The 117,503-nt window shown below is 42.5% G+C and overlaps 1 protein-coding gene across 2 annotated transcripts; it reads left to right on the top strand.

Moving 5' to 3' along the window:
- The first annotated feature begins 30,534 nt into the window (after positions 1 to 30,534).
- PDGFRB (platelet derived growth factor receptor beta) lies at positions 30,535 to 104,237 on the top strand. Of its 2 annotated transcripts, none has more exons than XM_083594582.1 (23): positions 30,535 to 31,378; positions 64,889 to 64,971; positions 68,618 to 68,890; positions 69,489 to 69,755; positions 70,286 to 70,428; positions 71,457 to 71,631; positions 72,599 to 72,791; positions 74,081 to 74,196; positions 79,102 to 79,228; positions 80,563 to 80,768; positions 82,490 to 82,584; positions 83,592 to 83,724; positions 84,596 to 84,700; positions 85,331 to 85,441; positions 86,790 to 86,943; positions 88,085 to 88,263; positions 88,532 to 88,641; positions 92,288 to 92,410; positions 95,300 to 95,411; positions 96,799 to 96,898; positions 97,290 to 97,395; positions 97,842 to 98,089; positions 98,667 to 104,237. In XM_083594582.1, exons 2-23 carry the CDS (start codon positions 64,920 to 64,922, stop codon positions 98,788 to 98,790), a joined length of 3,252 nt encoding a protein of 1,083 aa, XP_083450708.1. In that variant the 5' UTR covers positions 30,535 to 31,378; positions 64,889 to 64,919; the 3' UTR covers positions 98,791 to 104,237. The 2 variants fall into 2 exon arrangements, with proteins under 2 accessions (XP_083450708.1, XP_083450707.1); XM_083594581.1 differs by lacking the exon at positions 30,535 to 31,378 and adding an exon at positions 64,487 to 64,661.
- The last annotated feature ends 13,266 nt before the right edge of the window (positions 104,238 to 117,503 follow it).

Raw genomic sequence — 117,503 nt, forward strand, 5'->3', positions numbered from 1 at the left:
AACTGAAACTGTTCTTAAACCGAGGTGCGCTTTCCCTAATGAGGCCTCCCGCCGCCGATGCCCTTCCACCATTCGGATTCTGTTCTTAGACCGAGGTAAAGTTCACAAACTGGGACACTACTTCCGGTTTTGTGAAGTTCATAAACCAAATTGTTTGTAAACAGGGCTGTTCTCAAACTGAGGTACCACTGTAGCCTTTTCCTCTGCCCGCCATCTTCATCTAAAGTAACTGCAAGTAGCCTCAGACTGATGAGGTGGTGAGTTAATGATTCCACAGCTGCTTTTCATTCTGAGAGATGAAACATTGGGAAGAAGGGCACCTTGGAAAAAAAGGCAACAGAGTTCAGCAGAGAAATGGATAGAAAAGAAGGGGTGTAACACTCCCTTTCTCTTCCACCCCCCCAAGCTCCGCTCATTCTGAATCCACCTGTAGCTGCATCACCTGATAATAAATCTTTAAAAGGTATTAGAGCAAAGAGCCATAGAAAAGTCAGCTGTAAGAGTGTGAGAATCCAAAGTTCCAGCCTCACTGCAGCTACGGTTAGGGGCAAACCATCATTTTCTATAGCTTCCCTTCTGCATCTGCAGTATATAGATAATACTGTGCAGATCAACCGTACAGGTTTATTTTAAAGATTGCTGAGAGATAATACATTATTTAGAGCAAGCCAAATGTCCTAAATAAAATAATTATAATTATTACTGATATTAATACTATTCTTCTCTTTCCATTTTTAAACACCTGCTGAAAACATTTCTGTTCTGTCAGGCTTATGCAGGCAATTAAAAAAATAAGATCTTCCCCTCATAGTTAGGTGATTTTAACAGTTTTATATGGTTTTTATTTATGTTTTTTCTGTACGGTTCCTGAAAACTGCTCTGATATTGTTTAATGAACAGCACTATTTAAGTATTTTTATAAATAAGACAAACTACTGTATTAACTTTTTTTATGTAGTCTCCTGACAGATGTTGTCGTTGCTGCTGCTATTAATACTGCTACCACCAGCACTGTGTAAAGGAAAGAGGAATAGCAGACTTCTGCCAGCCATACCCACCTCCATCAAAAAGAAAAGTTTGCAAGCTAGATGAACCTGATTCAAACCAAGCTTTTGTACAGAGCTAGTTTGTTCTGTGAAAGGTGTTAGATGCAGCAAAATGTTTCTTCAGTTTTTGCAGTTTGCAGTAGAAATGAGGCTCCCCAGCTTGTAGCATGTTCAGCATCAGGTAGTCTGCAGTTCTGCTTTTGGGTATTGAACTACCAAAGCAAGAAGAACTACATGGATCTCCATTAAAAAATGGAGTGGAAGGCAATAGAAAGAAAAAGAAAAAAAATCATTTGATTCCACTCTGGACACGGCCCAGTCTACATTCAGGCTAGCTGCTATCAGCCTGCAAAGCTCTTCAACCAGTGCCTTCCAGATGTTAGCCAGCCTGACAAATGATCAGGGATGATGACACCTCTATTCCAAAATAAAAAATAAAAATGAAGGGCACCAGCTAAAGAAGGCTGTGTGCAGCAGAAGATGCGCTATATGTCTTCTGTTTTGTTTATGATACTTTTAGCGCTTGCTCTAGCAAAAAGCCAAAGATTAAAGTGGCTCATTAAAGACTAGCAATTGGATTCCATGGGCCAGAGCCCATTTCATTACAGTGTTCAGGTATCTATACACAGAAGAAAAAGGAGAAGTGAGACTTAAAGACCATTCAGTGTGGAATGTGGTTGTGTCACACTACTATGCAGAGTGCAAATGATAATGAGATCTGATCAAAGGAGTGAAAGATGCAATCACAGGTGTGGCTCATTCCCACCTGGTGATGAAATAATATAGCAAGGTGGTTAGTGCACCATAGCAAGGGACTGTTATTTTATGGGAAACTAGCAGAGTATTAGGGCTTTTGCTTGATTGTAAAACAAACAAACAAAAAACAACAACCCCAAACTACTTCATTAGGGGCATGAAGTGTCATAGAGGGGCTGAGGAAACTGCAAGCTGTGGGCTCAAATGGCAATGGAAAACAAAAAATACAGATAATGAAATTAAAGATTAAGTGTACACAAAATAATCATAGTGGTATAGGAAACCATTGTCTCTATTCATGCCCAAATGCACGTAATCTAAGTTTCTTGATGAGTTCTAATTCAGCAGTTTCATGCTGGAGTCTCTGTTTAGAATTCCTTATTTCCTCCAGTGAACAAGCCACTCCCTTCACCCACGCCTAGCTTGGCAATGGGGATTTGCTACCCCACATGCATTTCAGCATGTACAGTGCTCTCCTAGCTGCATAACAAATATGGAGAGCAAATTCTATTTTTAGAGCAAATTTTATTTTTAGTTACCACAGCTGGATCACAGATACCCTTACAAGGAGTAGTCAGTTTGAATGACAGGGAAAACAAATTGGCCAATAGAGTCAACAGATACTGCCACACCCTCTAGCCACACCTATAGCTGGAACATCCAAGGCGGAAAGCTGCAAGATACCATGTGCAAATGATGACAGGAATTTGCCTGTGTGTCAAAGGGGCACAGTGCGCATTCCAATCCTTATATTCATCTCAAACTAGAAAACCCTTTGTTCAACGAAATATTTCTTTTTCCCAGAGCACAGACCAGTGGGAAAAGTCAGAGAGGATGCAATATCATCAAACACAAACATAATTTCTTCCTATCTTTGTGTAACACTGTGTTGCCTTTCTGTTTACGTGGGGAGGAGCAGAAAGACAACCTTTTGTTTTGTTTTGTTTTGTTTTGTTTTATATTATTAGTTAGGAGAATGGACTCTACAAATCATTGGCGGGTGATCTATTTTACTCTTCTCTTCTTAGAACGAAACAAAACAAATCATCCGAAAGTTGAAACATAGCCCTGCTTATATAGAATAAATCCAAATGAAACATGCATTTATTCTTTTGAAAATGAAGAAAATGGAGGGGGGGGTTACATGTAAACTCCAGATTGCAAGCTGCTATCTCTGAAGTAAACCTGCTAATTTGAGCAGGACTGATCTTGAGTAGGACTGATCCCCACCAGTTTGGGGCCAGAATATATCCCTACCATTCTTAAAGGCCAGTTGGAATTATTACGGCCACCTATTCTAATTCCATAACCAGCCTGAAGGAAGCAATTCCCTGAATGATCCTTGACCTTATGTCTATGTGCTACAGGTTACAAACGATATAGCTTCAGTGTTATTCCTTTGGGATGAGTACTGTGGTGGTGGTGGTGGTCTGTGTGTGGATTAGCTTGCTTGGGGATCTACGGAAGTCAGAACAAATAATGCAAAATTAATCACAATTGTATAAAGCATACAGAATACAGAATATAGTTTTGGGTTTCAGTTTTTGATATTGGCAGAATTTGGGGGAGAATGGCAAAAAGCATATCCAACTCTGACTAAAATTTTTTAGAAAAGAGTGCTAAATATGTAGCACGGATATATATAAAACCCAAATTTAAAAACAAAGGAACAGCAACATCAAAAATAGTGGGACTCTTACATGGGAAAACCTTAACAGACACATGCGCATTAACACACTCACACATTATCATGCACTCTGCAGGGGTACAGTTACAAGACATAGGTACGCTATCAGGACTGGAAGAAGCAAAGATCACCAGCGTCAAAGCAATGATTCTTCAACATCAACTTCTTTGGACTGGTCATGTTGTGTGGATGCCTGATTATCATCTTCCAAAGCAACTACTCTATTCCCAACTTAAGAATGGAAAGCAAAATACTAGTGATCAACAAAAGGTTTAAAGATGCTCTCAAGGCAAATCTTAAAAAAGTAGTATAAGTACTGATAACTGGGAAGCACTGGTCTGTGAATGCTCCAGTTGGAGAACAGCCTTTACCAAAGGTGTCATGGACTTTGAAGAAGCACAAACTCAGGGCGAAAAGGAGAAACGAGCTAAGAGGAAGACACTATTGGCAAACCCTCACTGTGATCAACTCCCACCCGGAAATCAATGTCCCCACTGTGGAAGGACGTGTGGATCCAGAATTGTCCTCCACAGTCACTTATGGGCTCACTGTTAAGATTGTGCTCATGAAAGACAATCTTACTCGGCTATGAGTAATCACCAAAGAAGAAGAAGAAGACATTGTTGGGATGGCCAGTCTAGGCTGGCCAGTCTAGAGTGATGAGGAGAGGAATGGGGGAAGAAAGAGTGACAGATGCATCATGCGATTCAAAGATGGACACAGGCCATAGCTCAGTGGCAGAGCATCGGCCTTGCCAGCCGAAGGTCCCAAGTTCAATCCCTGGCATCTCAGATAAGAATGTCCCCTGCCTGAAATCCTGCAAAGCCACACCCAGTCAGTGTAGACAATATTGAGCTAGACTGGCTCGGTACAAGGCATCTTCCTATGTTCCTATCAGGGGATCTGTTGTTCATGCCTCCTTCTTTCATTCTTTTATCTTGACCACAGGCTGTCAGAATTGGCCCAAGACCTGCAACAGAGGCAACTGAGTATGCAGTAATCTTGGGGTGCTGTCCTGCACTAAGGTCATACTCACAGGGGCCTCGCTGGATGATGCTGTTCCTTGTAGTTCTGATGAGATTAGGCATCTTGATTTGGTGTCTTCAGCCAGTTTTGTTGTGCGTACCAAGCTTTGTATGGCACTACAAGGAAGGGCTGTCGCTCAGTGGTACATTTTATCTTATGTATTTATTTACTAGGGACGCAGGTGGTGCTGTGGGTTAAACCACAGAGCCTAGGACTTGCCGATCAGAAGGTTGGCGGTTCGAATCCCCATGACGGGGTGAGCTCCCGTTGCTCGGTCCCTGCTCCTGCCAACCTAGCAGTTTGAAAGCACGTCAAAGTGCAAGTAGATAAATAGGTACTGCTCCGGCGGAAAGGTAAATGGTGTTTCCGTGTGCTGCTCTGGTTCACCAGAAGCGGCTTAGTCATGCTGGCCACATGACCCAGAAGCTGTACGCCGGCTCCCTCGGCCAGTAAAGCGAGATGTGCGCCGCAACCCCAGAGTCGGTCATGACTGGTCAGGGGTCCCTTTACCTATTTATTTACTATTTTGTGCCATTAACATTTATATCCTTCTTTTTCCTCCAAGGAGCTTGAGGTGGCACACACACTTCTCCCCCTCTACATTTTATCTTTACAACAACAAAACTGTGAGGTTGGTTAGGCTGAGAGAGAGTGGCTGTACATCACCTAGCAGAGCATCTGCTTTGCATGCAGAAGGGCGTGGGTTCAATCCCTGCTGCCGCCCCCCACCCCCATCATCTCCACGTAGGGCTGGGAATCCCATGTGTGGAATCCTAGAGAGCTGCTGCCAGACAGTACACAATATGAAACTAGTTGCTGTTCACTGCATGAACAGCTGGAAAACTGTCGGGAGTATATTATAAGTGTAGGTGTCCTATGTAGAAAATGTCTGATGTCTTTCTGGTTCTCATTTTGCCTGGTGAATCAGATAAGGTCTAAAATGCAGCACTCTATTTTTAGGCGCTTGCTTACAGACCCACCCTCCAAGTCTATGTGGTGAAAGTTTACTTTGGTGGGGAGGGTTGGGACAAGGGAGATGAGCTGGAATGACAATAGAGCCATAAAGATCCACTGATAACTTTTCCTTTTGGTCCCTTTTTATTACAGAAGAGAATCATGTTTGGAAAAGTTTGTTTGCAAAAAAAACAACAACCCTTCTAGCCATTGTGGTCGCACTACAGAGCATCTCCACCTCACAATCACCACTTCTACAAAGTAAGGACAGAGGTTGGCCATTTTGTAACTTTCCCTTCCGGGCTGGATAGTACAACTCCAGTACAATGTCTGGTAAGGAGTTTTCTTTCAGAAGTACAGCCACCCCCACTTTCTTGCTGTAAGGAAAAGAGAGCAATGGTTACATAGAAACAAAAGACCAGTGTGGTGTGGAGGTTAGAGTGCCAGACTAAGACTTGGGAGACCAGGGTTCATAATCCCCCTTGAGCTCACTGGGCAAGAAATGTTCTTGCTTGAAATGATAGCTTCTCCTAGATGTAATGCAATAAATGAAGGCTAAAAGCATGTATAGTTGTACCGCATAAGTCGAACAGAATCCATTCCGGAAGACCGTTCGACTTTCAAAATGTTCAGAAACCAAAGCACGGCTTCTGATTGGCTGCAGGAAACTCGTGCAGCCAATCGGAAGCCACCAAAGCCCCGCCAGACATTCGGCTTCCAAAAGAACGTTAAAAAACCAGAACCCTCACTTCCAGCCGGAATGTTCAATTCCCAAGGTGTTTGGGAGCCGAGATTTGACTGTATTACATTTGAGAGAAGCTATCATTTTAAACAAGCACATTTCTTGCCCATTGCCTTTTTCATGCTTTTTTTTGACCACTTGTGCATATAGTATAGAAACACAAGAATTCCACAGAAGAGTGTGTTCTAGCACTTAAAAGTGTAAGGTGTCGTTGTGAACTTCATGACTGAATGTTTTGTGTGTGTGTGTGTGTGTGTGTGCGTGCGCACGCGCACACACCCCTTGATCCTTGATCCTATTCAAATCATAACCAGGGCATCACTCTTTCTTATAGCATGGCCTACCTCACAGGGTTGTTGTGAGATTCGAAAGTAGGGAGTTAGGGGACAGAAGAGCCCTATGCTGCCCTGAGCTCCTAGATGGGAGGATGGATTGAAATGTAAGAAATGACTACAATATTTCCCTCCTTGTCACGTGTACATTCTCACCAATGTACAACAGCTAGGTTTTAAATTACAGACTCGTCACATGCAGAAAATTATTGTAGGCCATGTGTGAAAAGTCCTTTAGAGCCCAAAGGGCATCTGTATGAGCCTTCCTGCTTGGTTTCAAGGTTCCTGCACGAGCACAAATTAGAATACCCAACACTTGTCTATTGCCTTTACTACAGTGTTCCATGAGTCTTAAGTATCCTTCTCCAGTTTTTATTTTCATCTTATATCTGTCTCTCTGCCCCATTTTTTATTTTATTTTTAAAATTAAAGCCAAACTATATGTCACAGCTCAGCGATAAAAAAGTATCTTGGCTGCAATCATGGTAAGTATGCAGCAGAACACCGCCCTTGGCAAACGAGGCCTCTGATGTCATTATCAGAGATTATCAAAGGAAGTTTCAGGATGTTATCACTCTGCTCCCTCTCCCCTGGGATCTTTTAAAATTCCCAACAGCTCTGAATATGAGGGGCTTTCCCTTGTCTCTCAGAATTTGTCATGAAAGATGGTGGGTTGTAGCTCATGTTAGTTCTGATTAGAGGAGACCTATTGAAATTAATGAAAGTAAGTTAGTCAGGTTCATTAACTTCAATGGATCTGTTCTGAGTAGAACCAAAATTGAATGCAACCCTGTATTATTTCACTTTCCTCCTTGTTCCTATTATTCTTTACACTCCGGGGCCTTTTAATGCTACTGAGGCATTGCTCTTCTGCAGTTAGTAAAGGAGGGTCTATCGTAATTCTGTACAGCACTTAATACATCTTTGTATTGCCTGTATCTCTGTATTCCCCTTTACAATTCCACATTATCCATCCCCAAAAGGACAAAAAGAAGAAAGTGTGAACATTTGCTTGTCATTTCATTTTTTATATGCACAAAAACGAAACAAAAAATATAGAAAAAAGCAAGCATGGGCTACTGAAAATAATCATGGAAGGAAATGGGCCACGCTGCAGTTTATGCAAGGTGGTAATTCTATTTTTAAAAAAAATATTTTATTTTTTTCATCTCCATGTTTTAAAATATAATCACACATCTGAATTGAGACATCCAATTAAAACATCCAATCATTGACCCTTCCCCCCTTTCTGTGGTTACTTATGTTATATCCAGTTCATATGTCATCCTTTATATTTTATTTAAGTTATTCTCACTGCACATTTTTATATGAGTCCTGCTAGTGATTTAAGTTGTTTACAATAATTCTTTAGATCCTCAATAAATTGTCCCCATTCTATATTAAAACACCTCTCTTCTAGACTTCTTAACCTTCCAGTGAATTTCGCCATTTCCGCATACTCCATCAGTAAGGTGGTAATTCTAAGCAGCTTGTTCTTTTTAATTTTTTACTTGAAAGCTTGAACAATTAACATTTCAAAGATGAAGAAAATGGCAAACATAGGCATTGAAGGCAAAAACTGGGACAACATTTTCTGAGACTGCATCCTCCCATTCCTTCTTGTGAGAGGATGGCAGTCATTTTGGGCACCGTGATCTTACCACATAATTCCCCCCCAAAAAACGCTTTTTTCAGGCACAATGCCCAAAAAACACAGGTTTTGGAGCACCACACAAGATTGCAGCCCAAGAAATCACGGCATGAAATCACATTAGATCATAGCACCCAAAATGGCTGTCATCCTCTCACAAAAAAACCCAGGATGCCCCAGTTTTTCCAGAACACTTGCAGGTTATGTATCTTGTCACTCATGTCCCCCAAACCATCGTTGTTTGTAAATCAAAGCAACTCACCTGCTTTCCTCCAAGTTCAGATTTTGGTGTTTCAAAGTGCTGAATTGTAAATGTCCTGATCCTGGTGGCCCAATTGCCACCAGGCCTGTGCTATTCCAGACAGTTAAGGAAGTGGCTTTAATCTGCTATGGTTTTTCTATGAGTGTGGAAGACAAAATACCTTTTTAAAGAAAGAGGTTTGTGTAACACATTGGAGAACCCCCAACTCGGGATGGGAAAAGGTAAAACGAGACCTGGACATCTTTCCAAAGCGCAAGTAAAACAAAATGTAGTAGTAACAGGTCATCCCCACCAGCAGACATTAGCTGTTAACAGTCATTGGAAGTAACAGATATGCATCTGATGATGTCTGGACTCAGTGTTTATCACACTTCAGTGCTGATATTTAGAGACATCTGTAACTCATCATTAGCTTGCATGTTTGGCATTGGAACAAACATTGGGAATGGGTCTCTTGGAGCAGTGTTACTATGGGGGGAGGAGGGGATTACCATTTATACTGAAGCAAATAATTAACTTGCTTCAACTTAATGCTTCACAGAACAAAATGGACTGAAATTGTCTGTTCCAAAGCTGACCATGTTACTGTGTTGATCATGTGACTCCGTTCAGTTGGCAGTGAGCTCCCCATCCGACTCACTAATTTTGGGTTCAGTTCTGCAGCTCTGCTTCTGTGTGAATGTGTTATAGAATAAAAATAATCATATTGTGAACGGTTGATTCAAAGTGACGATACACATGGAAATGCCCATACTTCACAAGGGTCGACCCAATCTCGTCAGCACAGCCCAACAAATGCAGGCACTGGAAAGAAAAAAAAACCAATGCCCTGGGTGCTGAAGCTTGGGAAGAAGCTGCTGATTTATTTATTTATATATATACATATTGTAAGATTTATATACTGCTTAATTGTAGAAAACCTCCAAGTGGTTTAGAAAAAAAAAGATTAAAAAGCATATGGTGTACACAGGGGCACCCAGCAGAGCAGTCACTATAAATTTAGGGACATGTTTCTTATTCCTAATTGCAGGAAACTAGGAAATCACATCCCTCATCCAGGCAGGAATGTGTAAACACAGCCAGAAGTGATAACCCAGTTTTCTGCCACCTGTCTGCATTCTGTGACCACCACACATGCTCATTCCTCACTGCACTGTTTTTGGAGTCCCCACCTTTAGGATTTCTTTTATGAAAACTTCTGCAAAGCTGCTTGGTTCCCCTAAGCCGGCTGACACCTCCCCTCTTCTGTGTAGATGGTGCTCTTTTGACTATATAAGGACAGCCACCCAGAGATGACTATTAGTATCTATAATAATCTAGTGTTTAAAATACTTTGGGTGGTTGAGCATATAGGTGCACAAATGCATGCATTGGAAGTGTGTAGTGGTGTGTGAGTGAAATGTGGAGAAGCAGAGGTGAGGGTCTCATGGGCAACTTCCAGTGACAAACTCATTCCCTTCTCCTCAGAGCACTTGCCCTTTGAAACATAGTGCTTGTTGTATACATGACACCTGTAAGTATCTGGTTACAGATGTAACTATCACCAATTCTCGAATTATGGGGGCAGGAGGGTGGTGACGACGAGCAAAGATGAAAACCACAAGTCCCACCCCTGACTCCACCAAAATATGAGCCTCCTCCCTCACCTTCTAAAAACTGTAACTAATGGGCCTACACAAAAGTTTATGAGGTAAGTGGGCCCTACTCCACCACTACCTTGACTATTGCTGTTATTACTGCATGGTTTTGGGTTTACCAGATCTGACTTTAACCTCCTTTAGTTCAATTCAGAGTAATTTAGGCTGTGTACAAAATCCTGTTTACTCTGCATACAGTGTGCTTGCACCACTGACTTGGAAAACAGTATACGTGTGACGGAAGCCACAGTCATATGTCCATACCCTCCAACATCCTGGGAGTGCATATTGGGACACATACACTCTGCACCATCCTGCTGTAGCCTCCCCCCTGCCTCCGGGCACCATCCTACCGCCAGCTGCCCTTACACCCTACTGCCTCCTCCCTATCTCGCCACCAGCCACCGCTACATGCACATGCACGCACACACATGCACACACTTCAAGATGCAGTGCCGGAGAAATAGGAGAGTGTAGCACCAACAAACCCCCACGTCCTTGGGTTCCACGCTCTTTTGGTTCCTTTGTACCTCCCAGCCCCTTTCCTCTCTGACAAGCCTGTTATGGAGGTGCCCTAAGAATAGGGAATGGCTAGCCCATTCTGTATTTTTTGCAAACTCTGTTGAGTCTTCCTACTTGATAACTGTTAAAGACGGGACGCTGAATGAGATGGACAACGGGTGTTACCCAATACAGCTACAGCTGTATTTACTATTGCAATCTCTCTAGGAAATCCTAGGCAAAATCTTAAGGTAAAGGTAAAGGTAAAGGTACCCCTGCCCGTACGGGCCAGTCGTGTCCAACTCTAGGGTTGCGCGCTCATCTCGCTCAAGAGGCCGTGAGCCGGTGCCATCCGAAGACGCTTCCGGGTCACATGGCCAGCGTGACGAAGCTGCAGCTGGCGAGCCAGCACCAGTGCAGCACACGGAAACGCCGTTTACCTTCCTGCTATAAAGCGGTACCTATTTATCTACTTGCACTTAAGGGTGCTTTCGAACTGCTAGGTGGGCAGGAGCTGGGACCGAACGACGGGAGCTCACCCCGCCGCGGGGATTCGAACCGCCGACCATACGATCAGCAAGTCCTAGGCACTACGGTTTTATCCACAGCGCCACCCGTGTCCCAAGGCAAAATCTTACACTGATGCAATACCAAACAACAAACAGTTACCCCAATTTATCTTCCAATCTTGCCCCTCCCGATTCCTTGGGAGGAGGAGGAGGAGGCAACTTTGGCCAGTGTCTGAAAGCAGCGTGTCTGGCACTGAGTTGCCGTGTTGCAAAACTGCTGCAAAGGAGCTTGGACCCGAGAGCTGAAGCATTCTGCTATAAAGCACTACTGCTGTGTGGGTTGGTGGTTGATGCAGTAAGACACACCCAAAGTTCTGGAACTTGGAGAAAGCAGAACGAAAGCTGGCCTTAGTCTTCCTCCTCCTACCAGCCTTGCTTGCTGTAGTCTCTCTGCATGTTTGCACTGGGCGGGGAAGATGGCAGCTTCCTTGTTGCAGTTCCCCAAGTTGCAGTTGCTTTCTCCCTTCTGTACTTTTCCAGTGATGGGTGTTCACGGCATCTGCAAGGCCTCAGAGTCCTTCTACAAACTCCTCTGGGCAAGAACTACTGCAAACAATGTCCGCTTTGGAATACCCTCTAGAAGTCCTTGAGCCCACCCAACCTCCTCTCACCTGATTACGAATCACAGAATCAAGAGGGAGCAGCAAACCAAGCACTTTATTGTCCCAGAGTCAGATGCATCAGTCTTTGCCTTAATCTTTTACAGCCAGTCAAGGGCAGATTAAAGCAAAGGCTGGAGGCCCTTGGCTCTGTAATCCCCTGAAGCCTAGATGCAAGAACAGGGATCAATGGAGGCAGAGATCAAAGGGAGCACAGAATAAAGAAAGGAAAGGTGGAAGGAATTGTTTATTTAATTCCTGTTACTTATACCCCACTTTTTAAAGAGTTGCCAAAGTGCTTCACATTACAAAAAATGGGAGAGAAATCAAAATATGCCAACCATAAAACATTAAAAATAGTGAGTAAAAATGCATTAAAACCACCAGAAAAGAGGTGATCTAACTAGAACAGCAATAATTCAATCAAAATTATCTTCTGGGATTTTTTTAAAAAAAGTTTTCATCATTCATGGTAAAACAGGAAATGGTGATCTTGCTGGATCTCCCCAGGGAGAGAGTTCAATAGTGGTGGTGCCATCACCGAGAAGACCCTGTCCCTGGCAGGGCATCAGTGATTGGAGATGGGCTCTGTGGCATTGCCCTCTGTGCAGCAGGCCACTGCTGTCACAATCTCTTGAGTTTAATATACTTTACAAGGTTGTTGTGAAGAAAACTATATATGCTGCCTCGGGGTCACTGGAAAAAAGTGGGGCAGGGGGAGGTGAATGCAATAAATGAATGCAACCACTGACCCTTACGTATATGAACAGGCATGTGCACTGCAGTGAGAACAGCTTAGGTAGACCCCACTCCTCCATAATATTGCATCCTCCAGTTCTGTTTGCTGGTCAAAGGAGCCCAATTCTGGCCTTTACACTTTTGTCTGGGTAGCAAATCAAAGGGTGAGGTAGTGAGAAGATTGCTCAGTTAACAGAGCACACGACTCTTGATCTCAGGCTTGTGGGTTCAAGCCCCATGTTGGGTGAAAGATTGCAGGGGGTTGGACTAGATGATCCTTGTGATCCCTTCCGACTGCTGTGATCTACCAATGTCTGCTTCTCTTCAAGATGGGGTTTAGGAATTCCGGCACCCTAGGAGAGACAGCCTTCCCTGTACTCAGTTCTCGGACAAAGGCTATTCATTTATCACATTGATTACATACAGCCTGTTCTAACTCCCATGTTTGTTTCTCCTTGATACGTTAGATAAGCTGCTTGGATGCAGCAGCTGCTAACAGCAGAAGATCTGCAGGCAGAAGCTGGCAATGCTGCTATAATATAGGAAGAACTGACAGCCTGATGTCAAATTGATCTTGCCACTGGCTTTTGCCACTGTCTTTCTAGACAGTTGCTTAGTGGTGCCTAGCAAGGAGGGGATATCTACACAGTTTTCAGGGATAGTCAGGGCAGGTGAACAGATGCTATTGTCAGTTACAGTATGAAATGTCACTGCCAGTCATATTTAATTTCATTTATTTATTGCATTTACATCCCACCTTTTCCTCCAAAGAGCTCAAGGTGGCGTCCATAGTTCTCTTCCTCATTTAATCCCCACAAGGTAGGTTGGGATGAGAGTCAGTGACTGGCCCAAGATCACTCAGTCAGTTTCATGGCTGAGTGGGGATTTGAACCCTGGCTTCGCAGGTCTTGATCCAACCCTCTGATCACTGCACCCCACTGGCTCACTAGATGTGGGACCAAGATGCTGTAGGAGACATACAGTATTGTGATACTGGGCAAGATAGCCTTGTTTCTCACTTTGAGTTTTATTTATTTGACTTCCGCATCAAGTGGAAGAGCCCTTCATTTTGAGCTCTTTCTTGCCTACAAATGCCGATGGTGTTTCCTGCTTTGTGCTTCTGAGTCTAGCTGGTGTAATATGTTAGTGTTTGAAATTACTGTAGAGTCCGGAAGGTCAAGTCTTATGCATCTATGGATTTTAATTGTGACATGGTTCTGTTCCCCCCTTCATTTGTCATCTCTAGAAAACTTTTTTTTTATTATTAAAAAAAGACAGAATCCAGAAAGTAAACTGATAAAAGAGCGCCCAAGCTTTTACACACAAAGCCCTGGGCAGAATAAAGTAGGGAAGTCTTGGGATGCTAAATAATAGGCAGAAATTAGCCCAGTAAAAGCCATCACACTCTCTACTTTCAAGTCACAGGTAGCCATGTTGGCCCATAAGAAAAATATCAAAATCCACATTTGGGCAATACCTTTTTTAATCTAACCGATATGTTACAAAATAATGAACTAACTTTTGAGTTCTCCAGAAATCAGGCTAGATGATAAATAAGAGCAAAGGCCTAATTTGAATGTCTGCTGAATGTCTGCTACCTCCTCCCACATTTCTTCTTAAGACTGTGAACACAGACTGTGATGGTGAATTTAAGAATCCCTGGCCAACTTTCTTTCCATCTAGCTTGATGGAACAGTTTGGGAGAACTCCAAAGCCTCCACCCTCTTTTGTGACAGATTAGTTGGCCTAATTTATTCCCCTAAAGTAGATCTTAAAAATAATGTATTCTGTATCTTTCTCTGTGGGGCACTTCTTATTATCTTTGATATAACAGTGCCACCTTGTGGGAAATGAGAAGAAACTTAAGGCCACACAAGATGTCCAGAATGCAAGCAAGGAAGGAAAAACAAACAGAAAGGGAAGTGACTGGTGCAGGATTGTAAAAAGAGGCATAGAATCTGTTTCCATCTCTACAATGAGTTGTTTATTTGCAGAACAGTCTGTACCAGGAAAGATCTGAGGGCTATTTCACATAAGGATATTGAATGATTTACTTTTAGATGTATGGCTTGTTTTTCAATTCAAATAAATCCCCAAAGTAGTTGATAAGGATATAGAAACTATAATTGTAGAGTTAGAAGGGACCCCAAGGATTGTCTCGTAGTCCAACCTCCTGCAATGCAGGAATCTCAACTAAAGCATCCATCACAAATGGCAGGAAGAGAGCATCATAGAAGTATCGGCAATACATTTAGTAAAAGGAACAGATAAAACCATTTTAAAACTATGAACAAAAATATTTGGCAGAAGTTCCCTGTTTGGTCAAAAATGAACAAGAATTTTAAAAGTTCCACACAGGCAACTAGTTCTGCTTGGTGTGTGTGTGTGTGTGTGTGTGTGTGTGTATACACACACACACACACACACACACACACATATACAAGTAGCCCTTATAATATGTGAAAAGCATGGATAGCACTTTTGTGTGTGTTCATAATCAGAAATATTAATGCAAGTACTTACAACTAGAAATGTGCTACCCTTTGCGGACTATCATCATACAGTTTCTCAGTGACATTTTCAAGGCAATGCATGACATTTTAAAAAAATACGTTGCATAATGAGGTTTATGCTTTTCCTCGGCAGAAAAGGTAATGCATGAAGTGACTTTAAGACCCTACGTATACTGTTGTCCAAAGAAATGGTCAAGTGCATTACACTTCACAGTTCGTATGGCACACAAAAAAGCAACATTTCTTGTATGTAATGGTACATTACCCTGTGGTCACCACTGTAATGTAAGGATTCTAAAGCTGCAATCCTACTCTCACATACCTGGGGTTAAGGAAAAACAGAAGTTAACTCTACACAATAGAGATACCATCTGGGGTAAAAAAATCTCCACATAGAAGGTTTGTAGGATTGCACTGTGAGTCATTTTTTCTGATGGTGGGGGCAGACTTACTGTTTGTTGCTCCCCTGGCTTCTGGGGTGTGTGTGTGTGTGTGTGTGTGTGTGTGTGTGTGTGTGTGTGTAATGCAACACAGAAGTTTGAAAGAAATCCAGCATGGTCAGTGGGGGCATTTGAAAATGCATGTTAACACTCATCAGGGGTAGACAACCTGGTTTCCTCCAGATGTTATTGGACCCATCAGCCCCAGCCAGCATGGCCAGTGGTCAAGAATGATGGGTGCTGTAGTCTAGCAACATCTGGAGGGCTCAAACTGGTGGTGGCTGCTGTAGATTATGAGAGCAAAGATGCACCCCATGCGGGTTCACAGTTTGTGATGGAGTTTAATATGACGATGGTTCTAGGCAAAGCAAGGCACAGCTTGAAGAAAAGGCTCTGGCAAGTAGCAGGAGCTTGGTGGAGCCTTTTTATTATCCAGAAATGAGACTCTAAGTTTATATAGGAGGGAACGTCTAGTTATTTGAGTCTAGGGATTGTCTGCCTGATGATCTATATAGCTATGTATAACTCTCTCGGTCTCCAAAGGCAGCTTCTGCTTGGACAGGAGTACTGCTGCAGTTACCTCCTGTGATCAGCAGGTGGTGCAGTGAGTAGGGAATTGACAGCAACTTCCTCATACAGCGGTACCTCTGGTTACGTACTTAATTCACTGTTCTTAACCTGAAGCACCACTTTAGCTAATGGGGCCTCCTGCTGCTGCCACGCTGCCGGAGCACGGTTTCTGTTCTCATCCTGAAGCAAAGTTCTTAACCTGAAGTACTATTTCTGGGTTAGCGGAGTCTGTAACCTGAAGCGTCTGTAACCCGAGGTACCACTGTATTAGGCATGGCTAGAAATCTGTAGTGCCCCATGTACATCCAACTGCAGCCCCTCTTTTCCAGGAACAGTCCCAGATTTACAGAAGCCGTAACAGTTTCTGGTTTGATCCCGGAATGCCCCACTCCTTAGGACATCCCTATTTTCATCAGAGAAATGTGGGAGGGTATGGAGTAATGTGACCCCCAGGCCAACCTTTAGAAGACACCTGAAGACAGTCCTGCATAGGGAAGCTTTTTAATGTTTTATGTTTTATTATGGTTTCTATATATGTTGGAAGCTGCCCAGAGTGTCTGGGGCAACCCAGTCAGATGGGTGGGGTATGAATAATAAAATTGTTGTTGTTATTGAATTTGTTGTTGTTCAGTCGTTTAGTCATGTCCGACTCTTCGTGACCCCATGGACCAGAGCCAGGCACTCCTGTCTTCCACTGCCTCCCGCAGTTTAGTCAAACTCATGCTGGTAGCTTCGAGAACACTGTCCAACCATCTCGTCCTCTGCCGTCCCCTTCTCCTTGTGCCCTCCATCTTTCCCAACATCAGGGTCTTTTCCAGGGAGTCTTCTCTTCTCATGAGGTGGCCAAAGTATTGGAGCCTCAGCTTCACGATCTGTCCTTCCAGTGAGCGCTCAGGGCTGATTTCCTTAAGAATGGATAGGTTTGTTCTTCTTGCAGTCCATGGGACTCTCAAGAGTCTCCTCCAGCACCATAATTCAAAAGCATCAATTCTTCGGGGATCAGCCTTCTTTATGGTCCAGCTCTCACTTCGATACATCGCTACTGGGAAAACCATAGCTTTAACTATATGGACCTTTGTTGGCCTATTTTCATTGGAGAAATGTTGGAGGGTATGCAAGTACAGTGGGGTACTTGGATATTCAAAGATTAGAAACAAGGCTGGAGGACACACAGAGTTTGCTTAATATGCAGGGGGAAATGCAGAAATATAAGCAGAATAAAGAATGGGGAAAGGCAAAAATCAGCTGAGTAAGTGTGGTCTTGCCTTTTTAATTATTTTTTAACTGGCAATAATTCCTGCCCCACGCAAGTCCATTCCAAGGCATACATACCGCTGAACTTTATGCCTATGGCATGCTGAAGGCGACAGAGGCAGCACAATCTCTGCCTCAATCCAAATAATTTCAAGTATTTGGAATGCATTGTTTCCATTCCTGCAATCTAGTGAGATGAACTCCCTTTACTTGTCCACTAAGGGGACCAAAAAGCAAACAAAATAAAGAAACAAATAAAAAGCAGCAGTGGAATTTAACACCTATGTAAAAGGTTATTTTTAAAAGACCATGATGAAGTTTTTTTAAAAAACAAAAAGCAGCTTCAGGCTGAAATAGCAAAATGGTAGAAAAAGGAGGGATACTAATTTCTCTACCAGCCACTTAACTGCTCCAAATTAGTCTGCATGCATTGGAAACTTCACAGAGGAGGCAGAACGGCCATACAGGGAAAGAGTTAAATATTCTTTCTTCCCCCTCTCACAGCTTCCCAACTCTAGCCTTTCCACTCCAGAAATTAATTAAAAAATGAAGGCTGATTGGGGGAAGGCAGAGGGGAGGGATCGTGCAAGCCCAAGAGTTAATAAGTTTCTAGATGTAGGTGGGCCCAGGCACACACAGTATTTGCAGCCCAGGACTAAATCTGCATAACTCTACATTCAATTTCTAGGATTAGTCTCCATTTTTATTTCTCTCCTTTCTGCAGGCATGTAGCAGATCACTTTAAAAAACAACAACTCCGCAAGCCATCTTCTCTGAGACGTTGTTTGTGGAGTGAGTGGAGAATATCCAGTGTGATAAATTAGAGGGATAATAATAATAATAATAATAATAATAATAATAATAATAATAATAATAAATGTTATTTGTACCCTGCCCTCCCTGGCCAGAGCCAGGCTCAGAGCAGCTAACATCATATAAATAATACAATATGGGGGCAGGGGGCTTGGTGCCTGCTGTGACCAGCACTCCCTCCCCTCCCCTTGGACTTGCAAGAATCTGCAACAGCTTGGTTAGTAAATGGTTAATCTTCCCAGAATGTAAGTGGCTCCAGATGTGCTGCAATGACTGGGTGACCGGAAGGTGCTTCTATTAATATTCACACTGGAGTTGGGCCGTTGCCTGTGAGAATGCGGATTCTCCCACCAAGTTCAGTTAGGAAAGCACTTAAGGGAAGAAGACTCCAAGGAGCAGGGATGTCCGCAGATGGAAAATCAGCTTCACGTGGTGTTTCATATCAATGCATCATCATCATGGGAGAAATACAACTGGTTTTTCCAGAATGGGTGTATAACACACTTACATGCCCTCCTGTGCCATATTACATCTGCTTATCTTTTGAATCCTCAGCCAGAAAACTCTGTTCTGAGTGACAGGCCTCCCTTGCAATACACATGAATAACATTAGCCCCTCCCTCTTTCCTTTCCACCACATTAGGAAATAGGAAATATCAGCCACTTGAACCCTGGACAGGCAGTGAGAAAGTTTGGCTTTCACGCTAGCAGTTATTAATCAAGCTCCCGGTTATCTCACCCACCTCATTCAGATTCTTTGAGACTGGTTTTTTTGTATTTGGTATGGCAAAGGGGGAATATGTAAAAGCTTTGCCAACCTTGTTATTAGAAAAAAAATTAGGGTGTGGGGAAAATACAAAAACTTATTAGAAAACAAAACACCAAAGTGGCTATCACCAATAGAAGCTGAAACAAGAAAAAAAATTACCGTAATATGAGTGGAAACTGGGGTACCTATAACGATTTGTTAGACTTTTCAGAAGGAGAACCCAAAAGGGGGGGAGGGATGAAGAGAGTATGTTTCAGACTGGCTAAATTATTATCAAATCAATTCAAAATTCAAGGTACAGTGGTACCTCAGGTTAAGTACTTAATTTGTTCCAGAGGTCCATTCTTAACCTGAAACTGTTCTTAACCTGAAGCACCACTTTAGCTAATAGGGCCTCCTGCTGCCGTCGCACCGCTGGAGCACGATTTATGTTCTCATCCTGAAGCAAAGTTCTTAGCCCAAGGTACTATTTCTGGGTTAGCAGAGTCTGTAACCTGAAGCGTATGTAGCCTGAAGTGTATGTAACCCGAGGTACCACTGTAGATAAGAAATTGGGATTTGCAGAAAAACCATCACAATTTGCAAAAGTAATATTAAGATCCAGAATTAAAAATTTATCTAAAATGTGCAAGATACTATTAGATTGGGGAACTAAGGAAGAACTTGTGAAATCGTCTATGATCAGATTGGGCACAAGATGTAGGTCATAATATTGATCTGAACTTGTAGGAACATCTGTGGAAAATAAATTCAAAATTCACTGCTAGTTATGTGTTAAAGGAGAACTGTTTAAAAATGATCCACAGGTGGCACTTGACACCAAGGAAACTAGCTAAAATATTTAGAACTAAAAGTGACCTATGCTGGAAATGTAAAGAAACAATAGGCACTTTCAGTCACTCATGGTGGTCTTGTAGAATAATAAAAGAATTCTGGGAGGTGGTTTATAACAAACTTAAGAAAATGTTTAAAAGAATGTTTCCTAAAAATCCAGAAGCTTTCCTTCTGGGAATAATAACAACAGAAATCCCAAAAAACCAAACTACTATCTGGATGTATGTGACGACAGCTGCCTGAATTCTGGTAGCGCAAAAGTGGAGAAGAGATGCAGTACCATCAAAAGAAGAATGGCGCATTAAAATATCAGAATATATAAACTTGCCAGCATGACATCTATTAAATAAATAAAGATGCTAAGAATTTAAAACAGGACTGGATATTATATATAGAAAATAAGCGTAACAGACTGAAAAAAGAATACTCAGCAGTAGATGTGACAAAGTGGGATAATGTGTAAGGTAATGAAAATAATTTAGTAGAATAAGAAAACGCAGTCAAAAAGATAACAGTAAAGAAACCAGAGAAAGAGTGGAAGGGGAGTCAAAATTAAGGCTCATAAGAGTCAATTAAATTGGATGAATAAGTTATGTTACTATTATTACTTACAGAAATATATTTTATAATTATGTTATCCCCCCTTTCTTTTCTTTTCTACTTTCTTACTACCATCTGTTTGACTGTAACATACTATGCATTGATAATATGATAAACAGAAAAAGCAAATAAAAAAAGAGATTGGTTTTTGTGATCTTAGGTAAAAACACACACCTTGTGGAAACAAACAGAGGTGAGTGTTGATTTAGATCTACAGTTCTGCTTGGGATCCATTGATAGAGTAAATAAACTGTGTAGTTTGTTAATCAGCTTATAATAATCAACTGATAATAAAATTTGAGCAGAGCTGCAACAGGAGAGGCATGATTCACAAACAATTTGGCCCTGCAAAGCCCTTTTGGGTGATTTGTTTTATTTTTTGCAGCCCTGTCTGAAAAGGTTCAAAATTTTTTGCTAGGAGTGATTGTCTGGGGAAACAGGGATGCGTAAGATCCCCATTGCTGAGACAGCTGGGCTAATGTACTTTCAGCCCAAACCAAGCACACATATTTTACTTGGGGCAGATGTGAATAGGGATATGCAATCATTTGTGCATTTGAATGCACATGCCATTTAAAGTGGACAACATCTTGTCACAGTGGACTACATCTGTATCTGGATAGTTATCTGAATATAATCAATTTATCACACGCCCATTACTTCCAAAGTGATGTGCATCCCCATTCTGCCTGCCTGCCTGAACTAGTCACATGACTTAGGGCTGTATTGATGCAGAAGTTCTGGTTTCCACTGCTCTTGGGAAGTGAAGCCATCAGTGCTGTGTAGCAAAACAGGGAACGTTGCCATGATTGCCCACGCAATAGCAGTGCATTTTGTCTTTTCTCCCATTCAAGGTGAGGGCAATGGGAAAGCTTTGTTTGTGCTCAGAGGCGTTATTCTGTAGCCAGATCTAACTGGCTCTGCGGCATGGTGAAACAATCATTACCAGTGCTTGATCCCTGTGATCACACAGTGAAGGAATAGTGTGAGTAATGAGGGAGGAACTGATGCCAAGGAAGCAGCAGATTAAAATAATAATTCCAAATGAAAGCAACAAAAAATGTGAAAGCGTAGAATTTAGGGGATTTTTTTGTAGATAGCGCCACCCCAAAGCATCAGATTTCACATAAAAATTGAATTTTGCACACCACTAAGCAAAATACAAGAGAACTTGTAATCTGCAAATTACAGCATCTGGTGAACTTGATACTATGTCCTGGTATGACTCACATGGATGAAACCAAATAGATCCTGAATGGGCTACATAGAATACCCCACTCTAACCTCCATCCTTGTAAAAGGAAACGTATATAGCCTTTTAAAGATGTCATTGGGACTGTATAATCTTGTAAAACACAAAGAACAATGTCTTTATTTTATTTTTATTTTTTTAAAGATTTTTATTAAAGTTTTACAAAAAAAGAGAAATAGAAATTCACAGAATAAAAAACCATAAATTACAGAAAAAAGAAACACGCAAAAAAGAAAAAAAAGGAAAAAAAAATACAGAAAGAAAAACACAGCTAATTAAGAAAAATTACATTTAAACAAAGAAAAAATAAAACCATTCCATTTTTCCAATAGCCTCAATTTCATATGCTTATGTTCTTGACCTCCTCGCACCTTCCCCTTTTTGTATTCCCATTCAAATATTTAATTCAGCAAATTCTTACCCTTTGTCAAATGTTTAAACTTTGTACCATAACATATACTATATCCCTATTTTTCAACCAATTATCAATACCTTTTTTGCATAGTCTTAATAACTTTTATCACTAATTACCACTTATTACCCATCCAAGCACATTTTTAACACTCATTGATTTTATAATATTTCTGAAGATAGTCTTTGAATTTCTTCCAGTCTTCTTCCACCAACTCATCTCCCAGGTCTCGGATTCTGTCAGTCATTTCCGCCAATTCCATATAGTCTATCAGCTTCATCTGCCATTCTTCCAGGGTGGGTAGCTCTTGTGTCTTCCAATACTTTGCGATGAGAATTCTTGCTGCTGTTGTTGCGTACATAAAGAAATTTCTATCTTTCTTTGACACCAATTGGCCCACCATGCCCAAGAGAAAGGCCTCTGGCTTCTTAAGGAATGTATATCTGAAGATTTTTTTCATTTCGTTATATATCATCTCCCAGAAAGCCTTAATCTTTGGGCATGACCACCAAAGGTGAAAGAATGTTCCTTCACTTTCTTTACACTTCCAACATTTATTGTCAGGCAAATGGTAGATTTTTGCAAGCTTGACTGGTGTCATGTACCACCTGTATATCATTTTCATAATATTCTCTCTTAGGGCATTACATGCCGTAAATTTCATACCTGTGGTCCACAACCGTTCCCAGTCAGCAAACATGATGTTATGACCAACATCTTGTGCCCATTTAATCATAGCAGATTTAACTGTTTCATCCTGCGTATTCCATTTTAGCAGCAAGTTATACATTCTTGAAAGTATTTTAGTTTTGGGTTCTAACAACTCAGTTTCCAATTTTGATTTTTCCACCTGGAAACCTATTTTTTTATCCATGTTATAGGCTTCTCTTATTTGAAAATAGTGCAGCCAATCTCGCACCTTATCTTTTAAATTCTCAAAACTCTGCAATTTCAATTTATCCCCATCTTGTTCCAGTATTTCCCAATATTTCGGCCATTTGGCCTCCATATTGGACTTTTTAAGTGCCTTTGCCTCCATTGGTGACAACCACCTTGGGGTTTTGTTCTCCAATAAGTCTTTATATCTTGACCAGACATTAAACAATGCTTTCCTGACAATATGATTTTTAAATGCTTTATGAGCTTTGACCTTGTCGTACCACAGATATGCATGCCACCCAAAGACATTATTAAAACCTTCTAAATCCAAAATGTCAGTGTTTTCAAGAAGCAGCCATTCTTTCAGCCAGCAAAATGCGGCCGATTCATAATAGAGTTTCAGGTCTGGCAGGGCGAAGCCACCTCTTTCTCTTACATCGGTTAGTATTTTAAATTTTATTCTAGGCTTCTTGCCCTGCCAGACAAATCTAGAAATATCCTTCTGCCACTTCTTGAAACAGTCCATCTTGTCCACAATTTGCAGAGATTGAAACAAAAATAACATCCTTGGCAATACATTCATCTTTATAGCCGCAATTCTTCCCAGCAAGGAAAGCTTCAAGTTTGACCATATCTCTAGATCTTTCTTCACTTCTAGCCAACATTTCTCATAGTTATCTTTAAACAAGTTTAAATTCTTAGAAGTCATATTAACCCCCAAATATTTAACCTTCTTTACTATTGTTAGGCCTGTCTCCTTCTGAAACCTGTCTTTCTCGATCGGTGTTAAATTTTTCTCAAGAACTTTTGTTTTAGATTTATTCAGCTTAAAACCAGCCATCTGCCCAAATTCTTGGATCACTTCCAAAACTCTTTTCGAACTAGATTCTGGCTCCTGTAATGTTAAAACTAAGTCATCTGCAAAAGCTTTCAATTTATATTGCTTAGCTCCGACCTGAATGCCTTTTATCAAACGGTCCCTTCTAATCATGTTCAATAATACCTCCAAGACTGTGATGAATAACAATGGGGAAATTGGGCAGCCTTGTCGTGTACCTTTCTCTATCTTAAATCCCTCTGTCACCATATTATTCACAATTAATTTAGCCTTTTGTTCTGAGTAAATTGCACTTATACCATTTTCAAACCCTTGACCCACCCCCATCCCCTGAAGATTTTTCTTCATAAAACTCCAAGAGATGTTGTCAAAGGCTTTCTCCGCATCTATAAAGATTAAAACTGCTTTGGTGTTTATATTCACTTGCAACTTCTCCAAGATGTTGATTATGTTCCTTGTATTGTCCGACAAGTGTCTACCCGGGAGAAAGCCCGCTTGGTCCTTATGAATCTCTTCCAGTAGTACTTTCTTTAATCTATTTGCCAAAATGTCCGCAAATATTTTGTAATCCACATTAAGAAGGGATATGGGGCGGTAGTTCTTAAGTTGCGTCTTTTCAGACTCAGTTTTTTGTATAAGTGTAATATAAGCTTCCTGCCACGACTCCGGCGCCTTTTTCCCCTCTAGTATCTCATTGCATACCTCCATTAGTGGTCGAATTAACCAATCTTTCAAAACTCTATAGTATTTGGAGGTTAAGCCGTCTGGTCCTGGAGATTTGCCCAACTGCATGTTCCGAATGGCACCCTCCACTTCCTGTTCTGTAATTTTGTCACTCAACATTATCCTCTTTTCTTGAGAGATTTTTTGTAATCCGTTTTTCCTCAGAAAAGAACAATGTCTTTAAAGCAGATATCTTAAAGTATTACAACAAACCTATAATCACATTCTGGTTAATCAATGTAACCTGTAATCAAGACCATCCTATGGGGAAAACCTGTTACAATTCTCCTCTTCTCTAACAAGCTTCTCTTAAAATATTTGCATTCGAATGAGGACTGAGTCTGTTCATGGCTGACAGTTCATGAATGCTTTGAGGTGTGTTTTTTAAAAAGCAAAAAACATAAAAACCCCACCAATCAGGCGATATATTAATTTAAATGAATAAATGTGCTTTAAGGTATAGGGTGTACACAGCCTCACCTGATAGATGGCACAGCAATTGACCCAGATGAAGCCAGATTGACTTCCTCCCTCCCATGGAAGTCATGAACTGCGGGCTTGTGAATATGGGGGTGACCCCACGAATTTGCAAAGCAGCTGATTCTCAGTGGTCTTACTCCATGAAAATCAGTTGTCAAACTGAAAGTCTCTGCCTCTTCACAGCCGTCTTATATTCTGTACTCCCCTGGGCTTTTCCCAAGCAATAAGAGACTATGCCTGCCTGAAGCCAACCTGCCCTCTGCCCTTTTCATGCCTCTTCTGGTTCTGGTAGACAACAGTGAGGGGCGCTTGTCACAGCAGGAGGGGGAGACACACATGACTCTTCACCAGCCTGACTCATCTCTGCCTCTTGGCCTCCCTCCTCCCGCTATCCTGCTCCAGCTTCTGCCTCTGGTTCTGGACTTCTTTCTGCCACGACTCTCCCAGCTCACTAAACCCTGTTATCTCTCCAGCTTCTGACACCTCCTCTTCCCACTTTTCTCCCTCTACCCACTCATTTTTGTCCCACCACCACTCCCTGGGCTCTGAGCCTTCTTCCCTTGATAGTTCCCCACCTATGTTCCCACCATTCCTCTGCTTCGAACCAGTCCATGACATCCAGATTTGGTGGTGGTAGTGGGGACTGTTGCCACTGTTACCCTACTGCTCTCTCTCTCTTGGGGACAGTCAACACCACTGCTCAGAAGGAAAGGACAAGGCAATTAGAAACGGTTGCACCCCTTTCCCTTTGTTGCAGCTCAAATGTTGGAGGAGACAAGTGAGCAAGTGGCAACAGCAAGGAGGGAGCGTGCAGGGGGCTCTGGGAGTCAGCAGATTCCCCAAGATGTCAGGCACGCAACTCCAGTCAACACAGCAACCACTGGGGCCAGATTCAGAGGATGTCGGAGCCAGACATTTGGTGAGGGCTCAAGCCTAGCAAATGGCATTATCCCAATGGTGCTGTCTTCCTCATGCTGCAGAGAGCACCTGAGAAGCTCGCTCAGAGGCAGCTTGGGAGAATGTTCAGCATGCATGTGCTCTTTCTTCCAGGTTACCACTGAGAGTGGTGCGCCCAGTGGTCCCTCTCAAAAGTCACTGACAACAGGTTCAACATGAGCCAGCTCACACAAGGATAATGCTTTCCAGCCAATGGATGAGCCCAAGAATGTGTGAAATGAGAGGAGGACAATTCTGGCAATGCAAAAAGGGTCTTTGCCTCATCTGTAAACAGCTCCCTAGCCCCACAAAAGGAAGGGCTTTGGGTTGGGGACAACCTGGAGCCCCAGAATTTCCAACCCCTCAAAAACTATCCTTGCTATTTGGTGAGTCAGCCATTAATCTTCGGCTGCCCCTGATCTCATCGCTACAGAACATGTCAAATTTAGGACTGCCTTCCTTTTAGCGCCGCAGAAATATATAATGTAGAAACGCCTTCAGCTGTATGTCATTCGTACTTGGTGCAGCTTTCCAGTGTTTGCTCTTTTCTTAAAGAGAGAAGGTCCAGGAGGGAAGCAACAGGCACCAGTGCTCTACAGAACAGTTACTCCGTGCCTGGATATGTGATATCTCCTGACATCACACCAGTACTTCCTGTCTCTTTCTGGGCTCCATTTCAGCATTTGCTGCTATCGTTGCAGATAAAATAAACCATTTGCTCTTTCATCTGGGGACCACATTGCACCAATTTCCAGTCTGCTAAAATGGTTCAAGATGCCTTCGTCTCAGCTGTCCCAAAGGCAAACACTCCTTTCGAAGCCTGTGAAAAACCTGGTGCGCTGCCACCCCCACCCCAATGGAGTATTGTTGTTTTCTCTCTTGTTGCTGTTTGGGATGCCATCTAAGTTCCGTCATGAGCATTAATACACCAAGCCAATAGTGCATCTTATTTGGGAGTCTGTTGTTGTAATCCCACATTCCATTTAAAGTTATAAAGAATACCAGCACCTTTATAGCACACATGCATACATTAAAAACTTACTGGAGGAATGGAAAATGTACCAAATTTTAATGTCAAAAACGGACAACTGGCAGCTGTAACTGGATAAGGCTTCAAAGTGATTTTACTCAGCCTCTAGTGACCCTATCAAAGACCTTTTAAAAAACAGATTCCCATCATTTATACATTTTTATGCAATATGTACATAGGGATATTTTTGTGTATTGAGCACATGTGCTGTTTAATGGGTAAGCTTTGCTGCTGGCTAGTGCCAAACATATTATGAAACTAACCTTTTCCAGCCTGGAGAACAGAGTGGCTGTCAGAATACAAAAATGGACCATCTTCATTTTAGAAGAAAATGGTAATATACCTGTTCACATACGCTGAGTTTTTTAGAAACAGGCCCAGATTGGGGGTGGGGGTGGGTGGGGGAAAGAAGCAGGCATGTGTCCCAAGTAGCAGGTATGGGTGGCTGTGGAAAGACCTGTCCGCTTAGCTGTAAGAGGATGGGTGGGTAAGGTATAAAGGGAGGAGAGTTTAGTCAGGAGTTGGAGAAGGGTAGTTGGCAAAAGTGTGGTGGGTACATGAGGTTGACGAGTGGAGAGATCAGGGGCAGCAGCCATTAGTGTATATACATCTCAAGATGCTATTCCCTGATCATGTTCTCTTTATCTACTTTCTTCGAATTATATTATAAAAGATGAAGATCTAGGAAACTAAGATGCTTTGCAAATCCTCTGGAACTTCTTTACTGATTTTTGTTTCCGTTTCTGACATTTTGTCCCTGATATCTTTGGGGATTTTGTCATCTTGTTTGTGCTACTTAAAGCAGACTGTTCCTTAAAGAGCTCTCTAGGGATTAAAAGGACACCCCCCCCCCGAGCGAGCAAATTTATAGCACTGCTTTTGCTATAAAAAGACTCAAGTTCAGTAGAACTCTACATCTTCAAATACTGATATTTTAGTGTTCACTGTTTTTGACATCTGCTAAAAACCTTTTTGTCTAGGCAAGACATGTAATTGTATTACGTACCTGTTTTTAAAATTCATTGGTTGTCTCTAATTGCAATATACCTATGCAGTGCTTGGAATGAATTAGTTCAGTTTAAGAAATTTAACTGCATTGGTTCAAAAATTAGTTCAAAAATATACTACACCTGATAATTGCCTGGTGAACTGAACAAGTTTGTTTGGGGGTAAAACTTTGTCAAACTTGATAAAACTATTGGCCCAAAGCCTGGATTAATGAAAAAAGGCTTTACAAGTTTCCTGAGTGCAGGTAAAGAGGAGAACATCCTGATTTCCCCTGAGAGAGAGTTCCATAGCCACACTACCACCACTGAGAACGTCCTATCTTAGGTCCCCATTCTTCATCCAACAGCTGTTGAGAAGAACATGTGTAGGGCTTCTCCTCAAACTGCAAATTTCTGACCTTCTTTTAAGTACCTGGCTTGCAAGATATTTAGGGCTTTGTGAACTGGGCTTGGTAGCTCACAGGCAGCCAGTGCAAAGTTGAAAAATATATACATCAAGGAAGATATATGCTGGAGGAGTGAAGAGCTAGAGAATGCAGCCTTCAATAAGGTTAAAACAACCAAGAAGATCCATAAATGGAATTGTGTTGCAGATAGCATTTGATGGGATGGGGCATGCCGTTCTCCATAAATGATGTCAAGTGCTGTCATGAGATGACTGTGACCCTTGCCCAACCACATTACATATAGTACTTGAAGCTGCAGCGGTCCCTCAGCATTTCCCCAGAACAATATTGTGAGTCAAGTGCTCAGAGAATGCAATACCCACCAAATGGCCATGCTTCTTCAAAGGAAAACATGCAACAATTGAGCAATGACACTCCTTTTAAAAAAGGACCAACTCAAGAAGCTCTTTGACAGTTTTTATCAGCAAGCAGCTCAGCTGATTAGCATCTCAAATGCACAGTGCAGTGACTAGAATGTCAGGAAGGAAGTCCTGAGAAACTTTTGAAACAGCTGATAAATTTTCCAAAACCTTAAGATTTGCCTGCTTTCCTTATGAAAAACCAACAAGGGTGTGGCATGGCAAGAACTGTTTGCAAATTCTAGTTGCAAATCCAGAGTTCAACACAAGGTATGGATGACATTGATGCTTTCCGTCATCCATCACCATATAAAGAGTCTTCAGAAAAGCTTGCTCGCTATATTGTGACATTTTGGTTGGTCTTAATTCCCAAGTATTGGCTGACTATGAGTTTTGGAATTTCACAGGATTATTTCATACATTATGCATATCTGAGTCAGCCATTGAGCCAGCCAAACCTGGGCTGTACCGGTAAAGAATGTACTTATATGATATGTGTGTGTTTGTTTGTTGCATTCACAGGACCCTAGGTAGATACTACTGCCAGTGTACTGAAAGAAGCAAAGATCACCCGTGTCAAAGCAATGATTCTTTAACATCAACTTCGTTGGACTGGTCATGTTGTATGGATCCCTGATTATCGTCTTCCAAAGCAACTACTGTACTCTATTCAGAACTTTAAAATGGAAAGCATAATGCTGGTGGTCAACAAAAGAGGTTTAAAGACTCTTTCAAGGCAAATCTTTAAAAATGTAGTATAAACACTGACAACTGGGAAACACTAGCCTGCAAGTGCTCCAACTGGAGAACAGTCTTTACCAAAGGTGTCATGGGCTTTGAAGACGCTTGAACTCAGGACGAAAGGGAGAAATGAGCTAAGAGGAAGGCACGCTTGGCAAACCTCACCATGATCAGCTCCCACCCGGAAACCTATGTCCCCACTGTGGAAGGACACGTGGATTCAGAACTGGCCTCCACAGTCACTTAGGACTCACTGTTTAAACTGTGTTTATGGAAGACAATCTTACTCGGCTACGAGTGATCGCCAAAGAAGAAGAAAGCAAGCAAAATTCACAGTGGTGTGTGCATATTGATAAATCTTGCACATTCTTCAGGTAGGGGTAGAATGCACATCCTCAATATCCAGCAATGAATGTGCTTCGTTTCTCTTCCAGGCAAGGCTGGCCCACCCATGAGGCAACATGAGGCGACTGCCTCAGGTGGCACAGTATCTACAGGGGCAGCAGACCCCGATGTTGTAGATCTTTATTCCCCTCCCTTGTTCCTGGTGTATCTCTTCAGTCACTCCTTCTTCCCATGGTTTGGTTCACCTCAGATGCCGATTTGTCCTGCTTCCAGGCCTCCATCAGAAAAGAGAACCGCACAGTATGCTAATTTGCGGAGGGGCCTGAAGATGGATGGCTAAGCGGCCTCCTCTTGGCCCGCTATCAATCGGAAGCAGACGATGCTGAGGCACATGAGTCCCACTCGGGCCTGTGAACCATTCCACAAGCTCTATTGTTCGGCAGAAAAAGAAAAAAGAAAAGCCTTTCAAAGGAGCTTGTAAACAGCGGCTCCGCCCAGCAAACAAAGCCGCCCTGTAGCAAAACGTTATCTCGGCGATAAGGAGCTGGGCAAAGCCCACGGTGGTCGCCCCGGTCAGAAACCCCCACCCCGCACGGCCCTTCCCGGGGAAGGCTAGGTGCCAGCGAGCGCGGGGTGTGGGGTAGGGGGGGCCAGGGGAGGCCTGGCGCTCGCAGGGATTTTAAGACGTGGAGGCAATTTTAAGGCACAGGCCTCTCTCTTCTTTAATAAAAACATGAGTCAGCGGCTGGCGTGGGCAGCGGATTTTCTAAACATCCCCTCATATCCTGAGAAAGGGGAGAGCAGAGAGAGGAGGGAAAAGACGGGAGGGGCGGAGAGGGGAGAGAGAGGCCAGAATCGAAAGGAGGCGCGTTCACACGCACACACAAACAGCAGCGTGTGAGGGAAGTTTCACGGTTTAATTCGTAAAAAGTCCAGTCATGAATTAAAACGCGCACTCTTTTTATTTTGTTTGGCGCCTGGAGCTTTCCCAGAGGCTCCCCTCGCCCTCTCCCGCCCAAATTCGGCGACTGAAGCTCTGCTGGTGTCTGTCTCCTGGTACCCCACCTTGGGGCCGACGGAGGTGTTTGTTGTGTCTACCCCACTGAAGCTTCTTTGCGTCTTCCCTCTCTGTCTTTCCCAACAAGAAAGAAGAAGAAGCAAATCGATTCAGCCTTATTCCCCTGCCCTACATCTTTCTTTGCGAGAGTGGACCAAAAAGTTTGAGCCAAGTAGGAGTTCAAACACGCGCGCACACGCACACCACTCGTGGCATCTTGTTCTGAAGGAAAATAGAAAAAAGGCTGCGGAGCTGCGAGAAAGCCGCGGAGCCTTGGATGCTGGCGAATGCTCTGGGGGGTAATAAAATGCGCTAGAGGCACCAGCAAGGCAGCCGGCGCGCTGGACAGCGGGGACACCCCACCCCCACCATCGCCCAGTCCCGCCTCTCCGGGCTGCAGACGACTCTCCCTCCCCTCGGGCTCTGCAAAGGGCTGCGCAGCTCAGCCGAAGGAAGCTGGGGTCGCGTGCTCAAAGCAACGGGGGGAACTTCAGGAGAAGGATAAAAGAGAGAGGTGAAAGTCCCCGCAAGTTCCGGGCGCGATTTGGCGAAAGCCGTCCTGCCCCCTCTGCGAAGTAAGGTAAGCGCTAAGCGGTCTCTCTCCTTCTCTCCCAGCAGCTCGCCTCCTTTTCGCTTTTCCAGTCTGCGAATGGAAACTCTCCTTTAACAAATCCAGATGTGGAGAGAGCCCGCAGCCTTGTTCCTTTTCCCCATGACAAGTTTCCAAAAGGCCAAACCCAGCCAGTTTCCTTTGCAGACGCCTGGATCCTTCGCCTGCATCTCTCGCTTTCTTTCTCCGCTGCTTTCCCAAGGCGCCGGGCAGAGGGGATGCGGTGCAGGACCTCCCCACCGCCCCCTTTGCTGCTTCAGGGGGGCTGCCTCTTGCAAGAGGGCCGGAAAGGAGCTGAACCCCTCAGCCCAGCCGTCACAATGAGGACGGTTCTGGGGATTGAAATGGGGTTGTCTCCTTGCCTAGCTTCCTCCTTCCCACCCCAAACTTCTGGGATGCCCCTCTATGGACGAACTGTTCTCAGCATCCTGCAGGCTCCAGAGCAGAGCCGGGTGGGGAGGAGGAGGACTGTTGCTTCTTGCAAGGTCTGGTAAGGAGAGGCAGCAGTGCTCTGGCATCTCCCTCGCTGTGTTGCATGTTGCCCATCTATCTATCTATCTGTGCAAAGGATCTAAGTTAGTTCTAAGCTATGGGATGCACAAAGTGCTATTATTGGGTCTGTCTTTTTTTTCTTTTTTCTTTAATCAGCAGAAAGAGAATGCCTGTGATCCTGATGCCTGAAAATAACTTTCTGATGCTCAAAACTTCTTGGAGCTTAGATTCCTGGGGTGGATGATGGATTGATTGGACAGAGAAGGAGAATCTTTCCCCATGACTGCCACTCTAACATCCGCAAGGAACATCTGTCTTGCATCAGAACAGGCTGTTTGTCTGTTGAAAGATTAGATTCTAACCCATGTCTGGGGTTAGAACTGTTTATCATTGAAGAGTTGCAGAGGGGTCACAGCTCACCATTGGCAGGAACTCCCCAAACCTGTAGGTGGGAGGGTCAGCAGATGTCAGTTGGACTAGTAGTGCACAATCAAACATGGTTAAGTGGACACTTTGTTTACTAGCTGGAAAGATAACAAACAAATTTCTTACACACCCTTTCACACAAGAGCAAAAGCACCAAACACTTTAAAAGATCTAAAGCAAAGTAGAAACTAGGGACTCTCCTGTGCTTGATGTTACCTACATTGGCAGAGAGTTTGCCTGGCTGTTTCAGAAGTGGCTGAGAGCCCTCATCTTTATGCGCTTCCATTGCTGCACCAATTGTCACTATTACCTTTATGCTAAAAGCTGCCAAAGCAATTGGTCAATAACATTCCCCTCCCCAAATGACAATCAGTAGAAGGGCTCCTTTGGGAGGAAGGGTGGGAAACAAATTTAATAAATAAATGGATAGGTTTCCTTCACTATATCCTGTTTTTGGTGATTTTCATAACCACAAGTCCACCTGAAACTGATTGGCACCTCCTTCGTAACCACAAAATGTTCTATCACGCTTTGTGTCTATCTTGTTTTCTGTTCCAGCAACAGCTAAAATACTTCTAAAAGCCTCTCACTTATGCCAATATGATTTTCTATGCCTACAAAATCTAATAAGCTTATATATAGGCATATATGTTGGTGCAAAACGAATAAAGCCCATTCTTGTGCACTCTGATTGGAAGTATCTCTCCATGTCTCTAGGCATAAAAGTATTCCATGTCGCTTGCTTCCTTCCTTCTCTATTTTCAGAGGAACCATGACTCCACCTATGGTTCCTTCCAGACATCTGCAGTTCTTATACATGGGACTAAAATTCCACTATATGAACTCACACACTAGTGCTTCTCAAGGTGTAAGACAGAAACACTGTGCAGTAAGAGACATCACCTGTTGCTGTCATACCTTGCATCACTGTGCCAGGAACTAAACTACTTTAAGTTTTAGGGAAGAGGCTGTAGCTCGGTGGTACAGCACATGTTTTGAATGCGAAAGGCGTCAGGATCAGTTCCTGGTATCTTTAGATAGTGCTGGACTCCTGACCCCAAACCCTGCTTTCCAAATGGCCAGTAAGCGTTGTCGAAACTGAGCTAGATGGACCAATAGCCTGACTTGCTGTATAAGGCAGCTTCCTATGCCCTTTTGCACATCCCCCTTCCTATTTATTTCTGCTGCAGCCACTAGAAAAATGCCATATACTTCTTATATTATTGTTACTCAAAAGAAGGTTTGGACTAGAGTTCTAATAATTTGCAATTGCGCGTCTCTACAACCCAACGCTGATGTAGATACTGTAGACAACTTGCTTCTGCTTAGCATGATCATTTTTACTGTTTTCACAGTCAACAATCCAAAAGCTATGTTTTTACTGAGCACTGGTAAATTGACTGACGATTTGCAACTATTGTTACCACATATGCTTATCACTGTTTGATAAGCATGTTCATTGTGATCCTTACTGGAAGCAGGGTTTCTGTTGTGACTTTCTTGAGTGCCTACACTGTCATTTCATTAGAATGTTACAATCATAGCAATATGGTGAGGTTCTCTACTTAAAAAATAATTTTGGAAGGGATATGCAGCTGTCCCATGTGGAGATTGAACCTACAACCTTGCTGTTATCAGCAACACACTCTAATCAACTGAGCTATCCACTTGGATTGGGCTATTCCCATCCAGCAGTGCTGTGCCCTTGACAAACTACCATGTAAGTATGCTAATACTACTCATCATGCTAAGGACCCAGCATATGTTTTGCCAACTACCCATATTATATATTTACATTCATAGAGAGGCACGTCTCTGAATCCTAAATGAGGAGTGCTGGAGGAGATGAAGAGCACCAGTGAAAGAATAGATCTGGCATCCCACCCAGCTGTGGGTAGGATGCCAGATCTATTCATTATGAACCTCTTGTCTATCTGTTGAGAAACAACAGAGAAGCAGACCTGGAATATTAGTTTCTCAGAGGCCAAGGTTACCCAGGGCTCATTGCTGCTCAGTCAACTGAGCTACAAGAAATGGTTAACCCATTCTCTGATACTACTTGTATACATTTATTTATTCATTTGGAGTATTTAATCTGGAAAAATTCATGTGTATGCCCATGAATGATATGTATGTGGATGCATTTTAAATTGGACTTCTTATGTGAAAGGTATGTAGCATGGACAAAAAATGCACAACTAACACATATTTGCATACAGAAAACCTTTGCTGTATCAGAATCCACAATCAATCTATATACAGATGATCAGCACTATCAACTGACAGTGATTATCACAAGTTTTGGGGATGGAGAGAAAAACTGATTGTAGCATCTGTTTCCCATTTTACACTTAAGGACAACCATCACAGACAGTGCTATGCATCTGTTCAAAGGGCAGATCTTCATGCATAGCAACATCTCTGGATGATGACCTGAGTGATCAAAGTACTGAAACAGCCTCTAGTATTAATGTTTTAGCATGTTTATCACTCTCCTCAGAAATGGCATCTTTTTTTTTAAAAAAAAGGTTTCTTTTAATAATAATAATAATTCAAAACTGCTCACCACATTTCAAATGAAAAACTGCCCACCACTATATGCTGTTGTATGATAGTATCAGCACATTCAGTACCATTTTGTTTTTGCATCATTAATTCATTAGTTTGTAAAACTTGTATCCTACTTTTTTCTGACTATATACTTAAACTAAGAAATAATAGTGTCATCTGTGGCAATGGCTGTCAATCACAATAATAATACCAGCAATGACAGCACAATGCAGTGAAAATTGGAATAGATATTCACACTTAATGGCTTTTAAAAAAAATAAAAAGGTGTTTCACCCCACTCTTCCAGCACATGAGTTATTCCAGATTAATTAGCGCAAAATTTTTAGGATGTTGATTTGTGTGTGGTGTGGGGCTGTTTATTAGTACTCACACAATGCTTTTCTTCTATATGTGAACCATCTTGACCCAAACGCCCAAGCTGTAATAGGAAAACTCATGATAATAGATATGGCCAGAAACATTACCTGTGGCAATACAGTTTTCTGCCATGCTGACTGCAGGATGTGCCACAGTTGTTGAGTGATAGGACAGTTTACACATTACTTTTCTCCATGCAAATATGTTTTCCTCACAACAAGAAGAAAATTATTTGTTTCCAATAGTTGTTTCCCAAATGAATAGATTGTACACTGTAGTCCCATTGACTTCTTCCATTTCCTTTGACTCTGGTGTAAAGGGACATGTGGTTCCCACTAACACCCCCCCCCCTTCACAAAACATCCAGGGCGAGCTGTGACTCTGTGACCTGGGAATTGCGGTTTGTGTCCTTTAGTCCTGTTACAGTTTCTCAGAATGTTCTCATTGATTTTAATGGAAGAAGGCTTTGTTATAACTTTGGAATTATTTTGGGTTAGCTTATTCCAACTCAAAAAAGTGAGGCAGAGGTTGGAGTTAAAATGCTGCTGGGAGTTTACTTCCATTTAAAGAGAGAGAAATCCCAAACAATATTTTTGATAGGAACATCATGAGCTGTGCATTGTTTCCTGAGATGCTGAAACAGCTCTAGAGAACCTTTTTGAATTGATGGATAAACAGGGCATAATTAAGTACATGGCTTACATAGTCTCCAAATATATATATCAGTGTAGAAATTGTTGCAATTGATAGACTTATCTTGTTGTTGTTGTTTAGTCGTTTAGTCATGTCCGACTCTTCGTGACCCCACGGACCAGAGCACACCAGGCACTCCTGTCTTCCACTGCCTCCCACAATTTGGTCAGACTCATGCTGGTAGCTTCGAGAACACTATCCAACCATCTCGTACTCTGTCTTCCCCTTCTCCTAGTGCCCTCCATCTTTCCCAAAGATTTATCTTAGTAGAACTCATAAATCATAGGCCTGTTCTCTTATTCTCCTCTTCCTCACATTGATAACCTCTCTGCTGACACTAAGCAATCCAAAGAGCCATTTCTAAAAGTCTACCACCACCCAGACATCTGGTATAGTGCAAGCAGCTGGTAGCTAGAAGAGAACATTGCAAAAGCTCTTCTGCATAATTTGAAATGCTTATGAGTGGGCATGGGGACTTGAATCCCATCCATTGTTTACACATGTCTGTTCAAGATGCAATAGTGCTGAAAGGTGTTCAGGGGTCTCTGGTAGTAATGCTGCTGGGATATAAAGCTCCATTCCAATGTCAGTCTTCTAATCAGGCCTTGATTTGTGTCCCTGCTCCATGTGAACTACTGTCACAACTAGAAGTAAAGCCTCTGTATCAGTTGCTTGAAGGCAATGGAAAAAAAATCTCTGTCCAGAAGTGTGTAGTGCCTTCTCACTGGCCTTTTGGGGTGGGAGGATGGGGTTGCAATACATATCATTTTCATGGACATATATTCTTGTGGTCTGTTCATTTTTTTTAATTGGGCACTATTTTATGCTTGTTTTTTGGGGGGGGCAGGAGGGGTTTAAGCCACCTTGGAAACACATCATTCAAATGTTTGGAATGAATAAACAATCATGTTTCTTTCAAATATGTTTTATTTTTATTTGTTGTAAACTGCTTAGAGGTTTTTTTATTACAATCAAGCAGTGTTTCAATTTTGTGAAATGAAATGAAAATGAAACAACTAGCTATATAGATAGATTGTTCTCACTGTGGCTCCACAACGTGTTTGAAAAAAAAATATAGAGCAAGGGAAACAATAGTTTCATTACAAACAAAGGAAGAACCTTTTGAAGAACTGATCTTTTCATTAGAGGAAAAAAAGCAGAATAGATAGCAAACATCACCCTAACAATGCGGTTATCTTCTACTCTCCTCAAATTTCCTGGACTAGGATAAGAGATCAGGATGATTCAAAAAAGTTTTCTGTCAGCATTGCTTACATCATTTGCTCCAATAAAGAACTGTCCTACTTGCTCAGTGTTTATAGTGAAAGTTTGCATTCATAAAAATCTAATAACAAAATGCCTAGTCATAGGATCAGTGCTCTAGCAAACCATAAAAAATAAATAAATGGCAAATTCATAATACATTTCAAAATAGCACAGGACCATAATTCTCAAATACATTTTATTAACTGTATCTCACACTGTGATGTTAACAAGCAGGTTTTCAATACAAATATAATAATAATATCCCACCCATGTGGCTGGGTTGCCCCCCCACTTATTTATAATATTGTTTTAAAGTTATATTTATTTGCACTTGAAAGCTAAAGTAAAAGTTGTGCATTTCATAAAACATATTTAGTTTGCACAATTTGGCCAAATACAGATTTTTATGGACGGCCTTTTTTATTCTTTCCAAGAATGCATAATATTTTTGCAAGGTCTGAGATGGTAAAGGAGAAAACCAAACTGAAACATCCATTGGACTGGGAAACAGTAGTGATAAAGGAACAATGAATGAAGGAGTGTGTGCTATTTTTCCATATTTGAATATTATTATACTTGAGGAACATGTATGGAGGATGATCTTGCAAGTAATGGGACAATAAGACTACAAGATTTCATAGGGCAGCATCCAAGTAATTTGTCCCATCAATGCAAGGTTTTCTCCTTGTGCAAAGAAACCCTTCCCTTTGTGTGCCCCACACACAACACATATCTTCTCTGAGCAGTACAGCTTCCCTCCTGCACTCCACTCCATCCCCATGTATGCTGTTTACTTTGCCCCTGGCATCAGTGCCAGCTTCACCTTCCATCCTGGTGCCACCTCCCTTGTTGGATCAATGTCTTAGCTTGCTTAGGCATGTATAGCACCTGCTGCAAAAGAGAAGACCTGTGTTTGAGGCTATCACCCAGGGGAAACCAGGGCATTTCTGTTCCTAGGAGAAAAATAATTCTGGAAGATAATCCTAGAAGTTTCCAGTGGGATGGAATGGGTACTAATTGCTGATTTTTTTCAACAACTCGCCATAACCTGGCTTCCATGCTTGGATAAGGCTTTGTTGCATCTGCTTGCTTAGCAGAAAACTATGGCCAGAAGATAGACTGCAAGCTCAACAGGGCTAGTGATTGGTACAGGGCCATTTTTCTGAGCACTACCTTCTTTTTCTTGGTGTTTGCAGTATTTTAAGGAGCTGTGACTAAATTCTTAATGCTACCGAGAAACAGTAATTGGCACCAATTAAATTGCTACATTCATGTTTGAATTGCTTTAACTGGCGAGACACACTGTCTTATTTATACTGAAAGTATGTTTGCTTTGTGGTTTGCTCTGAATCAGGGCCAGGAGAAACTAAACCATCTTGAGCCTCTTTCTCTGAAGGCATATTCTCCCTTTGCAAGCTGGATGCCACCTCAGTTCCAGAGTACTGATTTATTCATTTATTTTTGCCTCCAACAAGCTGTAAAATAGAATACCTGCTTGTCTGAGGCTTGTGCATTCTCTCTCTCTCTGTCTCTCTCTCTCTCTCTCTCTCTCTCTCTGTGTGTGTGTGTGTGTGTGTGTGTGTGTGCTGTCCCTTTTTCTTAAAGTACTGCAGATTTCTCCCTTCCAAACTTGGGAATTTTCCAATACATAGTTGCAGCTAGGAGAAGAATTCTTTCAAGATGGGGAAACCAGGGCATTAACTCTTCAGTCCTCAGAGATCCAAAAATCAGATCTTGATTCAAATGCTCAAAGTACATGAGAAGAGCCCTGCCGGATCAGACCAAAGCCCGATCTAGCTCAGTATTCTGTCCCCACAATGGCAAACCAGATGCCTATGGGGAACTCCCATGCTGAGTAATAGCTATACGTAGTTGTTGGGACTGTGGACTAGGAGAGTTGTGTCATCAGTATGAGACCCAGTTCTGTTTCACCGTGATAGCTGAATCAGGACTGGGCCAGTGTCTGCATGCAGCGCAGGCCTGGATGAGGGCTGAAACTGAAACTGAATTCTGATATGACAGAGGTCCTGCAACCAGTGGTTCTACTTTCCAGGGTAAAGGTCAGTTACCTGTTCTGGATGGGGTTGCATTCCCTCTGAAGGAATAGGTATGTATTCTGGATGCACTATGTTGGGCTGCCCTTCTGCTTGGTCCAGAAGCAGTAGCTAGTGCAAAATGCAGCAACATGGCTTGTGGCCAGGATTGCCTTGTTATGTATCAGCACATAACATCATTGCTGAGGGAACTGCTAAAACGCTATTGGTCCGAGCCTAAGATTGGTCCGAGCTTAAGATTTTATTGTTTGTGTACATAAAGCCCTAAAGAACTTTGGGCCAAGATAGCTGAGGTACCACGATATACCTGCCTGTTCAATGCAGTTACATGTGCGGGTCCTTCTTGAAGTGCTGCATGTGGCCAGAGGTACATTCCATGGCAGTTCAGACTAGGGCCTTTAACACAGCAGTACCTGCCCTGTGCAACACATAGCCCATTGCAACTCCAATAATATTGATAACAGTTTGTCAGGTGCTAAAAAGTGCATTATTTTTACAGGCTTCCCCACAAGGATGTTTATTCGCATGAAGTAGCTGGATGCTTTTTAAGAACAGTTTCACCTGTTTCTAGTGGTTCTGTTTTTATTGTTGTATGCTGATGTACTATGATGATGATGATGCTAAGTGGGCTTATAATTATACCTAATAAACAAACAAGACCATAATTTATGAGTGCAACTTGAGCACAAAAGCACTCGCTCCACTTGCACTCCCCTGTAGCTGGTATTCAGAGACATACTGCTCTCTGATTGTAAGTATATACTAGAGGTAGTTGGTAAAGATGCACTTTTTTAGTCTTGAGAAAGAAAAGGAGACTTGAGATTTGATTGGCTGTAGTTATGTTCCTGGTAAGCACTGAGAGTTAGGTTTGTTTGTTTCTTTGCTTGCTTGCTTGCTTGCTTGTTTACTCCAAGGATGTCAGATTAGGAGGTTAAAAATAAGATATATTGCAGGGCTATGGTGTCTGTGCTACCAGCTGAAGAAGGATGCAAATCACACTGGTCTAGCTTTTTTCCTTATTATTATTTCCATACTGAGACAGTTAAGAAAAAGACTGTAAGACACTAAAGCACAACACACCAAGCTTCTAGTTCCATGCTAGATGACAGAATGACTGTGACCTGATTCAGTAACTATGCCTATTAGCACAGAAAAAAGAGTATTTCCCCAGCTGAAAGGACGTACTGTCTGATGGACCATTTGCTAATTATTTTGCTAACTTCATGTTTCACACCATTTTCTATTTCTGTCTATTTTCATTCCTTTTTGGCTAGAATCTGCTGGAAGTTGGTGTCATGTTGCCTTCTGCTATTTCACTGTAGGTTTTTCCCATGACACCCCTGGTGCATTTTCTCCCTGGAAGAACAGGTATTCATATCAATGCAGAGCATGCCATGAAACAGTGGCAGCCCTGTTTGAATTAGCATCCAAGCATTCACACCTGGGATTTCCTTTCTGTATCAGTTTGAACGATCCCCTCTCTTTCTTTCGTTTGCATTGATTTTAACAATGTTTGGGTGCATTTTAGTAAATCCCAAGCTGCCTTCACAATGGCATCATTACTATAAGGGAATTGTGAGTATGTGTGAAATGCACACTATTCCTCCCCCTCCCCTCTGTCTCTCTCACACACAACACATGGCTCAGGTCCAAATGAAGGCATGGGAATCTTTCTCCTGGCTTTAAAACAACTAACCAACCAACAAAACCTTAAAAGACAGTGAGTTTAAATGGAAACATAGCAGGAGGTGGGGCTGATTAACCCTTCCTTGGACGGCTAGTTATCCACTCAAAATCACTACCTAAACTTCCAGGGCCAATCCCTGTTAGGCAGAGTGAAGTGGCTACCTCAGCTGTTAGATGCTGGGGGGGGGGAGCAGTGGTGAAGCCCCTTCAGCCATCCACCTGAACCCACTGACTGTTGAAGGTCGGAGCCAAGTGTGCTTATGTGGTCTGAGCCCTTCCCCATCTTGTCCATTTCCTCAGGCAGCAAAGTGCTGAACCTGAAAACAGCTTTTATATCTGAACTGGGGTGGGTGGGGAGGCACAGCTAATATCCAGTACAGTGGTACCTCGGGTTACATACGCTTCAGGTTACAGACTCCGCTTACCCAGAAATAGTACCTCCGGTTAAGAACTTTGCTTCAGGATGAGAACAGAAATTGTGCGGCGGTGGCAGCAGGAGGCCCCATTAGCGAAAGTGGTACCTCAAGTTAAGAACAGTTTCAGGTTAAGAACAGACCTCCAGAACGAATTAAGTTCTTTACCCGAGGTACCACTGTAACTATATCCCATCTGTCTGACTGAAGCGTCCTGCAAAACCTAGCAGCAAGTTTGCTGTTTGGCATTGTGCAAAAAAGCTGGAATTTCTGTGTGTGGCTGCGGCTGATGGTATGCCAGGCCTGGAATGAGTATATCTTGGCTTGTTTCCCCCTTTTCCTTCTTGTGGCTTTCGTATCCCTGAGAGATGGAGAGGCTCATGGAACTAACAGAATGTTCTCTGTGTACCAGGCCTCCTCCTGCTGCTACAGAGGGCTGAACTTTGCTGAGGATGGGGCGGCTAACAAGCCAGTCATTTCAGTAGCATTTGCATTTTCTGTGCCACATAAGAAAAGGGGCACTTGTTGAATTGTTTCAGTAAACAAGGCAGATGAGATGGTCTGTGAGCTGCATGCATGGTGAATAATATCCTTTTCCCCGTGGTGGCCAGGGGGTGTGAATAGGGTTGTATTGCTCTCCTGCATTCCCAGTACATCACATTGCTGTTGCTTACTGAAAGGAGAAGGGGTGAGGCATAGGGAGCTTGGTGTCCAGACTGGCTTCACCACCATGCTCCATGCTGAGCTCCCCGTGCCTTGCGTCTCCTCTCAGTTAAGTTGCAACAATGCAGCTCTGTTGTAAAGGCAGAGGAGCAAGGCATTCTCACCCATCCCACGCCACAAGGCACTACTGCACCTTTCTAGGAGATCAGTACCGAGGAGGACTGATAGAAGAAAGAGACAAGGATCAAGCAAGGTCTCCCAGTCAACTACAAAAGCCATGGCAGAAACAGTGCTACCTTCCCAGCATCAGTGCCCTGCTTACTAGGTGGGTGCGAGCGTAGATGGCTGCATTGGCTCTACCAGTGCACCCATGCAGCTCCAACTTCCTCCCACCATCTCCAAGTAAGCAGCAGTGATGTCAAAGCCAGAAAGCTAGTGTCACTTGCTTCCACCCTACCAGGCAAGCAGCTTCACACACCCACACACCCACACACCCACACACACCACTCCATCCTTCATACAGGCAAGCAAGAAGCATTATTACACTTCAAGGGCACATTCCAGTTGGGCAAAAGCACTCAACGAGAGTGCAGAGCAGGGCAGGTGATGGGTATGGCCTGAGGAGAGAATGTGGCTGGGGCAGATAGAGAGGCCTGGAGGGCGAAATTTAGTCCCCAGACCTGAGGTGCCACTCTGACCCTTGATGTAGAAGAGTGGTTTTGCTTATTTATTATAAGTATTTTTATTCCACCCTTCAACCATATTTGCAGGGAGGCTTACAGAAATACCTTGTTCTTTTGGAATACATAATTTGCATGCTAGTTGGGTTTGCACACCTTAAGTGAAGAGAAGGGGTACGTTGTGCTAGGCCCTGTGCATATATGTATTTACTTGAAGATTTACTCTGTAGAAAAATTTAAAGCGGCATGGGGTTTTTTAAAGATTTAATGTGGAAAAGAATGAGTCACCGAAACACCTTCTTTTCAACCAAAAAGGTAGAAGCAGACCTGGAAATTAGGCCAAGCTGACACCTGACCCATTGCTTTTCCACTGAAAAAAAATTCATTGAAAATAATATATCCATGAATGTGTGGATTTGGGACATTGGGATCATGCTTGGTGATTGCTTGTACAGAGCCGAATGTTTGAATAGGGCCTACGTGTACATGATCAAGTTGCATGATCAAGAATCCTGGGAAAGGCCAACGTCCTGTTCAGTTGCACAGCTGTAGGCTTTGGTCGGACCTGTGGCTGAACTCTCAGAGGTCAGGGGCAAGTCAGGGGAAGCAGGAGTGACTGTGCATCCTCCAGTAAATACATTAGTTCTTGCAGATATGTTGCATGCACAGGGTTCAGGGTTCTCCTAACTGGAAGCTGCGCATACACCAGCTCATCATATTGCTGCATTATTGTTAGATATACAGTGGTACCTTGGTTGTTGAATGTAATCCGTTCTGGAAGACCGCTTGACTTCCGAAACGTTCAAAAACTGAGGCGCAATGGGCTGTCAGCAAGTTCAATGGGGAAAATTGAGAGATGCGCCTTGGAAGCTGTTTGACTTCTGAGGTGTGTTCGAAAATGGAAGCGGTTACTTCCGGGTTTTCGGCATTTGGGTTCCAAATCATTCAGCTTCTGAGACGCTAAAAAACCGAGGTTCCACTGTACTTCCTTTTTCATCTATGTTCCGCATTCCCAGGCTTTGTTCTGCATGGAAGACAAAGGGCACCTTAGCCATGCAGGAGGCTTCATGGAACTTGACATCCTGCTTTTCTATTATCCCCATTTATACAGACAGAGCCTATATGCATCTTGTACCTGTGTAGGCTCTGTTTTGCTTTTATCTAATGGCGGGAGATCCAGTCCTGTTCCACCCACTCTCTGCACAGCCCTTCTGAATGCTAATTTGGATTCCTTTTAACCACTTAAAATCCACATCTTAAACTGAATGAAATGGGAACCCTGGTTAGTGTTAGTAATTGTTAGTGCACTGTCCACATAAACGTAATGTTCAACCATGGCTAAGTTCAACAAGGAAAGTGAGCAGGGGAGTTCATATTGGTGAGTGCAAAATAGAAGGTTAGGCAGTGTATGCTCCTGGTGTTGGCTTCATGCCTTCCCCTGGGAAGCAGCATGAAGACATAGGGCTTTTCCAGATGACCTGTTCATTGAACATTCATCCTGATTTGTTTGTTGAAAAATTATGCTGAGGTTATATGACATCACTGTTTATTGAGCCTTCATTCTGATTTGTTTGTGTGGAACTTATATGTTGTTGCCATTATCCCACATTTCCACAGCACTTTCCTGCCCCTTTTCTTACCACAAAAATGTAGGGTTTCATTGGAAGCAGGTTTGTTTGCAAGAGCGCTAAATCCATTTTAACTGCGCAAACAAAATTTGCTGGGTTTTGATTGACTCATACCTGCAAAATAGTGACAGTCTGGAAACAGCCACAGCACATAGCCTAACACGGGGTAGGCAACCTAAGGCCCGGGGGCCGGATGCGGCCCAATCGCCTTCCCAGTCCGGCCTTCGGACAGTTGGGAATCAGCGTGTTTTTACATAAGTACAATGTGTGCTTTTATTTAAAATGCATCTCTGGGTTATTTGTGGGGCATAGGAATTTGTTCTTTTTTTTTTCTTTCCAAAATATAGTCCGGCCCACCACATGGTCTGAGGGATGGTGGACTGGCCCACAGCTGAAAAAGGTTGCTGACTCCTGGCCTAACACAAAGTATCCAGAAGGACTTTGGGCAGCAACTTGAAAGGTTCATGTTACGCAGAAGTATGGTACTCAGATTAGGTGAACAATTCATGCTGGGAACATACATTAATTTGAGTCTGTATATTCAGTTCAATTAGTGAGACTATAAGATCCCTTTTACTTCCTAGATTTGTTTTCTTCTCAGCACCCTCATCCTTGTTATTCTTAATGATGAAGATTCAAGAGAGGGTGGATGTTTCCTGACTTTCAAATTAGCTGCCTTCCTCTTTTTCTCTTCATCTGGTCTATCATTAAAGAACGACTGCAGCTGGTCGATACATGGGAGGATGTCTGAATCTGCTCCTAGTTTAGTTTTTACCACAGTGACAAAGTTGAAGTGATTGTAACTAAGCAGCTGAAGGATGTATCCCTCCCACACACCAGTAGCATATTGGTCTTTCTTCCTTTTTGTTCTTTCCTCATGTACTCCTTAGAAAAACATTTTTCTTTAATTAATAAAAGCTGATGATGGATCACAGTCTCCTAGCAGTTTTGAATTTGTCTTACAACACAAAAACTTCTCTGTTCATTTAAAGGGAGTCTTCTCCTCACAACCAGATAATTTTTCTATCCAGTTCTCTGGTGTTTTGTTTTTTTAAAGCTTTTTCTCACCCACTTGAATTTAAACTAGTGGTGCAGTATGGTAATTTTAGATTTTGGTTTAATAGACACTCCACACCCTTAGACTGCTCTTTAGACAGCAATGTGTATTAACTTCACTTGATCCAAAGTATATTAAGCCAGCCCATCTGTGCTTGGACACACAGCCATGCCCATTCTGCTGATCTAGGCCCCACCCATAAGTCCTGATCTGATGGCATCATTGACCTAGGTTTCTTGCTCACCAAGGGTGAGCTGGTCCCAGAAACGCAAGGGATGTCCTCATCACTCAGGATGGTTCTAAACTGCTTGCATTTATAGAAAAAGTGACTTTGCGAACCCAGGCAAACCTTATGTCCTAGTTCCTGATGCCAAATATGCAGCTTGTGGGGTGGGATGGCGGAGAGTCAGTTGCAGTCTGGAGGGCGGACTCTGCAGATGGTGCCATGAGAAAGTGCTCCTTGCCATTAGAAGTGACAACACATCTCAAATGTTGCAGACATGCAAAATCAGCAGAATCAGAGACACAGACCAGCACTGATCTTTAAGGGCCAGTGAATGGGAGCTTGGGAACCAGTTGGAGTAGTTTCATCTATAGAGACGGCAAATCTGGAATTATGGGATAGGAGAAGAGGGTTGTGATAAGCTATAGAAGTAATCAAGTGGTTGCATGTAATTGCATCTATATGTGTGCGTTTCTCTAAAATGGACTGTAATAGCAGTGGCTACAAAGTTGTGTGGAGGTATAACTAGTCCTTCCCCACTGTTTTGTTTGGGGTTTTTTTGCTCCTAGCGCTATCTTCAGGAAAGCCATTCTGCATCCTCTGTGCCTGCCCCATCTATATACATTAAGATATTTTCCCATGAACAGTTCCAAGATTTCTCGTTATTCAGAAGCAAGCGAATGCACTGTGGGGCTGTTCTTTTAACATGAAGCTGGGGGCAGAGGAAGCATACACAGTGAGCGGGGTGAATAATATCAATGCTCCAAGACTGAGGAATTATTTATAACACTGGCAGCTTGCCAAACAGATGTTCCATTTTATTTTAAACTTAAACAACGCAGGCTCCCATTTCTACTGCCCCCATAGACCCGAATGGGGTCGGGGAGCATACTATGACTTGATCCCGCATCCCCTGGAAAGCTTAGAATAGAGATGCTTTGTGCTCTCCTAAGAAATGTGGTGAATAGACTCAGAGCAGCACTTTAGTGTGGGATCACACATAACATATCATTCACGTGCCTGGCTTTACACTCAGACACACTTCCAGATCGGCGAGGCTGACCCACACACATATGCACAAAAATGCAGAAAACCGTGCACACACAGACGAATACTGAACACTTGTGAACCTCAGAGGCAGTCTGGTTTTGTTATGAGAAAATAACTAAGATCAGAAATGCTGAGTCACACAACTGGGTCACTCACTGCATAACACAGAAAAGCACCCATCATTGTTTCCAATAGTCATTTCCTCTATTGTAACTGTGTTTCTCATTACTAGCCCTTGCCAAGTGTTTTGAAAGGTCAAGCCCTGCACTTAGCAATAAACATTCGGAAACTTGGGCTTGTTTCACATGGCTGTCACTGCATATAATCACAGACAAATGCATGTGCCCACCTTGGTCTCACTTAAGAGCATGTGGATATAGGCAAACACCCCTTCCTTGACTTATTTTTGCCTGCTGTTGGGAACAGGCTGTTGTAACCAAAGCTCAGTATGAACTGCTATCCTTCACGGCTCTAAATATAGCATGGCTGTCAGTCAAAGCTCCCGAATCCCAGAATGTGGCTTTTCACCAAGGTGGAGCCTTGAGACTCCATGAGGCATGGGGATAGTGCGGTTCTTTTCCCAGAGTGGAGAGCAAGGACTGAGCAAGGAGTCTTGGTCACAGATCCCTGTATCAGTAAGGGGCATGGATCTTACTGTTTAAAGAAAAGAGCTATTTGTGTCCATCTAGAGTATTCCACTCATTCTGAAATGGAAGGAGGGAATGGCAGTAGAGGATAAACTGACACATCAGCGACCTGATCCACAACCCTTTGCTGTTAGCAGCAAGCCTGCTATGGGTGCTCTACCAGAGATTATCCATCAGCAAGCACATTCCAGCACAGTATGAAAGCTGCTCGGCCCTCATGATTCATTACCACATTTAGCCCATGAAACAAAGATATTTCTTTTCTTTGTTTCCACTGCTAGTCTTTGTGTACAGGCTGATGCTACTATTTTATATTCTAGGCATCAGTATCCTTGCCTTGGTTTTTAGTTCTCCATTACAATTACCCAAATTAAAGGAGGGTGAGTGGTGTCAGACTAGAGCCAGATTCAGCATGGTGCTGGACAGCAACAGGATCAGCTCCCCCAACACACGCATTATATATGTTTTCATTGGCATTTGAGAAAGCCTGCATTAATAAAGCAGCTCCCAGGCTGTTATTTACCTACATCAGCCTTTATGTGCATACTGTTGTGCTTTCCCTTTCCACAGGGTGACAAATGGAGTCTCTTTAACAGGTTCATAATACAGGGCTGGTCCTGTACAGTCAGTGAGATAGGAGGTCTTCCTGAAACTAACCAAACCTTTCTGCAATCCAGCTTGCTGCAATTCAGCGTAATCAGCAGGGGTGGAAACAGCCCTAAATGCCTAGATCCAGGATATTTTAGGGACTTCCTTATTCCATGCTATCGAACCTGCTCCCTTCAATCAGAAGGAGAGACTGTCCCTTGTGTCCCACCTAGGGTGGAACCATGTATGACTGAGACAAGAGAGAGGGCCTTCACAGTGTCTGAACCCAGATGATGGAACATCTTGTCCTGAGAAGTACGGTTGGGCCCTTCCTGTTTTTCCAATAAAGATTGTTTTATTCTTGCAGGTTTTTTGTTGTATGTGGCAGATAAGGCTTTTATGCTTGATCTTTTATACTGCTGATCCTGTCTCCCTGGCTGTCTGTTGTATATTGTTGCTTTTTGAGGGGTGGGGGAATCTATATTTAAATGTTGTAAACTTTCCTGAGTCATGCTTGTGCATCAGAAGGGTGAGACATAAATGTTTTATAGAAATAAACAGTGCCTTTTTTCTAAAAATAAAAAAAATGTTTAGGAGTATTCTCATTTTCCTACTCATGTTAATAGTAATAATAATAATAATTTATTATTTGTACCCTGCCCATCTGGCTGGGTTTCCCCAGCCACTCTGGGCGGTTTCCAACAAAGATTAAAAATACATTAAAATATCACACATTAAAAAGTTCCCTGAACAAGGCTGCCTTCAGATGTCTTCTAAATGTCAGGTAGTTGTTTATCTCTTTGACATCTGATGGGAGGGCATTCCACAGGGCGGGCACCACTACTGAGAAGGCCTTCTGCCTGGTTTCCTGTAGCTTTGCTTCTCGCAGTGAGGGAACCGCCAGAAGGCCCTCAGTGCTGGACCTCAGCGTCCGGGCAGAATGATGGGGGTGGAGACGCTCCTTCAGGTATACTGGGCCGAGGCCGTTTAGGGCTTTAAAGGTCAATACCAACACTTTGAATTGTGCTCAGAAATACTGCCCCTCAATGAGGCCAAACTTAGATTCACAAAATGTTTAGGGGTATGCGTATCCCTGCGTACCCCCAGGAAAAAAGCACTGGAAATAAATAACATTGGCTGAGGGAGGGGGGGTCTGTTTCCCTTTCCTCTGCCGTTAGCCTCACAATTTTACCAATCACTTACACTATGGGCCAAGATTCTGACCCAAATTGCAGCATCTTCCTCTCTTTGATTGTACAAGTTAGATAAGGTGGAAGTTTTTATCATTCTAAGTGGAAGTTATCTAGAAGCTGTATGCATTTTTTAAAAAATCCACACAAAACTTGAAGCTGTTAATTTTGTTTTTAAAAAAATTGTTTTATTGTAATTGGCTTTCTGTTGTGTCTGTTAGTTGCTTTGAGTCATTTCCATGAGTAAAGTGACTAATTAATAATCATAACAACAATAATAGAAATAGAAGATCCCTGAGACTTTGTACTTCTGTGCATACATGCACAGAGACCACCAGCCTCCTGAGGCCATCAGTCCCAGCTTAGTTTCAGTTTTCAGACATCTGCGTTTTATCATAAATTGTTTATGCACTTTCAAAGGCTCCCCACATGTGTCTGCTCTTCTGGATTTCAATGAGGGGATGGGAAAATGGCTTTCTCGTGATAATCTGGACTATGAGTAAACATGGTGTCATGGGACTCTGAAGACCCCAGAGGACAGATGTTGCAATAATGGATGTTTAAAACACACACACACAACAGCCATAAAATGCTTTGATTTATTTAGATTATAGAGTGGGAAAGAAATGGACTTGGAGAGGAGGCCAGGTTGACAGGAAGAAGGAGGGTTACTGCTTATTGCAAAGGCAGATCCACATGTAAGATGGTTTTTTTTTTACAGTTTACCTTGGCTTGTCCCGGGAAGAATAATTTGTTGCCAAAAAGTGTGAAATGCTCAGAACTTTTTAATCAAACCAGAACCTTTCTTGAGACATTGGTACGTGCCAGAATAGTATTAGGGCTCTGACAGTGCTTCCTCGTTACACATGGGCATGTATGATCTCACTTAATGACTCAGATACATTTTTAAAAGCAAAAATAAAATGTATTTTATTTTCTTCTAATTTGTAACAGCTGTGCTCTGCTTGCTTGGCAGAGTTTCAGTCTAGCAAGGCATTGTGGGAAATCCTGAAAGTGCAGGCCAGTTAAGCAGCAGTTTCTAAAATAGACATTGTTTCCAGTAGATTAGAAGAAGGCAGGATCCAGGTCCAAATTCATAATTTTTAAATGGAGTTAAATGAAGTTTTAACTTGTAGCTTTTAGTGATATGTTTTCTTTTTTTCTATTGTGCATTAATGTAGTTATGATTTTAACTTATTGCTGTTTTAATGTGATTTGTAAACCACTCTGGAATTTGATAATAAATATTCTAAATAATAAATAAATAAGATGTTGTTTTAGGTCAAATTTATTTATCTTCCTAGCTGAATACCCTGGGCAATTAAAAAAAGAAAAAAGAAAAATGAGAGGGGAAGAGAGAGTGGCTATTCCTAGACTCATTGGTTGTACAGAGTGCATGTGGATCAAAGTTCTACATTTCCCCCCACCATTTTCCCTTTGCTCTTGGATCCACTTAGCTGGAATAAGGGGTCATCTTAACCTTTGTAATGAGCTCATACAAAGAGTTATAGAGTTGGAAACTGGTACTTCTTTTGGGGGGGTGTAATTTTTTTTGATGACCATTGCTCAAGTTGTGAGATAACTTGTTTGGTTATTTTTCTTTATATGTATTTTCATCTTCCCTTTCAGACAGAGTCTCAAGGTGCCTAACAAAATTTTGAAAGAAAAGACATATTGGAACTGCCAAAACATTTACAACTAGTTCAGTCAGTAACCAGTCACAAAACAACAATAAAATCAAATGATATTAAAAGTCAGAGACCATAAAAACATCTTTATCACTCAATTAAATGCATTGAATGTAGCTGCCTGAGAAATTGTTAGGGAGTTCCAGTCCCGCATAAGACCCCCAAAATCTGCTCCACAGGGTCCCCCAAGCCTATACTGTAGAGTAGATTGTGAGGGTGTATTGGTGGCTGCAGTGGGGAGGAGAGGAGCCCCATTGCATGAGCAGAAATAACTAAGCAAGTATTAGACTTCACCCCAGAATTGGCCCTACTAAACATCTTCCAAGACAACAATGCCCATTTACACCACAAAGAACTCATAACCCACCTACTTTCAGCAGCCAGAAACACCATAACCAGACACTGGAGAGACCTGTCAGGAGTAAGCATGGACCAATGGTACCAAATAGTATGGGAAACAGCCCTACTAGAAAAATTAACTAATAAACTGAAACTGACACGGGGACAAACAGAAGAAGACACCTTCACCCCGGTATGGCTCCCCTTTATCACATACACAGCCCAACAGGACAATGACAATAATCCACCAACAGCATACAAATCAATATGGCTAACCTGATCCAAAACACCCACCCACCTCACTCACACACGAAAACAAAGATCACCACAGCCAATCACAAACAAACAATCACACCCTAGGCCAACCCCAACCTCTCTCACCACCAAAGGAACACAAGTGAACAACACAAGCACGCTGACACCAAATTCTACATACATCAAGCATAATAGAAACACCGCTACCCGACCCCACCCCCATCCATCTCCCCTCCCTCCACCCCCTGTCTTTTTTTTTTCTTTTTTTTTTTCTTCTCCCCCTAATGCCTCAACAAATGAAACGGATTTGTAAAAATGTTACATGGAAAAAAAAAATACGAGGCATTACACTTACAGTTACACTGTAAAACAAGAAAACCCTTAATAAAATATTTAAAAAAATAATGAAAAGCTGCATAGCTTTGGCGGTATCTTTTGGTGTTTGAGTAGGGATTTCAAAGGCAAAAGCTCAACAATTTTAGGGTCTTCCTAAACAACAACTTTTGTGAGTATCCAGCAGTTTCCTCTGCAGATAGCCTTGTTCGTAAGGCTAGCTGGTTCTGGTTGGAAGTAATGGTTAGGGAGCCCTGCAGAGCAGATTTTGCAGGCATAGAAGGGGGCCTGCAGGGGATGGGAAGGGGAAGTACTAAATATTACCTTCCTGTTCCATTGACAGATGCCTTCTATTAACAAAGTGGCACCCATTGGACTTTACTCTTTTTGTGGTAATACTAACCCAGGAGTAGAAGAAAAGAGGCCACAGGAAAGAATTAAGCACTACATTAGGGTTTGTGTGTGCGCATGCGCACATCTGGGTGAAACAGCTGCAGTTGAGAGATTTATCATTCATGTTGATCCTGCTACTCCTCAGTCTGCCTTTTGGCTAGCTGGAAGAAGTACGGGATTTGGCTAGCAAAGGATAAACATGGTGGTTGGCATAGTTTCTACGTGGCTTAGAGGTGTTGGGCATGCTGAATCAGCATACCTGCTATTAAGAGAGGAAGAAAAACAACCTTTTGTCTCAAAGTGCCCTTCAAGTGGATTTCCATAACGTATTTCCCCCTCCATTTCAAGTTAACCTTTTCAGTAAACCCATATCTCATCATATTGATAGGTGCTGCAGACTAGAGGTTCAACAAATGCCACAACAGTGGATGAACCCATGGTTGTTGTTGTTGTTGTTGTTGTTGTTGTTAACAATGGCCTAAAATCTGAACACACACTGGCTCATTCAGGAAATTGAGATATGGATGGTATCCACCATAAGATCATTTTTTTAAAAACTGGCCTTGCAATGGGGGAAAAAGGTCAAACCTGATCAGTGGATTAATCTACCCCGTATAATTCATGGCTCAGATTTCTGCATTTGTATATATAGACTAGCAGGGTCTACTAACTTAGAGTTGGATTTGCACCTGGTAGATTCAGTCCTGACGTCAGATGGCGACTTAGACATTGGCCTTGGGTAAATCATGACCTTTCAGGATAAGTGAGATAGAAATAGCAATGAAGAACCTCATTGAACTGTGTCTAGGAAAGAGCTGGAAAAGAGGCATTTTTAAAAGTTTAGCCATATGGGTAAAAATTTAACATAATAAATCCTGATCTGCATGTTTGCAGCACAGTGTCATTCATTATTGTCCATTATCATGTATTCAAGTGTTTTGCTGTTTTTATTAAACAGAAAATAAGTGCCAGAGGTGCAACAAAATCAAAGTCTTTGCATTAACATAGCCCATAATACTATTTTGACTGTTGTGCCTAAACCCATGCAGCCTGTTTTGTGCATCAGCATGGACCTCATACTAGATCACGGCACACAGCAAGAGTAATAAATAAGTCAAGCTGTGCACGCAATTAATCAATATGATTTAGCAACAATAATATTTTATAATTCAGTGGTGGGTTCAGAAAAAATTCTCATGGAAAAAGAGGCTTTTGCTTGAACATATGGAGAGAAAGATCCTAAATTACTGCAGTACGTAAAATTATAATGTTGAACTGTAATGTGAATGGCTGAGTGAAGTGTGCCACATAAACACATAATAAAATGTAAAAAATGAGCTGTATGTGCCCAGCATCTGCCCACACTTTGCCTACATTGAGGCCAGAATAATCTGCTCTTTGTTTATATTAATGCTGAAAAAGGCTCCCCCCCCCCCCCGCTTTTTTGAAAGCTAAACTAGTCACACATCTCCCTCCTCTCTGGATACTAGTGACCACAAGCTGCAAACTGACATCTTCCATCAAAGGAAAGTACTGAGTGGTTTATCTGTTGAGATGCAAGCATTTCTAAACTATGCAAGGCAGAGTGATAACGAGATTGGAAGAAAGGCAAGACATTACAGTTTGGACACAATGCGAAGTCATGCGTAGTAGTAGCTTGTATCCATATTCTTTTCCTAGTGCTGATAACAATTTAGTGCAGCCCCCGAGGGCAGGAATGAGCTCTGTGGCCACCCCTAACTCTTCCCATTAATTTTAGTGAATGATGTGAAGGTTTTTAATAATTTCCTTTAATTTAAGGGATAGGTTTTTGACATTCATTGACATTCATTGACCCATGGATATACTTGAAAACATATTATAAAAAATAAATAAATCTGAAACCAAGTTTTTTTAAAAAGAGTAGTTTTCAGCTATCTTGGTTTCTTAGCCCTATCTCAAGATGGAATCCATTCTCTCTCCCCCCCCCCCGCCCCAGTGCCGAACAAGTTGACATCACAGAAATAACCAGTCCCTTTCAGTTGGTCTGTTCTTTTTGATACAAGCAAAGAAACTCTACTAGCTTGATGACTGCCAGGGTAAGTGTTCAGGAGCTATACGTGTGTATGGCTACGCTGTGGGAAATCCTGTCTGACACTACTGTTGAGATAGTCCAAAACTGATTTGAGCTGTTCACTACATCTGGCGCTGTGCTTTTCAGGGACTGAAGTGCCTGTTTCCCATTCAGAACAGACTGTACCCCAGAGTGAAGTGACCTCTTGTCTCCTCTTCCAGCCACATTCCTTTTTTACAATAACAAATCATTCCCATGATAGGCTCCCAACTATTTCCTGTTGAGCAGTTCTGTGGTAGGGGCAAAAAGGGTGACCAGAATCATTTCTGTTGCTACAGTATAAATCCTAAAGGAATAGTGGTGGTTGAGAGAGAGAAAAAAATAAACAACTGGCAATGGAGAAAGATAAGGGCTGTTTCCTGGGTTTATTTGGCTCTCACCATAGCTGGCACTTGGATGGATTATGAACGTATGCATATATTCTTACATTCCGAAGATGTAGGGGGCTAAGGAGGGTACTGTGCAATCAGCTTGTCAGAGGATGCTCACTTGAGCTCCTTTCTTCAGTTCTGGAAGAGTATCTTTCTAGTTCTTCTCATCCTTTAATTACTTGGGGTTTGAGTGGTAGCTGCATCATATTATACTTGACTGACTTGACTGCTACACGGTTAAGCTGCGTGTGAAAAAGACATTGTGCCTCTGCCTATTTCCTTGAAGTGAGGAGTAAAGAGTGAGGTGTACCCAGTCCATGCGGCACAGAGACAGTCACTCTGCCACTGTACAGTGCCAACTGTTGATGCAACCTGCTGATAGAAATTATTCTGACAAAGGACCAGTTACACCTGCCAAGATCCCCTCTTCTACAGAGCAACAGTGTAAGATCCTCATTCTCAGTCGATTGCATATGGTCTGAAACTCTCCAGATGTTTTGTACTACAACTCCCGGCTCTGATTGGAGTTGTGGTCCACAGAAGCCAAAGGGCACTACATTGAGGAAGGCTGACGCAAATGTCACCCTTTAGTAATAACAGCTGCTGCAAAATGGGTTTTCTCTGTTAGAGTCTTAACAATGCAAGTTGAAAGGGCAGAAACACAAACACCCAACACAGAGTCTGGATTCTTGAGGGTCACGTATGAGTCTGGATCACAGATCTTGCAGGCCACACATAAGAGATTCACAACTTCCATACGACAGATTTACAGCCAACTATTTGGCCATTAAAGAAGGTGGACATTATTTTCCTCTTTTCTTACTTGCCTCTTGATGTAAGCAGGGAAAAGTAACATGGAAAGAGGTTCAAAGGGATAAAAAGGGCACATTCACTTTTGCAGTTCTGCTACAAACACTAACATATTTTTTATTGCAGCCCCTCTCTTCCAGCCTAACCCAACTACAGCTTATCCTTTTAACCATTTTATCACCTCTTACTCATCCACCCCAACTTCTTGATATGCCTTCCTATCTCCAGATGCAAATGCATGGCGTTCATTATTTGTATTCCATCTGGTAAGGTCAAATGTGTGGCATTTGATGGAATCCACATGGATTTTAAATGAAATGTAGTCTTTGAGTCAGCATGAAAGCCCTTTCTAGGAGTATGAGAACAGCTTTAGTGAGCAACAGAAAGATTTGTTCTCCAGTGTAGCACATTGAACCCTTCTGGGAAAGGGCCACGTTGAATAAATAGGAGTGCCCCCTCTCTTATTTTCCTTTTATCTCTTCCAGTCACAAAGTCACAATTTGAAAGAAAAAGAGCTAGGAATGATGAACATTTTCACAGAGATAGGAAATCCCCAATATTTTCTCGAGGTATTCATGTTTAATCATTCCACCAAGGCAGATATACAAAGGACAATGTAAAGACACCATTATAAGCACTACTTCATACACTCCAACATTTCTCAAATGAAAATAGGGATGTCCCATTCCATAATGATAATTTTATACCCCACACATCTTACTGGGTTTCCCCAGCCACTCTGGGCAGCTTTCAACATATATAAAAACATTATTAAACATTAAAAAAAAACCCTATACAGGATTGCCTTCATACAGGTCGAGTCAAATAACTCCATACCCTCCGACATTACTCCAATGAAAATAGGGACATCCAACCATACCCTCAAACATTTCTCCGATGAAAATAGGGACATCCTAGGGAAAAGTGGGACATTCCAGGATCAAATCAGAAACCAGGATGGCTTCTCTAAATCAGGGACGTCCCTAGAAAATAGGGACACTTGGAGGGTCTGCTACTTTACTGCAAATTGTTCTATTAAAATGAGCTATGAACACAGATGTGAGAAGGTTGTCCGAAATAACACTATAGCAATTGCCTCTCACACTGCTGTTGATTCTAGGCTTCATTTTAAATGATGTTTTCACATGTGATGCTAAAATAAAAGTATATTTAAGCCTCTTTGGCTTCACAATGCAAAATGTGAATCTTGTTAATATGAACAGTTTAGGCAACATTGGCTCTGCATGCACATTATTAGATAGATTTAGAGCAATCAATTTCAGCCTTATTTATAAAATCTCTCTAAATTGGGGTCAGTGCTGATTCCTGCTAATCAACAGGTCCTGAACCTAATTAAAGGTTCATTCACATCAAGCAGCACTCTACTTGCTTCACTTTTCTCATTTCACATCATTTTCCTTTTCATGCTGTATCCTACTTTATTCTGAAATAGATTTTATTCTCACAGACAAACCCCTTCTACCAAGATTGTATGTATAGGTTTTGTTTTCTTTCGTTGTTTTTTTAAAGGGCTGGTATAATTTTAGAGAAGTTGTGTTCAACCTGTTCTGGGTGGAGTCACACTCCCCTTAAAGGATCAGATTCACAATTTGGTGGTACTGGTACTACCATACCTCACAGTGCCTTCACCAGCTACAGGGGCTGCATGAACCGCAGCCCCTCCTGGACAGAGATAGCCAACATGGCCACTCCAAAACATTGTACATGGAACTGCCTTTGAAGACTTCTATGGAACTTCAGTTAGTACAAACACAGTGGCTAGTTTGCTAAATGGGATGGGTTAGTTACTACCTAAATGGTTTGGGAGCTGACTGCCTGAAGAACTGCCTTCTTCCACACAAGCCTGCCTGAACCCTCTGTTTTTCACTGGATAACATTCTTGGTGTGAGATTAGGCAGAGGTGACTGGACAGAGACAGGCTCTTTGGTCATAGTGCAATGAATGCCCTTCCTATGAAATGCAATCTGGCATCAATTCCGCTGTCCCTTTGGTACCAGAGAAGACATTTTTATACTCCCAGGAATGTAGTATAGTATAGCTCTGATAGATTTTATTGGTTTTATGGCTTCTGTTTATATGCTTTTATTTTTGGTTTCGTGCTTTTTTATTCAGAGCCGATCAGTTGTATGCTGTGCTAGAATTTTTATGCTGAGAGTGATCTAGAAATTATATTAGCTAAATAGGTCTAATTAATGATTTTTAATTTTTTTAGAATGTAGAGGTTGGCACTAGTGAAAACCATGTCTCTTTAATCTATAAATAGTCTTCATTCATAAACATAGAGTAAGAAACGTTACACTCCAGCAAAAATATTCAAATCTTCTTCTTTTTTTTAATATGAAATAATTGCCAGATCTCCTGGCATACCAGCTCCAGTTTAAATCTATGTTCTTCACATGTAATTGGAAATTGTGGCACTATATATAGAATTGGTTTAAAATTCAGATTACAATTAAAATAAATCTGATCTGCCCTAGAAGAAAATCCTTACTTTCCATCAGGGTTGTTTTACAATGGAGATGGATATAAATGCAACTAGGCTGCGTTTATGGCATATGACTGTTTAAAAAGCTAAGTAAACAGGAAGTAAATTCTTCCATGTGAACAAGACCTGGGAAAGCAGGGGAAAAAAATCACAAGACTTTGGGAAAAGTTGATGAATAAATCAGAAACACATTAAGATTTGCTGGTAAATCAATTAATTCAAGCTGAAGTGATGGAATAAGAAAAATATCTGGTGACCACACGTAATTTAAAAACTCATTTCCCCTTCAAAACTGAGCAGGCAACCAGGAGGCCAAGACACAACGTCCTGGTTCAACAGCAGTTCTTGCAGCCAGGCCTGGCACAGTCTTTAGGAGCTCTGCTGATGCAGTGTAAGATTTTGGCATGACTTCTACTTTAGTTTTTGCTTCTCATGCCATCATGGGAAGAAAGCTGTCTTTTTGCATTAATCTGTCCAGTAAATCCAGATTAGTGCTGACACTAGTGCTATTTCTCTTTATGTTGGATATGCTACTACTACTACTACTACTACTACTACTACTACTACTACTATTACTTATAATTACTATTTATTCATCAAGTTTAACAGCAGCTGCAAATAGCAGCTTCCCTCATGTGCCAAACAGCAGTTTCAGCAGGGGCAAGTTCCACACTGGAAAGTGTTACACTCCTATCCTTTTGCACCATAGTCTAGATCATGGGTAAGCAAACTAAGGCCTGGGGGCTGTATCTGGCCCAATTGCCTTCTAAATCTGGCCCGCGGACGGTCTGGGAATCGGCATGTTTTTACATGAGTAGAATGTGTGCTTTTATTTAAAATGCATCTCTGGGTTATTTGTAGGGCATAGGAATTCATTCATTCCCCCCCCCAATATAGTCCAGCCCCCCACAAGGTCTGAGGAACAGTGGACCGGCCCCCTGCTGAAAAAGTTTGCTGACCCCTGGTCTAGATCCTGTTCTGCACCACCAATGTGGAAACTTTTATCACCAAACAGTATGTTTAACATAAAGTGTAGTTTGGCCTGTAGTTGAGTTGGTATTACTATCTAGATATTATAAAGTGTGATTTCTGACATGGTGGCAGTGCAGAATCTGACATTCTGCAGCCATAGTGCGGCTTACCAAATCCCATAACCTTCCTATCTGGCGAATCTTCAGTATACGATTGCACCCAAACAGATTTATTTGTGGCATTCACTTTTATGGTCCTGCATCTGGTGGTCTAGGCTGTTCAAACGTATGACATGTTAAATGGTTTAGGCTTTAAGGTATTTCCTATTTGTCAGCCTTTTATCTGTGCACTGAAGTCAGCGACTCGTCACTTTTCTCACGAGGATAAAGTTTGGTGACTGAGCCATAATTGCAAGGACCAGTGTTTAATTTCCAGGGGGAAAGCTGATTAAGTCTACTTGAGAGTCACATCCTGTGGACCATAAAAATGTTTTCAAAGTAAAATAAATAAATACTTATGTTAGTATGGTAACATAGTGCTGGCTTGATTTCACTAGTAATGCAGTTTCTTAGTCCCACTATTAACTCCTTGCTGCAGTGAGAAGTAGCTCTGTACTGTGCCCGTTTGCTATTCCACCCCCCTTAAAAATAAAAATTAAACCAGAGTACATGCATGCTTCAAAGGTGATTACGGAAGAGGAGGAATGCAGAGCCAAAGAGGAACAAAATAGGAAGAAACTAGAGGGCAGGGGATGAAAGTGCAGTGAGGAAAGGTGCTGGTGTTCACCAGGATTATTATGCTTTTTAAATGTAAAGGTTATATGAACCTGATAGTCTGGTAGGGCAGAGAAAGCTCAGCTTCTTAGAAAAGCAATTCTAACACGGGCAAATAGCTTTCCAAAAGGTGCCATGAGCAGCAATGAGCAGGAGTATGCCTTTGGTCACCAATGACGCCATGGGCACCATCCATCAGCTGCTCATGACATCCAAGTGAGGTCCTTCCAAGGCACAATCAATCAAAATAGGAACACTAGCAGAGCGGGTGGGTGGGGGAACCTAGGAGGGGGTTGCATTTCCCAGCACCATTAACTTGTGGTTTGAGGGCTTGCAAAATGAAATTTCCCCACAACTGATGTACTATCTGGAGGGAAAACATTTGGATTTCCTGTGCAGCTGAGTGATGTCTGCACATTCCCTTGAAACAGTTGTCTGGAAAGGGACTACTTCTTGGGAAAAGAACATTTATTTGCTTCTTTGTTTTTCTGGCCTTCTTCAACCTGAAAGCTCAAGAGGATAACAAAAATACGTATTTTTTAAGAGTGAGATGTCATTATTAAAAGCTACCCTATATGCACCTTCTGCCACCTTCACTATGAAAGCCAGCCCAGACTGATAGGACTCTGCTTGGATTTTATTACACCTGCAGGGTGAGACTGTTCCATATCTAGGGAATGGCCACAGAGAATGCCTCACTGCTGTGTGAAAACAGTATCAGAAAGATGTTCTTGGCTGATCTTACAGATTGGAATGGGATATATGGGAGGACCTAGTTTTGATGGTATATGGGGCTTAAACCATTTAAGACCTTCTATGTAGGCTAAAACCAGGAAAGAGAAGGGAGCTAATGATCATGGCTGCAATATTCTTCAGGTGAGTTGTACAAACTGCATAACAGAGAGACGAATCCAATTTTGATACAGCAAGCAGGTGTGAGAGTGAAGGGTGCTGTTTCCTTTGCATAGTCCCCATCCCAGGTTGCTGAGCCAAGCACTCAGGGAAGAAAACGGGGGGTATAAGCCACGAGGGAGGAGAACACTGTACTCCTCAGCCATGCTCCCCCTTTGCTGATAAAATCAGATCCACAAATGTTATTTATATATATGATATGTATGGGCATGCTCTCTTCAGGCAGACAGTTACAGCAAGTGCTGCTTCTAGCTGAACAAGTTGCTATCTCATGGCAATCCTAGCCAACTTTTCCCCTCAAGCGTTTTTAATTTCCCAGGAATTTGCCATCTTCTTTGTTCTTTTGCAAGTGGAACATTCTCCTTTCTGTTTGTTTCTTTGGCTCTATGGTGTTCCTTTTCCAAGCATTTCCCCCCACCCCCCAGCACAAGGGATAAACTAGGGTTTTTGAGGAAGAGGCTAGTACTTTTAGTGAGCGAAGCTCAATCTGGTTTGCTGTTAGGGGTTATAGTAGACTATTCTATACTATTTGATACCAACTAATATAAGATGGAGGGCACTAGGAGAAGGGGACGACAGAGGACGAGATGGTTGGACAGTGTTCTCGAAGCTACTAACATGAGTTTCACCAAACTGAGGGAGGCAGTGGAACACAGGAGTGCCTGGCGTGCTCTGGTCCATGGGGTCACGAAGAGTCGGACATGACTAAACGACTAAACAACAAGAATATGACACAAATTTGTTGTTTTACTTCGCTCTGGCCAAACAGTGAGTGAGTGAATGAGAGACAAAGAGAAGAAAAGCTTTTGAAAGAAGCAGAGTACAAGGTAAAGGGCGGGGGAAAGAAATTGACTGGACCATAAGTGTTTTGTGACATAGCCTAGTGAATTTCATATCTGAGCTGTTCTGCCAGGCCTTTGGTCTGGGCCCAGTCTGACCCCCTTTTTTCTGTGGGACCATGTATGTAAGTGGCCTCCTTGGCTCTTTCTATCAGCCCATATGAGACCAGCACAGGTGGGTGGGCCTGGTGAACATTTAATATTCCTTACCCCTATGGCTGTGATTCGTGGGTTCCCACTTAATTTTATTCTGATTTTGAACTGTATTTTAACCAATCGTTTGATTTTGTGTTTTTAATGTATTATATATTTGGTGTTAGCCGCCCTGAGCTCGGTCTTGGCTGGGGAGGGTGGGGTAGAAATAAAAATAATAATAATAATAATAATAATAATAATAATTATTATTATTATTATTATTTCCTCCCTTTGAAACCTATGAGAATAAAGGGAGCAGCTGTGCATAGGAAAATTGAATAAATAGGCATTTCCCTATAAATGAGATTCTCACCCCATTACATTTACCTCTGGATGAGAACGGGATCCGTTCCGGAGCCCCGTTTGTATCCTGAGCAGAACGCAACTCATGTCTGCACGTGCATGGGTTGCCATTCGCCGCTTCTGCGCATGCGTGTGATGTCATTTTGAGCGTCTGCGCATGCGCGAGTGGTGAAACCCGGAAGTAACCCATTCTGTTACTTCCGGGTCACCGCAGAACGCAACCCGAAAATGCTCAACCTGAAGCTACTTTAACCCGAGGTATGACTGTATACAGTTATCAAGCTACCATTGTGATATGAAGGTTAGTCCTTGTGGGATATGGAGAAGTTCTCACTTCTGTTCAGAAACAGTAATACTCTAATCCTATGCATGCACATTGCGTTTAGTGTAACTTATACCCAAGTATGTGTACATAGAATGGCAGCCTAACTTTTCTGGAATTATCCATTTATTGTTTTACAACACTTTTTATTGTTTTATAACCCATAATGCATATCCATCATAATGGTTCACAAAGCACTTCACAATAATAAAATCAGGCTGATAGATAGATTCTCAGAGTGATAGATCTGGAACAGCAAGTCTTGTATCACGTGTTGTAGCAAGGAAGGTCCACTAGGGGGGTAGGGGTAAGGAGATGTTTTTAAGAGTGATATTTTTGAGAGTCCTTTCCCCAGTTAAACTGGTGTTTCTGCTGCCACTACTGCTGCCATCTCTGGGCATGTGGTATCAATCGATCACAGTTCATAGAGCTATTACGAGCAAAGGTCACTGGAGTCACTATGAACAAGTGATATACAAAGACCCTTCTTGCTGCTGATGGTTGTGGCAAAGAAAGCTCATGAGGGAGGGAGGAATCTTCTTTGCAGGCCAACATGCGTCCCTATAGTTCCATAATTCTAGTCACTAGAACTGTGGAATGATAGAATTATGGCCGAATATGTCTTCTTCAAACAAAGTCTTTAAAAAAAAACCTTGCAAAAATATTCAGTACATACTTAACACAAGAAATATGATAAACAGATTGTATAAGCTGGAATCTGTAATGTACTAATCTCTGCATGCTGGAAAGGCGCATATTTCATTTTGCTAAGGAAAACATCACAGGAAGAGGCGTACAAATTACACCAACTGTCTATTGGAATTTATTTATTATTTCAGTGGTCTCAGCCAGATAGGATTCTATCCCAAGTATTGGTGGTGGGTAGGGAGCTGGGTGAGTGATTCAGATTCCAGCAAGGCAAAGCCAGTTTCCAGTTCTAGTAAGGCAATGCCAAATATGGTAAGGGTCAAGTTCCAGCAAGGCAAAGTTCAAGCAAAGCAAGTAGCACCCTGGAGAGCTCCATGCAAAGCTCAGGCTGAAAGGTCATGCAAGCAAATTCAAAATGCTTCAATGGCAGGCAAACACAAAGCGAGCCCTAAATAGAGCTGCAGCTCTTTCCGGGGTGATGATCTCCCCTTCCAGTGCTCAAAGCCTCTTCATTTAAAGGGGTCTAGCCCAATTCAGCAACCAGGGGAAATGATGGTTTCACTGAGGCAATATGAACTCAACAGACTAGGGAGGTCCTGGCAACTCAGACTCTGCTTATGCTAAACCTTCTGGTGCAGTGGGAACATATGGCAATGATATTTCCTTGTTCCTTGAAGAGTCATGACAACTTTCAAAGAGTCATAAGAATACAATGAATTTCTAATTGGCCACTGCGCTTAGGAAAGTTGGGGTTTTTTTTTTAATAGAATCAGTCACACACCATATCATATATAGGCAATGGATGACAACAGCAAATCCATATGTAACCCCGCCCCATATATTTTAGATTTTTTTAAAGAAAGGATTTTAAGGAAAATGTGAGTGTTAAAGATCAATCACATAACCAGGCATGGCACACCCATGAGGCAAAAGTGCTGATCTCACCAAAATCTGACAAGATATTGTGGAGTGCACAACATCTCACAAGATTTCAGTGAGATCTTGCTGGAAAACAGCACCACTTCTTCGGTGAAGGTGGCCTAGTGGGTGGTGTGGCAGGGCAGGGCAGGGCAGGGCAGGTTGGCACTTCCTGTTTTGCACTGAGTGGCAATACAGGATGCATTGTCCTGCTCATCGTTATTCACTATTTTAGTAAAAGTACCCTGAGTGGCATACTGAATATTCATAAGAACATAGTAAAAAGTACTACAGCCAGTTTCTAAATAAAGAGTGTAAGCCTCCATCTTCAGGCTTACTGTCTCATCTGTAAAGTGGGAATAAAAGGAATTTACTCCACAGTTCTATAATTTGCTAACTTCGCAAAAAAATAAAATCACTGTATAAACCCCAAGTGTTATGATTAATAGTAATCCTCACATGTACAGGAGAAGTGTTGTTGCTCAGAAGACATATATGAAAACCAAATGAGTTGTAGTGGTTTCAAACATACACAATCTGTACACCTACTATATCCAGCTAGTAAAATAAACTGACCCTTAGATGATGCAGTAAGTACCATGAGTCGTCATAGCTCATTAATCTGGAATGCTGTGGTTATGTTCCTATGCTAACCCTGTTCCAAAATTAAAGCTGAGGAATTATGAGCAATCCCTGCAGACTCTGTTTGGATCTTCAGCAATCAGCATGCACTCAATATACAACCAACCTATAGTGTGGAGGAAGATAGCATAGGCTGGCTGTTCACCAACATTGATCCAGTGTATGACCAGTCCAAGGATTTGCACTTTGTGGACTTGCCTTCTGTATGAGGCTCGCTTCAATGTTCATTGTCAAAAGGTTGGCAGCCAAAAACCACATTGAACTTTTGATTACCTTGGATTTCCTCTCTCCACCTACACTGGTGGTCCCTGTCTGAGGCTGAGAAAGAGGATGTTAGTAATTAAGTCTACAGGGAGAAGATGTATCCTGTGGAATTGCTAGTCACATTTGTAATCTCTTGTTTTCTCCAAAGGAACTTGGGTATTCTCCAGCTTTCTACTCACAAGAATTTGCTTTTTTAACAGGGCATTGCTTGCTACAAAAGGAACTCCCACGATGCGACTTCTGTTTTTGAAGATGCTCCTCTTCTTGCTGTTCTTTCTCACAGGTAAGCAAACACATGACTAAGTGTGTCTGTGTGAACTGCTCAAGGAATCCCCACGGTGCACAGGATAGATGAAGAGAAAAGGAGGTGCAGATATGGCAGTTCTTCTGTTGAGACATGTCCCCCTGTCTTAAGCCATGTGCATGCAGTGTTAGTGTGCAGACCCAGTAGCATTTAAAAGAAAGACTTTTTCCCCCCTCATAGGCTGCGACATGCTCATTTTCTTGTTCTTGTAGGGCAGGCCTGTACAACTTGCAAAACAGGAATAAATACACAGCCCACAAATCCCTTTATAACAGCTATGAGGAACTAGATTTAGGTTGCAGAGAGAGGCTTGGATGAACCCAAGTATGTGCAATGTGCTTCTGTATAGGCAAGGGAGAGGCTAATTTTGCTTATCAGTGATAGCCTCTAAAACAAGAATGGGGAGCCTGTGGCTCTCTAGAAGTTGCTGGACTTCAACCCCTTTAATCTCTGGCGATTGGCCATGCAGGCTGGGAATTGGAATCCAACAACATCTGGAGGACTTCAGGTTCTCAAGCTCTGTCTTGAAGGTTGGAGGCTTTCTCGAGCATGTACTAGTTTAATGTTGAAATGTTCTCTTTTCTCCCTATAGGGTGTTATTAATAGGTTATCAATAAATGCCAAAAGTAAATAAATATCATTTATTTTGTTGTTTATTATTTATTTAAAACATTTATATGCCACCTCTCTTTAAAGTAATTTCTCTGCCTTGTAAGTGAAACAATTCAAAATGATTCAATATACAACTGCAAACAATCTGATAAGAACCGCATATATCACAATACATAAACCAAAAGGGGTGGAATGGGCTGCTGCCACAGAGGGTCCAAAACCTTTAGGGAGATTTTAAGGGGCATATAAGGGTTGCTATCAGAAAAGGGAAGTTGAAACTACCCGGTGTTTAAGTAGAAGTACCCGCATGCTTCTCTGAAGCTAAACCAAATTAAAGGATTGTGGGGGATTTTTCAGAAAGTTTAAGTCACTTTTAAAAAGGGATGCTTCTGGTGGTTTGCTATACACTCTTCCTGCTTTTTTCAGATGTTGTGTGGTATTGCTTCAAAAAATTGCAAAACCTGCTTTATCAGAAGTGACAGTGGGATGAAAGAAATGTTTGTGTGTGCATAGTAGGGTTGTCAGCTTTTCATCATGTTGCTGTGTCCTGAAACCCAGCCAGATGGGCAGAGTATAAATTATTATTATTATTATTATTATTATTATTATTATTATTATTATTATATTTAAAAGCAGCTTTATGTGCAAACATTAGCAGTTTGGCACATCCACTCAGTGAAACCCTTCACTTGAAGTTGCCATTGCTGTTGGATGGACTGAGTTCACCTTGGTCACTTATAAACAGCAATGTTTAAGGAATTCATTATTTGTGAATTTCAGTATGAACTGATCTGATCCACATCTCCTGGATTATTATGCGGATTGGAGCACAGTTATCCCTCAGTCTTTGCACCTTTCTTGGCTTAAAAAAAAATACCCTAATGCATATAAAGATGGAGAAATACATTTAGAAATGAGTGTTTTGAGGGGGGGGTTTCAAAATGTATATTTATTAGTAAATACATTCAAAAATACGAATTTTGAATTATTTTAAAATTGGAGATTAAATGGAGAAATGGAAACCAATACAGACCAGAAATAAAGTGATCTGTTCATCCCTATTTGCAAATTGTGCAGGTCTCTTAAAGTGTTTTTCTCCTTCTTTCTACACAAATGGAAGATTTCTGGCAGAGCTTTTCTGGCAGCTGGAGAAGCTGTCTATCTGACATCCTTCAGGCAAGGGACCTTCAAAATAAAGATTTTGTGCCTTGGCACCAAATGAAACAACATGAGTACCTTCACTTTCTTTACACTCCAAGAGCAAGGCCAGAACTGCTTCCTAGATGCCCACGCTTAAAACCTACTGCTTCACAGTCTCCACTGCTGTCCCTCAACATCCTGTTTTCCCCCTGCTACAATTACACCTTTTATTCATGTTATTTTGTAAATGTCCTGAGCATAGTAAGTCACTGTTGCTGTATTTGTGGGGAACATTTTTTTTTTATTTAGATGTGAGCAAAATATGTTTAAAAAGCAGATCAGGGTGGCTGTTCATTTGTTTTAAGACAACAACAACAAAAAAAGTCTTTCAAATATTTTGGGTCCCTTTATTATATTTTTCCATTTTTGTTGTGTATTATTTCATTGTTTTTAACATTTGTAAGCCACCTCTTAATGGAAAGGCAGGGTGCTGAAAAGCACCATAAATAAATAAAGTAATCCATATTTTGGAAGCTCAGATTGATGAGTTTTGAAATCCTGGAATTGGCAGTACTACATGGAGAGATAGCCTCGTGATAAATCTGCAAGAATCTTTCTGTCTTTCTAAGGACAAACTGCAGTGTACATTTCTAAACGGAAGCATTTTGCACTCTCCTTTCATTGTCCTATGCAATGGACAATGATTTGTGACTGTTGTACTTCCATGACCAATATAATAACTGTGGGAGCACAATTACACAATGAGAAGGAGGACAGTTAAGTGGAGTATAGCATATCCTTCTTATATGGCTGTTTCCACTCTCTAGTAACATTGGGAAACCTCTCTGCAAAAGCTATGAAGCTGGCAGCTGTGATGGGCTCATAGGAAGCAATTCAGGAAGACATTGTCTACCTAGACATTTCCGAAAGATTTCCTGGCAATTTTGCTTTTAGTTTTGTTGTGATTTTCCTCTCACATTTGGAACATGACTAGATCTATCCAACACAACCTGCAAATGAAATCACATAATGGAAATAAGTGTCATGGAAGACACTTCACCTTTTAAATACATGATAGAAAAAAGCAATGAAATGCAGTTTGTTCCTATGAGTCTCCCCTTCTTCAACTTAGTATTAAAAAGCCAGAATATTAAACGTTCTAGGAGAAGGAAATATATGCATTATCCTGTGGCTTTCTTATGGCCAGGCATAGGCAAACTTGGCCCTCCAGCTGTTTTTGAACTACAACTCCCATCATCCCTAGCTAACAGGGCCAGTGGTCAGGGATGATGGGAGTTGTAGTCCCAAAACATCTGGAGGGCCGAGTTTGCCTATGCTTGCCTTTGGCCCTGTGCTGATGTCTGACAGTGCAATCCTATACATGTCTACTCAGAAGTAAATTTTATTTAATGTAATAGTACCTGTCTCTTGGTAAGTGCGTAGAGGGTTGCAACCTTAATTCTCTATTCACACCATATAATCATCATTGAGCAAATCTGTGTTTTCTTTATAATGTTTGGTTTTGCCATAACAAAGAAATTAAGGACCAACACCAGGCTCTCACTTTTGGTTGAGAAATAGTAGGTGGAGAAAGAGGCCAATTATCTCATATATGCCTATGAATTTTCATGAAACATCTGTGATTGACCAGTGTGTTAGAACCACTAAAGCAATCAGGATTGTGGTTGAGCTTTGCATGCAATTCAAGAGTTAAAACAATGAATGCATGATTAATGATTAATGACTACTGCCATGTATTGTAAGTTGCTTGAAGACCTTTGGGTAACAAGCAGCTAACAAGTTTTAACACCACCACCTCAGCTTCTGAACTGTGGGACTTCAGTGTTTCTCTTATGATTTGTTTTTCTTCAAGGATTGCCACAAACCAGCTCCCTGGAGATTTCTCCTAATGACCAAGAAGTCGTCCTCAGTCTCTACAGTGATTTTTCTGTGATATGCTCAGGGCAGAACGAGATTTACTGGAAAAAGGACAGCAAACACGTATTAGACACTGGGCTGGAGAGAAGGGACAACACTTTTATTAGCGTCCTTACACTCAGGAATGTGACTGGCTATGATACGGGTGAATATTCCTGTCTCTGCAAACAATCAGCAGAGGAAAAAGCCATCTACATTTTTGTACCAGGTATTGGTGATTGCAGTGCTTTGCTGCTTTTAAGTCTCTGGGTTGGTGTGCATGCATGGAGATCTGGAAGACTAGGATATATAGGAGGATGTTGAAGAAAGGTGATCTCTGGTGTGGTTTGGGACTGTGAATGCTACAGGTTATAACTTTGTGGCATATGCATATTCCACAAAACCCTACCATATTCAGAGATGGCCCACCTTAAAGAAATAATTTAACTTAGATATATATATATAATTTTATTTTGCAACAACTCCAGTCTGACAAGAGGGAAACGCTGCTTTGTCCAAGCTAGAAAGAAAATAGGACTGTAGTATTCCAATAACACTAAACCTGATGCTGAGTCTCTTCCAATTCATCCTTATTCTATATTGTTTTTAATATTAATAATATTTTAATATTCATTTGGAAGCCTCCCAGAGTGGCTGGGGAAACCCAGCCAGATGGGTGGGATATAAATAATAAATTATTATTATTATTCATCGTTCAGTTTACAAATGTCTTATGCCAGGAATTCATCTTTTTTATTATTGCTACTGAACATTATCTGTGCCATTGCATAATTGATTGGTTTCTCTCCACCTTCTTCTCCCTATAGACCCCTCTTTGCCATTCGTACCTAGCAGCCAAGAGGACACATTTGTTTTCACCACAGGCCATGGTGAAGACATTATCCCATGCCGTGTGACAGACCCCAACACAAGAGTGACCCTTTATGAAAAGAAGATCGATGACCCAATCCCTAGCACTTATTTTGCACAACAAGGCTTCAAAGGGTACTTTGAAGACACGTCCTACATCTGCAGGGCAACATTAGACGAGCAGGAGTTTGACTCTGAAACATTTTATGTGTACAGCATCCAAGGTGAACCTTTTCATAATACTTTCCTCATCTAATGTGGGCAAAGGAGTTGCTCTTCAGTTAAAAGTTATGGTCTTTCTGTACTGAAATACAGCAGCCTAATTTTGTGTTTTGGTATTGAGTCTTACCCATCAAACAACCTGTAGCAGATGAAGCCAGTCCACCCTCCTGCCCAAAGTGCAAGACAACCTTCTGGAAGTGGACCTGCTCAATTAAAATTAGCCATGTTCACAGAGTGTTCAGTGTGCTTTACACGTGGAACAGTTGCCTGATGTATTACTCCATTGTGTTGCCATATTTATTCTTCAGCCTATGCTGAGGTTTATTTTTTGAGGGGAGAGGTGGCAGCAGGATTACTCACATCTTCATGGGGAGAAAATTAAACTCAATGTGCAAAGGAATAATCATACAACAACCACAAAGCCAGCAATATGAACTTGGTGCACACCCCATGTGCATTTTCAGTCACGTGAATCTGTCCTCCTGTAATTTTGGCTTCTTTTCATACTAATTTGAAATTCCCCCTTTTATAGTTTCATCTTCTCCTACCTCCGTCATCAATGTCACTGTCAGTGCTGTGCAAACTATTTTGAAACAAGGGGAAAATATCAGTGTGACTTGTGCAGTGAGAGGCATTGATCTGGTCAATTATACTTGGAGTTATCCTGGTCAGAAGGTAAGTAAATGGCCAGGGGGGGGGGGAGTGGCTGGGAGGGAGAGGAGGTTTGTTTTGTCTTCTCATCCAGACTGGACATAACACAAGTGATGGACTAATTGCCATGTTGTCTTCTCTGTAGAAGGGTGGGCAGTCATTACAGCAGAGAGGCAATTGTTTGAGTGTAATAACTGGGCTACAAAGCCAAATGTGGATGCTCCCTCCCACAATCAGGAATTATTTTGGGACTGCATACTTATGCACACTTACCTGGGAGTAAGTCTGTTCTGAGCAGGCATGCGCAAGATCGCACCATTAACTTGCTTGATTTTTGTGGTAAAATGCCCTGGGAACGTGGTTACAGGGTAACATATAAATATTATTTAATCATTTGATGACCGAATACTCCATGAGCACCTAGGATAGGATGGAAATATTAATGAATTCATTAATGAAGTGCCCTCCATTGCTGTTCACTGCCTTGTTACTTTATGAGATGGTAGTATATAAATACTCCTATTAAAAATAAATTATAAATAAAAGAGTGAACACAATCTGCTGCTTGAGTAGAAGAATGGGGGAAAGCATACCAAGCTGCCTTATTACTTATGTATTAGCACACTTTCTTCTAAGGGCCTTTCAACATCAGATGTGTTGATTTGTTAGATGGAAAATAGATGCCAAATGCAAGTGCCATATGAACAGCAGAGAAGTAATTTGCACATCCCTGAATGACTCCTATAGAGGCTCCTTTACCTATATATCAGTAGCTAGTAGTCATGATTGTTATGCTGTACCTCTACTTCAAGGGGCATTACCCAGCTTTCAGGCTTTGCATAGGCACCTGGTCATCCACTGTGAGAACAGGATGATGGACTAAATGGGCGATTGGCCTGATCCAACAGGCTTATCTCACGTTCTTATGCTCTTACCTTCAATCATTTGAGCATGGCTACGTGGGTTCAACAAACCCTTCGACACACTTCAAAAAACTCCTGTAATGCTAAGCGCGATTTACATCATGTAATCTTTTTGCCATTCTTCTGCAGGTAGGCAAGGAGGTAAAACCATGGACCGATGTTGGAACAAGGGGCAGTCGCGATACGAGTACCACCTTAACCATCCACAATGCAGAGCTGGAGGATGAAGGAGATTATATCTGTGAGGCCACTGACACATATCATGGGCAAAAAGAAACACAAAGCATCTTTATCAGAGTGATTGGTATGTTTGTATATAAAATTCCATCAGCCTGGTGAAATGTAATTAGATGGTGTTGAACTGACTCTATGAACCTTTTTTTTCCCCTTTTGAGCTTTGATTATTTTACAGAACTATTATCTTGCAAAGGAGTTGCCAACCTTTGTGGGGCCTGTGGGCACCTCTCCCTCTAGTCACTTATTTCCCTTTTCAGCCAGGTCATACATCAACAGACAGAAAAGCATAAAACATGAACACTTTTCCATGGGGTCTGGATATCCAGTAGAATTAAAGTAGATCCTCTTGACTGTATAATTTTCAGTGGGTTCCCCCAAAAGCTTGCACTGGGGAGCTGTTAAAATCACAGATCTGGTGTTTCTGAGGAGCGCAAAAGCATTGTTCTAAAACACAGAGCCTCACATGTATTCATGGTTTTTATACTAAATGACAACAAAACCACCAAGAAGCCACAAACACACCTATGTACACAAAGGTGATCTATGTTTTGATGGTGATTTTGGGAGGAATTGTAAAAATTACAAGGATCCCTAAGGATCCATGCCTTAGATTCATGTTTTTGCAGCATTGGAAAGTGTCAGATCTGTGATTTTGTAGTTGTTTCCATTAAGGAACAGATGTGAGCCGTGACTTGATGGTGGGATGTTGGTAACCCATGAAAGAAGTGCAATATTAAAACCATCCGTTTTACTGGATCCAACATGTGTGCACATGCACTGCCTTGGAGACTCTGTTCTTTCTCTTTTCCCCTTGTGACACTCTACATTCTCCCCTTGCTCCCCACTGGTCACTCTGTTTTCCTCCAATCTCTCAACTTGATCCCATTTCCTTCCTACCCACTCAGTCACTTTGCTTTCTGTTCAGCTGTTCAAACTGCAGAACACATAGATCTGAAAGAGGAAGCTGGAAAGATGGCAAAGTCAAAGCCACTCTGCTTACCTGTGCATTCTCTCTCCCACTTTTTCTTATCTAGAGCATGGCTTTGTGACCTTCCACACTATTCTGAATGACACAGTGTCTGCTGAACTGCACAAAAGCCACACCTTCCATGTGCTGATTGAGGCGTATCCAAGCCCAACCATCGTTTGGCTTCAGAATAATCAGCCCCTGACTTCAGAGAGCAACAGTGAATTTGCCATCAGCACCAGGAATTCCTCAGAAACCAAGTAAGTGTCTGCTGTCAGGTGAGCTGGCAAAATCAGCCAGGGAGTGTGACCCTGGTTGCTCCTTCTGGATCTTTCAGTGGCTGTTAATGCTGTCCACCACTGCATCCTCCAAGAACATCTCTGTGAGTTGAAGGCACTGATCTGTTGTGGTTCTGCTCCTACCTGCAAGACTAGTCTCAAAGAATGGTATTGGGAGTCTATGCCACACCCTAGCAACATAGCCGCAGGGTGCCACAAGGCACTATTTTATCCCTGATGCTACTTAGCATCTATATGAAGCTGTTGGGAGTAGTCATCTGGGGCACACAATCCTGATCACACCCAGCTGTGAGTCTCCATTAAGGCTGTGCCCAAGCTGAACCAGTGCCTGCCTGGATGCAGTGAATGAGGGTTCATAAAATGAATCCTGTTAAAAGCAGAGACACTGTGTCTGAGTGGTTCCTAGGTCCAGGAACTGGGCATTTCGTCTTTTCTAGAAGGGGTTGCACTGCTTCTGAAGGAATAGGTATGCTGTTGAGGGCACTGGGAGTACGTTTGCACATGGAGGCCCAAGTCTCCTCTGTGGCAGAGTGCCTATCACCAGCTTCAGATGGTACATGAACTGTGACATTTTCTGGGTGGGTGCCACCATCACTCATACACTAGCAATCTTGTTCAGAGAAAATGGCAGCCATCATAGCAACCAAGGTGATTTTCTGGCCCAAAACCTGGCCTGAACCCAGATTGGAATGTGTCCAAATAATCAATTTCCTCCAAAAGTTCCTGCAGCTGAACCACCACTCCCCTCTTGAGCACCTTGCCCAAAAAGAGGATCTTAGTGACCAATCAGTAGTTGTCAGTTACCTCAGACTCCAGGGATCATGTTTTCCTTCAAAGTGGCAGGGACCATCTCCTCATACAAAGATGCATTAACCATTGCCTGGATCCACATGGTCACACACACCCTGCCAGCCTGCATGAACAAGCCAGGATGGGAAAGAGATGACAGAGCAAGTACTGTGACTACAGTGTGCTTCGAAAGCACTGTGGCTTTCCTTTTCTGCGTATAGTTGGGGGGAAATTCCTGCCTTGAAAGAAAGAAAAAAGTCTCTTTTAGCCCATGATGGGCAATTTTCTGATTTGCTCCAATAATTCCACCAATTTAGTTTCTCCAGTTTAGTTTCTCCAGTTTAGTTTGATTGAAGGGACTTGGCAGAAATGCCACTTTAACTGTAGCAGGTTTCGTGCTTCTACATGAGCTGATCATCTGCTCCAGCATCTTAATTTACATAAGGTTCTAATTCCTCCAGGTACCATACTACTCTAACCCTTGTGAGGGTGAAACAGAGTGAGGGAGGTTTATATACTGTCCGAGCATTCCATGAAGATGACTTGAAAGAGCTCTCCTTCACCTTACAGATTAATGGTGAGCAGATTTCTTTGCAAAAATTTATCTTGCACTAGGAAATTATTTATCAACCCAGCTCATTTAAACAAAAGCAACACAAATGTCAAGGGCAGGGAACAAGCATTGTCCCACTGGCAAAGGGATTGACAGTGCACTCACTTCTGTACCACTGAACAAATGAGTCTCTTTTCTTTTCTTTTCTTTTTGCAAATATGCTTTATTGTTTTGAAGTACAAATACAAACAAAGCCATAGATCAGTAAACAAACAAAAACCAATTGTAGGGAACAGCATTGATGACAGAGGCGCACCAATAAAATCAGAGTGGTGCATATTTCACATCCCTGGCTCCCTCCCACTGCACTGCAGACCTTGCCAAAGACTCACATGCAAAACTGGAGGATTAACGGAATGCAGGTTTCTATTCGCAGAGCTTAGGAAAGGAAAACATACTTTGTCAGGCTGTTCATGTTTCGTCAGGTCTCTGACCACTTTGCTGTACTGTATTAAGCACTCAGAAACTGTGGTACATTTTTCATGCAAAAGTTACATCTGTTCTCATGTTTATTCTGGCATTTACTCTGCCACCACATGTGGCATCCATACATGTGGAGTTTTAGCATGCTTGCAATATGGCAGTACTGTGTGAGTGTTGCACATGAATGGGCCTGTCCATGTGGCAGGTGCTTTTTAACATGGCAGGCCAAGCATTCTAGAATGTTTTCATAGGTAAGTCCAGGCCACTCTCTCTTGGCCCTCTCATTCTGCTCTCTCTTTCACGGTGTGCTTGCTAAGTCCATAAGAATTGCTTTGCTGGATCAATAGAGAGCAAAAACCCTTGCAGATAACTTCGCCTCGGGACTTCAGAGACAAACACCCCATGGGAAACTCTGCTTCACTCCTGCGACAGAGGATGCAAGGACAAAGTTCTCCACACAGGTAAGCAAGGAAGGGGAAGTCCATGCCTCAAAGTACGAATTCTGCACATGACATGACATGACATGACATGACATACCTTCCATGTTCCCAATTCCTCACAATGTTGGAAACTTCATATTGGTAAACAACCCTTCCCAGCAGCAGTATAGAGACATATATAGTGGGATCGAGCTGTGGAGCCATACCTGCAGTGCCAGCATTACTGCAGCATATCTGGGCAGGCCTATGACAAGTCAAGATGACAGTGAGGTTAGGGCCATATGGATGTCCTGGTGGAAGTAATGGAATGCTGGTAGCAGTCCCACCAGTGCCAGCATGGTCCTAATCTCTCCACTATCTCAGATAAGCAGTGTTGGGAGAGTGGCTCCACCTCACCTCACCCATTGCCACTGCTCAGCAGATAGCACAAATTTATCCCACACAGGGCACACAGCATAAATAGGGAGGAAGAACTACACCAGACATCTTGAAGGCAGCAGAAAGCACAGCTATTGCTGCTGGAGAAAACCAAGCACTCATTTCAACCACCGCGGCAGCTGCTTCTGGCCAAAAACACATGGCCTCTTTTTCTTTGCAGGATCAGGACTTGGCCCATGAAGAGGAATAAACAGTAGCAGCAGCAGCCAGAATTCCACTACAGCTCCCCTACATGGGATAGGTGAGTTTTGTTTCTGTGACCATTGACAGATAAGTCTCTGAATGCAGTTGTCAGGCATCTCCAGGCTGGGGGGGACGGGCGGGTCTGAGGCACGGGATGTGGAAGAGCACTAAGGTTAAAGCATCCTGTTTTCATCACTTGCTCACAACCACCTGCTGAGCATCTGGGCACCGGAACAACATAGCTATTGACCATTACTCATCACTGCCCCTGTGTCTCTCTTTCCAAGGTAACCCTCCAACAGGTGCAGATGCAAGTCTGGTTCCAAGTCCAGCAGAATGTGGGCTGTGATCGAGGCCTGCAGCAAGACCTGCCACAACAACAGCTGCCAGAGTGAATGCAATTGTTTCCACATGGGATCACCACCATTTGCTTTCACAGTGTTCCTGTACCTGTGCAAGCTGCTTCACAGACAGCCATGTAGCAGGTGCAGTCACACTCTAGATTGCGGATGCAGTAACAGCGAAATATGTTCCCGGTACTCTATTGTGTGTCATGCAGCTTTCAAAGGCATAGGAGCCCTGCTGGAACAAGAAAGTTGGGAACCCCATGTGCCCATTTCTGAACCTATTCTCCCACTGTGGCTGTTCAATAAAAATTTGCTTGTTTGACAACTGTTTCTGTGTGATAATAACGCAAAGCGGAAAGGGATTTCCCTCCCCACACACCTGTACCCACCTTCACAATGGAGCTGCTAGTGGCAGGAATGAAGCACTTTTGGCCCTCCAGATGTTCCTGAGAGGACTGTAACTTCTATCATTCCTGCCCACTGCTAACGGGAGCAGGAGTTCAGCAACAACATATTGAATGCCACAAGTTCTTCATTCCTAGCCTAAAGCATTAAACACTACCACATCCCACCAGAGCTCAGGTTATGCATCGTATTCAGCTTCTGAATGGAGAGATGTAGAAAGTTGAGTCCCCTAAAGATCAGTATTGGGACCTGTGCTTTTTAACTTGTTATAAATGATCTGGGGATAGGGGTGAGCAATGAGGTGGCCAGGTTTGCTGATGATACTAAATGGTTCGTGGTCATTAAAACAAAAAGATTGTGAAGAGCTCCAAAAGGACCTCTCCAAACTGAGTGAAAAGGTGTTAAAATGGCAAATGGAATTCAGCATTAAGCAAGTATGAAGTGATGCATGTTGGAGCGAAAAATCTTAATTTCACAAATTTGCTCATAGAATCTAAATGGGCAGTGACTGACCAAGGACAAGAAGTCATAGTAGATAGCTCAATGAAGATGTCAAGCCAGTGTGTGGCAGCTGTGAAAAGGGCAAATTCCTTGCTCAGGGTCTTTAGGAAAGGAATTGAAAATAAAGCTGCAGATATCATAATGCCATTATACAAATCTATGGTGTGATTGCATTTGGAATTACCGTGTACCGTTCTGGCTGCCTCACCTCAAAAAACAAAATATGTTGTAGGTAGGATTCGAAAACGGTTCAGCAAAGGGCAACCAAAATGATGAAAGGGATGGAGCAGCACTCCTATGAGAAAAGATTGTAGCATTTGGGACTTTTTGGTTTAGAGAACAGGTGAGTCAGAGGTGACACGACAGAAGTTTATTAAGTGATGCATTGCATGGAGAAAGTGGATAGAGAATTTCCCCCCCTCCCTCTCTCATAATAGAACTCAAGGACATGCAATGAAGCCGAATGCTGGCAGTTTCAGGACAAACAGAAGAAAGTACTTCTTCACACAGCACATAGTTCAACTATGGAACTCTCCCAGGAGGCAGTGATGGCCACCAACCTGGATGGCTTTAAAAGAAGATTAGACAAATTCATGGAGGACAAGGCTACTAGCCACAATGCCTATGTTCTACCTTCATTGTCAGAGGCATTATGCCTCTGAATACCAGTTGCTGGAAATGGCATGTGGACAGGCTGCTCGCAGGTTTCCATGGGCATTTAGTTGGCCACTGTGAGAACAGGATGCTGGACTATATGAGCCATTGGCCTCATCCAGCAGGCTGGTCTTATGTTCTCTAGCAAGAGGACAGCATCCTGGTATCTCACCATCTCTCTGGTGAACTATACAATCGGACTGTGTGAAGATTGCTACATTAGTAAAAATACAGCATTATAAATACTTTAAACACTGTGGCACTGGATGGCGCTGTAGAGCTGAAATTGCAACTCAATGATATTTTCAATTGTGAGCTTTACAATGTTTTTTTCTTTGTTTTTTTTGCAGATTGTTTTCAGAGCATTTTTTAAAATAGGTGTGTAGAACTCAGAGGTCAGCAAGGTTTATCTTGCCTGGGCCAGATCAGTCCCATGGATATCCCTCTGTGGGCCGGATTGCATGTGCGCCTGCGATTTTTGGCATCTGCATCTGCGCAGACGCAATTTCCGGTGCAGCAGAAGCGAGTCCCCATGCCGTGCTGTGCCAGTTTAGCGCAGCGTGCAAGAGGGCAACTAAGTTCGGGGACAGCTTGTGGGCCGGTCAAACGACCTCCAGAGGCTGCTTCCGGCCCATGGGCCTTAGGTTCCTGACCCCTGGTGTAGATCTAGCCTGAAATGAAGGCTGGAGGGGCAGATGCATAACAAGATCTGCCGGCGCAATAAGCAGCAGACAATGGAAAACCACATGTGGGTGAATAGGATCAAGGAGGTGGGAAGGATGACAAGCATCCACAAGTCAGCCCATGGAATTACTTCCTCTGATTGGCTATGGTGCTTTGCTGTTCTAGCCTCTGACCTCCCATCCTGCTCTACCACATGATCACATGTAGGCTTTGAACCTGGGATCTAAACCTGTGTTAAACCTGCATGGTGTACAGGGCAACAGTTCCATCTGGTGGCTCCTAAGCCTTGGTGTATATGACTAGATTCATGGGTTGGGCAGCTGGAAGGTCACAAATGTCCTATGATGGGTGCTGCTCTGTTTGTTCTCTCTGAAAGTGCACAGGATCACAACTATATATTGACACACACACCAGCATTAGCAACCTACAGTGCAGCAAAAGCACAGGATTTCTCTGTAACCAGTTAACTCACAAGAGCATCACAATTGTTAGGGCGGTTTTCATTGAGTTTGAGCCCTGAAATTCAGCACACATGTAAATGCCCTGATTATTAGGATGGGAAATCAGGAAATGGAATGTTTATATATACACCATCAAAATTACGGACTCAAATTCGACTACTATGTTTCTGATTCTGGGTATTTATCAATAATAGTATCATTTGTAATACAAATGTTTCTTTCGGGTGGGAGAGGTGGGGGTCTGTTTTCTGAGAATTGTTTATTCCAACCACCTCCTTCCTACCTTTTAAGCAGCTCCTTTTTCTCTTGTGTTCTTTCCTCCAATATAACCAGTACCAGCAAAGGTGACCCATTTGAGAGAGGACAGCAACACGACCAGTGGGGAGCAAACAGTGACCTGCATCACAGAAGGAATGCCCCAGCCAGAGGTTGTCTGGTATACCTGCAATAATGCCAAATGGTAAGGAGATCACTTCTGAAGGGCCTGTTTGGTACATTTGTGCTTGGGACTTCCAGTAGCATGGGATGGAATTAAAATATGATGGAATAGGAGTATCAATAACTGTGTAACACAGAGAATGGGTTCCAATAGGCATGCTACTCATCAAAGGATTGAAATAAGTGCATGGCAGATGGGGTCGGCAACAGAATGTTGCAATATTTCCTCACCTCCTGTTTGGATGGAATACTCCTCCTTTTCAGTGCTCCAGGCAGCTCTCTCTCCTTTATCAGTTTTGGCTACAACACCTGACTCCCCTATTAAAAGGATTAATAGCTTCCAGTGACCATTCTTTTCATATAACTATTTTCACAGTTTCAGCACTGCCAACATTTTGAACTTGAATTACATACATACATAATTTTATTTGTATGCTGCCTTTCCGTAGTTCAAACCATGTTCAAGGAGGCTTACAACAAGGGGGAAAGTACATAATTACAATGTAACAAAAGTAGTAATAAACAATAAATAAAACATCAAAAAGTATACAACCAAACCGAACAATTTCCACATAAATCGTAAGATTTAAAATATAGATACAAAAAATGTCAATAATAGCAGCAACAACACCCCCATAAAACCCTCAAACAATACCCCATCCAAGAGTCTGTTCAGCAGCCTCAGCTTTTGTAGCTGGAGTCAGTCGAGGCCAGGTGGAAAAGGCCTGCAAGGCAGGGAGCAGGTTTTCTGTGACTCACCGCCAAGATCAGGGGTCAGCAAGGTTTACCTCACCTGGGCTGGTTCACTCCCATGGAGATCGCTCCATGGGCTAGATCGCGTCTGCACAGACACAGTCTCCGGCGTCTCGGAAGTGAGTCCCCACTCCATGCTGCGCCGGTTTAGCACAGCGCTCGGGGACTCACTGAGCGGGCAGCTCGGGGGCCATTTAAATGACCCCTGTGGGCCGCTTGTGGCCCATGAGCCGCAGGTTGCCGACCCCTGGCCAAGATGGTCTCAGGCCTCTTCAGCTTGCAGATCAACCCCAATTAAAATGTTGTATTGCGTTAATATCCTGCTTTCCTTCCCTCATGGAACTCATGGTGGTGCTCATGGGGTTCCAAGGTGATCACTGACCAGATGCAGCTTCAGCAAGGGGGCTGAATCATGTGCTTTCAGGGTCATACTCGATGTTGCACTGAATGTCTCCAACTAGACCTAGCATACAATCCTGTACAAACTTACTTTTAAGTAAGCAGGCACAGGACTGGGTTGCAGCAGTTCAAATGGAGCGTGAATGAATCAAACATCTGAAGAAGCTGGGCTGTCTTCCATTGGCTGATTATCTTCAACAACAGGTGTGATGCAGAAGCCACCAAATCCCTGGTGAATGCCTCTGAAGAGATGGTTCTGGAAACAAACACCACCTACCGAGATGATATGAGGATTTACATCGTGACAAGCAAGCTGCACTTCCACAGAGTAGATGAGCCGGTCTTCCTCAGTTGTGCTACTCAAAACCTCTTGGGCACAGATACTCAGAACATCACCTTGGTCCCAGACAGTGAGTTCCACAGCATGTCTTGTATAATTCGTGTGTGTGCGTGCGCACACAGCAATGTTTATTTCAGCGTAGGATTGTAGGAACATCATCATGTCCTCGACTTACGCCATATGTCCCTTCTGATATTCCTAGAATTATATGGCAGTGTTTAAATTAATTCACAGGAGCACAAGTTATAGAGGCACAGTAAGAGAAAATGAAGAGGCATAGTTCCAAAAGCAGATGGTGTTAAGTGAGTGAGAAAATACTGAACAGGGAAGCATGAATGTGATAAATGCATAGCCTTGCTTCTCCTACGGGTTCAGTGCCTGCAAAGCTTGCCACCACCATTCCTTTTAACTGCATTTATCCTCTGTGTGCCCCAAACCATAAAAGGCAAATAGTGCATTTAGTTCAACATTGTTTACTCACAGTCTCACCCCGGGGTTTCAGGCAGGAGCCTTTCCAAGCCCTGCCTGGACATGCCAGGAATTGAACCTGGGACCTTTCGCATGCAAAGGATGAGCTCTGCCATGGAGCTACCGTCCTTCCCATACTAGATAAGGCAGCAAAGCAACCAGCAACATACTACAACATTGCATTGTGTTTCTCAATCCTTTGCTGTTCTCTGTGGCTCTATATAGCTATGGCTTCTTTGGTTTCTTTGTTGTGTGATCACCACAACCCTATATGAGCTGCTTTACAAAACTCTGAAGGAGACCAGCGATGCAAGCTGAGCAATGAAGTTGAGTATGTGACAAAACAGTCAATGCAATTGTTTTGGCACATGCCCACACCCCAGTTATTCTTAATGTTCAATGATAATATACCACACTACTGCAGAGACTGATGAGAAGTAGCAGAGATGTCAGCCTGTGTTGAGAAATGGGGATTTTGGCATGTGGTGGTGAGTCAGTCACTCAAGACATTCCTCTTGCTCTTGAAGACACGTCTGTTTAGAAAAGCACCAACGCATGGAGAGGAAAAAAGCAAAATAACCACTTAGGGCTTGGAGATGTATATGCTCAGGTGTACATGCAGGGCAGAGGTCCTTTTCAGACCTTTTTATGAATGCATAGAGGTCAGGCACCTGCAGTCCCATTCCACCTCTCTTTCATGTTGTTGTTTTTTAAAATAATATCCATAATGGTGTTTTGTTGTGATCAGAGTAGGATGCCACAGATTATGACAGATATCTGAGGTGGCTTCCTATTATATATAGTATTTGTCAGGAGTTGCAGGACCTTGGATAGCTCCAAGCAGGTAATTTACACTGATAAAAGTCGTGTTTGGGCATTTCCTTGGATCTATGGGGTTGTAGTCAACTAATGTTTACTCAGAGTAGACCCACTGAAATGAATGGCCATGACTAACTTAAGCCTGTTGAGTAAAAAGATAGTTGACTCCAACCCATGACCTTCAGAATCACACATACACAAGACTCACCTTCAAATGTCCCTGAGTGTCCCTGCACTGCCCACTCAGTTCTCGACATTTCCCTGTTGAGTGTGGAAGGTTTACAGATTTGCTGATTGTTTCTGGTTTTAATATGAGGTGAGCCTCTGGCAGTGTTTGTGCATTTTTGTTTTTTAAACAATGGCATATTCTTTTTATTTCTCTTAGTGTAAGCATTTCTAGCTGAAAAGTGGCTTTAAAATATACATCTAAGCAAATAAAATGTGTTTTGGTATTCTCTTGATTAGAATGGGACCTTATGTTTCTGTATACATTTAATGTTTCAGATTTGCCCTTTAAAGTGATAATCATCTCAGTTATCCTGGCCTTGCTGGTGCTCATGTTTATTTTCCTAGTGATCCTCGTTGCTGTGTGGCGAAAGGTAAGAGCATGCTTGACCCTTTTCTGTGTCTCAGTAAAAGTCCTATAGCGAGCCTGGTAGTGATATTATTTCCCTACTGTTAAGCCTTTTTTGAGAGAATGAGTTCAACAATTTGGAAAAGGGCCTGAAGGACTAGGGGACAGATTCCTGACCCAAACCCCAGAGATCAGCTGGTAGTCAGTGTAGAAAATATTGAACCAGATGGACTAATAGTCTGACTTGGTGAAAGGCAGCTTTCTATGTTCCTATGCCCTTGATTGGTTGGCTGAGCAACCATGAAGCTTTAGCTATTCAGCTACAGGGAACCTCAGGAATCCAGTGGTAATAGTTGATAGGCTGAAGCAATTCAGTTACCACTATGAACTGTCAGTAGGCAAGGATTTAGGCATGCGCATCTAGAATAAGCCTGGTATATAAATAAGGAATTATTCCCAGAAAATCCACTAACGTCTGTAGGAGAATCTTATTCACCAGAGCTAGTAAGAGACACACAATATATTTTCCAGATTGTAAAACAATTTCCCCTCATTATGAATTGCCAACTTATTTTTTTAAAAAACAGAAAACAAAAAAACCCACCAGTTAGTAAAAATGGAAGGTTTCAGGAACCTAATGGACATTTGGAAATTTGGGGGAGCACTTCCTTTTGATAAGATGATAAATAGCAATGGAAGTGTGGCTGCTTTCATGTGGCTGTTCCATGGTGGGCAGGTGGATAAAGCTATAGAACAGTTCAGGATGGCTGTGTCCACTTAAGCCTCATTGATTTCAATAAGAATTAGGTGTGCATAATTCTGTGGTCATTGTGTTCATAATGTCATCACTTCACTTGATTAGCCTTCCTGGAGAGGCAGAAACCATCCCTCAGATAGAGGTCTTGATATGTGGAGATTGGGGAAATGTGTGGATTTGCTTACTGAAAACTACATGGACACCTAATCTTGCCAGGCTTCTTGGATACCAACACAGCACAGTCCTTTCTAACACCTTCCTTTCCCTTTCCTTAGAAGCCTCGCTATGAAATCCGCTGGAAGGTGATTGAGTCAGTCAGCTCTGATGGACATGAATATATCTATGTGGACCCCATGCAGCTTCCATATGACTCCAGCTGGGAGGTTCCCAGAGACAAGCTTGTGCTAGGTGAGGGGAAGAGGATGGGAAAGGATTCATGCTTAAATGGTTAGTGCCACTAAGCAGAAGAAGGGCAGATCTGTTCCAGGACTACTACCTCCATGTCTTGCTTGGACTACAACTTCCAATACTACAGGAGATGAGGAATAATTTTGTAGTCCCTCGTAGAGCCACCTTCTTCAGTCCTCTGCATTTGGATACTGGAGGGTAGTACACAGAAAAAGCACTTCAAATTTCCATAGCAGAATTCAATAGCTGCAGCACTAACTCAACTTCCAGGTCAACAATGCACCACTAGGGGGAACCAGAAAGCTGTGGCATGCTATTGCGACACTTGTTCAGCAATAGCATTAATTTGCAAGTTGCTCCTGTCTTAAAAGGAGCAGTACAGAAAGACTCCTGCCATGCAGAGAAGAGGAAGCAGCGCCATGCAATAGCGGCTGGGGTGTGATCAGCAAATACACTAATGGGGATCAGTTCCCAATTATACTGAGGCCACTAGGCACATATTCTCATAATCAGAGAATATGTAAAGAGATAAGCAGCTAGGAATGAGATGCTGTGGAATTTGCAATAAATTCCCCACCTAGCGGTCTCAAGTAGAATGCATCCAATGTTGTTTAGAAGAAAGCGTGACTAGTGCAGGAGTCTTATCAGTCATGCGGAAACCATCTCTTGCCCAGACATCATAACTCCCAACTTTAGTCATTCCCCAGTGGAATAACTCATGCTGTCCAATCGTTCAAGTAAAGAGCTGAACATTTTCCATGCAGCTGTTCTGTGGACTCCTCCCATTACTGTTAATAGCTGGAAAGTCCTAAAGTTATGGTTTTCTTATGTTGTTCCTGATGGAGAATATGCCTTCATCTTCCTGCTGCAGGACGCACACTGGGCTCCGGGGCCTTTGGGCGTGTGGTGGAAGCAATAGCCCACAGCCTGAGCCACTCACAGTCTACCATGAGAGTTGCTGTGAAAATGCTTAAGTGTGAGTTTGGAATCTTCTCTCCCCCTTGCTGCCAAGTGTTCGCACCCCCTTTCCATGCACCTTGTCTTTCTAATATATTTTCACCATCATCTGCCTATGTCTTCAGTGTTCACTGGCCTTGCTCATGAGACACGCGTAAAAGCATGCCATTAAGCAAACTGTTTCCCCAAAGAAAAAATACATAGTAACCTTTAGCCATTTCCTGAATCCAAGGTGATGTGAAATCACTTGTGGTTTGTGGCTTGCTTTTGTGGTAGCCACAATATAACAGTCCACAGTATGAAATACAGCCACATGGAAATCTACTTTTTGGTAGTGGCCAGGTGAGGTGAGTAATGTCTGGATCATACTGCAATCTATGCTCACCTGGATGTAATCTTTTTTGAACCCAATACTTCTGAGTAGTCACAATAAAGGATTGTGCTGTCAGCCCTCAAGTGTATAATCCAGAGGAGGCTTCCCATTACCTGTTGTCACCTGTTGTCTCTTTCTTCCCACTTCTGATCATCTCTCTGTGTCTATCCGATGTTAACATTTTTCTGAAGATGGATGTGTCTAGAGCACTCCCCGCCCCCTTGTACTTCTAAGCTGCTGTTCTGCATTTCATAATTTGATCCACCCATCTTACAGCTACTGCCAGAAGCAGTGAGAAGCAGGCACTAATGTCGGAACTGAAGATCATGAGTCACCTTGGGCCTCATCTGAACATTGTCAACCTGCTTGGAGCCTGCACCAAAGGAGGTACCAGCGTCACGACTGTGTTCTTGTGCCCTTGCCTTTCTCTTCCCCTCCATGCACATTGAAACGTTTATCATTAATAGATCTTATTTTAACCTGAGAAAATAACAAACCTGCATTGGGGCAAGGAGAGTCAGGAGGGTCTCATGCTTTGCTGTTCCATCAGCTAAAGTGCTGTTCCATGTGGTTGTTTTCCGACCAATTGCCCTGCCACTATCCAAACCTCCATGTTATGGAACTGGTTCACCCACCCTCTCCACCTTTTTATTTTAGACTGCCCACCAGAATGATAGCCCCCCCCTCCGCCCCGCCCCCCGTTGTGCATTTTTAATGGGTCCATTGTTATTTTGCCCTGATACTTTTAATCATTCCATTATTTTCAAAACCACATTTTCCTTTTTTCTCTCTAGACCTTTAGTGCTATAGAGACTGATCTCACAACAAGACAAGTTAGACACAGTAGGGGAGAGGCAGCAAATAGCTGGAAGCAAAACAGTTATTTTGATACAATGCGTAGTCCTTCCACACTTCCTGTTGCAGCTTTATGACAGCATTGTCACATTTTCCCCATTTTCAAAGCACTAAGTAGCACACCCATCAACTGCTACAGCTGCCAGTAGATGCTTGCATGCCTTTCTTTTTGGCAGTCCCAGATTCTCACCCCTAGAGAATGCTCTGCCCCATTTGTGCCCACAGATATTTAATACATGACACTTATAGAAATGATTAGTTGTTTGGCCAGCCAGCCTGCATACTTATGAACATGGACCAGTGCTAGTGGAGGTCCGCACAACAACTTGTGCACACACCTATGCAACTCCTCAGAAAATGCCTCTACTTAATCTAAATAAATGAAAGCAGAAAGTGTGAAATGTAAATGCAAACAGGCAGCCTTGAGTAACAAAGGGCCTGGTTCGCACACTAACCTAGCACGGGATCCGTGCTGTGTGGTCAAATAGCAGGCAGGAGGCAACATGCAAGGCAAGTGCTTCAGAGGGAGCACTTGCTTTAAAACATGTGGAGACAAAGCAAGCAATGTTGCTTTCAACTCTGATAAAGAAATAATGCACACACACCTAGTTTTCACATTTGGGTGGTAAAATCTATGTCTAGCTGCACCACTGCCAGCAGGGATTCACTTAACAGAATATCCCTCATGGCATGCATGTTTTCAATGCACAGGGATGGCTGTTGTTGTTGTTTGGAGAAGTATTCAGCAACATGAGCCCCACACTTGCAGTCTGAAGCGGATTACCATTTCTGTAAGGCCACAATTGCCCAATTCTCGAGTCATATTCGAGGAAAGCAATACTCCTACCTGGATGGCTAGAGCTGTTCTTCTTCTCTGCAGGCCCTATCTACATCATAACAGAGTACTGTCGCTATGGAGACCTGGTGGACTACTTGCACAGGAACAAGCACACCTTCCTGCAGTGCTGCAGTGAGAAAGCCAAGCAGGAAGCAGAGGTGTATGGGAATGCCCCCACTGAGGACAGGGTGCAGAGGTACCTGCTGGTTGACACTCTCCCCTTTCTTTAGTGCATGCTACTATTATTCCATCACCATCTACATACAGGAGTGTGGCCTTTCTGAAACAGAAACCTGTGAATTATAGTGTCTCTGTAAACAAGTTTAAAGGATAGCAAATTCAGCACAGAGCTGGCTTTCCCTTGCGTTTGCATGTGTGCTTATTTTAGTTCTACATTTCTAAGGCGGACTCTTTTGCAGTCGGTAACAAGGGAGTTGACATCTAGATTCCAGTACAATTTTGCCCGAGTTGTTTGTTTTGCTCAAAGAGGATTTACATAAGCATTTCCATCAGTCATGGGGCTGACATTTGGAATCGCCTCAAGGTGAGAGCCCCCTGGAACTCAGTTGCATGTAACAAAGATGCATATGCATTTGCCCCACATGTGACTCTTTACTACTTAATTCACTCCATTGAGATTATCGTGAATTGCAGCATGTAGAAAATTAAAGGCCAACTGTTGATCCCATTCCAGATGTGCAAGGAATATTTTAGCAGAACAATGCAGATGGTTGAAGCAATTCCCTCAAGCCAAACTAAAAATAAAATAAAACAATGCCCACTAAGGAAGGGACATTCTTCAGGAAGATTCTTGTTGTTGTTTAGTTGTGTCCGACTCTTCGTGACCCCATGGACCTGAGCATGCCAGACACTTCTGTCTTCCACTGCCTCCCGCAGTTTGGTCAAACTCATGCTGGTAGCTTCGAGAACACTGTCCAACCATCTCGTCCTCTGTCGTCCCCTTCTCCTTGTGCCCTCCATCTTTCCCAACATCAGGGTCTTTTCCAGGGAGTCTTCTCTTCTCATGAGGTGGCCAAAGTATTGGAGCCTCAGCTTCATGATCTGTCCTTCCAGTGAGCACTCAGGGCTGATTTCCTTAAGAATGGATACGCTTGATCTTCTTGCAGTCCATGGGACTCTCAAGAGTCTCCTCCAGCACCATAATTCAAAAGCATCAATTCTTCGGCGATCAGCCTTCTTTATGGTCCAGCTCTCACTTCCATGCATCACTACTGGGAAAACTATAGCTTTAACTATATGGACCTTTGTTGGCAAGGTGATGGCTCTGCTTTTTAAGATTCTTACATGGTCTAAATAAACTTCTCCCCTCTTTGCAGCCATGTTTCCTTATCTGTGGAAAGTGATGGGGGCTATATGGATATGAGCAAGGATGAGTCATTGGATTATGTGCCCATGTCAGTGCCCATGTCAGATATGAAGGGTGAAATCAAGTACGTGGACATTGATGCCTCCAATTATGGTACTACCTATGAGCTGGACAGCTATTCGCCATCAGGTAAGAGAAGTGACAGAGACAGGCTGTATGCATGGGTGTCTAGTCATACCAATGTGAAACAGTTTAATTGCTTCAAAATCCAATATGCAGAACTGAAGGTGTTGTCTGTGTCATCCTTAAATTGTATTTTCAGTGTCAGGAGAAGTAAGCATCTAATATTACTCCTGATATCTCTTGGTCCCATGTTTTAGCGAGGCTTTTATTGTGTGGGTGTAGGTGTAGTTAGACCTGTGTGATGTCTGATTGTATCTCTGCTCTTTGTTTTCAGCTTCTGAAAAGGTGGCGTTGATAAATGAGTCTCCTCTCCTCAGCTATGTGGATCTTGTTGGAATTAGTTTTCAGGTTGCCAATGGAATGGAGTTCCTAGCTTCCAAAAATGCAAGTACTTTTTATATTCCGAATGATGTAATAATACCTAGGGAATGACTGGCATGTCTGTAGAATATGAAATTAATGGAAGCAGGTAGAGGGGTTTAGGATCAGCTAGCTTTAGTACATTTGATTATAAACAGAGACAGGATGTTTGAGTCATGTGGTACTAGCCATCCTTTAGACATTGCTGCTTCTTGGTAGGAGGCAATATTATCTCATTACATGAGGGTGTGGACCAGAGACATGACACAGTGAAGGTAGGTTATATTGTATATCATGAAGTTAATTCATTTATTCATTCAGGTAATTTCTATCCCACTTACATTTTTAGCAAAACCTCTTCAGCGCTTTATAATATAATGAAATATGAATGAATAAACTTATTGTAATGCAATGATATGCAGTCTAGCTTCACTGTAAAATCAAAAGTATTTTATACACACACACACACACACACACACACTATAAAAATCCATCTCTGCTGGAGATATCTCATGTGCTCTGTAACATCTTGCCAGAAGCCATTGCTGCTGCTCCACTGGCAGCAGAGGCAGCAGAATGGGCAGGGCATCTATGAGGGCATTGCTTCTTAGGCTTCTGCTGCCTGAGGCAGCTGACTCACCTCACCTCATAGAGGTGCTGGCCATGTTGATATGACTTGTAGTAGGGAAGGTGATCTGTTAGGTACCCTGGCACTAAGCTGTTTAGGGCTTTATAAGTCAGTAGTATCTCTTCTCGGCTCAAGGTAGACCAGAGTTTAGTCTTGCAATACTCAGTCTCTATTTCAGGTCTTTTCAGTGCTAATATGGACTATGGAGATACCATTAAAAATGCATCTGCCAGTATTATTCCTGAAAGCAATCCTCCTCCACTCTGAGGAAGTTACCTTCCCCGTTTCAATGTAGAAATCATTGTTCATATAAGACTGCTTTTTTAAAAAAATTGTTCTATGTTAAGTTGACTCAAGTTCTGTGCCAAGAAAACCTACATTTTGTGACTTGTATAAATTTTACAGGTTAATAAATTCGTGTATATTTTCCATAGTTTTTTTTGGTTCTGGTAGTCATGGGGGAAGGGTGGGGAGCAAAAAGCTATGCAGCCACTGCAGTCCTACCTCCTGGCCACTGCAAATACTGCTTTGTTCCCCTACTGGTTTCTGCAATTTCTATATACTTCCTCTGACTCTTAGAGAGCTAAACTTACTTTAAAATAGAAAGAAAGAAAGAAAGAAAGAAAGAAAGAAAGAAAGAAAGAAAGAAAGAAAGAAAGACCAAGTCTCTCAAGGTGATTAATTGCACTACCAGTCTGAATGTATGCCCTTGTGATGTATAGTCACACACTAAACACAGCCCCCCACCTACGTGGCATAGCATGCATTGGGCTGCCCTTAGACAATGTAAGTATTCTTAAAGCTGAATTGCAACGTAATGTTTGCTGCCACAAACTAACACAATTACCATTTCACTGGGATAACTTCAGACTGTAAATCACCCAATGGCATTTCTGTGATGCTGTATTATTTTTGATCCTTGCTGAGTCATCCTTTTCACAGAAGGTATTTTTTTTAAAAAAAAAACAACTGGGAAAAGGAAGCATGGGGAAAGTGGTCAAACTCGTGCAGACCAAGTTACTGCTAAGAGTTACCACACCTAAGCCCTGTGGTTATTTCCCAGAGAGCATTCCCGCAAGCCACAGTTGTTCTGAAACATTACACATACAACACAAATGCCACAGGCTATTAATGGTACCGCAGGTAAGCATACTGAAGCAGTGCTAATCTAAAGGCTTTTGTTAGGCAACAGACTTATGCAAGAGAATGGAGAAGTGAAAATGCAAGACAATTGCATGCAAGAAAGGTGTCATCCCTCATGAGAGGTTCCATTCAGCAATGAACTAAAAGCACAAAGGTTCAAGAAAACACAGTTAATTAATTTCACAATGTTAGATTCCCAGGCTGTGTACAATTATTGTTCCTTTGCAACCACCATCATATATAACGTGGAGAACATATTTTCACTGCTTTCCTGCTCTGATTCCTAAACTGCAATTTCTTGCCTATGTCCCGAGTAGGAAAGGTAAATTTGGTTCAGTTTGCATTTCAGGGCAAACCTACCCAATCTGCATTTCCTACAACAATGTGTGAACCACAACACAGCCACCCTTCAAAATTCACAAATTCTGCATTGCAATTCTCCAGCCAAGTAATGTATACAAAAATATTAAGGGAAGATGTGCATGAAAATGCATATATCAGTGAAAGTAGCAAACTAAAATGTATTCTTTTAAGGAAAATTGCATAAATAAAATGCATACAGATTTATACATTAGAATAAATCTACAATAAAAAGCTGATGAATTTTCATTTCCATTAAAAATAAATAAATCACAAGTTGATGTGGAAATGTGGAGAACTAAATTTAAGATTGGAAAAATGAGAAATGGAAAAAACCACCCCAGGCAAATCAAAGGTTAGAGCAGGGGTAGTCAACCTTTTTATACCTACCGCCTGCTAATGCAGCTTTCTAGATGGTAAAATTTCCTTACCGCCCACCAATGCTTGATGGAAGGAGGATTCAGCTTGTGCCGTAGAACCCTCTACCGCCCACCTAGAATCCTGAAACACCCACTAGTGGGCAGTAAGGACCAGGTTGACAACCCCTGGGTTAGCGTGTGATGCTGATAATGGCAAGGTTGCAGGTTTGATCCCCATATGGGACAGCTGCATATTCCTGCACTGTAATTCTATGATTCTATGACAGTCGTCAGTGTCAAGAATAAAAGGGACACTACAAAAAGAAAATGTTCTGAACATCAGGCCTTACACCCCCTCTTCCCGCTTTGTAAAGCAGTTGGCTATGCATTTGCATTTCCACATCATTAATAAAGCAGCTCAAAACCTGTATCAGTCATTTTAAAATATGTGTGTCTTCTGCATTAGGGCTGATTGCATTCAGGTTTTTCAGGGTCTTACCTGAAGCACTACAAAACCCTGCAAAACTAGAAACTGCAGCCTGACAGGAGAAGAAAAGCCCCACAAATGTATGAACCACAGGCAACAGCAGGGATGAAATAACACCAGACTGGCAGAGACTTCAACACTGGCGTTGGGATTGTGTCCTCTACTGCATCTGAGGACAGCATGCTAGCTTAAGGAGTGTAGGGCAGGCTACATGGCACACACACAGTTCTGTTGTCTGTCACCTCACTGCTCCTTAGTATCTGCCGCCTGAGATCTGCCTAATGGAAGGGATGGTTCTCAAAGTCTGTGAAGCTATTGGGCAGGATTCACCTAACAAGTCTTATTAGTGGAAGCCCTGTGCAAAGATTTCCAACAAGGTTTTCCCTCCTGTATTCCCCCGCATGCCCCCAGAATTGGTTTGTGAGGTCAGAATAATCCCCAGACTAGTGTATAGTGGGGGGAGAGAGAAATAATTCTGCCAGGCAAGCTGAAACACTTGCACTGATGGAACAATTTCCTTAGCATGACATTGAATTCCTCAGATCGTTTGATCACAGTGCACTCACTGCTATTTCACAAAAATTTCTTGTTGATGCTGCTTTGGTCTGAAGGCGCTTCCTGCAGAAAGCAGATTTCTTGAAAAATCGTAACTGTTTAACAGTTTATACACTGTGTCTTTTCCCTATTCCACAGTGTGTGCACCGAGACCTGGCTGCAAGGAATGTGTTGATCTGCGAGGGGAAACTGGTGAAGATCTGTGACTTTGGTCTAGCTAGAGACATAATGCGGGATTCAAATTACATCTCCAAAGGCAATGTGAGTGACTTGATTACATGGACTCTGAGTGTCCCTTTGAACTTCCACAAGTCTTGTCTTGTGTAAGGGCCATATGACAGATGTCTCCAACTTCTGACGGAGACTTACAAAAATGGTTCCTGACCTCTTTACAGTGCACCTGCAGGCTATTTTCTGAGAAATGGATCTCCAAGCTCCAAGTTATATATGGCCCATAAATTATTTTCCTGCTCCAAACAAGAATTTCACCTTCTTTTGTGATTCACTGTCTCCATCTCTCCATCTCATTCAGCTCCTCCAGCTTTTGTTTTAAAACCTCCTTCAGTCCCCCTGAGAACTTGCTTCTGCTTCCCTAGATGATCATGCTTCAGTTTCCTGAATACTGACTTAGTCATCAGCTATGAGTAAGTCCTCTAGTCCAGAGCTCCCATGGTTACTATGTCTCTTAGAACTTAACCTCCAATTTTAACACAATCTCTAGAACTTCACTGGACCTACTGAGCAGCCCCATCTCCCTCATTTGTCAGTGCATGATGCTATTAGAACAGTGCTGCCAACCACTCATCTCTTATAGCTGCTGAGCCTCCTAAGTGTATGAAGCAAAAGCAACCAGAGCTTCCCACCTTTCTGCAATTTCCAATCATTCAAATATTTCAGGAAGCCCTGAACCCTTCTAGGACACTTCTTTCACACCAAAAATTCTGATATTGACTTCATGGGAAAAGAATAGCTGATGCAGGAGACCGCAGAAGTCATCATTTGTAAGGAACCTGGTCTTCATGATCTTATCTACATTCACAAGGAACCCCAGCTAAACATGGTTCCTTCTGACCCCAATAGCCTACATACCCCTTATTTAACCCCATTTGGTTTTAAGGACGTAAGAAGAGGCTGCTGGATCAGGCCAATGGGCCATCCAGGCCAGCATTTCATTCTCACAGCGGCCAACCAGTGGGAAACCTGAGCACAAGAGCACTCTCCCCAACTCCTGCTGTTTCCAATAAATGGTATTCAGAAACATTACTGTCTCTGACTGTGGCAGCAGAGCATTTCTTTGGTTCTGGAATGCAGTATATTCCACCCCTCAAATCTGCACACTGGACATCCCCTTCCTGGTTCTAAATGCAAGGCTGTGGATGCACCCTTTCTAGCTTTGGGTTCTTCTGCTCCTTTCCTCTCACATATTTGACTTCCATCTCCTCCTCTATACTACATTGACTGGCATGTCTCAGCTCTGGGCCTCTAACCTTCTCACAGCACAAGGCCCACATCCATTTTCTTGATTCTGCACCAAAGCCCTTCATGACCTGTGTTCAACAATGGATTGCTTTACAATGGTTTATGCATTTCCTCTGTCCCCTTTTAATTCCATGAGTCATCTTACTAGATACTAGGCAACAAAACTCCTTGCATCCTAACTGATCCATGCTAGCCTTACCAATTTTGGTTTCCCAAATTTCTGGGAATCTGGGCAAGGAGGCTTCTCAGCACAGACGGCTATGGTGGATGGGGCATGGAAAGAGTATTCTTCAATAACTTTCTAGAAGCTCCAGTCTGCAGTCTGTGCTGGCACATTCCTATATGTGGGACTATCCCAAACATCCACTGAAACAACCATTGCATATGCCTTTTTCTCCTTTACATGGCAGCCACTGAGACATTTGGCTCCTGCTGTCATTGGATAGCATCTTGTTCTAATAAAAAAATACCCATATACACAAGGCTCAAAGCACTCTGCAATTATCCTCAAGAGCCACATATCTGATTCTTTTTGTCTTGAGCTGATTGTGCGAATGCACAGCCTGAGGTTTTCAGAGGCTTAAATAATCTAACCACTGTGAGTCACCTTGCACATCTCAGAATCTCCCTTACGCGACCCCTCTCTTAGATGAACAGGGAAATGAAACCGTGGTCCTTCGCAATCCTTCCTGGAGATTATTTTTGATGCTGGTTGCACAAATAAGCCCACTAAGAGTTCAGGGAATTGTAATAGGAAAGCAGCACGCAAGCTGCTAGAGAGAAAACCAGAAGCAGGCTAGTTTCATATGTCACAAATAAGTATGGTCTGGAAACTGTGGAGACAAGTACAGGAAATGAGGGTAGCAAGAACTGTATGTCTGTCCCTTTTGCCAGAGCCTCTTATGTTCATCATGTTCATTCTTTTCTATCAAGCACACTGCCTAACCTGACTGTTCCTGCCCAGACTGGGCGTGTTTCTAAGCATTTAGCTCCAACTACTGGAAACTCACTAACTCCCTTCACACATTATAGACGTGAAGAGGACGTGCCATGTTGAAGGGGATTCTATGTGCTAGCTACAGGCCCTGTCCTTGGTGTTTCATTGCTCTCTGGTGTCATCTCCTCCCCCCCCCCCGCCCCAATGCTCATGCATTGAACATGGATGTCTGAGCAGGAGAAGCCTACACACACAGATTTCTATGCAGGGAAGTTACAGATAGGTAGCCGTGTTGGTCTGCCATAGTCAAAACAAAAGAAAAAAAAAATTTTCCTTCCAGTAGCACCTTAAAGACCAACTAAGTTAGTTCTTGGTATGAGCTTTCATGTGCATGCACACTTCTTCAGATACCTTCTTCAGATACGTATCTGAAGAAGTGTGCATGCACACGAAAGCTCATACCAAGAACTAACTTAGTTGGTCTTTAAGGTGCTACTGGAAGGAAAAAAAATTTTTTCTTTTGTTTTGACTATGCAGGGAAGTCTATGTGCATAAAATTCTCCATGCATATATTTCCCCTGGAATATACCATAATCCTAAATAGAATACCTGGTGGCTTTTCCCATGCTACAGACTAGGTTTCATTAAAAGTGACATGGAAGGCCCTCACTGTTAGCAAACAGATGAAAATTCATTGACGATCACTGCATTTCTGCTGTGTCTTTTGGTTATAGACCTTCTTGCCATTGAAATGGATGGCACCTGAGAGCATCTTCAACAACCTCTACACTACCTTGAGTGATGTGTGGTCCTTTGGAATCCTCCTCTGGGAAATATTCACTCTGGGTAAGCAACTGGTCAGTGTCACCCAGACTCTGTTTGACCCATCCCACTTAATGGATTTCCTGTGTACGGAATGAAAGCAATGTTTCTCACTCTCTTTAATCTACATATGCTTCATATACTATACTATAAGTACCTTCTCACAAGCCCAGAATCATTCATCTTTCAAGCTAAGGACTAAACTATGCATGATGTCCACTTACCCTCTTTTAGGGATGCAGCAGCTTTGCAGGACAGTGAGCACCTCCCCTCCTGCCTACAATGCAGGACTGGGCGTCGGGGTCTGATCCCTGCCAGAGCGCGAGATTCAGCTTGCCCTCCTGACTTGAAATCCTGCTCTGCGTCAGCCTGCCGAATTGGCCAATGGCAGGCTGGCACGGAGAGGTGGTCTCTCTGGGGGTGGGCTTGAGGGGACAATCAGGCTTCCCTCAGGTCTGCTCCCAGGGGATTTAAAACAGCCCACGACACCCAGCTCAGTGGCGGTTTAGGCATTGGGTAACCTTAGCCTAGTTGTACCCTCGCCTTCCCCTCCAGAAATAGGGTATCCCGTTAAAGGGATCTGTGATGGAGTTGCTTCTGTCCATTTGCCCAGATGGGGGGCTTGGGCCTCAGCGCTCCTAGAGGCGGGTATCCCTGTGGGGATCCCCCTATTTGATGTAAGTCATAGGAATCCCTGCTGCAGGGTGAACCCTGGTGTCATTTCCGGTACGCAGCCTGAAAATAAATGCTTACCCAATGCTTACGCCAAACCACTTCATCTGTAGTCAATAAAGTTGTAGCCTGATTCAGTCCCATTCAACTGTGTTCTCCTTTATTGGTAGCTCACCTGAAAGGTGTGTGTGTGTGTGTGTGTGTGTGTGTGTGTTTGGGAGTGCGCAGCCTGGGTTTGCAAGTTAATCACATCATTTGTTAGTTCATACACTGACCACATTCCTGTGTGTGGGCTAGACTGGGACCATGGCATGGGCTTAGTAGGGCTATAACCCTTTATCCATCCAACTTGCATTGAGGAAAAACTCAGAGTGGAGTGAATTTGAGCTCTTTCCCCCAATACAAATTGCAGGCACAAACCCCTTGATCTGAAATGAGATGACAGTAGGGGCAAAGGGATAAGTGGGGGTGGGGCAGGGCCAGCATTCTGATACACGCTGGGATCCCTGTACTTGCAATTTGTGCATGAAGAAGTTTGACCTGAAAGTCCATGTGATAAATTTCATGTGTACTGTCAGTGCGGTCCTCAGAGGGGCCACCAATCATTAGCCTTTTGCCATTACCATTGCTGTACTGGTAGTGAGAAAGAGACTAGAATGAGGTGGTGCTGGCATTGGCATGCAGTATACAGAAGTTTCCCCACTAACTGGTTTTGCTTGACCTCCTTTTTTATCCCTAGGTGGGACTCCATATCCTGAACTGCCCATGAATGAGCAATTCTACAATGCTATCAAACGCGGCTATCGTATGTCCAAGCCTACACATGCTTCTGATGAGATGTAAGTGTTAACAGCATATGTTTGCCTATCTTGTACAGAAAAAAGTCCCTTCCTTTCTCTCAGTATAAAAAAGGTAAAGGGACCCCTGACCGTTAGGTCCGGTCGTGGACAACTCTGGGGTTGCGGCGCTCATCTCGCTTTACTGGCCAGTCATGACTAAGCCGCTTCTGGTGAACCAGAGCAGTGCACGGAAACACCGTTTACCTTCCCACTGGAGCAGTATCTATTTATCTACTTGCACTGCGTGCTTTCGAACTGCTAGGTTGGCAGGAGCTGGGACCGAGCAACCGGAGCTCACCCTGTTGCGGGAATTCGAACCGCCAACCTTCTGATCGGCAAGCCAGTATAGCACTTCCCAAATTATTATTATTTGCTTTTTGTGTCTCTCCAGCTATGAAATCATGCAGAAATGCTGGGATGAGAAATTTGAGATCCGACCTTCTTTCTCTCAACTGGTGGTACTCGTGGGGAACCTGCTGGCAGACAGCTATAAGAAGGTAGAGTTGGGTTGGGCTGAGAGGATAAAAATAATAGGAGGAAAGCCCAGAAAACAGCCTCATTTCTAAACTCGTCCATGACTGTTGACATCAGCCTGCAACAGATTGTGCAAAAGATTGGGAGTAAATCTGATTACAGAGGGAAAGTGGTGGGAAAAGTGGGCTGTCTAACATTATAATATTTTCTAGTATGATTCTGGTTTCTTCATTGACATTTTCAGTTCCAGATCTGGAGCTAGCCTTTTTCACAGACTTGTGCTCTTAAGAAACTGTAGATTCATCAGGGCTGTCCTTATATTTAGAATCCATAAAAATCCAGCATTGCCTTTATGTAATCTTATGTAATAACCTTGTCCTTGTATGAAAATGCCACATGCAGAAACATTACATGTGGTATTCATGCACTCACAAGCACTTTCTGTCCTATTTGCCTTATATGAGAGCAGAAGTACCAACAAGTCAATGAAGAATTCTTGAAAAGCGACCATCCTGCTATTGTCCGCACAAGGCCCTGGAACTCAGGTCTCAACAATTCCAGGTCCACTGCCATCAATTCCAGCGCCACCTCAGGCACTGTCCTTTATACAGCTGTTGAACAGAATGAACTGGACAATGATTACATCATTCCTTTGCCGGACCTTAAACCAGAGGGAGCCAATGAAAACCCGCAGGAGGCCTCCAGCAGTCGGGCAAGGTTAGAATCTTAATCTTTCTTCCACTGTGACATTATTCACTCCCAGACCTCCATTATCTCTGTTCTACCAATTGGTTACCTGGCAGGTGAAGTAGACTAAACTGTTTTTATACTCAGTAGCCACTATGGAAGCTGAGTGGATTAGTCTTGGCTCTGTGTGCCTTGAAGTGGTGGTTCCCAAAGGTTTTTCTCACCTATTGCTCTTCCTGTTGAAGTATCCTGAAATATCAGGGCACCTGGAACACCTTGAAGTGGTGGTTGCCAAAGAGCCAAATGATTATGAAGTACAAATGGAGAAAATAATCATAGGTAGAATGACTGCAGATTTTGAAACCCATATTTTGAAGGACCTTTCAGTATAGTCACTGAATGGCCCTCATATATTTACTCCATTTTGGAGATGGGGAACATGGTTGTCTTCTTATGGAATTTTCTTTAAGAAGAAGAAGAACTGGTTTCAGAAATCAGAATGGCAGCCCACATGGCACCCAGCTAAGGCTTTTGTAATGTATTGACTCCTGATTAAAGCTGAAACTTGATTCTTTCTCTTTCTCTTCTTTGCTCATTCCACCATTAGCTCTTCACTGAATGAAGCACACACATCGTCTACTATATCCTGCGACAGCCCTCTAGCCCCACAGGAAGAAGAAGAAGAAAAACAAGAAGAAGAAAAAGCACCAGAACTAAAGCCAGACTGCTAGGATTGTTAGAGAGGTGTGTGAGAGAGAGCATGTTTGTGTGCATGCATGGTGGTGCCGGGGAGTTCTGGTCACAAATTGGTGCTTCCCTCTCCTTCAGCCCTACTGCAATATGCCATTATCTTCCATTCTCTTCAGCCCACAGCAGAACCCAGAAACTGTAACACTGAAGAGACTTTCTGCAGCCAGGATTGAGTAGAAGTTTATATGGCTCCTCACGCTTCATAACTGAGACCATTTTCGTTCCATTGCCTAATGCAGAATTCATTCTCCATTCATACTTGTCTCTGCTAACCAAGATCATCATGATGAGAAATGTCACTCTTTGCTTGACAGCTTCACTACCTTATTCCTGGAGCGGAATGAACCTTCGTATAAGACTAATCTCTCCACAATAAGGCATGTTCCCCTTGTATCAAGCCAGAGAAAAAACCGCAGTGGTTCTCTTGAGGAGTGCCTTTACTCTAATTGTTTCACTTTCTATTTTTGCAAGCTTATTTTTGAGGCCAGCAACTGTTCAATGAATTCTCTAATCAATGGATTATTAAATTACACCTTTTAAAACTTATCCTGAAAGTGTGGATGGGGTATGAATGTATGTATGTATGGACAGTTTTTTTGTTTTTGCTTTGCTAGCAAAGGAGACACCGAGAAGTGATCTGCCCACAGTTTTATCCAATTTACAGACATTACATGGATTCTCTGTTCAGGGCAGTATTATGATGATGACCAACAGAAGAGCAATATCAGGCATTTCACTCGGGTTGTGCTCTTCATTGCCTGGGTTCTCCACTGCTTTTGCTGAGTAGTTCCAGGATCACGAGAATGATGGTACAGATACAGGTACCGTGGATTACAGGTACTAATAGATCTCAAGGATCAGAGATTGTCTAGACTAGACCTAAAGCCACAACTTTATCGCCCAAGGACATACTGAGCAAATGGAGACCATCAACTAATGACTCAGCTGTGGCAACAGCAGGACAGTCCACGGCTACATTTCTCTGCATTCTGCATTTTATCAAATTTCTCATTTTAAAAGAAAGAAGTGGGTCTTTCTGAGGCCAGTAGGAGGATGCTAGTGTACCTTGCGAGGAAAGGCAAACTGCACTATATTTGTTTTACCTTGGAGGTCAATTGATAGCCATTGTCATTGGTCTGTCCCATTCTGCCTCTAAGGGGAAAGGATTGTTGGCAGGTTCTTTCAGGAAAATGCAGGTTGTGCATATGGCAGCCTTTGCCAACCTGATGCCCTCCAAATGCTTTGGACTACAACTCTGTTGCACCCGAAGGGGCAATGGTTCTTTTTGGATTCAGAACACAATGGGGTGAAGGCTGAAGATTTTATTAAACAGCTCAAAGAAAACCACAAAGCATTGCCATTTTCATACATCCATGATGCTGTTGGAGAGCCCCTCAACAGACAATGGGCATGACCTGGAGCTTGACCAGTATACAGCACTTTCCAGGTAGCCTAGTATAGAGGTTCTGACTAACAAACATGTTCTTGGGGGTATATATACACAGCTAGAATTTGGGTGATACATCTGTTTTCCACCAGAGCAAAAGACTAACTAATACTTGGCAGGAAGTCAACATAGATCACTTCCAGAGCTAGCTAATGCTCCCTATAGCAGGTGTCAGGATGATATCCCTGTGAAAGCTTATCTAGAAGGTCATGTTTCCCACACAGTGCTGTCTCAGCATGATGAACTGTGAGAAACTACTAGTTTGTGGAATAAACATAATTAACCACCTAAAGGCCCAGATCCACAGGATTTTTAAACATTATCTGGGCATGAGAGGAGCAATTGCTGGGCACCACCCAAATCTCCTTGAGATAATAATTGTCTTCTGCAGTTTGGCAGTAGAAACTCCCATCAGCCGCAGTTCGCATATGCTGGCTAGAGTTGATGGAAGTTAGTCCCAAACAAGTGGAGGGCACCAGGTCGCCAAAGCCTACCATATGGCATAGCCTGCATCTCATATCAGACTTATATAGAGAACCTTCACGTTTCTTGTTTTAAGCACAAAGCATTGGGAGATGATGAGGATAGGTAGAGGAGATTCTACTCCAAAGATGAGCAGTAGATGGTAGGTGAGGTTCTCAATATATTCTATTTAAGAGAATCTTGAAAAATTCCTGCCAGTGTGCCTCAGAGCTAATCTACATTTTAGACAGAATGAGCTAGCAGAGTTCTTTCCCATGCTACTTCAAATTACAGGTGGGGGGCAGCACACTTTGAATATTCTCCCTTGTAAAAAAGAAAATCACTATGTGTAGCACAGCAGAGCTGTGTAGCCTTCTTTTTGGAGTGCTGGCCTATTACATGCAAAGAGCTTCAAAAATATGGTTTCTCACTGTGGTCATGAACTGTCAAATTTGGTTCTCATTCATCAAAATCTGTAGATCAACTCCAAACTTGCCTGGGGCCAGAAATGCCCCAGTAGGAAAACTGCTTTTTTCTCAAAGCCTTCCTTAACAGAAGCAATTCCTGGCAGAGTTGACTCTAATGTCTCCTCCAATTCACTAAATATGCATTCTGGGTGGTGTTAACAAAATGTTGTTTATTTTGTTTTGTACCATATCTTTCACTGCCTTCCATAGATATAGATGGGGGAGGGGGTGGTGAGTCAAGTTAGGGATTTTTTAGAAAGAAAGAAAGAAAGAAAGAAAGAAAGAAAGAAAGAAAGAAAGAAAGAAAGAAAGAAGGCTTTTCAGTACATTTACTATAATGGTGACTTTTTTTAAAAGGCATTAGTACCTACTACTACCCCACTCCCAATGTTGTATTTGCTAATTTTCTGTCCATTTTCTTGTTATACATTTAGATTTAAGTACTAGTAATTGAAGCAGGGGGTGTTTTCAAAATAATGTGCCACTTAAAAGGATTAGTGTTATGGCAGCGAGAAAGTATATTCCATAAATCATGGGCAGTGCCAGGTTTATCTCTTTCCAACTGAAAGACACATCCTTTTCAATCAGTCTTTGAATTACACTCATAATTCAAAGTAGCTACCTACTAGATGATATTGCTGCCTGTAGAAATGACCTATTGGCATTCTACTTTAGGACATTAATATGATGGAAATATCTCTGGGTGGGGATGGGTAAGACCACTACGGCGTAGCTTCTTTTAAAGTGCTATGTAGTATAGTAACTACACCATGTTCATATATTACCATAGCATGGACAATGCTTTATCCCAGCTGGCTTAAACAGTATTAGCCCAATGGGCTTAGTACTTTTCCATGGTCAGAGACCTGTAGCCCAGTGGCAACAGCACACGATGCTTTCCATGCAGACGGTCTCCCTGGCATTGGCCAAGACATTTACTGAGATCCTGGAGAGCTATTGCCAGTCAGTTTAGTCTGCCATGGTGTCAGGCACCTTCCTATGCTCTGTGATGGGATTTTGGTGTGACCTGAAATACAAGCCAGCATTTTAAAGAGCACAGTAACCATATATAATTATATAGCTCAGTGGGCTATAGTTGTAACTGGGCAGATATGCTCTGCTACGCCTAAGGTTCCTTGACAAGGATGAACAAACTGATTTGCCTTCTGTTCCACTAAGCTGAATAATTTTTCCGTTTTGCATCTTGGTGAGGTGAGTTTAACAGTGTTGCTGCAAGCGAAAATGACTCCAGCCGAGGCCAGTGGAGCAGCCAAATGAAGTCACTGGACATTTCCATTCCACTGTTTCAGACTGCTGGGTACCATGTTTTTCCCCCAAACACTGCAATTCATTTGTACCTGCTGGGTCCCAGTCACCAGGTGGCACCAGCTGCAATGGGTTCTAGGTAATAAAACTTTCACACTAATATAAGACACCTGAGCTTTGTGCATTAGACCCCTGACATTGGCAAGACTAGAGTGAGGGGCAAAGAGGAGGTACTTAACCAAAGAACTCTTCTGTTTCCACAACTTTTATGGCCATGGTTTGGCCTATGAGTCTCCCTCCTCCAGGGGTCCATTGCTGTTTTGTATTTTTGCATTACTGTCATTTGGGTTTGCTTGGCTTTATTTTATATTTTTAGAATATTGGCTAACCAAATCCCTGACTGAAACATGCTAAATTTTAGAAATGCCTCAAATCCATTTTTGCAATCTTGGTCTCATTTCTGGTCTAGCATATTAGTATAGTCTCTGTAATATTTTAATCTACAGCTGTTTCACTGTTATCAGTTCAAATATAAGCACCTTTCTCCAGCCACCCACTACTGCTATGTAGCCAGAATGTACCAGAGGAATATTGTCACATTACAAAATTATGTTTTTTATATATATTTTCTGCGCTTTGAAATGCTTATGAGATTGATATGTATACAGTTTTTTTGTCTCTGCCTTTCCATTTCTGTTTGACTGTGTTGTTTTTATTAAGTGAGGGATGTAGAGAATGGCAGAGTTTTACTTTCTGTTGCTGTTGTGTGATCCATATTATGGTGGACTTTAGTTGCCTTTAGTATGGTGGACAATGAGTTGCCTTGTCTACTTTTCCAAGGGCCAACATGTCCTTCGTAGATCGAAAGACAGGATATAGAAGTGCAATTAAACAATGTTATTAAGTTGGCCAATATTGGCATTTAAGCTCCCTTCTTCATAGTCTCACCAGCTTTCTGAAATAAGCAGCCCATTCAAAAACAGTTTGGAAACCAGTAAACACTAAATTGAGTTCCGTTTGATTTGTAAAGCATTGCACATATTCCAAGCAAAAGGGAATCTTTCTTAGATTACTTTCTTTACAGACACTCATAATGCAAATCTTATTGACAATTATTATAGGCAGTTATTATATGGTCAGTGTTAAGATAATCTGAACATTTCTAAAAGGGTCAGTTCCATGTTATGTTTCTTCTGTTAATTTAAAGAATCTGAGACAAAATGGCCAAGATTGCCACTGATTCTGATGAATCAGATAGAAGAACTTGGCCATTTGTGTGTATCAAACTTGGATTTAATAATCTTTTGACATCTACAAAAACATCCACTTTATTCTTGTTTTGTTACATGTATCTTAAAGTAACGAATAGGGGAAAAATAACATTAGAAATGAATCACAACGTATCTCTTCCTCTTCATCCATCAAATTTTCTCTTTGTGGAGGAAGTTGTTTCACTTTCCAGGCACCTTTTTGGCATTTCCAATCCTTGTCTCTGGGCAGAGCCATAGAGACTCTTTCTTATAGCAACTGACAGCAGTCTCTGAATGGGAAGCAAAATCCATTTCTTGTCTTTTTAATCCTTTGTACACCATCATGGGAGTGAAAGACAGAAAGGTGTCTTGAACTAAGGTACCAAAGATTTAATGTTATCCTAGGTTTACAAATGTATGTTAAGACTCTTATTAAGCCACATTTATACCAGTGAAATATTATTTTTTATGCTGTAAACTTGTCATATGTGTTTTCTAAAAAGATTTTTAAAATTAAAAGAGCTTCTTTTTAAAAACCCTGGGGCTTCTCTGTGATCTTACTACAGCCTACATTTCTTAGAAAACATGGGGGGGGGGGTTGAGGAGGTTTCTCCTGAATTTCTTAGCAAATGAATTAACAGCATTGAGAGGAAGAATGTTAATATGCTTAGGTGCCACAAGACTCTTTGTTGAACATGGTTAATATAACTCCAGAGCTTAGAGAGAGCTTATCTGCAGTAGCAAGGAAAGAGTGTACATGACAGAGAGAAAGAAGACTTATATAGCAAAAATGATATGCCAATGGAGACGGAGTCTGTGAACAGATGAAGACTCAGTGGGCTGTATGAAAAAAAGGTAAGTGGAAAGAAGAGCTTACAGGTGCTGTCTAGGTGTGTAAGAAGGCATACAAGCAGGTCTGCCAACAGCAGAGACCTGGTCTGTTGTTGGTATGCACCTCTGAGAGGTGTGAGCCAAGACTCTGAGGGCTCCTCCAATATCTGGAATCCTACCAATTAATTTACCAGGCCCTATCTTGCCTATAGCAGTGCATTAAAGTAGTGTCCAATGAAAATGCTTCACCTGAGAGAACATACAAGCCTTGCTCTAGCATAAATCAACACCGGAGGCTAGCCTAAAAATGTTTCTTCCATCCAACGTCTCTGAACTTTGAGAGCTCTTCTCCACTTCCATGGGGGAAACTAAATGCAAAATGTGTGTTCATCATCAGGGATGATTATCATGTACATTCATTTGTTTGCAGCTTCCCAGAGCATGTGAACTCATGGAACTTTGAAGTGTCAGGCATAGCTCTAATGGCTTTAGCCCAAACGTAGCAGAGTTTTCCTGCACAGCGAAGAAGCTAGTTGAGGTGGAAATGACTAGTCAGCTAGACTCAGAATAACTATTTACAGGATTTATTAAAAGGAAAAAATAAAACCAGCAGAGTTTCTGCATACAAAACAAAGCAAAATAAATCCTTTCTTTCTCTCTCTCTCTTAACCATGCACAGCACTCCTACTCCTAACACACCCCTAACACACCAAACTGTGCTAGCAATCCCTAGATAACAGAGTTGAGTGCTGGTCGTTAACCAATCAGAGTAAGTAGTTTCTAGGTCAAGCTGACCTTGGCTTTCTGCCAAGAGTAAATTGACACGGCCTTGAGTTAATTGTGTGAAGCCAGAATCTGTAAGTTTCCCATGAGAACCAATTAACAGAAACTGAACACCCCCTCACAGATTCTGCTGGACAATTAACATCAAATACACCTATGTAGGAGATTATTTTTCCAGCAAACCTAAACCCTTGCACATTCGCTTGTTCTTTACCTTTGCCAATGGTTTAGTTAACACATCTGCTACATTTTCTTCACTTGATACATAAGTACAGGTGATTACATTGTCTTGTACACAGCAACGCACATTTTGGTATTTTACAGAGATATGTTTGGAACGCGATTTGAAACCCTCTGTTTTACTTAAGGTTATACAAGCTTGATTATCAATGTAAACTTGTACTGGTTCTCCACAATTTACATTTAAATCTGTTAACAAATGCTTGAAATAAATCACCTCGTTGCACAATTCACTCAACGCGGCGTACTCTGATTCCGTTGATGACACACTTACAACGTCTTGCTTGCGTGACCGCCAGCTGATTAAAGCTCCACCGACCATTATGACTAGTCCTGTGACAGATTTTCTATCCGGCAAATTTCCCCAATCACTATCACAGTAGCAACTCAACATTTCATCCTCTGAAGAATTTAATTGTAACATATAGCCAATTGTCTGTTTGAGGTATCTCAGAACTTGTTTTACCCCTTTCCAGGCATTTAGTGTGGGTTTTGAGACCAATCTACTTAATATGCCTACTGCATAGCTAATATCAGGTCTGGACCACTGTGCTAGATACAATAAACTTCCAATTACAGAATGATATACATCAGGATGTTCAAATTCAGGACTCTCATCTGTATGAAGTGTTTTTATGAAACCTGGATCCATAGGCACCACTGCCCCTTTGCAATCCTGCATCCTGTATGTAGTCAGTAGTTGTTTAACTTTGTTCTGCTGACTAATTAGGCAGCTGCCATCTTGGGCCCAGCACACTTCCAACCCTAGATATGTCCTAACCGGGCCTAAGTCCTTCATTTTGAACTTACTGGACAATTGCTTGGCAAACCTTTTAGTTTGTTTATCTGTTTTGCAAGCATACAATACATCATCTACATAAATCAGACAAAACTCTTGATCACTGCCTGTACCACGTACATAAACACAATTGTCAGCTGTACTCTGCTTGAAACCAAATGACACTAAGGCCTCATGGAAACATTTGTTCCAAGATCTTGCAGCCTGTCTGAGACCATATAGAGCTTTGTTTAATTTCAATACTCTATTGGAACCTGTCTCATAACCAGGCGGTTCGGCTAAATACAGGTCTTCTGATATTGATGCATGTAAATATGCAGTCTGGATATCAAAATGGTTTAACAGGAGTTTTCTCTTTGCTCCAAGCGTTAGAATCAGCCTTACACTGTCCCCCTTAGCAGTAGGGGAAAAAGTCTCGTCATAATCTTTTCCAGGCCTCTGAGAGTATCCTTGAGCCACTAAACGAGCTTTGTATTTGTACTCTCCTGTCACCAGAGGTTTAAGTTTGTACACCCACCTGCAGCCTACAATCTTTGCCCCCTCAGGCGCTGCTACTGGTGTAAAAACCTTGTGCTCATTCAGAGAGGACATCTCTTCCTCCATTGCCTGCTTCCAGAGCTCTGCCTCCTCTTTTGGTAACTTTAACACCTCCTGAAAACTCTTGGGCTCTGCAATTACACTAAACACATTTGCAGTATCTGGAGAAAAACGCACCGGAGGCACTCCTTTGTTTTGTCTTTTAGATCTTCTGGGAGAAAATTTTTCTTCTGACCCACTTTCCTCCTCAGAACTACGACCTCTCTTTTGTTGCTTAGCAACTGGTCTCTGGCTAATTCCACTTTCTTGAGAGCTCTTATCTGAACTTTCCTCCCCCTCAGACTCTGATTCTCTATGTTTACCTTCAGAGTCATGAAGCTCCTGGGAAGGTTCAAACCAAACCTCAGTATTGGCATGTAGTCTCTCCCAGCCACTATGTTCACAAAAACTGGCATTCCTGGAGATCACAATGCCATTTGTCCCTTCAGCAAAGCGGAAACCTTTTCCCAGCTCCTGGTAACCCACAAACACTAACTGTTTGGTCTTAGGATCTCCCTTCTTTCTCATTTGTTTTGGAATTAATACCCAGGCTTTTGATCCAAACACATGCAAATGGTCAATTTTGGGTTTTTTCTGAAACAATTTAAAGTATGGAGTTGTACCTATTGTTTGATGAAAGAGCCTATTTTGGAGATAACACGCGGTGAGCATGCTCTCCCCCCAATAAGACATGGGCAAATCAGCATCATCAAGCATGGCAAACATCATGTCTTGTAAAGATCTGTTTTTTCGCTCTGCAACGCCATTCTCCTCTGGGGAAAAAGCGTTCGTTTTTCTATGCCCAATGCCACGCTTTTGTAACCAATCTCTAAAAGCATTTGACATAAATTCGCCACCTCTGTCCGTCTGAATCCTTCTGAGTTTAATGGACAGAAATCTTTCCACAGATGCCACCCAGCTTTTAAACTTAGTGAACACGTCACCCTTATTCTTCATGGGATAAACCCAAGAATAACGTGTGGCGTCATCCACAATTGTTAATGAAAAACGCGATCCACCCCTGCTTACAGCAAACGGACCAATTACGTCCATGTGAACCAGCTGTAGCGGTGACTCACTAACTCTGTCACTTCTGGGGTAAGAGACTCTGTGGGTTTTAACCTTTTTACAAACATTACAATCAAGGTACTTGTTACAACTCTTTAAATTACCCCCATCAGCCAATTCAGACATTTTTAGTATACTTTTCCAGCCAGCATGCCCCATTTTCCTATGCAATAAGTGCACACAGTTGTCATGTATAGCTTTGTTATTCACTGCAGGCTGAGATTTACTGACTACTGCTGCAACTTGAGATCCTGCTTTAAGCCAAAACAAGCCTCCCTCTGACTTAGCAGTGCCTAAAATCTCACCAGCCTTCTTAATAATGCAACTGTCTCCTTCAAAATACACTTTGAACCCAGCTTTTAGCAAACAATCTACAGACATCAGATTGCTCCTTAATGAAGGCACACAAAGTACATTTTGCAGGCATTCACGAAGACAAGGAACAAAAACTGCACCCCCTGAAATCACTTCGGAAGTACTTCCGTCTGCTAGAGCCACCTGGCTGCGCTGTGCTGAGTTCTTAGAAACAAACAATTCATCTGAATTTACGATGTGCCGAGACGCTCCCGAATCGACCACCCAGACAGCTTGTTTCTCATCAGCAATCTTGACCTCGGCGGTCACCAGCTGAGCCGACTGTTTTTGTTTGAAGAACTTCTTTTTCCGCTGCTGCTGCTGCTGCTGCTGCTGCTGCTGATCTCGTCTCTGCTCCTGCACCGGCAACTGAGACTTGACCAACTCCGGACATTGTCGTTTTAGATGCGCTGAAGACCCACATCGGAAACAACGCCTAACAGCAAACGCAGACTCCTCACCGGCACGCTGCTCTTGCTTCACCCCTGGCACGGCATGAGAACTCCTTCCAAACCGCCCGCCTGTAGAAGCCTCTGCAGCAAACGACCTTTCTTGCCTCTTCTGCCATTCTTCAATCAAACGCCCAGTAACGTAACTGATTGACAAATCACGCTCCTGTATGCCTTCTAGAGACAAAACTAAATTATCCCAGCTTTCCGGGAGAGAACTCAAAATAATAGCCACCTTCTCCTGCTGGTCTAATGCACAGTCTCTTTCCTGTAGCGCAGCAAACTTTAACTGTAAACTGTGTAGGTGTTCCTGCATTGTAACCCCAGGCTGTAACATTGCCTTGTACAATGCCTTGCGAATGAACAGCTTGGAAACCGCTGTCTCACGCACATGGAGTTCTTTAAGTGCTTGCCACACACCTCTAGCTGTCTTGATTCCCCTCACATACGGCAACTGGGAATCTTCCAGCCCCAAGACAATTGTGGCCCTTGCTCTTTGGTCTTTATCGAGGTCTTCATCATCAGGCTTCGCAGGAAACTTACTCACCACTTGCCAGAGACGATCCCTCTGCAGCACTGCCTGCATGCGTTCCGACCACAGCAAGTAATTGGAGTCATTCAGACGCTCAAAAGCCATCTGAACTGGTTGTGAGGCCATCTTGAGAGCGATGTCCCTGGAACCCGGAACCAGCTACTCACGACCACCGAGAGAGAAAACAGGAACCACAGCACCCAGCACTCACACGCTGCAGCTGTTGTCCTTGTGTCCACTGCGTCACCAGCTCACAACAGTCAGGAACCAGCCAGTGTTCATCTGCTGCACCAACGGGAACAACAACTTCTGGAACTACTGGAACCAACACCGTTGATGCTGACACCACCACAACTCAGGCTGGCAGCACAATGCCCATAACCTCATGGAACTTTGAAGTGTCAGGCATAGCTCTAATGGCTTTAGCCCAAACGTAGCAGAGTTTTCCTGCACAGCGAAGAAGCTAGTTGAGGTGGAAATGACTAGTCAGCTAGACTCAGAATAACTATTTACAGGATTTATTAAAAGGAAAAAATAAAACCAGCAGAGTTTCTGCATACAAAACAAAGCAAAATAAATCCTTTCTTTCTCTCTCTCTCTTAACCATGCACAGCACTCCTACTCCTAACACACCAAACTGTGCTAGCAATCCCTAGATAACAGAGTTGAGTGCTGGTCGTTAACCAATCAGAGTAAGTAGTTTCTAGGTCAAGCTGACCTTGGCTTTCTGCCAAGAGTAAATTGACACGGCCTTGAGTTAATTGTGTGAAGCCAGAATCTGTAAGTTTCCCATGAGAACCAATTAACAGAAACTGAACATGAACAGCATACAGATTCTGCAAAATACACTTATGTAAGCTATTTCCTATATGGAAGTGTCATCTGTGCAGAGAATGTTCATGTTTAAATTGCCCTTAAGCTGCACATTCTTCTCCAGCTGAGGAAATGTGAGAGGTGTAATACCAAGCTTATATTTTACATCAAAGGTTAAGGCTCATGGTGCTGCCCTGGGATGTTCAGGAAAGGTGAGGACCTTGCTAGGTCTGGATCCAGCCAGTCCTTGGATGGGAGACAGCGTGAGAATTCCATGTATGCCACTTTGAGTTCCATGAAGAAAGAAAAGGGGTGGTGTTATAAATTGCATTAAATAAATAATCGCCCCACTTGTCCTGGGGAAAGGAGGGGCTGTTGCTTTTTGCATGTATTTGTTTAAATTCTACACAGTCAACTAACTGTGTGGCTCACCTAAAAATGCAACCCAGCCTCAAGGCAATAACCAAAAGTAACTCAGAACCAGGAGATTGATCTTTGTCAGGGGACACAAGGGACTCAGCTACATTGGCAAAGAAAAAGTGTTTTTTATGTGTTGTACTGTATATGCATTATAACACTGTGACACCAGATGGCGCTGTGGAGTTCCATTTTTGCCAACCCGATTTCTCATACAAAGTTTACATTGTGTTTAACTGAAATGCTTCTTCTAGATCCAGCCAAGGACAGCTGCAGAAAGTATCGCTTGGTCTGCGGGCATCTCATGCCTGGTCTAAATCATTATTTGTTGCCCAAGATCCCCCCCCCCCCCCATTTGCAAGACCATCTGTATGCCTGTCCTGGTTGGAGTGTTCTCACATTTCCTGTGCCATGTTTCAGCTACTGCAGATTATCCAATGCAACAGCTGGTTCAGCATTTTGTCAAACACTTAAATTCTCTCTTCCTCTCTCTTGTATTACTAATTTAGTAAAATCATTCCCTCTTGTAAAACAGCTGTTTTAATGCATCTTCATGGATGTCTGCTAGCAACCTGGGTACAGGTGACTAATGAGATGGTTTTCTGAAAGAGGAGGTAAAATGAGCATCCTTGGCACATCCACTTAGCTGAAACTCTCAAAAATCATTGCCTTTAAAATCAATTTGATGCTGTGGCTACAGCATGCTGTGTTTTTGTCCTCCTTCCTGCTTGTGTCAGCTAGTAAACTGCATTAGCCGATAGAATATTATTCATGTGCATGTGTAAAATGAGCCCACTTTAAGACCTTGAAATGTACCATAAAGGTGCAGCTTCAGTCCCAAAGCTAGAAGACATCCCAGTCAAAGCTTCCTGTGGCTGATTTCCCTGGATACAGATGAACTGCTACTAAGCTGAGGAGAACAGCTTGATGGCTTTTTCATTGGAGAAGGCATGATTCATAGGGGGAGGCTGAGATGTTGTCAAGACTGGCTGCTCTGTCCACTGACAGTCATTAATAGTTGAGTCAACAAAGAAGGAAAAACAATCACCCTTACCCCGTCAAAAAATATTGCATATATACAAACCCTTTTTATGTTAAGCCTTTGGGGAAAGAAAGGAACTCAACAAACTTCAGTGTCTGTGGGGAAAATCATAGACATCCATCAAGTGTAAGCAGACATGAAGTTACCTGAGCATTAGGGCTGTCCAAACAAAAATTACCTCAGAACCGGTCTCAGATTTATGCACAAGCTAAGTAAGCTACAGCTTAGGGGCTCCATTTACGAAGGGCCTCCAATTATTTTTACTAAATTTCTATGAGTTTGCTCTCAAAAATGTCACCAAACAGTTTTAAATTATCACCGCTTCCATTTAGTAAATGCGAACTGCATGTGTGTGTAACTGCTCCTGTGTTGCTGAACATTAAAAGTTCTTACATGTGTCAAGCAAGAAATTGTAAGCTGTTTTCCATTAAAGATATTTCAAAGGCAAATAGGCTTATTGCCTATGTTTTTAGTTGCAACCTTGCCTATATATGCAAATATAAAAGTTTATAATTTCTGCTGGAATAACACACACTTTCTGGGTCATGTTATGGGGCCTCTTATACCTGACACAGCTTGCCTTAATTGGATCTTGATCAGAACCCACCTGGTTGGCTTGAATAATAAACCAGAACCTGCTTGGAGGCTGACATTGCAGGCAAGTTGTTTTTCCTCAATCCAAATAAGAAGCATCCCCATCCGATGAAAGTGAGGGTCATTTTCAGTTGGCAGATTCCCCTCTGTAGCAAACTCTTCATATTAAACTGGGATTTGCACCTTGTATTACACTTACAGTGCCACAAACATTCACATCAGATTCATACCTCATCCAGCCTTACTGGGTATGCTGGCATCTTTATTCAATAATTTTCCATTACTTTTGTTAAGGATTTAGGCTTACATCTTGTTTATGAGGAAGTACACTTAACTTTGCTTTTCATACTCGGGACCCACAGGTATCTTGGTTGGCCACTAGTGAGAAGAGGAGGCTGGACTAGCTGAGCCTTTGGCCTGATCCAGCAGGATTCTTCTTATGTTCTGAACAGAGCTGTCAACTTTTCCCTTTTCTTGCGAGGAATCCTATTTGGAATAAGGGAATTTCCCTTTAAAAAAGGGAAACATTGACAGCTATGGTTCTGAATGGAAGTGAGTTCTGAAATGTTACCATCACCTATTATGAGGTGCCTCTTCAGTTTCATCATTATAAATAATTATTTGGCTTGCAGTTGCCTTTTGCTTCTATTTCCATGCAATTAAAAGCAAAGTTTTGAGAGGAATTCCTTCAGGTTACCTGGTACTCATCAGGCTCCCCATGGGAAAGATTTGTTTGCCCTACCTTAAAGCATATCTTTAGTTTCAGAACACCATGAGTGCACCAGAATTCAAGTGCAGCAGACTCACTTAACCCCCAAGGCACTCTCTTACATCATACCCTCCAATATTTCTCCAATGAAAATAGGCCATCCCATTCCATAATGATAATTTTACTATTTATAGCCCACACATTTTACTGGGTTGACCAAGCTTCTCTGGGGAACTTCCAACATATATAAAAACATAATAAAACATTGAACATTTTTTTTAAAAAAACCAACTTCCCCATACAGGATTTCCTTCAAACGGCTTGAGGGTCAGATAACGCCATACTCTCCAACATTTCTCCTATGAAAATAGGGACATCCTAAGGAAAAGTGGGACATTCCAGGATCAAATCAGAAACCAGGATGGCTTCTCTGAATCAGGGACATCCCTGGAAAATAGGGACACTTGGAGGATCTGCGACATTGTCTCCCAAGACAGACAGATGAAAACAGTTAAATGTATGGTGGTTCTGTGATCACGTTCTAGGTAATTATTTCCAGTTATTGAAGAGCTTGATGCTGACACAGTCCTCATAACCTAAATATAACCCCACACCCTTTAATGAAAGTAACATATGAACTGATAATGTCAGTTTTTAGACCTAACAATTGTCTGGCATTCATCTGTGGATAGAAACGATTGACATACCACTGAGAGATAGTTTCCCCTCTGGGCAAGCAATTTAATATTTGTTCCTTCAAAGCGAGTCAGTTCCTTTTGAGTTGGCATTTGTTCCTGGAAAAATGGATAAATAAGGAAATAAACGTCTTTAAAAAAAAAAAATCAACCCTTCCGTTAAAAATACGCATTGGTCAAGACTTTTGAGCAGTGACATTACCAGCCAGGATGGTATCCTTAACTCTATGCTCAAAGAATCTAGTAGTAAAACAAAGATTTTTATTACTGTTCTCACAAATCACTCATTGTTTCCTGCAGTTCTGGTGCACAAATCATAGAATCATAGAGTTGGAAGGGATCCCAGGAGTCATCTAGTCTGGCCCCCTGCAATGCAGGAATCTCAGCTAAAGCTTCCATGACAGATGGCCATCCAAGCTCTGCTTAAAAACCTGCAAGGAAGGAGAGTCCACCACCTCCTGTGGGAGTCTGTTCCACTGCTGAACAGCTCTTACTATCAGAAAGTTTTTCCTGATGCTTAGTTGGAATCTCCTTTCTTGTAATTTGAATCCATTGCCTTGAGTCCTACCCTCCAGAGCAGGAAAAAACAAGCACCCTCCCCCCTCCATGTGACAGCCCTTAAGATATTTGAAGATGGTTATCATATCTCCTCTCAGTCTCCTCTTTTCCAGGCTAAACATACCCAGCTCCTTCAAGTGCTCCTCATAAGGCTTAGTTTCTAGACCGTTGATCATCTTGGTTGCCCTCCTCTGCACACGTTCCAAATTGTCAACATCCTTCTTAAACTGTGGTGCACGGAATTGGACACAGTGAGCAAATAGGTAAATGTGGACAGGATTGCAGCATAAATAGGACCAGCTGTCATTTTAAGGGGCTCTAGTACAAATGTCCTCGGGTGGACTCTGATGAGCATACCTGACTGTGGTGGCAATGCTCACATACTGAACTGGGCAACCTTTTAATTTCTCACTATGCCCCACAGTAAGACTAGGTCAGCAGCATTTTGGGAAATTAAAAGGGCGGTGAGATCCAGCTGTGTGGTACTTCTTGTGAGACCCCGTATTTTAAAGAACATCTAGGCTGTAAGTCCTGGAAGACCTGCTCTCTGCCTTACAGGCCTTTTCCCACCTGGCCTGGGAGGGAGGGGCCTTGATTGATTCCAGCTGCAAAAGCTGAGGGTGCTGAAGAAGCCAGAGGCCATCTTGGCTGTCTCTTAGTGCAGACCCACGTCATGGAGCCTGAGCTTCCACAACCACTGCCCACCATTGGCAGCAACAGCAGCAGATAGGTTCAATGCTTAATATTTTATTCTCTCACTGATTATGCCGTTTTAAATGTGTATTTATATATGACTTCTTTTAGTGATGTTTTCTTCTGAAATGTTTAAGATAATTTTTTTTGTTAACTTTGCTGCATTCGATGTGCATTCAGTAGTTGAAATCTTTAAGATAATAGGAAACTAAAATATGTAGCTTTGAATGTATACTTTGCATTTGACTTTCTTCAGCAATGCTTTATTCTGGATTGTTTTATTTGATGTTTTGATATAGGTTGTAAACTGTTTCGAGTCCCCTTCCCCCTAAAAAAATATAAAGCTGTATAGAAAGGATAATAATAATACTAAAAATACTAATAATTAATAGAGTGTGGGGGTTAGGGCAGGTATCAGCAGTGTCCCCTGGCAGGGCATAGTTGCCCTAGCAGATGCCCAATGATATGAGGTGGCTGACTCCAACGATGAACTGAAAGGAAAGGAGCCTTTCAGCTCAACAAATGCCCTTGCTGATCTCTGGAACAGTACACTAGTTGGTCAGATGCAGCTGACAAAGGATTCCTCATTGCTTGTTTTGGAATGGGGACAGAGTTGTGTGTCAAAAAGCCAGCCTGCTCTTGATTTTTCACAACACTGACAACAATTCCCTCATGGGTGACTCATTGGTTTCATCAACATCAGGCAGAAAAGCATGGATTCCTCCGGGCTAGCTTAGGGGTGATAGGGGCCATTGCATTTTGGTCCTAGCTATCATTCTGAAGTGTTCCTGCTGAAAATGAAAGGAGCGTTTCTGCAACTATTCAAAATTTGCCCGCGTTTCAGATTTTGGCTTTCCAGTTTGCATCTGAAATGTCAATGTTGACTTTGAAATGCAAGTGCTTTATTATGTATTTATCACATTTATGGCCTGCCCGTTCCCCAAGGAGCTCAGGGACTTCATGCCCTGTTTGTCCTTACTCAGGAAGCATCTTACTGGCCAGGCTGCTAGATGAAGATAATTTGGTCTGGTCTAGCAAGGCTCTTCTTACTGCCTTAGGGCAGTATCCAATTATATCCTTACAACAACCCAATGAGGTGAGTTAGTCTGACAGGTGCAGTGATTGGCTCAATGGTCACCCAGTGAGCTTCAGGGCTGACTGGAGATTTAAATGCAGGTTTTCCCCTCGCCCAAATCCATTGCTCTAACTACTTCACAATACTGTAATCATTTTATGGGGTTTCAATGACTAAATTCCATCAGTTGAAATACTGCTAAATGCAAATAAGCCACACCTGTCAAATATAGGGAGATAATAAATAACACTGTATGCCAAATCCCCTAAATTACAATTTTAGGTCTACGATTGCTTCTCTGGCTGAATGCAACAATGGGGTGTGGCACATCATTTGGGAGTCAGAACCAATCAAAACAATACCAAATAAAAGTACAACCAAGAGATACTCAACCATGAGATACACTGATCCAGGCTTCCATACACATATTCCTAGCAGGCTGAGGACCATTATGCACAAATTCAGTGACTCTTTCCAGTCCAGCGTTATTGAACCTATCTGTGGTTTGGGAGGGGGGAAACAGAGGGCTGGGTTTAGTCGTCGTCCCAAACCTCCTAATCAGCATAGTGGCACAATTACTGGATGTTTCAGGGTAGTGGTGGAGCTCTCTGTACACACAGTCGAAGCTTTTGTGCATATGCATAGACAGATCAGGTCCCATATCTATCGTTGTAAACAAAACCCTTAAGGTTACTGTAAAGGAAAGATGCTTCCTCCCACTTACTTCCCATTTTGCTAACGCTGACCAATCTGAAAATCCACCAAGGAAGGTAAAGGGGGTCCTTGGCCTGTGCTTCCATCCCCATGTCAGCCTTTTCTTTAACCGCAAGCTGTGCAGAGCTTCACCTAACTTGTTCATTAGTGAACCCAGAGCAAACAATATATAATAAGAACATAAGGCAACTCCTGCAAGATGGGACCCAAAGGCCTCTCCGACATACTGCACCTCCTGTTCTTTTAATGACCATGTGCCCTGCCATTCCTATAGTGTTTGTGTCAAGAAATAACTACAGTGGTACCTCAGGTTAAGTACTTAATTGTTCCGGAGGTCCATTCTTAACCTGAAACTGTTCTTAATCTGAAGCACCACTTTAGCTAATGGGGCCTCCTGCTGCTGCCGCGCCGCCGGAGCCCGATTTCAGTTCTCATCCTGAAGCAAAGTTCTTAACCTGAAGCACTATTTCTGGGTTAGCGGAGTCTGTAACCTGAAGCGTCTGTAACCTGAGGTACCACAGTATGTCCTGGTGGTTCTCTCCATTTCACCAGATTTCCATTATGCCACTATTCCTATGTTCCCCTTTAACACCAAACACCCCACCTCCGTCATCTTGTATTGGAGGCTTCTATCATTACCATATAAAAGCGGTTACTTCTGCAGATATGTTTGCCATGATCGTTTCCCCCTAAAGATCCTTGGGTGGCTATTAAGCCCTACTATGCACTCATTGCCTAGTTCTGCCCTGTTCCCCATCTGAATGATTTGGATTTCTACCCTCATCCTCCCAGCTCACACCAGCTTTTCCCCAGGGGTCGGTTTAAAAGCGCCCTCTGCAACATTTTTATATTTGTTCTGC

This window comes from Podarcis filfolensis (assembly GCF_964270895.1).
Source record: "Podarcis filfolensis genome assembly, chromosome: 2".
Taxonomy (NCBI): domain Eukaryota; kingdom Metazoa; phylum Chordata; class Lepidosauria; order Squamata; family Lacertidae; genus Podarcis; species Podarcis filfolensis.

Coding starts and splice junctions, on each gene's coding strand:
- PDGFRB (XM_083594581.1), top strand. CDS start 64,630: ATGAGGCTCGCTTCAATGTTCATTGTCAAAAG. Junction 69,756..70,285: donor TTATGTGTACAGCATCCAAG/GTGAACCTTTTC, acceptor CCCCTTTTATAG/TTTCATCTTCTCCTACCTCC. Junction 86,944..88,084: donor ACTGAGGACAGGGTGCAGAG/GTACCTGCTGGT, acceptor CCCTCTTTGCAG/CCATGTTTCCTTATCTGTGG.